Source organism: Ammospiza nelsoni, chromosome 1, assembly GCF_027579445.1.
Source record: "Ammospiza nelsoni isolate bAmmNel1 chromosome 1, bAmmNel1.pri, whole genome shotgun sequence".
NCBI classification, from domain to species: domain Eukaryota; kingdom Metazoa; phylum Chordata; class Aves; order Passeriformes; family Passerellidae; genus Ammospiza; species Ammospiza nelsoni.
Window position 1 is genome coordinate 16,422,979 of NC_080633.1, and position 131,863 is coordinate 16,554,841.

General features: G+C 41.8%; 3 protein-coding genes across 12 annotated transcripts in view; 1 reads left to right on the plus strand and 2 right to left on the minus strand.

The window, feature by feature from the left end:
* Positions 1 to 4,148, minus strand: part of BAMBI (BMP and activin membrane bound inhibitor) — a 4,748-nt gene extending 600 nt beyond the window's left edge. The window contains exons 1-3 of the mRNA XM_059474296.1: positions 3,833 to 4,148; positions 649 to 939; positions 1 to 201 (exon numbers count right to left, since the gene is read on the minus strand). The exon at positions 1 to 201 is cut by the window's left edge and continues 600 nt beyond it. Coding sequence (XP_059330279.1) covers positions 1 to 201; positions 649 to 939; positions 3,833 to 3,908 — 568 coding nt within the window. The 5' untranslated portion in view covers positions 3,909 to 4,148. The remainder of the gene's footprint in view (positions 202 to 648; positions 940 to 3,832) is intronic.
* A 31,243-nt stretch (positions 4,149 to 35,391) lies between these two features.
* WAC (WW domain containing adaptor with coiled-coil) lies at positions 35,392 to 88,856 on the minus strand. 4 transcript variants are annotated; one of them, XM_059490344.1, is made up of 14 exons: positions 88,525 to 88,856; positions 88,362 to 88,398; positions 86,773 to 86,968; positions 68,895 to 69,001; positions 68,038 to 68,153; positions 67,363 to 67,475; positions 65,618 to 65,926; positions 52,519 to 52,764; positions 50,478 to 50,600; positions 49,391 to 49,539; positions 47,338 to 47,456; positions 42,423 to 42,606; positions 39,209 to 39,336; positions 35,392 to 36,897 (listed from the first exon to the last, which is right to left on the minus strand). In XM_059490344.1, exons 1-14 carry the CDS (start codon positions 88,563 to 88,565, stop codon positions 36,828 to 36,830), a joined length of 1,938 nt encoding a protein of 645 aa, XP_059346327.1. In that variant the 5' UTR covers positions 88,566 to 88,856; the 3' UTR covers positions 35,392 to 36,827. The 4 variants fall into 4 exon arrangements, with proteins under 4 accessions (XP_059346327.1, XP_059346321.1, XP_059346335.1 ...); XM_059490338.1 differs by having other exon boundaries at positions 42,423 to 42,609; positions 88,525 to 88,827; XM_059490352.1 differs by having other exon boundaries at positions 42,423 to 42,609; positions 88,563 to 88,822.
* LOC132085022 (microtubule nucleation factor SSNA1-like) lies at positions 88,347 to 104,255 on the plus strand. 7 transcript variants are annotated; one of them, XM_059490386.1, is made up of 3 exons: positions 89,092 to 89,343; positions 90,343 to 90,771; positions 103,380 to 104,255. In XM_059490386.1, the coding sequence occupies exon 2, from the start codon at positions 90,384 to 90,386 to the stop codon at positions 90,726 to 90,728; it is 345 nt and encodes a 114-aa protein (XP_059346369.1). In that variant the 5' UTR covers positions 89,092 to 89,343; positions 90,343 to 90,383; the 3' UTR covers positions 90,729 to 90,771; positions 103,380 to 104,255. The 7 variants fall into 7 exon arrangements, with proteins under 7 accessions (XP_059346390.1, XP_059346369.1, XP_059346361.1 ...); XM_059490378.1 differs by having other exon boundaries at positions 103,383 to 104,255; XM_059490407.1 differs by lacking the exons at positions 89,092 to 89,343; positions 103,380 to 104,255 and adding an exon at positions 88,347 to 88,364 and having other exon boundaries at positions 90,343 to 90,912.
* Positions 104,256 to 131,863: the final 27,608 nt, after the last annotated feature.

Consider the following 131,863-nt stretch of genomic DNA (forward strand, 5'->3'; position numbering starts at 1 on the left):
GCTGTCGCTGATCTTGCAGTCTCTTGTTTTCACTCCTGAGCATCCTCAAGGCCAGCATGATGAGGAGCACCAAGATGAGCCCACCAGCTATTGGAACAGCAATTACAGCTGCCCTGAACCATAACTCTTTTGAAGAAGTCAATTCCTGCACCTTGGTGATGAGATTCCTGCTGCTGTCGTGTTGATATCTGCTCCCTTGTCCTGCAAAGGGGAAAGATGTGAAGCTTATTTCAGGATTTATATATACACTGATTTATTTATAAGCACCTCCCTTAAATCACACACTGACAAGTTTAAGGAGCAACTGCCACACACTGCAATATTTACAGAAAATACTCCTGTAAAGAAAAAAATTAGTTTCTAAGTCTGCTTATAACATAGAATTTCTTACACCAATAGCCAGTTTAACTAGGAACACCACTGCCACTCTTAGACATAATTTCAAGATGGCAAGAGAAACTTCCAATATTAATACAGACAAAAAAACCTAACTGGCTGAGATATTCTCCTGCATCCAGCCACGTGCTTCTCCCTCTGGTGTCTCTACTTACATCAACAACTACATCAATAACAGCAGATGCACAAGGTTTTGACTGTAGCTGGCCTGATGGCCAGAAGAGGGGTTTCACTGAAGCTTTATTGCCCTACCTGAAGCATCGCCCCTGGAAGGAGACAAAACATCATGCAGTCCTCTGTAATTGCACATATCTTCATGGCAGCATTCCAACGTGGACGTGGTGGTGGTGCCAGAGTGGTTTTGTGCTTGTTTGGCTTGGCAGATGTCAGCAGTGCTTGCAATAGAGTCCAAGCAGCCATGAGTAAGTGGGGAATGTGTATTCTGAGGATCAAGCAGTCTGGAGAAGCAGGCACTAAGCTCAGATTTGCACATATAGCCAGTTGCAACACAGTGTGCAGCATCACAGTAGCATCTGATTTCACCTAAAAAACAAAAATTGGGCAAGAAAGGTAAGAATTTGGTCCTCTAAGGACACCTCACCATATATGCTTATTAGCCACATGCATCACTCAAACTCAGTGCCAGTTTTGAGGCACTTCTTTAGGCTGTAGAGCCACAAGAGCTGGGGTTGCTCCCTTCCCATCACTGTACAGGTTGAAACCTTGATCCTTGTAAACGCCTTGGGGCACTTGCTTTAATGACTAGTACTACAGTCCTTTGAATTAAAGGGAGAGCATTTCACTGAAACAGGGACTGGGAAGGGCTTGGGTGGAGGGGGGGGAAGATCACAGTGGCTTTTTTTTTTTCCAAGGTAAATAACTAACAAGACCATTTTATAGTTACTTCCACTCGCTGTCAGCAGTTGCCTTTAACCACATTTAAAGTGAAATACCAGTTCTAAAAGCAACACACACTTTCAGTCCTGGAAGAAAGTCACATCTATGTTTTTAACCATTACTCCAGGAACAGTATTCTATTTTTATAAAATAACGTTTCTTTTAATTGCACATAAGCACACAACAAAAATACCAAGCTTAAATATTTACGTGACAAATGAAAAAGACAAACTCGGAACTGCTGAATTGTTTATTACCTCTCAATACTGCCCCAAAATTTAAAAGGCTTAACTAACACCTTATAAAGCTATTAGCTAGAACCATTACCATCTAAGTCTCTCTGTCAGGAAGGTTTTACTGTGTGAAACTGCGCAACTATTTCTAAATTTCTAGAGAAAGAGAAAATCTTTAACTAGATCTTCATGAAAAATGACTTTTTAATATTGTAGAACAAAAAAGTTCCAGTTTATAATTATTCTGCTCACCAGAGACAATGTGTCTCACCTCAAATGTGAAGGTTTTTAATGGAGTGAAACTGCAAGGCGAAAGGCTCCCCGTTGCCTCTCCCCACTTTCACATGCAATCCAATATGCAGTAGAAAAGAGGAAACACTTAAGACTGAAAATCCTCTACCGGCTCTACGAAAAATATCAGGAAACCTCAAAAATTTCTGAAGGAAGCGATAAAAAAAGTTCCCTTCATAAAATTCTTCATGTTGTGCTCTCCAAACTGCTCTGGTATGAATTAAACATGTCCAGTGCTGAAGCAAAAACTTACTCTTTCCAGGCAAGTTGCAACTCAAACATAATTCAGTGTGCCATCGAGCCAAGGTTTAGGAGGAAGCCAGATTCTGGAGACATCCTTGGAAGAGGTCTCCAAAATGGACTTAAAACTACTTCTGGTGTGCCTACTGAACTTGCCACCACAGTAGCACCGAAGCTTTCAAAGCTGACTGAACAGTCAGGCATCTTCCTCCTACAGTCTGCACTGCAAAAAAATCAATCGACAGGCTTTTCTGCTGTCACCCCTTCTTATGATGTTACCTACTACCTATATCTAAAAAAAAAACAAAACCCCAACTGTTCTGCAAGACGTTAAAAAAATCATCCCAAACAAGTTACCTTCCTCTCGTCAGGCTACCTTAATAGTTTCCCCAAAATGCTACTGCAGCCTCCAGGCCTTGAAGTTCCCGCTGCTCGTTAATAACTCTGCTTAATAGAAGCCAAATGATGGAGTGTCTCACTGTCTCCAGTCCAATTCCCTTGGGGTTTCAGACCAACTAACCTAATTTTTCATGAATTCACACTCACTCTCATCCAGCATGTTACAGAAAAAAAAAACTCAATAATTTTCTAAGCATTCTATATGAGGTCTCCCCCCTACCCCTCTGAAAAAATAGTTCTCATAATTTCTGCACTGTTAAATTTAAGATGCAAACATGGCACAGTACCAGAGCTGACAGTTCTTTCATGAGTCTCAGCACGGTACGGAAATAAAGAGAAACAATACACATACTTTCATTTCAACTGCTTATACAATCACGTTCAAAAATCTATATTTTATTGCCTCAAGACAATCTTACAAACAAAATCTGACAGGCTAGTCATCAGGTTAATTCAACTGCTTTTTAATTAAAGCCACGTTTTCAGTGAAACAAAATGGACTTTGTATTACTGTATTTCTGTCAATTCATAAAGTTTCTTCCTGTGCTATGCAAAAAGCCAGAAAGGGTATTTAGTATTTTGAAACAGTGAACAATGCCCTTCTGTTCCCTCCTCTTTCTTGTTACTGTATGTAGCTATTAAATAAAAATGTCTGCTTTTAGTCAAGATGGCTACAGGAGAGACTGCAGGCTTCTCTTAAAGCTTTTGAAGTCAACAGCAGCCAGAAGTCTGTGATCCCCTAATTATATCATTATCAGGCACATAGTTTCAGTATCTGCGACTTCACATCACTCAGTCACTCCCTGTTCTGCCCGCTTTGATGGGGCCAGCGGGCTCCCCCCTGCACGCTGCAAGGCTGTTATTTAGGGTTAATTACAGCCTTCCTTCCAAAATAAATAAATACCGTCGCACATCACCACCACGCTAACTTATCCTTTACCCTCCTCCCCGGAGCACGACGATTACCGGCAGCCAGCGGGTCGCCTCTGCCCCCGAGGGCGCTCCTCGGGCGGCCAGACCACAGCCCCAGTGCCTCCACAGAGCACAGCCCCCAGAGCCCCCACAGAGCCCCCAGAGTTCACAGTCCCCACAGAGCACAGAGCCCCCACAGAGCCCCCAGCTCCCCGCGGGCGGGGACAGCGCCGGGCGCGGCTGCCCCGCCGGGACACGGCGGGGCCGTGACTGCCCGGCACCGGCGGCCAGGTGGGCGGGGAGGGACACAGAGACGGGAGGCACCGGCCCGGCGGCTCCTCCGCCAGCACCGCTCGGCGCGGGCTCCCGACACAGCGCCGGGCCCGGCGGTTCTCGGGCAGCAGTCCCCGGGCACTCCGCTCTCTCCGGCACGGCCCCCGCAGGCGCCCCGCCGCAGCCCTCACCTTTGGTGAGCAGGACGGCCATGGCGCACAGCTCCAGTTGCAGCCAGATGAAGATGTAGCTGGAATGGCGATCCATTTACCCGGCGCCGCTCGCCACAGCCCGCAGCGCAGGCACGGCCGAGCCGCCGTCGCCCGCCCCTGCCCCGCCGGAGCGCCGAAGAGCCGCTCGCCCGCGGGCAGAGCCGTGGTGCGGCCACCGCTGCTGCGGCAGCGGCGGGCCAGGGGGACGGCCGCGGCTCTCCGCCTTTCCCTCGTAGTTTCGCCGCGGCCGCAGGAGCAGCAGCAGGAGCGGCGGCGGCGCGCTGGCGGTGCCCGGCGGGCGCTGTCTCACTGACGCGGAGGCGGCGGCGGCGCCCGCCCCGTAAATACGGCCGGCGCCGGGCGCCACTGAGCCCCGCCCCTCCCCCTACCCCGCCCCGCCTCCCCATTGGCTGCGCCTGCCTGGAGTGGGCGGGGACCCTCTCCGCCCCGCCCCCCAGCCCCGCGGCGCGGCCCGAGCCCCTCCCGCGGCGCCCCCGGGCGGCGGCACCGGCACCGGGCGGGCCGGGAGCGGGCCGGGCTCTGCGCTGGGCGATGGGCTCTGAGCGCCGGGAGTCCCGGAGACCTGCCGGGAGAGCGGCCGCTGGCGGCACCGAGCGCCCTCGCTCGCTGCCTTAGGTTCGGGGCTCTCCGGGGGCCAGGGAACGGGCGCCGCCGGGTCCCCGAGATAATTCCCTACGGAGGCAGCAGCGCGGGATTCCACTATAAAACATTGTGATGAGACTGCGAGCTCGGCGGAGCCGCGATGGATGGATGGATGGATGGATGGATGGATGGATGGATGGATGGATGGATGGATGGATGGATGGATGGACGGAAAGACGGACGGACGGACTATCCTCAGCCCGGTGACCGGCAGCGCCGGAGCGGAGCTCGCGGTGTCCGAGCCCTCCCGCCCGCGGCCGCTGTCCCGGCGCTGCCCCAGCCCTGCCTGTCCCGCACGAGGGTGCGGAGTTGTTTCCCGAGCGGGAACAGCGGCGGTTCCACTGCAGCCGGGGCTTTTTCCCCAAGGTTATGGGAGCCCTGCGGCCGGGCTTGGCGCAGCGCGGAGCCGCGGCCGCCGGCTGGAAGCGCGGTGCAGCCGGGCTGTCCATCCCGGTGTCCCGGCCCGGGGTTCACCCCGCGGCTCGGGGGCTCCTGCACCTCACCTCGCACTCAGCCCCGCACGGTCTCACCCGCTGCTGTCACATCCGCGCAGGCCCGTGGCACAGAGCTGCTAGCGAATATACCCTGCTGTAACTATTCTCCTTCCAGTGTTTCGTTTCCAAGAACAGCTGGTGGGGATGGAAGCACGAGCTGAGCTGGTGTTCTACCACTGAGCTCCGATACAGCTCCTGTGGGTCCTGTTTAACTTGGACAATTTTCCTTCACGTGCTGGTCCTGAAAAAATTTGCCCCTTAATTAAAATTTCTTTGCTAACTTCGTTTTCTTCTTTCTTTGTTCATTACGTTTTATAAGCCTTGATTTCTACAGTACAGGCTGTTTCCCATTTATGGGCAAAATGCTTTACATATTTGGGTCCACTAGTAGTATTAAAGCTGCTGGATAATGTGTAGACAATAATAAAAAAAATACTTGAGAACTTTAATTTTAAATTTTTGTGAGTCTTTAAAGACATTTTCAATAGGGGACATAATACCTCATGTTGGAGACATTCCTCCCTGAAAGAGAAAGGAGGAAATATGAAACCTGAGATTGAGATAACTCCAGTTTACTTTGGCAGAGGAGAACAGGCTGGATCTCTGGCTAATTACTGCTGATGCCATCACACGGTATAATGGTTTTACTGTGAGTTTTGTGATTTGCATATGTATAAGATAGATACACGTGTGCTGCACAGTCTTTACACTTATGTTAAGACATATTTGCACCCCACCACAAAGTAATTTGCTAATTCTTGTTTCTGTTTAGAAATTACAAAAACAGCAAGAACAGCCAACTCATATCTCCCAGTCTGGCACTGGCTATCAGACACTCATTTGCAAACATACGAAATATCATTCATTATAACCTAGAATCATTACAGCAACATGTGCAGTTCTGCTTCTCCTGCTCCTATCAACTGTGACAAGCGCATTTAACAGATCTCATTTGTTACATGCAGTACCGACAGACTGGAAATGGCTTTTATTCATGGAGCCACATTACTGCTCTAAGTAACATGAGAGACTCCCTGAATATTATAAACATCCTGGCCAAGGCAGCACAGACAGACTAACCAGAGGGCAATGTGCTTGAGATCAGTTTTGAACAGCAAATTTCATTGACAGCTGTCAAGTTTGAATTGTGAAGTACAATTTACTGTAAAAAATTTTCTAATTCTGTATGCTACAAGTGTGCATGAAGTACCAAAAGTGAGGAAGGGACAGCAGGGATCACTACCCAGCCTTCAAAGCAACTAAAGAGCCTTTTGTAAACCTGTGGATCGAGTCAGAGTGTCAGTGTTTTACCGATTTACTGTGTCTCTTCACTCTCTGGTACACTGCTCAGAGAGACATGTAAGGTTTGTGTGGGGTCCTCTGACAGACTACAACATAAACAAGATAATTCAGCTTCTGCAGCGCTAATTTGCTTTTGTTTTAGAGACAACAGCTAACAGGGCCAGATTGGCCTGTAAAAAAGGGACAGGAGACAGACCCAGCACAAAGCAATAATAACAACATGTTCTGCAACCAGAAGGAATGTGGGATAATGACTACAAGGAACCATCAAGGAAAGCGTCAGGAGCCCGAGGCCGCATTATGTGTCTGCAGCAGCCATGGGAGAGCAGCCTGGAGCCTCCACTCGAGCGGACTGAGAGCCTGCAGAGCACAGGGCTGCTCCCTCCCACCAGGTACCTTTGAAGCCAATGCGAACAGAAGGACCTGGCTGCAAAATCAGCCTCTGGGCACCTCAGGGAAAGGGACTGCTTTGGGCAGCATCTCACAGGAGCACGTTCTCTGCATCAGCTCAAAGCTCTGTCACAGATGCAGAATTTTGTCTTTCAGAAGAAATTGCCAGCTAAAATAAGAGATCCATCCAATCAGTCTTTGCAGGCCACACTAATGCTGGTTCGATTCTTTCACAAGCCAATAGCTGCAGAGCCAAGTTTCTGGGAGGAGGAATTTAGAACTGACAAGTTCTTCTAAACCAGTTCCTGGTCTATTCCACACCAGGATTTCTCCTATCAGGCAAGTAACATCTCAGGACAGCACCTGCTCTCCTCTACAATCTCATTCCAGAGCAGACTCACTATTCCCCACCATGCAAGAGTCTCCTTCCAAATGTCAGGGTGCAGTCCCTCCAGTGAAATGCCAAATCACATCCATCACCTGCTCCAGAATCTCCATGTGCCTGAGAGTCCCAGCACAGGCATGAGAGGATGGCTGCCATGAGGAGTTTGGGCCTTTCCTGTGTCAAGGAGGAAAATAAAACAAGCCAAGACAGAGGTCAGCCTGGCAGCATTTTCTAAGTACAGAACTCTGAACAAGAGAAAAGCTCTTCTCTGGCTATGAGAACTGAGCTTTAGAAAATTCAACTTCCTCCCATTGTTTTGCTTCTTTCATATAGTCTCTTTCTCTTTTTCACATGAATTGGCATTGATGCCTCTACCTGCTGCTACTGCCTACTGTTTATGTGCCACCACAGCAGCCTGTCTGCAAAACAAAGCTACAGCTTCAGCCTGCAGGTGCCCCTGATATAGGTAACTCACCCCAGAAAAACAGTTTGGAATCAAAGATATTTCTTTCATCTGACAGCTTTGAACATTATCATTAATTCCTCACCTCTCTATAAACTTTCATGGCATGCTGGCAGCTCACCACCATTTCCCCGAAATGATTTGATGTAACCCTTCTATCCATTTCTAGCAAAACCCCCGTGTTTTCATAGTATTATTGTTTGTTTGTTATATACTTGTTTGAACCTTTCAACAATGCATGCACCCCCCCGCCAAAAAAAAGAAAAAAATGAGGCAAAAATGAAAATTTGTTAGAGCTGCAATTTGTAAATTGTTTCTACCATCACCTCTCTAGTCAAGGCATGGCTGCAGCCCTGTCCTGGGGAGACCCACATTCCTCAGGGAGATGAAGATTTGCATACTGCTGGATCTGCATGCCCACACCAGCACTTGTCAGTACTGCCACATCAGTGCCTCGCTGCACTAGCAAGGAAAGGTTAGTACTGCTGCTTTGGAGGCATTTCAAATTGGTGTCAAAAGCAACATTTGCACACCATATCCATTCCCTTTTGCACCTTGCAATTATGATTCAGCTGGGAGCTTCTCATTTGGAAATGATGTGAAGTTAAAAGCATTGGGACTGTTTAAAGCATCTTTGGAGAAGCATTAATCAGAGTAGTTTGGGGTTTTTTTGTTAAATGCTAAACACTAGCCAATAAACAACCATTGTTTTTTGAGTTGCTTTGCTAGCATTTGGGATATGATACACAAAAGCTAATTCTACTGAATTACATTTGTTTATGCTTATTATTGCCTTTAAAAAAATAATTAAAGCTTAAGCTAGCTTAGCTTGGCATAAAGGCCAGGGGGCAGGGAAGATAATGTGACTGTGCATTTTTTTTGGCTTCCCACTTCAGGGTCTGGCCATGGATTTCCTGGAGCAAGTAGCCATTTCAGGATCTAAGGCGATGCAGATCCCAAAGGCTGACTCCTCCAGCCGCTCCCCTGTGACAAACAGGCTGCTGAGCAGGTTCCCTCAAGGTTAATAACTCCCAGGGAGCTTTATCCCTGTAACTGGGGCAGTTCACGGAGGTGGGTAGAGCCTGCACATTACTCCCTGCTCATTTCCAGCAGCAATTAGCGTGTCCCAGTGAAACCCAGTTACCTCCAAACTGGAGGAGGGGAGCTGCGTTCCAGAGATGATCAGTGATACACGTTCACCTAAAATAAGTCAGAAACCAGACTAGTGTCTATGTCGCAGGATCCACCTCTCCATGCACGTGAAATATTATCCAGATGGCACCAATCTGCATCCCCCTCAGACACAGGACATGATAAAGGGACACTATTTAAGAGGCCCAGAAAGTGAAGCATTTCCTGCCATGCTCATCACTTTACTTTTTTTTTTTTTTTTTTTTTTTTTTTTTTTTATTTAAAACTAATCCTCCCTCCCCCAAGCGAGCTGCACTCCAACTCCTCCCAATCAATAGGGCGATTTGCATTTATCCTCCTGGAGGCATGGCTCCTAGAAACGGGGCCAGAGCGATCCAATCGATAGGAGAAAGCTGGAGCAAGACTGGAAAAGAAGCAGCAGAGAGATTTCCCCCAGGGAGAAATGCAAAACACTGGAGAGAGGCAACAATTATTGTAATTGAAGGTAATGAGGCCGAGGCGCCAGCTCCAGCCCTGCTTAACATCACTCAATACAAAGTGAGACGCACATGAAGGAGACGGCCCAGCCCGGGCGGCCCCGGGCGGCCCAGCCCGGCCCCGCAGCCCCGCTCCAGCCGCGCTCCAGCCGCGCTCCAGCCGCGCTCCAGCCCCGCTCCAGCCCCTCTCCAGCCCCGCAGCCCCGCTCCAGCCCCGCTCCAGCCCCTCTCCAGCCCCGCACCAGCCCCGCTCCAGCCCCGCTCCAGCCCCTCTCCAGCCCCGCAGCCCCGCTCCAGCCCCGCTCCAGCCCGGCCGGCTCCCACTGCTCCCGGGACAGGCCTGTCTCCCGTGCTGCTGCTTTTGGGACAGTCACTCCGGACATGCCTGCTGCCAGGGTCCCAGGGCCCCCTTTCCCTCCTTTTCACTCCTGTGTCTGTGAAGTTCTCGGTGTGTTTATTGTCGCTGTGCGGTGAAAGTCAGGCCAAACGCCGTCCTGTCCCGAGGCAGGACAGGCTCAGCCCCAGCCCCTTAACCTTCGATCTATCAACTATTTTACAACAATTTCTAACCTATTTTTAACAAGCCCTTCCCTGCAGATTCCCCCTCTGCCACCGCACCCGGTGTGGGGTGCGACTCCCGGGAGGAGGGAGGGGATGCTGGAGAGCAGCTCCACCTGCTCTGGGCTCTGCCGGGGCACGGTGCGGGTGGTTCGGTGTCTCTGTCCCTGTGTCCGGCCGGCACGGTCGCTGCTCTCGGAGCGGAGCTCACACCGGCTTTAGGCGAGGGGTCCGCACTGGACGCGCTCGGCTGCGCCCTCGCCTTGGGCTCCTCGGGCACAGAGCCTCGGCACAGAGCCGGGGGGTCAGGGAGGGTTCAGTAAGCCTACCCACACCAATAGGGGCAGGTCTATCGAACCCTCCTGGAGATGGAGGCAGCCGGGGCCGGCGCGGGCTGAGAGCGGCCGAGGCGGCCCGAGCCCGGCGGGGCGGGCGGCGCTCCCGGCTCAGCGCGGGCACCTCTTGCCCTCTGCCGGCAGAGCCAGCCCTAGCAGGGACAGCGAGGAACCTCTTGGACCCCTGCCAGGTCAGAGAGGAAGAGCAACGAGTGGAGGTACAGGAGGAGGCAGCTGCTACAGGAGCAGGAGCAGTGTGGGTACACCGGGGCTCACATCAGCATCCACCCCCAGGCACATCCTGCACACAGGAGTTAGCATCCAGTATTCAGCCATCACCTTCTGAAAGATCCATGGAAAGGTGTTACATGTCAGGATTTATAAACGGTACCTAAAAAGTCAAGCACCACCTATCAGATCGGAGTTACCAGGTGTCTAGAGATAACGAATGGCAAATGTTAGGAATTTGCTTTAGATCCCAAGCGTGAGAAACCATTAGTTACGTCCTGTCATAGCATAATGTGTGTGTGTGGGAGGAGAGCAGACACTGGACATGGCCATGCTAGAACTCGAGCATCATTGTAGCAGGACAGAACATACAGTTCAAGTAACATTTCTTACAGAAAGCTATAGTTTGGATACAGGACATGGAGAGAAACAGTCATGTTTGCCAGTGAAACCAGAGCCTCTTTTAAATAAGAGCTTATTGCCTAAGCAAGAGTCTCAGGCTTGTATTTGCACATGCAAGACAGGCTGTCCATGAATCTGAACACAAACACCAGCTCCTTGGAGGACTTATCCTAACCCTTGGAAGACTTTCGCCCAGCAGTCAAACCCTGCGTGCTCGGCAGGGCCATGTGAGACTGCTCTACATTCTTGCAAATCTATTGTCAGCAGCCCCTTCACAACAGCAGCCCTAAAAGCTTTTGATGCAGATAAAGAAACTCTCCAGAGATACATTACTTTGTATTAGTCAATATTTATTGCTCCAGCTCTGTTTTCTGAGTCGCATATTTCAGAGCCAAATGCCAGAGCCAAGGCAGTCAATTCAAGGCAGGAAAGCCTTTACACACTGTAACAGACTGGAGTCTCAGCTATTTAAATAGGCAGCACTCTGCCACATTACACCAAGCTCCAGGTCTGACAGGCATTTGTAAATACAGTAGAAAAAAATGAAGGCAGAGCTAGACCTCAGAGCAAGGACCAGGAGTTTCAAGAAGATGAATGTCTATCTTAATTGTATTTAATAAGATTTTAATAGTTCAGTCCCACAAAGCTGCTGTTTGAAAAAGAAGGCAGCAAGACATCTAAGCATAGATGTGCAATTAAAACAAAACCTTAATCCTCCAAGCTTAATTCTTAATTTATCATGAAAAGGAGAAGGGAAAAAAATATTTGTGAGAGGAGACATGAGGAGTGAAGTCAGTAAGTCAGTAAAGGCTGTGGACACACTTAAATTCTAGCAGCCTATGTGCTCCAAAGGGACAGTGGACAATTCCCTGCCCTGGCTCTAGGGCAGGATCAGAAGTACATCAGAGACAGCTTGTGATTCTGATAACTCTGAGTCAAAATAATTGTAAAAAGGACAAATAACAGGGCCAGGGGAGCTGCAGTGAGCTTTGGCAAATATGTAAGAAGCTGAAGGCATTCAATATCTGGGATCCCAGGCAGGGCAGCATCTGGAGACCCAAGCCCACCACCTCTGGTGGGTTTAACCAGGGAGGATGAAGGTAATGATACCCTGAGCTTTCTGCTAGCCCTCCTTGAGGGACCCCCACCCCTGTGACAGGGACTGCAGATGGGATCACCCATCCCTATCACCTGCAGCCTGGCACAGAAGCACCCAGGGAACAGGTTTGAGCACCCTCTGACTGAGAGGATAATCGCAGGCAGAGGAGGAGGATCCACAGCTTGCTGCCAGGAACACCTCGAGAAGCCACAAGGGTTCATCTGCAGAAGCACTGTGAGATCAAAGGCAGATCAGGCAGAGGAAAGGATGGGTGGAGAGAGCAGTGTTGGCAGAAAGCGATACCAAGTGCAACAGAAATTCAGATTCCTCACAGTGCAGGCCTCAGAGGCAGTGAGGAGCCAAGGGGGCTGAGTTCACAGAGCTGAGAGTCCTGGGAGGGGGGAGCAGTGTGGCCCCAATGTTTTCATAGCCATGAGTGCAAGACATTAAAGTTACACAGGACTAAAACAAAATTAAGAAGCCTCAGAGAGAAAGCAGCCCTGATTATTCTCAAAGCACCTTTTATAACAAAGAGTATTATATAGCAGAGTAGGATATTAAACCAAGGTCCTCTCCCCAGGTTGCAAGGCAGTAGTGAAACAGAGTTGGGCACACTGGAGGTGGGGAGCAGGAGAGCCAGAGCTGCTGGGCAGCCCCCCCAGCCTTGCCCCAGCCCCTAGATCCACATCTCTGCACTGCAGAACTGCACTGGTCCTGCCTCCTCCAGGCTGCCATCCTCTTCCTCAGCCATACCTCCGACATGCTGCTCTTCTACTTTGGTGTGTTCAATACTGTTACATCTTTATGGACAAATATTTTTCCTTCATTTTGACAGAAAGAAGTTTAAAAAGGAGACAGTGAGTGTTGCCATCTGAGACCCAAAGGGAGCTTCAGAGATGGAGTTCCAATGTACCAAAAGTAATGAAGAGACTAAATTATGGCCCTCAGCAAATCACCAGTCTGCCATAGACTGTGGACAGGCTGGCCAACTGCTCTGTCTTCTTTGCTGCCTTTGATGCTCATGGCAGCACCGTGCTGCCTGTGGCTGCTGCAGCCTTGTCTGGCACACCCCCCTCTCCCAGCAGCCCATCCACGACCACCTTCTATTTTAATCAATTCAATAATAACTTAGTTTTCACTTTCACCTTCACTATCGAGTCCTAATGAAACAAAATTCTATCAATCTCTCTAAAGACACATTCAGACTGATATTGAGTGTGTCTCTTTAGGTCCCCGTGGAGAGTCTGGCAGAAAGATTGATAAAGCACAGAATGTCCTTTTCCCTCCTAAGGGCAGATTTTAAACTCATCTTGTTTTAACCATGGGAGTAACATAAGGGCTGATATTAGGAGCCCCATTAAGGGAAACTGCTGCTGAGCACTTAGCAACTAAATGGCTATTAGCATGATAGAAATCAGACACAACGATCGGCATTAATTAGTATCCCTGTTGTTAACACTAGATACATGCATTTCTAAATAAATACATGTAATATTCATCTGAATTGCATTCCCATGAGTAAAGCTGGACTCAAGCTCTGTGCCAAAGGAAGGAGGACCCTGTGGGTTGCTGTTTTCAGAGCAGAGGGGGGCACAGGCAGCAACTCTGCCCCTGTGTGTGTCCAGCCAGGACCATTTCATTTAACCAAACCTCTTTGCCTTTCCTGAAACCCTCAGGTTAAAACAGCATTGGCTAATTCATGACACAAATGCCAACTGAAACACATCTATTTCCAGTAGCAGGAGGTAACACTTGATTCAGCTCTGAGGAGGCTGTGCAGGGTTTCTGTGCCTGTCCAAATGGAGAGGAGCTGAGAATAACTCAGAGAATAACCCACCAGCTTTATTGGGCTGCTGGGCACTCAAGTACATCCCTGATCTTCACATGTTGTCAGAAGCAAGGCTGCTCAAGATCATCCCTACTGATATGCTATTCAAGCCTCTCCCCAAAAACCTGAACTTCCTTTCACCCCTCTTGCTCACACTTTTTTCACTGTGTTTACACATGAAGCTAGAAAGTAGCAACAGCAAGTAGAACCGAGCTGCTGAAAAAAGAGAAAACTGGCTAAAATGGAGAGGAGTCCAAAAAGCTAGCAGGGAAGAAGGACGAGGAATGAGCCACCCAAGTGAAAAGCAGTGAGCAGATCTGAGCACAAACCCCAGAGTGAGAAAAGCTGGTCCTGGCACTCTGCTGAGGGAACAAGGGGTGATGTGCCAGGAAAAAGAGATGTGGTAATGAAGGCTGAGGACAGAGTGACTGACAGGCACTGGCACTGCCAAACACCGACACGTGAAAAATTGTCCTCACCATCCCCTCTACTGGTTTGCAGCTTGACAAACCTAGGAGCCCAGCTGGCTCTGAGGAGGTGCTTGGAAGAACTGGGAGCAAGGAGGAGGTACAGGGAGAGCACAAAGATGAAGTGCACCTGAAATGTGAGGAGCAGATACTTGACAGGAGGACAGAAGCATTCAGGGACACTGTGTGGGACAGCGCTGTCAGGATCCCTCTCTTAGCTGAGAGGGCCCCTCTACATCCATCCTGGCAAATCTGCAGCAGTGCTCACACTTTCATTCCTAAAATCTGGTACCATGCTCCAGAAACAGATCATGATTTCCAGCATGCCAAGCTCAGAGTTTTTCACTGTGCCCAGAAACAAGCCTCCCCATGGTCTACTCCATCCCTGCAGGAACACTTGGGTGAAGAATATCTCACTGTGGCTGACTGAGTTTTTCCTTTCTGATTTCAGTGACATAATTTTAGGAAAGCACAAATGATGAGGCTTTTTGGGAAGGCATGCTCCTTTCCTCTTTGCTGGCACATCTGTAGCAGTCCTTCTCACTACATTTGTGGCATAGATTTACTTCATTTTTGTTGAAAGAAGGGGTTGTCAGAAATCTGAAAATGGAAACTGAGCCAGGGTCCTACCTTAATCCTTAAAACTACACAGCTGCCTCAGACTCCCTTGCACAGATTGCTTAAAAATGTGGTGGTATGCAATGACTTACCATCACCAACCAGCAGGGAATGGCAGATAGTGTGTCAGGAGATACCTTCAGCTTATAAAGCATGTTTCTTCTACAACGTCCCTAAAGCCCAGTATTAAAATCAGTCAGCAAAAATTATTAATTCTCATTATATTTGTTTAAAAGACCTGCATTCTCTCAACTATGGTACAGGTGATGATCCTAAATAAAAATGCACATGTAAATTCTGAAGCAGGAGAAATAAATGTTAATTGATTCTCTATAAATTGGAAACACGTAATTCTGTCACCAGCCCCCATGGCTCTTATCACAATATCAAACTTCACTGGACCATGACCAAAAACAATCCTACAGCTGGTTCAGAAAGCACAATAACTCATTCATGAGTTTCTAATTTCCTCCAGACTCAGTGATTTAGAGTGGGATCCTTCAGGGGAATTCAGGGGTGCTAAGTTCCCATTTGCCACAGAAACTCTCCTGCATTTCCAAAGGGTGACGGGCACAAACCAGGGCTGAACGTGGTGGACATGGAAAGCAGAGCAAGGTGTCAGCAAGAGCCGTGCAGCACCTACAGCCAGGATGAGCTGGTGAATTTGCACACCCAGCAGTAACACCCATTCAAGCATCCCCACTGGAAAACATCCCATTTACTCCAACAGGTGGTTTTCCCTGAGCAGAGGCAGTGTCCTGAGGACAGTGCTCCACTGCAGGATACTAGACATATCCTGCAGAAATCACCAGAGACTATCCTGCTTGACCCTTTAAGAACAGATGAAAGGAACAGAAATGAACCACATTTCTCAATAGTTCTGCAGAAATAATTCAATTATTAAAAGTGCTGCCCTACCCCACACTAGACTCCTGCTCCAGTACATAAAATAATGTGTGAGACTTGTTCAGCATCCAAAGTTGAAGTCATCAAGTTCTACAGATGTTGAAAGTTCATCTACAGTCATCCAGAAATGACAAGGAAAGAGCTGCAGGCAGCTATAAAGTATCATGGCATCCATAATCACTTCAGAAACAAAGAAAAATAAAAGTAACAGTTGACTAAAAAAAACCCCCAACATAGTGCAGTCAGAGCTCCTTATTCTTTGTCCTACCTGCCAAGGACACAGAAAAACTTAGGCTTCTTGCAACAACCCTCTGTCTATTTGAAGATTTGAATATTGCATGTTCCCCTCTTTCATAGGCTGCCCCAGGCTAAACTCCCCCTGTTTTTCAGCCCCCTCTGTCACGTCATGTTTTGGAGATCATTGTCCTCATTCTCATCCAGACTCTTTCCAAAGTGCAGTCTACAAATTCAGACTCCACCCTACACCTCAGCTCCCCTTGCCTGATTCTGCAGACAGGAACAAAGCAAAATCTCTGAATGTGCTGCTCTTCTGCGACATCAACACACTCAGACATATCCTGAACTGATCTCCGAAAGGAAGAAGTTAATCTCCCTGTTGCAAATTTTAAGGCTACTCCAGAGGATACTCTTGAGGAGTTGTCCAGCTGAGGCAGTGCAAATTCCAGTGTAGGAGGTCACTGCTGGCTGGGAAGGGGGTTTGGGAAAGCTGGCACCAGGCAAGGTGTGTCTGACAGATGCACAGCCAGTGCCACATCCAGCTTGTGAGACACACGTGGGCTCTCAGACACCTTCCAAAGCTCTGCTCCCCAGCTGTGTTCCTGCAATGGGCTCTCCTCTGTGCACAGTTGTTCATTCCACCAAGGAGTTTCATCGCATGTTTTTTCAGAAAAAATACTTTTTATTTACTGTACACCCCTACCTTGTGAAAGAAGAGATCACATTGTAGCAAGTATCACCTCCTACTGCTTTTGCTCTCCTTGGTCCATGCTGGAACAACTTCTTTTGGCATTCTTGGGACTCATATTTTAATTATCATTTAAAGGAATTGCTAGTTCTGCTAAACTCCTTTTTCCTTCAGGCTTCCTCCCTGAAATTACCTACTAATTCTGATTTTACTCCAGACTTTTGTCTATAGTTTGCTCTTCTATCACTTTGTATTCCTGAACAGCAAATACATGACCTTTTATCTTCATAGTCAACCTGTTTTGTTTTACCGGTTAGACTCAAACCTAGATTTTACCTTTTTACTTTTTTAAATTACATTTTATATATAAAGAAAGTGAAAAAAAATTTCCATGTCATTCATACAGGTAGGAATAGGCCCATATAGTCATGAAACACATTATGGAAACAAGTGCTGGAATTTCTGGCCAGTCTGCATCCCACTCATCCTTTCCCAGCAGCTGTGCAGATGATCACAGCCTCAGTGACCGCCTGCCACACTCTGTGCTTTGGGTGACACTGAGAGGCAGCCTGGTCCTCCTCATTGTCCTGCTCCAGGAGCCTGCAGGAGCATGTGCAGCCACAGTGCTCTCCTTCCTTCCTTCCTTCCTTCCTTCCTTCCTTCCTTCCTTCCTTCCTTCCTTCCTTCCTTCCTTCCTTCCTTCCTTCCTTCCTTCCTTCCTTCCTTCCTTCCTTCCTTCCTTCCTTCCTTCCTTCCTTCCTTCCTTCCTTCCTTCCTTCCTTCCTTCCTTCCTTCCTTCCTTCCTTCCTTCCTTCCTTCCTTCCTTCCTTCCTTCCTTCCTTCCTTCCTTCCGACACTTCCTTCCGACACTTCCTTCCGACACTTCCTTCCGACACTTCCTTCCGACACTTCCTTCCGACACTTCCTTCTGACACTTCCTTCCGACACTTCCTTCCGACACTTCCTTCCTTCCGACACTTCCTTCCGACACTTCCTTCCTTCCGACACTTCCTTCCTTCCGACACTTCCTTCCTTCCTTCCTTCCGACACTTCCTTCCTTCCTTCCTTCCGACACTTCCTTCCTTCCGACACTTCCTTCCTTCCGACACTTCCTTCCTTCCGACACTTCCTTCCTTCCTTCCGACACTTCCTTCCGACACTTCCTTCCGACACTTCCTTCCGACACTTCCTTCCGACACTTCCTTCCTTCCGACACTTCCTTCCTTCCTTCCGACACTTCCTTCCTTCCTTCCTTCCGACACTTCCTTCCTTCCGACACTTCCTTCCTGCCTTCCTTCCTTCCTTCCGACACTTCCTTCCGACACTTCCTTCCGACACTTCCTTCCTTCCTTCCTTCCTTCCTTCCTTCCTTCCTTCCTTCCTTCCTTCCTTCCTTCCTTCCTTCCTTCCTTCCTTCCTTCCTTCCTTCCTTCCTTCCTTCCTTCCTTCCTTCCTTCCTTCCTTCCTTCCTTCCGACACTTCCGACACTTCCTTCCTTCCTTCCTTCCTTCCTTCCTTCCTTCCTTCCTTCCTTCCTTCCTTCCTTCCTTCCTTCCTTCCTTCCTTCCTTCCTTCCTTCCTTCCTTCCTTCCTTCCGACACTTCCTTCCTTCCGACACTTCCTTCCTTCCGACACTTCCTTCCTTCCTTCCTTCCTTCCTTCCTTCCTTCCTTCCTTCCTTCCTTCCTTCCTTCCGACACTTCCTTCCGACACTTCCTTCCGACACTTCCTTCCGACACTTCCTTCCTTCCTTCCGACACTTCCTTCCGACACTTCCTTCCGACACTTCCTTCCTTCCTTCCGACACTTCCTTCCGACACTTCCTTCCTTCCTTCCTTCCTTCCTTCCTTCCTTCCTTCCTTCCTTCCTTCCTTCCTTCCTTCCTTCCTTCCTTCCTTCCTTCCTTCCTTCCTTCCTTCCTTCCTTCCTTCCTTCCTTCCTTCCTTCCTTCCTTCCGACACTTCCTTCCTTCCGACACTTCCTTCCTTCCGACACTTCCTTCCGACACTTCCTTCCTTCCTTCCTTCCTTCCTTCCTTCCTTCCTTCCTTCCTTCCTTCCTTCCTTCCTTCCTTCCTTCCTTCCTTCCTTCCTTCCTTCCTTCCTTCCTTCCTTCCTTCCTTCCTTCCTTCCTTCCTTCCGACACTTCCTTCCGACACTTCCTTCCGACACTTCCTTCCGACACTTCCTTCCTTCCTTCCTTCCTTCCTTCCTTCCTTCCTTCCTTCCTTCCTTCCTTCCTTCCTTCCTTCCTTCCTTCCTTCCTTCCTTCCTTCCTTCCTTCCTTCCTTCCTTCCTTCCTTCCTTCCTTCCTTCCTTCCTTCCGACACTTCCTTCCGACACTTCCTTCCGACACTTCCTTCCGACACTTCCTTCCGACACTTCCTTCCGACACTTCCTTCCTTCCTTCCTTCCTTCCTTCCTTCCTTCCTTCCTTCCTTCCTTCCGACACTTCCTTCCTTCCGACACTTCCTTCCTTCCTTCCTTCCTTCCTTCCTTCCTTCCTTCCTTCCTTCCTTCCTTCCTTCCTTCCTTCCTTCCGACACTTCCTTCCGACACTTCCTTCCGACACTTCCTTCCGACACTTCCTTCCGACACTTCCTTCCGACACTTCCTTCCTTCCGACACTTCCTTCCTTCCGACACTTCCTTCCTTCCTTCCGACACTTCCTTCCGACACTTCCTTCCGACACTTCCTTCCTTCCTTCCGACACTTCCTTCCGACACTTCCTTCCGACACTTCCTTCCTTCCGACACTTCCTTCCTGCCTTCCTTCCTTCCTTCCTTCCTTCCTTCCTTCCGACACTTCCTTCCGACACTTCCTTCCGACACTTCCTTCCGACACTTCCTTCCTTCCTTCCGACACTTCCTTCCTTCTGACACTTCCTTCCTTCCTTCCTTCCTTCCTTCCTTCCTTCCTTCCTTCCTTCCTTCCTTCCTTCCTTCCTTCCTTCCTTCCTTCCTTCCTTCCTTCCTTCCTTCCTTCCTTCCTTCCTTCCTTCCTTCCTTCCGACACTTCCTTCCGACACTTCCTTCCGACACTTCCTTCCTTCCTTCCTTCCTTCCTTCCTTCCTTCCTTCCTTCCTTCCTTCCTTCCTTCCTTCCTTCCTTCCTTCCTTCCTTCCTTCCTTCCTTCCTTCCTTCCTTCCTTCCTTCCTTCCTTCCGACACTTCCTTCCGACACTTCCTTCCGACACTTCCTTCCGACACTTCCTTCCTTCCTTCCTTCCTTCCTTCCTTCCTTCCTTCCTTCCTTCCTTCCTTCCTTCCTTCCTTCCTTCCGACACTTCCAACACTTCCGACACTTCCGACACTTCCTTCCGACACTTCCTTCCGACACTTCCTTCCGACATTTCCTTCCGTCACTTCCTTCCTTCCTTCCTTCTGACACTTCCTTCCTTCCGACACTTCCTTCCTTCCCTGCCAGAGCCATTGTCTCCTGTGAAAGCCTTCACCTCCTCTTGTGTGAGCAGCCACAGCCTTTGGGGCTGAGTGTCGGAGCATCGGGGGTAGGACGGTCGGGACAGACGGAGACGAGAGATCTCTGCAGCCAGGTTGGGGAACTTGGGTTTCATTGCAGAGGGCCTGGGTGCAGGGCCCTGCTGGGAGCTGCCAGCCACAGCTCAGAGCAGGCCCCAGAGAAGAGAGGGGGAGAGAGGATGACAACCAAAAAGCGTAAGAGCATAAGAGAGTAAAAGCATAAGAGAGTAAAAAGCAAGAGCTAAGAGAGTGAGGTTTCCGTCACAATACAATAAATCTTCTGTGTTGAATATTCTGATTCTCACTAACCAATCTAGTACAATATACAAATCCTATAGCATTTACATACAGCCTATAAGAATCATTACATTACCATCCTGTGTTACATTTTAAACCCTAAAAACTCCTCTTTGGACCCCTTCTGCTAAGCTAGTAGGGTCTGCTCTGACCCTTGGACCTGTGTGCAAGCAGAGAGTCTTGTTTCATCAGAAGGGGATTGCCTTCAGTCTGGCCACACCGTTGTTTTCCCATTGTTCAGTAGCTAAGGTATCTCAAAGCTTGCTTTCATTTCAATCTTGCTTATAGTTTCCATATTCTCAAAATCTTTTGCCAGACAATCATATTTATAAGGCATTCCTGTTTCATCTTCCCCAACAGCTGAGGTGTTTTCTTCTGCACCAACGAGGTTCAGTCCCCACTTCATGTTTGGGCAAGGACCTGGTCAATCTTTCTTGCTAAGGAACAAGTTCCAACTTCCCTTTGCAGCATTCCCTCTGTCATTAGCAGTGCAGCTGCAAACCCTCAGCTTCCCAGCTTTTGCATTTTCAGCATCCACTCTATCTGGGCCTGTGGAATGATGATCTCTACCTGACTTTTCCCCACCCAGTTCTTGCAGTCTGCTTCCCCAGAAGTTTCCCCATGACTATTCTCCACACTGGAGCATGCTGATCTCCTCACCCTCACCAGGAGAAAAACGTGGAGTTCAGTCCTTGGTACCCCAGCCCAGGAGCCAGGCTGAAGCACAGAGTGTTTGTGGTGACCATGGGCCAGGGCAAGGCAGGTCTGGGCTCTGCAGCACTGTGGTCCACCATTTCTGCCTCTCAGGCTGTGTCCCAGCCCACCTACCAGCCATGTGAAATTCTCTTTGTTACCCCATTCACTCACAGATGCTGGGCTGGGGTTCACAGGCTCTCTCCCAGCCCAGCTGCCTCCTGCTCTCTCATTAGGTAGCAAAAAGAGGGCAGAGATGCTACTTCTCATTAAACTGATGTAGCTGGGGAAGCTGCAGCAGATGGCTCTGGCTGGAGGGATTATGGGGCTGTGCTGGGATTCCCCATAAATTCATCTCAGACAGAACCAGTTTTCTCATAATCTGAAAAGGATAAATGAGAAAGTCTCTTAAAGCAGCTGAGGAGCAGGAGCAGCATTAGAGCCACAACAAATCCCCTTCATTGGTTTCTGAACAGGGGTATTTCTTCTGTCTGCCAGTGCAGCTTGTCTCACAACAGCAAAAATGGGGCAGGCTGCGCCAATTCTAGACATCAGCTCTTTTCAGTACAAGATTCCCTTGTCAGAAGGAGAGCCAAGATTCACCTAGGTGAGCTGGTGTCTCCTCCAAGTAGGCACTTGCATTGTGTAAGAGAAGCCCAACATTTGGGAGATCTGTTTTTTCCTCAGTGTGCACGGGTACCACTGGCTTTGTTAGCCGTTACCATGTGTATCAGGCATTCAAACCCCTAATATTCTAAAGGAGTCAGGAAAAAGTTTTCAGCTGTGTTATTTTAGCTATTTTTCTCACCATTTATGTTCAATATCTCTGAAAACATTATGAGGTTGGCTCTTTTTGTGTTGAACATTATGAAAGAGATGGTAACCCTACGTTTTTACAGTCTATTCTCCATACAGGTAAAGTTTTAACCTAGTACAGGTCACCAAATTTCTCCAGTCTCAAAAGAACTGGGTGAAGATCAAGGTTATTCATTCCTAGCCTAAATGTGGGCAGGTGGCTACTAAAACAGAGCCATTTCCAACTGTTTATGAGCTGATGCCTTAAATTCTTTTCCAAAGAATCAGAAATAAATAACTCAAGTTTGTGTCTCCTCTCAACGTTGAAAGAAGTGTTTCTACGTATTTAAGTCAAGAGATTTCTGCAAGCCTACATATTTCTGACATCTCCAGAAACACTCAAGGGTTTGGATTTTGGTTTTTTTTTTTTAAACTGGCAACACTTTGAAGTGGGCACCTGCACCATGGTACCTCAACTACAGGACCTGGGAAAGGCTGAGCTCTCAGAGGCAGGGACTGCTGGGGACTGGGGGTGTGATAAGAAAGGGTAACAAGCTCGTAGAGTTGTCACTGATGGGTAACTTGGAAAAAGCAGTGTAGGCATGGGGGAATAATCATGCCTAGGTTAGAAAATCTATCTCAAAATTCATTACTTCAAAAGCATGCGAATATTAGAGGGAATTTTAGACAAGCTAATTCACCTAATATACCAAATTGTTGCTGATAAGGGTTTAAACTGATTAATAATCAAGGCAAGATACCCAGTTTCCTCTTTCTTTTCTCAGTACTTTTAGTGGTTGTCATTGCATCTTGTTTTGAAACATGCTGGCTATGCAGTGTGAGGAATATTTCCTAGTTTCTGAAATGTTCCAAATCCTTTTTGGGACTGAGAAGCAACTATTTCCTATCCTCAGCTAAAATTATGAGGGCCATTTCTGCAATTTCTCCCAAATCTAGGCAAGTTTTCACTCAGCCTGAGCACTGATCTACTGCTGGCACAACCCAAACCCACAGAAGGGTCACACTGTGACCTCTCAGAGGCAGGACTACATTTGACCCATGAATGAGCAAGTAAGGGACAGGATCTCCACCCAGGTCACTCCCAGGGAAATGTATTCTTAATTTGAGATATGGGATTGTGGCACAGAGGAGGTATTTTTGCTGAGAAACCAGCCTGTGTCCAAGCATATTTGGGAAGTCAAATACACAGGAGCCAATCTCAGTTCCCACATTAAAATCAATGAGTTAGATTGCAACACTCTGTTTATGCTGCCAAGCTGGGATGGCCAACAGAATTTGTTTTGTCTCCAGTATACCCCAGGATGAGCATAAGAGGCTAGAAAATGCCACATCTTGTGGGAGCTGCCAGGGCCTCTGCCTTTGTGAAGACAGAAGGATGACAAATCAGGGCAGAGAGCAGAGCCAAGAGAATGGGCAGTCACAGCATTCCCAGTCTCTTGTCCAAATGCTCTGCCTCCCAAAGTGCAAAAGCCAGAAATAAAAGGAAATTATGCAGCCCTGTAAGAAGCAAGAGACACTGAGGCAGAAATGCAAAGGAGAGCTGGTCTCATGCAGCAACAAATTGTGCTAAAAGAGAAGATGCATCCAGGAAAACAAAGCTGATCCAAGGGGATTTTCTTGCTTTGCACCAGTATGGATATTAATGAAAAGCACTTTCAAAAGCACACATTAACCTTCCTTCAAGAAACAGGGATTCCCCACATCCCTGCTCTCCTCCACGAATATAAGCACCTTGTGAAAATGTCTCTGGGAGTCACAGCCTGCAGTTCCCCCCTCTCACCAGCTCTGCACTGGGAATGCAGCTCCAGCCAGCGCCAGCAGGAGCCAGGGCCTCCCAGCAGAGGCTGAGCCCTGCCACACTCTGCCTCCAGGTTCGAGGTTCTAAGCACCTCAGAATCCAAGTTCTCAATGCACAGAAAGTTTCTGACACAGGACTTTTGTCACACCATAGCCTTAGTAAATGGAACTTTGATCAAAAACTATTCCTCTGTCTCTAGACACCCTCAGCCCCCTGGTATATTCTCTCATGGTTAGAAACTATTACCTTCACATCACAGCTTTTTGGCATGGCACCTCTGTAAAGAAACAGGTTGCAGCTGTAGCCCAGCATTTGGCTTAGCTCAGCACAGCAGGAGATGCTGGAAGCAGGGGGTTAAACATGTTGGAGTAACCACAGCCCTCCAACTTCCCCTTGTAGCCAAACTCAGAACCTGCCAAGTGCTTCGTTCCAATAAAATGCAACTCACACAATCTGTAAGTGCAATAAAATAGCTGTTAACAATTCTGTAACTCTCCCTCTTTTAGCTTGTAAAAGCCTGAAGGTCAGCTGGAAGTCAAGCTGCATTTCTTTGGGAAAAGGGCAGGCCAATCCCGGTGACCGGTTCCTGTCCCTTTGCCTCCTCCTGCGGGGTTCCCGGAGGGCAAGCGCTGTGCCTGGAGGGGTCTCCTGCCTGATTCCCACCACAGGGGAGCAAACAGAGCACAAGGCAGCAGGAACCAAAGGACCTTGCCCATGCCAGGGCAGCTCAGCTCTGCCTTCCATCAGCAGTGACACTGAGTGAACATCTTGGCTGATATGTCCCCTTCCCTGGATTGACACTGCAGACACTCAGGACTGTGGAGTGAAAAGAGAAGCAATATCAAACCCTGTCCCTCTAGGAATGAGCAAGCCTTAAAATCAGCTGGTGACCTCCAGGCTGGCTGAGGTTTGGGGCTAGGTATGCACACCCAAACAGAGAGCTCCTGCAGTCATGTGTGTTGGAATTTAGGGTCACCCACCAGGGGGCTGAAGCAGCTCTGCCTCATATGAGAGTGGGGAAGCAGGATGGGTGCAGAGAGGAAGAACAAGGGTAATAGAGGCAGAAAAAACTCATCACCACTCCCACATCACAAGACACTTCATTTCTAGTTTGGCAAATCAAGTGAATTTACTTGTCATCTCCAGGGTCAAAAGCCTCCTCACGTAATCACTGAGATTTGGAGGGACAGAATGTGCCAGCACTAAGAGTAAAAACAACCAGTATGAAAGCAATGTTTCTCCCAGTAATTTCCCAGTTGTGTTCCCAAGTAAAAAAAAAATTCTTGAAAGAAAGAACATGCAGACAGGCCAGACAGGGCTGAGCCACACCACTGGAGCAGCCCTGGTGAAAGCTGCAGTGGTTGCAAAATGGCATAATCCACTCCAGTTAATTACCAGCTGAGAGAGCAAAGCCTTCATGGCTGGATCCTTTTATTGCTTTAGCAAATGTTATGTTATTATATTTTACATTTAAACTCTGATTATTTCAGCTAAGAAAGGAGGGACTCAAAAGGGAAAAACAAAGAAGTGCACTGACCTGCAAAACCAGTTCAAACACAGGCTTTGAAATCAAGCATTTTTTCCAGGATGACATAGGAATACTCAAAACCCTGCTCTTCCTAACAAGCTTTTGCTCACCATTATTTTATAGTAGCTGAGGCCAGCGCCTTCAGGGGCAGATTTGGATGAGCACTGTGAGGGAGGAGGAAAGGTGAGGCTGAGCACCATCAGCAGGCTGAGTTTTGCCCTCTCCCCCAGGTGCTGTAAGCTCATGTGAACAGAGGAGATGCCAAGGTTTAGACAGATCTGCAACGCTCACACAGATCAAGCGCCAAACTTTTAAATTTTTAATTTTTTTTTAAGAAGTGCCCTTTAGAAATTCCATTTGCCATAACACCATTTGCAGAAGCATACAACGGCAGCTTAGGTAACAGCAAGATGCACCAAAATAATGATGAAACACATTCAGCTTTTCACCCACCCTTCTGTCTTCAGTCCATCTATAATCAGGGAAAAATCTGGGTCCCTTGGGGGTTTGTTTACAGGAAACCAGCTGTAGTGCTGAGAGAAGACAGAGCCTTTCCAGAGGGAGCTGGTGGTATTTGTGCCTGGTGACTCCTACAAAAGTTCAAACTGGCCTCAAATTGAGCTCTGTCCTGCACCCACTCCTGGGAAACACCGTGGAGGTACGGGTAAGGTGTGGGTGGTCAAGAGCTGGGGAAACAGCACATGAGTATGGAAAACAGCCCTGGGATGTGTCACACAAGGCTGGCATCCTGTCACTGGCATCCTGTCACCTTCATCCTCCAGTGTGCGCCTCCCCTCCATGATGCTGGTGCTGCTACTTTGGGGAAAACAGCGGGATGAGGTGAATTTTGTCCTGAGCCTGGAGAGATCCTTGCAGCCTGAGCTCACCGTGCTAGGGCAGCTGGGGATGGACAGAGGTGGGGGCAGCAGGGGCAATGGAGGTGATGGATGCAGTGGAAGGAGGTGGAGGCAGAGGGAAGCGATGGCTGAGGTGGATACGGTGGATGTGGTGGATGCAGTGGATGTGGTGGATGAGGTGGATGCAGTGGATGTGGTGGATGCGGTGGATGTGGTGGATGAGGTGGATGAGGTGGATACAATGGATGCAGTGGATGTGGTGGATGTGGGGAGTGCAGAGGGAAGAAATGGATGCGGTGGATGAGGTGGATGCAGTGGAGGCAGAGGGAAGCGATGGATGCAGTGGATGTGGTGGATGCGGTGGATGCGGTAGAGGCAGAGGGATACGATGGATGCGGTGGATACGATGGATACGATGGATACAATGGATGCGGTGGGTACAATGGATACGATGGATGCGGTGGATACAATGGATACGATGGATACAGTGGACACGATGGATGCGGCGGAGCCGGCGCTGCCCCAGGCGGGCGCGGACAGAGCCCGCGCGCACAGCGCCACCTAGCGGCGGCCGGCGGCTCCCGCTGAACGAGGGTGTCCCGGCGGGATCGGGATCGGGATCGGGATCGGGATCGGGATCGGGATCGGGATCGGGATCGGGATCGGGATCGGGATCGGGATCGGGATCGGGATCGCTCCTGGGACACCGGCTCACATCAGCAACAAAAGGAGTTCCCCGACCTCCGCTAGGCGCGGGGAGAAACACAAGGGATGAGCAAAAGGCTGAGGTACCTAGTGCCGTACTGGCGTAGGTTCCCACAGAGCAGTTGTTCTCTGGGTACTCAGCCCCTAAGGTGGAAGATGAGGATGGGGAGCAGAATGAAACCCTCACAATCCAATGGAAATGGCCAGCGACCTGATACACTGTTTGGCCAAGGAGGCTCAATGGCATTTTGGCTTGCACCAGCAATAGCGTGACCAGCAGGGACAGGGCAGTGATTGTCCCCCCCGCACTCAGCATCCGTGAGGCTGCACCTCGAGTACTGGGCTCAGTTTTGGGCTCCTCAGCACAAGAACGGCAGGGCTGGAACATGTCCCGAGAAGGACAATGAAGCTGGGGAAGGGCCCAGAGCACAAGCCTGGTGAGAAATGGCTGAAGGAGCTGCGGTTGCTCAGCCTGGAGTAAAGTAGGCTCAGGGGAGACCTTGCCACTCTCTACCACTGCCTGACTGGAGACCACTGCAGCAAGGTGGAGGTCAGTCTCTTCTCACACATAGGCAGTGACAGGGTAAGAGGAAATCATCTCCAGATGCACCAGAAGAGGTTTAGACTGGATATAATGAAAAATTTCTCCATGAAAAGGCTGGTCAAGCACTGGAACAGACTGGCCAGTGAAATCACCATCCTGAAAGTGTTCAAAAGGTGTGTAGGTGGGGCACTTGGGGACATGGTTTAGTGGTGAATATGGCAGTGCTGAGTTAACACCTGGATGCAGTGATCTTGGAAGTCTTTTTCCTTATGATTCTGTATTTCTACATGTGCTGTCCACTGAAAACTGTGGGAGGGATAAGGGAACTGCCCTTTTACAGCAGAAGGAGACTGACAAAAGGAGGTAGAGAGCAGCAGAAAGGCAAAACTATGCGGAGGAAGATGAGGCCATGATAGTCAAAACTTCAGCACCAAGATGATAAAAATGCAATGGATGATAAAATCCCACCTAGAAAAAGAGAAATCGCATGACAACTATCCCAGCAAGACACTTTGGTGCATGAAGAGGGAACACAATCCCTGACCAAAAATTAAGATCACTAACAGGATGTAGCAAGCAATTTAAGAGATATAAAAGTGTGCTGAGAAGAAAAACAAGGCTTAAATAATTAAAAGGAAGAGCAACATTTCAAATAAAATGACCCCAATGGCTCAAAATGGAAAAAACAATCTGGTTGATTTCTCAGTTCAGTGAAGTCTCTAAAGCCACTATAGCCTACCTCTGCATTGATTAAAATGGACTAATAATCTCTGAGTTTTAGATTAATATTGAAAAGAAGATTCAGTTAAAAGTATTTCCTGTAGTTCATGAAAGTCCTGTCACTCATCCCAGGAAATTCCACAAAATGTAAAAGCACACAGAAAAGACAGCATTTACTGATACTGAATACAAATTCACTCCAAAATTTCCAGTCTGTGCAGACCTCAAGTGTGTAACAAATTAAACAGGCAAATTTGATATAACTTTTCCCTTTTTCCTTCCCTCAGCAAACTACTAGACTCCCACAGCTTTTTTTGAATTCGGGGGTTTTAGGGTACACTGTTTCTGACAACACTTCTCATTTATGTACAATTTGCTTGGAAAAAAAAATATGAAGGTATTATAAAAGCACATCAAAAGCATCACAACTGTGCTAGATTCCCAGGCAGAAATTCTGTCTCTTGAATAACTCTGTGTAAGTGAATTGATCATTCCAGCTCTAAAACTATATATCCCCACAAAAGCCTGAGGTATATCAATGTTTTCGCACCAGATCTTACAAAATCTCATGCCCATGGGTCAGCACAGAGGATGTGAGCAGAAGTTAATCTTGTGATATGAATAGCTTACCTAAAAATAGTACCAGCTTTTTGGGTCAATGCATGATAATGAAAATTCATTTTCAGACTACTAAATGCTGAGTAATCAATCCATAGCATGCCTGAAGTAAAGTCTCTTACTAAGTACTATCCAGGGATGATGTGTGCCACTCCCAACTGCAAAAAGCAGATTCTTGTGAAACTCAGACCACCATTACATTTTACCAATGCCATGAAGGGCAGTCATGTGAAAATGCAAAAGCATGGAACAAACTCCCATGAACCACCTATCATAATGTTGTCTTCTGATCAATAAACTATTCTTAATTGAACCTTTAATCTCAAGTAGCTTGAAACAATTGCTGACAATTCAGATTAAAGTCAGTCACAAAACTACACCTAACATATAAACTCCACTTAACCTTGTACTGACCAAGGACTGACTCTGGGTACTAGAGAATGTAAACAAATTCAAATATATTAACAATTAGGAGAAAAAGCCACAGATGTTGTGTAGGAAACAAATACAAAGATTTAGAGGCTTATACCAAAGATGATTCTAGGTGGGGTATCAGAGCCCCAAAATTGGTGATATTGCTTTCTAAGCCGAAGGAAGCCGATTTCCAGAGGAACAGGGGTCTGGCCTAGCATTACCAAAATTAGATCTGAGTTGGCCATAACAGCAGTGCTCAATGCAGTTTTGGTGAGTGCTGATCCTGATGTGGTTTTCTGAACCCTCCTTTTGGTGGTTCCCTTGCTCTGACCCTCCAGAATTGGATGCCTTGCATGTTCCAGAGAGATTCTTGCACTTTGGAGCTTCCTCAGCTACAACTGCACTAAAAACTCCAACTGGGTGAAGAAGTGGCAGCTGAAGCAGAGGCTTTTTATCAGGCCATGCACTTGGTCTGTGTCTGCTGAGTCAGGGGCAGCACTGGATCAGCTCAGACACCAAGTTCTGCACACCCCCTCCCACCCCAATCTGGCACCAAAGAGTTTCAGCTGCCACAGGAGTGAGGCAGATTGTATGGAGAGGGACAGAAAACACGAGCAGAGCCAGAGCCAGTGTCTCTGTGTAGCAGCACAAGGGCAGAGCTCTGCTGAGCCCCCGAGCTGGTCCAGGAGCTGTGGCACATCCCCAACCTGGCTGCCTGCTCAGCACCTGCAGCCTGGGCACGTGCTGGCTCACAAGGCTCCCACTGGGGACTCTGCAAGATCCTCACACCACAACCAAGGAGTTCAGGAAATGCTCCAAACTCATCAGATGGCAGATGAGCACAGCCAAGCAGATTTTTTCTCTCTTGAGAGAGGTTTGGTATCTCATGACACAATCCAGGGCAAGAATAGTAGTTCAGTGTTAGTTTAACAAGGAGTAGTAGTTGAAGAGAAATAGGATTTCCTTGGAGACACTGCTTCCTTTACATACCACACCTATCAAAGATGCAGAGTTTATTTTGGGATGGGTGCTTTGTTTAAAATATATTAAGAACATGTTTGATATTTAGACTTTGATTTATGTTTACCTGAAAGCTCATGTTAATAGAGCAGTTTGATTGTGGGAATTTTGTTCAGATGCACAGCAAGTACAAATTCAGAGATGAAATTTTCAGATGAAAGCATACATGCATCCAAACCCCAGAAAAACAGGCTTAACTTGGAGCAGTCTCCACGTCTCAAGTCCTTGCTCTCTGCCTATGTAGCTCAGAGTTTTAGGAGCATTTGCCATTTGAGCTCACAGCTAACCCAGGTGTTACTCTGACCTGCCCTTCAATGTCAGGTGTCAGCCCTGCCCTTGCTTGGCTCCTTGGTGTGAAGCCTGTCAGCCTCTGAAGTCAGTGACATATTTATCAGGCAGGTTTCTGCTGGGGCTTTACTCCCTGGAACACTTCAGGGCTGGCAAAAAGGCCTCAGCAGGAGCACATCACCAGGAGCAGGGAAGTCTGTTCTTTCTGCAGAGAGCTGGGTGTAAGATAAGCTGAGTGAAGCCTCACCCTCAATGAGCAATACTATCAGTGAAACAACCTGTGAGGCAAACCAGAGTCCTGAAAGATCTTTTCTTATCAATATGATACATGTATTCCACTCTACACACACCCACACCACCATCTCTAAGTGTTCAGGTGAGAAGGTGCCAGGGGATGTGAGAATAACATGCACAACAAATTAATCCTCTTCTTTAAATTAAATGAAATTCAGATACCACCCTAGGTAAAAGTGAACTCTGGGAGTTTTTACCCTAAAACCAGAGCAGTATGGAGAGGTTCAGTTATCCATGATTCCACTGGCAACATTATTGCAAGCAGAAAGGCAGTTTTATTTAGCAAGTGAAGACAGGGACATGCTGACAGTGGTTTAATAGCTTTTCCACTTAAAAAAAAAGATAGAAGACATACTGTGAAATTGAATCTCAAACAGGAACAAGTTTAATAAACCTTCCAAAATGTGGAAGAAAGGAAAAGCCTTTACTCTGAGGATGCAGAGGGACATCAGAGCTCCTTGGCACCATCACATAGTCCAGACTTGCTGACAACACATTCACCTTCTGTAGCACCATCTGCCATGGGCCTTGGTCATTTTACCAAATAACCCTTCCCAGGGTAAATTTTCTGCTACTAACGAGGATGCATACAGCAGAACAGGAACTCCAGTCAAATTCTGACAGCATCCCAATTACACTGAAAAAAGATCCAACCACAGATTTTTACCCAGAGAAGTAATGTAAGACCTTGTCAGCAAATCTGCCTGGCCAGGCAATAGAACTGTCCAGTCTGTTTAGAACTCAGAGGCAACACACTAACTGACCTCCATGGGCCAACTTTAGATTTGGGAGAATGAAGAGAATCAATTTGTGACTTGCACTTAAATTGTAGCTGCTGATACAGAGGACTGTGACGGTATTCTCCATGAGTGATTTTTTTGTAATATACAGCGAAAAGGAAGATGAGCCTAAATTAACATTCTGAGCATCACTGTATTAACACAATTTTACATAGCCCAGATTCTGAGATTCCAAACTGGAGCACAGGGATTAGTCTTTGAGCATAGCACTGCATGCAGGAGTAGGTAACATCTCTTTGCAAAAGCTCTCTGGCACGTGTGACTAACAGAGAATGACAAAATACTGTCACATATACTGAGTAACTGCTGGAAAGATCAGGTTGTTCAAGCTGTGCTTGCAAACCTGCCGTGCTCACTCTGCTAAGTGGAGCTGTGTAGTACAGCTGCACATGGCCCATCAGCTCCAGGCAGGACTGTCCAGGAGACTGCAACAAGACTTCCTACTAGAATGTTCCTACTTCCCATGGGAGTTCATTCTCCAGAAAGTCATAGTTCAGGTGAGTTAGAGCCTTTATTAGGGAGGAGAAAAGTGCTTTGTGACTTTCAGATTCTCAGCTACCTGGAGCCCTGAGTGCTAGAGAGTCTACATCAGTCCTTTCCCTCAGACAGGCTCCCCAAACAAAGAAGCCATAGTTGGAAAATACAGAAATCTGTATCAAGGAACATCTAGGAAACAGTTCCAGATGGGTTAGCACAGCAGCAGCACCACAGGCATGCATGGAGGTTGGAGGATAAAGCTGATGCCTACAGCTATGAAAGACTGAATGTTTTCAAGCATCTGCTGTAGACCAGAGACGGAAGATAAACTTAGCAGATATCTAAGAAGAGTGATGTGTAACTGGAATCCAAAACTAACAATGCTGAAAATATTTTTTTGCAGCAGTCAACATCTATATGGATCTCAGTTGCAAATAAAAGCTTTTGCTTGACTGACTACAGGAAAACAACTGTCAAAAAAAGGGATTTTTTTTCCTTTTGCTAGGCAACAAAACAGATTCCTTCCACATCAAAAGCTCCAATTCCTAAGAAACAAAACAAAACAAACAAGAAAACCAAAACAAAAGAAACCTCCACATATCATTAATCAGCAATGATGGGCAGAAGAGTACTGCTGATGTCAATGTGATGGCACTCTAGCTCAGAACATTCCTCTGCCAGAAACTTCCAGAAGTCAAGGCATTATTTTTAAACCATCCAGATTTGCCTCTTTATAATCTTGTAACCGTAAATAAGATTGATTTGGTGAGGAGAAATTATCCAGGATCAGCAGTAAGGATGACATATTCACAGAAACATCCAGCTAATTCCAAGAATGGACTTGATATTTAACTATCTACAGAACAGCTGTGTGCTGATACAGAGGTGAAGTTCTTGCCCCTTACACCCAGTGGCCTCTCGAGTCCCTGAGGCACCATGGCAGTGATGCTCAGGGTACATCACTCCTTCTTGCAGCAGAATATATGGTACTGGCCATGGCAGCCAAACTCACAGCCACAAAGGACTCTGCTAAGTCCTCAGGTTGTCACCACAGACAAGGTGACACTGCAATGAAAGGGTGACAGTAAGACATGGCCTTCTTTGACCCACTGACTTAGGAGGCATGGCACAACTACCCAGTACTTTCTCACGTATCTTTGGGGATAGTCCTGCAATGAGGCTGCTCCAGAAAAGAATGGCTATGAGGCCAGGAAGAATTTGTAACAATTATACACTCCTTCTGAATATATTTTCAATTGCAACAGTAAAGACAGCCAGTACAACAGTAAATACAACCAGTATCCACCAAAAGATGCTCCCGCCAAAAGAGATGCAATTAATGAAATGTGTCTGAAAACAAAACTGCATTGCCACAGAAGATCAGTGTAGGCAGGGAAAGTTGACACAAATTGAGCAGGTCACCACAGCACCTTCAGATCAGGGTCAGTGAAAAGAATACATTCACCTGCAGAAGAATTAGAGTGCCTTAACAATAAAGTAAAAAAAGGAATTCCTTGGATCAGTCATGTCATTTTATAATCATATTAAGCTGCTCCTGCTGTAGTCCTTGAGCATGCCACAACATCTGATAAAGCACTAGCCCAATGGCACTCCTTGCAGTATGACTGCACCAGCTCAATCTCCTCAGTCATTCTGAAGGCTGTTTTTCTATTCTACTAAATACATGCTTAGCAAATGCATAACAAGAAAATCAAGAGCAACATAGACAACAACAGTTCTTTCCCCAGTTTCTCATTACTTTTCCTTAACCAGCTCTATGAAGTAATTAATACAGAAAACACATCCCCACAGCTCCAATCAACACCTTCTGAACACCTGCCTAGGAATAATACAAGGTTTGATCCAGGGGAATTTCACTTGATTGGACTTACAGGTGCAGAGCAATTCAATAAAGCCCCTTTAATTAACCAACATGAGGGATAGCATCAGCTTCAGGGTGGATAATTAATGAAAAGCTGCTAATCTAGTAATAGGTCTCAGCACATCTGCCCATTTTTGTCCAGCTTCAGATACAAGCTTTGTTAAGGAGGAGAACAATCCGTGGTTTTTCCCCAAGGAGTTTACAGAATGCTGGCTTTGGTACACTACAGAAGCCAAAGAGTCTCCAGATCACACAGGCCAGGATTGTATTTGCATCTTACTGAAGCCATTTTGAACGACCTTAACCTAATCTCTTTGATTAATGCTGACTTCAAAGCAGTGCCTGCAATCCTCTTCCCTAACTTGTCTAACACTAGCCAAAGTCTGGCAGGCTGTCCCTCCTCAGCTAACAACGCTCCAGGTGTTGGAAGGGTGGAGGGAATGGAGAGGAAAGCTATTGCATGGGGAGCAAATACAGAACCCAACCAGCTGTGGACATGTCACCAGATGCCACCTTTACTGCAGGGTTAGGGAGGGCATCCCCTGAAGAAAGAGCATGTCTCTGTGTGATGGGTATTTATTTATGCAGGTGGTTTGAGGGGGTTAAAGTGGCACATTAATCCTTGTGACTCCCAAATTATCTGTGACCATTCACACTTTATGGAAGTTTTCAAGTGATAGACTAGCAATTTTTTAGGCTGGAAAGGACACTCTTCTGCAAAACTGCAAGATCAACAGGCAGTAGTTAAACATAAGAAAATTAATTCAAAACAGAGGTTTAAAAAAAATTATCCAAAGTAATTTTCTAAAACTAAAATTAACTTCTGAGGCTCATTGATACAGGATGCTACAGAGGGCAATATAAGAAGCAAAAGGAAACAAAATAAGCTCATGGAAAATAGACCCAGCATATCTATTAAGATAGGAACCACCTTTGTCTCAGGAAGTAACCAAACAGCAAAATACCTAAACTAAGGACAGCCACTGATGAGAGATCCCTTGCACACTCCCATGCAATTCACATGCTATTGCCCTACACTTAAGCAACTTCCAAAAATAGGATGCAAGGCAAACACGAAAGTCTCAGGAAGAATTCTGTCACTCATCCTTGGGTCTCTAAAAACACAGAAACAATGTATGTTCCAATTCATTCAAGATTACTCCCATCTTCTGAGAAAAATCAAACATTTGCATGTTTGAACACAACAGAACATACTGGGTTAAAAAGTGAGGAAAAACTACAAATTCATCTGTCCCAACTTCCCATTGTTGCTGTTAGTTAGGTACTTCAACTTGCTCCATTTGCATGTTTTGATAAATCAGAGCATTCAGCTTCCACTGATGAAAACCTGATTTTATAAATCAGTCCAAGCCCACTCAACACAAAAATCGAGTACCATTTCTGGTGCTGAGATTATTTTTTAGGAACAAACCACAAAATATCACATGTTCACATGTCAACATCTGTATCATTAAATTCTTTCTTTTTCTTTCTTTTTTTAATCCATCTCCTGTATCTTTCCTACTGAACAGACTGCTGTGACATATACACCTCTACAAATAATAAACTAGTACTGCCATCACGATTTCTGTCGTTTTTAAGCAAAGAAAAAGTCACGTTTATTTTGTAGTAGCAATAGTTTCTTTTTTATTTTTAATATACTTTAGGAAACAATATACAAAGCTGAGCTTTTCCACCATTTTCAAACGGTGAGTTGCTCCAATTACACAAATTCAGCGTTTTGTGATGGTTAAGAACAGCAGTCAGCACCAGACTTTAACAGTTAGCTACAACACAAACATCCTTCGAAATGAAATGTCATAATATCAAGACAGGTAAACCAGGAGTTAACATATGACAACTGTTGGGGAGGTGTCTTAAATCATCCTTGTTGAATTTTATATTTCCTTAAATATTTTATACATATTTTCCTGTTTACAAGTTTTAAACAAAACCTCCCTTGAGGAATTATTTAAGTACAAAAATGTTCAACAAGAACAGTTCTAATAAAGAATCCCCAAAAAGACCAAATTTCAATGTGTTGACCAAAGGAAATGAAAACCAGTGTTTCTTTGCTTTAACATGTTTATTACAACAGATACAATTCACATCTGACTAGCTTTTTTTTTCCTCTTTCCCCTCCCACAACCATGTTAACATGTTCATTGGGCTATTTCCTTATATTTGAGCAAGTAATGTACTTTCAGCACACATGCCCAGCAGTACTCTAAGTCCATTCTTACAGGGTGCAAATGGAAATACGTTTCAATAATTTATACAAACAAGTGGGTTATGCTCAATCACTGCAATTTTAAGCTACTGTACACAGGAATGAAAAGATTATAGAAAAAGTGCCATAGCAACAGTGCCTTAAGAAAAGAGAAAATTAGAAGCATTAAAAAGCTGATAAAATCAGATTTAGGATTTCACGGGGAAATGGAACACAGAAGATGAAAAACATTTCTCTGTAAAACAGAAATGGAGAAGCACTGCTCTCGACTCGGTGCAAGTGTGGAAACAGTTGTTTCGTGGTATTTTGTACATTGCCCAAACTGTTGCAGCCTTAGACACAAATCGCCTGGCGCTTGCATTGAATTTTAGGAAATTAAAAATTTCTGAATGATAAATTAACTAAAAAAAAAAAAAAAAGAAAAAAAATAAAAAAAAGAAAGAAAAAAAAAAAAAAAAAAAAAGAAAGCTAATTTTGCAGACAGGTTTACATGTAAGAGGCTAGGTATTTAGCCACCTCAGCATTGATTAGTTTTGGATGTCTAAGCTCTGATACACATGGCTTCCCATGGCTTCACTCTACAAAATATATTTACAACGTGAAGAATACATCTACAAGAAATCTACATTTCAAGGGTTTTACAAATCATTCTTGTATCTTTCCCCTGAATTTGACTCCCTCCTGTCCCCTTCCCCATGTCAACTTTTTTTTTCTGCCCAGCTCAACGGTCCAAAGTCTACTCAAATGCAGCTCAAAAGTGTTAAGACTGGGCATCAGTTTAATAGTTCCTGTACTCAAAACCATGTGCAATTGTTTACAATTTTTCACACCATGAAGGAATTCTGATTCTTTAGCTTTTCAAGTTCTTTAATTTGTTGCCTCAAAAATAGTATCCTGCAAGAGAAAAAGAAATAAATTAGTATAAACATTTCCACTATACAGATGTATTAAATAAGCGTATACACAAGCACTTCTACAATTTCAGTGAGAGATACCAACTTCCTTAGCCCCATTAAAAAATTCAGATATCAAGTTAATTCCCAATCTGTTCAATAAACTACAGCCATGTGCAGATGCACAAAGGCTTGGTGTGTTTGACACTTTAGTTCAAAAAACTAAGTTGCTGCATTTCTATTACGACTGATACACATTTGTGTTTAGGTCTGCTCTCCACTTGAATGTAGCTCCCAGAAAAAGCAGGACACTGGCAAATAAGCCAGGTAACTGAATAATCTGGACAACAGCATTATGCCTTTGTCATGCAGTTTTCCAGATTGCAAAACAGGCTAAAGTACTCCTTTTATTCAAAAAAAAGCAAGTCTTCTCACTTGCTTTTTTGAAAGTATTTGGCTCTGTGGCTAATGGCAGTCTCTACTTATGGTAAGCTCCAATTTCAAAAACATTTGAAGCATTATTAAAGGGCATCTAAGATAAAAAGTTATAACTACACCTTGCTTAAAAATAAATTATATTGCTCACAATTTCTTAGACCTTTTTTTCTCTTCTTCTGCAGTGACATAACCAATTACCATGACTAACAAACATCTGGTTCACAGGAATTTTTAATGAACAATTTGAACCACTTTTCATGATTCTGAAGTGTAATGCAAACATGTCAGTGAAATAAAATACTCCGGGAGAATTTAGGTTTTATATAAATATTCTATGAAGGCTGAAGTAACTTTAATAAATGCAGAAAAAGGAACACTTCAGCACTTTTGTGGAACACTTGACAAATATGTGCCGACTTCATTAAAATGAATTTTCTACTGAAAAGTAGGTGGAAAATAATATACTAATATGTAGAGAAACTGAAAAGATAACATTTAGCTTCAAGGCATGGGTAAAATATATCAGTCAATGAAAAGTGCCTTTTTACATGCTGTCAGTTATGATTCAAACAATGTATGTGCTTTATCTAGAGATGAAGTTCCTTCTTGCAAGACATTTAAGTAGCACTCTTGTGTGCAGAAGTACACAAATAGTACCATCATTTAAATGTACTGATTTTGATAATCCCATCCTTTGCCAAAACCTCCCCCATCAACTTGGTTACTTATGCCTTGTATTCCACATCTTTGGGATTGCAGCAAAAATAAAAGATACATGTTACTACAGGCTCAAAGTCATAATAATAATTAACCATTGATAGTTTAAAGATACAAAATGTACAAGAAAGAAGGTGCTATTTAATGAGCTGAACAATGACATTTGACATGTTATTTCAGATCAAATGTGCAGAGACAAATGACACCTCAGGAAACTAAAACTGTAAGAAACCAAGCCATTCATTAAATGTTATATAGAAGTTATAATTCATGTAGTGAAGTTATGAAATAAAGCTTCAGAAAAAATGGGTGTTTTCAGTTCTTTATCAGGAAAGGTTTACAAATATATTTTAGTCTGATTCTAAAGGATTGTTTCACTATCTGCCAAAATGCAAGAGCTTCTAGAAAATATGCAGCTACTTTTAGCAGCATGCAACACAATTAAGGTGGCTTCAAACAGTAAGTCAGAAGCACTGTATTCAAATTATAGTGTGATTTAATAGTTGGGATAATACCATTGAAAGAGGAAACTGAGTATGAAAGCAGATACAAAATCAGGACCACTGGTGAATATTTTGAGCATGTATTTTATGATTACAGTTTCCAATCTTGCACAAAAGTATTCAAAAGCCTGGCTGTGTATCACTGAAGTGATACACAAGACACCTGCTATCACTGACTTATAGCACATCTACTTTGCTATAAGCAAACATTAATTTCTCCTCCACTTGTAATGTAAATTACACCTGTTCAAACTTGCTCTGGCTTTAGACCTATTGAATCTCTCATATAAACTGTAGTGTTTCAGATCAGGATAAACTGTGCAGACGTGTCCCTATGCAATCTATGCATTATGTATGTGCTGATACTCTAGAAGCATGCTGAAATACTGTGAGTTCATCAGTTCTTTGTAATGCACTAAGGTTTCTGCAAGGAGATTTCTTTTCTATCTCAGTTAATGTAGATACAGAAATTGCCTATCTGGTTCTGCTTAGTGGACAGAAACAGGCAGAATGTACACAGGGAAGACAGCTTGCAAACATGGCAAGTACTGGTGTACTTACAGTCATCAGTAAACAGAACTCATGCAAAATAATGCAAGAATGAAGTTCTAATAACACCCTAAAAACTGAAACAAGCACAGAGCACACACTTACCTTTGCTCACGCAAAGTTGCTTGAATTTCACATACTCGAACTAAAGACCTTAAATTCTTTAATTCAGTACAAATTTCTGACATATGCACACTTCCCATGTTATGGGCTTCCTCACGTAATCTTGATGCCTGCAGGGGTTAAACAAATGTTAGGGTTTTGAATCATGCATTTGAAACAACTGGCAATATCCAGAGAATTGCTGGATCAGTGTCTCTTGAAACAGCAAAGCACTTTAATTTCAAAAGGCAGTATTAAATCAGAAGCACATTAAGTTGTCTACAAAAGCCCATTCTGAATCACAAATAAACAACACTGCTGCCCAGAAACTGTCTAACCTACACTTATGCTAAGGCAGGGCTAGTTTAGACCTTCTTGATCTGAAATGTTTACCCAGCTATCTTGAAAGACAGTATGTGACAGGGCCTGGAGTTTCTAAAATAACCTTTTCAAGCAGTTCAAAGTCTTCAACCATTATTCCAATGGCAGACTTAAATTTCCCATCTAATTAAGCCATAGTGACAAAAATAACTGAATGCCATCATCTTTCCAGCTACCTTCTACCTAACAGAAAAAAACTTTGCAACCCTCTTCAGGTGTTCTCTAACAGATCAACTCCATTACTTTAATATTCCCACTGAGTCAGCTGGAGATAAGCAGAAGTGTAAATTTAAAAAGCACAACTTATCCAATTCCCAATTTGTGCATTTCTTGAAGTGTCATCACTGTACTGGATATGCCTGCAGAGAACTCCTCAACAGCACCAAGGCGACCAGTATAATTATCTGAGGCCCTGTGTATTACACTGCAATAGGGAACAGGACTTCTTTCAAGTGGCACATGGAGAAATTGTTTCAAAATACAGCCTTCCCTGCAGCACTGCTGTTTAGCAACGTTATCCTCTGCTACACTGGGTCTGGCTGGGATGGAATTAATTCTCTTCATAGAGAAGAGAATGGTGCCACGTGTCTGAAGCTGTGACCAAGCCAGTGCTGACAACATAATAAAGTTTTAGCTATTTCTAAGCAGACCCTACACAGCATCAAGGGTTTCTCCCTTTCTCTCTCTGACCTGCTCTCCACACAGCAAATACATTGTGGGTGGACAACAGGCAGGGAGGGAACAAAACTGGGACAGCTGCCCCGAACTGACCTCAGGGATATTCCACACCACACATGTGCCATGCTCAGCAGTAAAACTGGGGGACAGTGTTCTAGGGCTGCCATGGCTCAGGGACTGGCAGTGCACTGGCTGCCTGCTAGTGACTGCTTCTGCAACACTTTCCCCCACCCTCTTTTACTCTTTGACCTGCTTTTACCTCAACTCCCGAGTTTTCCCACTTTTGCCTAATTGTTTCCCCTATCCAACTGGGGCAGAGTGAGCAAGTGGCTGTGTGGTGTTTAGCTGCCTACTGGGATTCATCCACATCTGCTCAGGTACTTGTACATTTAATTTTCCTTCCCAAAAATAATGTTATTTAGCACAGGTCTTCATCAAACTTTTGGCATTTCTCCAGCTCAAAGCAGCATTTTGTGTTCTAATTCCCTACATTAAAAGTTTTAATTTCTGGAGTTTATTAACATCCAGGAGTACCCTGGTGTCCAGTAGGATATAACTGCCCATGTCTTCTCTGCACAACTCCAGTTACTGAATTGTTTTTCAGTTTCCCATGTTAAGTGCTTTTTATGAGTTCTGTGAGGTAATTGCTGTAATTCAAGAATGTTTTAGCTATTAACTACTGCACAGCACATTTCTTCAAGTTCAACTGCTTTAGCACATACCTGTCCCGACTCTTCTAATTTATTTACTTACTTATTTTTCAGTTTATTCTGGCATGTGTTCTTCTGCCTTAAGTTCAAATTACACGATATATCTGGCAGCTATCTGAAGAAACCAAGGCACTGGATTTTTAGTCTCTCCACTTTGATCTACCTTATCTTCTTCACTATGTACTGCACCAATACTTTCATTCACTTTTGTATCAAATATCTCACTCAAGTGCCTCAAGTGCTACTATTCAAAACTGGTCTATAAACAACACCACCATGTGAAGTCATCTGAAATAGCAGACAGGACAATGCAGCATGCAGCAAAAAGGGAGAAGTACCCAACTGAGTACATGACTGCCTAGCATTAGCTGAGTTTTTTGATCTCTTTATTAACAACAAGGGAAGAAGACCCCAAAACCTATGCACTGCACAAATCTGCTTTCTATATTAAGATACTTATGAATTCAGTACACCGTGAAAATAATACTTTCAAAACTACAGACCAAGGCCATAGGTAAGTGCCTGTGCTACACCATCTCCTTCAAGACACCCCACAGCAATGCCTCAGTGTTTGACTCAGTACAGGTAGGTAATTTCTTAAAACAGACTTTAACAAATCAGTGAAAAGAAGCAAGAATCCTGGCAGGTTCTGTTTAGGCTGTGCTTGTGAGAGTCATCTTGCAAGTTACTACCCAAAAGCCTCCAGTGTAGAATTGTGCCAGCATGCATCACTTCTCCAAAAGACCAAAGTAAACTGGGCTAGGTAAGATTATTACCCCAAACAGAGTGCATCAGATATGGCTGCCTGTGGACATAACTTAACTAGATTCAATAACCAGTATGGTTCCTTTGAGTAATACATTCCAAGCAGATGACATGCATCCAGTTTCCTTGTATTATTACAACAGAACAGGTTTCATGCAATTAGCTGTAATACATGGATGGCAGTTTGACTGGATTTCCCATTATGTAAAAATAGCCCAAATTCAGTCTGAGTACTCATCAATTCACAAACAAGGTAGAGTTTCTTTTACACTGCGTATAACTAACACACCAGTAACTAAAATCGTGGAGTATTCTCAAATAGTTTAACTCTGTACCTAATTTATAACGTTTTCCACATAACCAAAATATAATTATGAAAAAATATGTTGAACTCTATGTTTTCTGTATATTTCAACAGAACTTTAGCAGTAAGAAAATAGTTATGAGGACAGCTATTCATCTGAGGGAGTATCAAAAGCACTGACACTTCAAGTGAGACTGAAAATACCCAACCACTGAAAGGCAAACATAAAACCTGCAGGTCTGGCCTAATCTCCCTTTCCTCTCTCCTGGCTGAGGACAAGAACAAGGATTTTAATACTTTTAATTTCTAGAAAAAGCAACCCAAATTTGAAGCTACATATGATGCCCTCTCCCAGGTACCAAAGCAAAGGAGCACTCACCTGCTTTTCTGCGTGATCTGCAGGCCAGCCCTGAACATGCTTTATAAGGTTCTCATTGAAGTGTGCTGCTAGCGTAGGTGTTAATGAACACGTGGGTCGTACAGATGGATTCTGTGGTGCAGGTGTTGAGTTGGATGCATTACTGCTAGAGGTATGATTTGGACCTGGTGATGGACTTCTTTGACTACTAGAAGAAAAAATAAAAAAAAGCAAGTGAGCATTTAAAAACATATGCGAACCTATAGAGAAATGAACACTGAAAATTCATTGCCTCCAGACACAAAAATACATAAAGCGTTCAAACCACAAGTAAATACTCCTGGTAGACCAAACCTGGGCCACCTTTCTACAAACCTCTAAATTTAATTGGAACTGAGTGCTACAATGTAACACAAGATTCTGTTATTTGGTAGGGTTTTGTGTTTGTCTGGTTTTTAACTCTGAGAGCTATTCAAGAGATGTAAGCTGTGCCTAAATGGTGCTGGATAGAAAACATACATATATTTATGTTCTTCCTTCCAACAGCTGCCAACCTAAGATTTTCAGTAATGATGTATCAGATGGGAGGCAAACACATTTATTCAAAAGAGGTTTGGCAGAATAATCATTAAGAACAATGTCTGATGTCCTGATCTGAAAATACATCCATATGGGATTTGAGGAGTTTACTACTCATGTCAAAACACAATCTACATGGTTTTGTGACATTGCACATCTTTACTGAATGCACTCAGGATAACAGAAGTATCACAGGAGTAGTGTGTTTGCAGCCACCAAACCTGACTGCTTCACTGGAACATAGCCTAACAGTGATGGTACCTCACAGTTAAATGTTCTTTGGCACTTACTGTACTGAGAAATAGTGGCATTAATTGTGTAAGTGCTTCTCCCACTGGCAGAAGCTTCTCAACAGAGGCCATAATTTCAGTCTATTTCTTAAAACTTCGTATAACTTGCAGGCAAGAAGAAAATATTATAAGGGAGAACTAAATTTTAAAGGACTTGTGATTCATCACCTAACCTGTTGGTCCCTCTGAAGACTGAAAGCATCCTTAGATAAGGCAACTATCTCTCTAGTCCAATGCCCAGACATTTACTGTAATCAACTCACACTTGCAAAGAACTACATCATTAAGAATTACAGCCAAAAAATTGGATGTCTGACTGGACCTGCTGGAACAAAGCCAGAGAGTCACCAAGCTGACAAGAGGGATAAAGCACTTCTCCTGTAAAAAAGGGAATTCCTCCCCTGTTTTCAGAGCTTATGAGATCCACAGTATCTGGAGCACTATGTAGTGGGAAGCCTAAAACAGGACAAGAATTAAACTGCAACAGCAAAGGAATGTGGCAGAGGACAAGGGGCTGAAGCACATGCTGTATCAGAAGAAGCTTAAAGTTTATTCAGTCTGGAAAACAGATGACTGAGGGGAAGGGGATTGAGGGATCTCTTTGCAGATTTTTTCTACTTTTGGAGAGAACAGACTCTTTTCAGAGATGCACAGTGACAGCACAAGAGGCAGAGACAAGCTGCAACAAGGGAAATTCTAATTAGACATGAGAAAAAAAGAATCACCATAAGGGCAGTCAAACATCGGGAGAACATATTCTGAGATATTAAAAAAAAGTCACCTAACTAATGCCCTTAGCAATTCAAACTTGCCAGTCCTACTCTAAGTTGGGACCAAAGTAGACTGTAGCTAGAATTTCATTCCAAAGTAAATTATTCTAAGTTTCAATGTATTCATTTAGCATCAGCATAGTAATGGTGCAGAGTCAGGCTATTTTTAGTAATTAAGTAGAATTCAGGCATAACCTTATTTACTCCTTAGTTCTACTAAAATTAAATTTCTCTCTATGACTTGCCTCCTCTTAATTTATCAGCCTGTTTTCTTCCACTCCTACTTCATTAGTAAAACTCACTCGAACACATCAGAAATATTTCAAGAAAATAAATAAATAAAATCTGTGGGCTTCTCAAAAATGCAGCTGTACCTTAATTATGACAAAAACACACTGTCATAAAATATCCCAGGCACTGCTGTGTTAGCAGCAGGGGGAGCTATGAATGCAGCAATGACTGTTCCAAACCACCACAGCATTTTTAAATGCTTCACTGAAGGGAAATACTTGCCTTAGCTGAGTTAAAGACTGACTATGCCACAAGTAACAGAATGCCTCCAGAGAGGCAAAAATATCTGTATCAAGGGTATTAAAACATGATGGTTCTGAAATATGCTATTACAAACGTCAAAATTTTACAACCTACAAAAAATGCAATGAAATACCTCCCTTCACAGCACTTCCCAAGGTAAAGGAAAATTTTTCTCAGTCCTTTCTGAAAACAGAGAGAAACTACCAACCTGATGAAACTATCAGTTATGGAAGCAATAATTTAAAGCAGCCATAATTGATTGTGTGTCTTTGGAATAATCTCTAACACACAGATTCACTGTATGTCTGCATTGTGTTAAGTTCCCAACTTAAATGGCTGAAATGTTCACTTCTTGAAAGTTAACATTAGCTACTCAGATTTTCTCACACTGTGTTTCCACCCCAACAAGTCAAAAATAATTTTATCTCCATTAACTTAAAACTTTTAATGAGCCAAGGAAATGCAGCTGTGATGAACTTCTGCTCAATTATTCAGCATTTAAGCGGGAGAAAAATGCAACCTTAATTCACAGAGTAAAAAGATTTTGGACCATCTGTCCGCAGTTCAGTTTGCTAAATTGTTGTTCACTCCTATAAAAGTAAAAATTGCTCCCAAGAGCAATTCCCAATCCAACCAAGTACTTTCACTTACAAAGGAATCATCTGTTCCATATCAATTTAGACATACTGCCTGGACACAGCAAATCCTTTGCAGGTAAGTAAATCAGTATCTGAACTGCTCCACCTTCATTCAACTGCACTGCACTCAACAGAAGAAAATACCAGTCACACAGGTTTTTCCAAGTCACCTATTCCTTAATCTCCCACTTGCTGCAAACGAAACACTTCCAAAGCAAACTGAAATCACATGAACTCACGATGCACAATACAGCAGAGTCACAAACATGTATTAATTTCAGAGACACAGGACACTGAACAATATTAACACTGTCTCAGTACCTTCACCCTGGCCTGCACACTGCCTCCTGCCCTCAGCCACAGTGTGTGCTGCCTGCACAATGCCCCTGCTTCAGCAGGGCTGGGGCAAACTCAGCTTCCTCCAGCAAAACGCTGATGCCAAATGGAGCAATGGTTTGCAGAGGGACAGCAGATCCCTAAACTCACTGCAGGTAAGGATCATGCTGGAGTACAAAGCCATGTAACCCAAAGGAAGGGTGAGGCATGGACTGGCAAGCCAAATGCCCACCAGTGTGGGCAGAGACTCTAAGGCATGGTGGTTTCAAGAATAAGACCATCTTTCTTAAGATTTCCTGTGCAGAGAGGGTGACAAGCAAAGAATAAAAGGGTCTGTGACTGAGAGCTATCCCCCAAAACCTCACCACTCCTCATAAAAAAAATTCAGCTTGCTGCAAAATGTAACTTTATCTTTGGTACTGTAATTCAGAAAGATTTAAATAGCACCATTCATAATTACTATGGACTGGAGCTGGACACTGTGCCTTTATTCTCCTAAAAGAAATAAAGAGTTATAGACTTGTAATCCAACAAAGCTTAGAATCAATTGTCTGTAAAATAGCCTACATGAAAAACTCAAAACTTCTGACTTGCTTGTGTCTGTACCCTCAAACTGCTCAAACTCCAGGGTCTCCAATAAAGCCAGCTTCTGGAACAGGACTGCCAAGCACACAACAGATAACCCAGTTCCCCAAAAATCCTCCAAATACACATCTCTTCTCCCCACAAAAACAGTCAAAACCACCAAAAAAACCCAAAAAAACCAAAAGCAAAAAAAAAAACAAAAAACCCAAAACCAACAAAAGCAACAAAGAAACAAACAAACACCTCAAAAAAACACCAACCCACCACCAAACAGAAGTCCCCTTTGTCATTAGTCCCAGAAGGGCAGATAAAAGGATCTCACTATTTTATGATCTTGAAAACACCACCAGCACCATATGTAGCTTCAGGTATGCTGACAATGCCAGAGTATTGGGTTTTGGTTTTTTGCTTGTTGTTTTAACACTGCTACACACCCCACACCTTATTCAATCACTCTAAAAATCCAGCTACAATGAACTGCAGATTTACAGAACCTCTAAAATGTCAACTTCTTCCTACCAGAGCTCTATACCATGACTCCATCACATATCTGACCTGACCCATGATACATCTTTGGTTACAGCCCCTGGAACCAATATGACCAAATGCAGATCATCTGCCACTATGAAGATTCCATCTTCCCACAAGAAAAATTTCAAAGATACAGATTCTGAACCCACCTTGTAAATCAATGGTTAAATGTTGGTATCATGCAACATCTTAATAAGTTGCAATGTTGACAAAAAAGTCTGGCCAAAGAAAGGTATTTGTGAAACTTATTTAATTTTAATGTTTTTCATTAGAGCAGCAAAATCACCTGACAAATCAAAAAATCATGCTAATTCCAGAATCAAATTACACTACAGCAAGACACTACAAACATCTAACACTACGCATCACAGATTCTCTAACTGTACAGAGACAGAAACTACAAACTATGAAATCACAATCCAAGGAATCACTTATAAAATTGACACCAGAGTGCCAGAACACAACCATGTTGCTTCTGTGAGAATGGTCTAATGACTATCCCAAAAATGGAGAACCTACCACATTAAATATGTAACAAAGGTACTTGGCTGCATCATCTCAGTAGCAGCAGTTCAATAAACTGGCCAAAGAGAGTCCACTAACTGCAACATACACAACACACACTGAATGCAGATAAAATCTAATGACAGAAGAGAGAAGCATTTCAACGTACCTCGAACGCTGAAGACTTCGTGGAGAGGCAGGTTCGTGACCCGCCTGCTTGTCAGCTATTACTGGCTGCTGAGGTGCTGCCTGGGAAGCTGGTCCTTGTTTAACACCTGGAGTAGCAACCTGCAAAGTTCAAAACTTCATTAGAATTCCTGCACAGTAAAGAGAAAACAGAAAAAAACAAGGAAATTACAGTTTCAACACCTGTAGGGTTTTTTGTTACAAGGCCTTTTGCTGACACAATTTTTATTATCTTCACAAGGTGTTATTTAAAAAAAATTCTAGTTCCCCAGCTGTGCAGAAAGATTTTTTTTTACTAAGAAGGGGTTATTAACAGACGTAACAGAAGCAAATTTAGACCCATGTGATTTGTCAAAATATTTCAAGCTTGTATTATCTTTGACTGTAAATTCCATCTGAGCACTGAGCTGATTTTCAACCTCAGAAGAGTTGTTCATCACCCAAATAAAATCTTCATGTATAAATTTAAGAGTTCCCTACTTGAAAATATATTACACAGTGTCAAGAACATAACTACATCACAAGCATACTAAAAACATCTCTATCAAAAATGGAAAAAAACCCTAAAGCATATTTATCAGTTTGCTGCTCTCTCTTCTCTAAGTTCTAAACTCACAGGTGACTACAAAAATAGTCATCAGTACTTTCTTGCTTTTCCCTTGTAGTACACATTCAGAGCAAGGTACTAAGATACCAGCAGTAAGATAAAGTCTTTTCTATGAATTTCTCAACTACATCAGGATGAGAAGTTTGGGAATCTAGTAATGTCTAATTTACAGCAAATGAAGTCCAAGATATATTTCATCTCGCCCAATGCTTTGCATACCAATTTTGAAATATGTACAAAACAGGCTGAGCTTCAAAATTTATCCTCTACTTCCCAAAGTTAAGCTAACAATATTGAGAGAAAAGGGAGAGAGCAAAGAAAAAATGGCTTCTAGGGATCCATACAGACAAAAAAGCCAAATTGTCCAGCCTCTCTGGCATTTGCTGACTTCACATTAGTGTAGATTACTAACTAGCAGTCTCCTGAACCTCCAAAAATTCTCTACTTCAGAAACTATGACTTCTATGAAACAAACCACAGATGGTAAAATAAACTCAAGACATAACTTGATTCATTTAAATATGCAGTGGGGAGGTCTTAATGTAAATTCAAGCTCTTAAATGTCTAAGAGGAAAAGTAACAATCAGTACTGGTACACACATGAAGCTTTGCAATTCATTGTATCACTGTCAATCAAAAGAAACTGGGAGAATCACTTGATTTTCTTTGTACCCATGAAAAAAATCTGATGAGAGAAAATAAGGCATTTTGAATATAATGAGGAATGCAATGTGTTCTCCTGAAAAGTATTCCTCAAAGGCATCCAAGACATTAGAGGTTCACTTGTGAGCAGAAAACTGAGAAAAAGACACCTCAGCTAAGCAGAAGTGGTGATAGAGAAGACAGATTTTAGGAAGGTAGGGGTTTCTTGGGAAGAACATCAGGAACTTGTATGTTAGCTTCAATTTACATTTCCCAGTCACTGATCCAATGAAGGAATTCTGAATGAAGAGAGGTGAGGGGGCAGGAAGGGAAAGGGACATTATGTTATTGATCTGTAAACACCTGGAACATTTCTACACAAAATCTGAGACTACTTCAAGTTAATTTCCCCAAGAAGTTCTCTCCCATTCTAAACATCTTTTATTGGGTAAGTCTAAATAATTGTATCAGTTGTTGCCACTGAGGTATGCTTTTGTTGCTATTTAAATATGCTAGAATATCAATGCCTTGGTAAAATCCCCAGACAGCATTTGAGGCCAGCATTAAGAATTTCCTCAAGAAAAGTAAACTAGATTTCATGCTGGAGCTGAACTGCTAAAATACAGTCAAGTAGTTGCTTCCAGTTGTTTGTTTCTATTGGGAAAGATAACATACATATTTTATTATCCTACACACAACTGTTAGCACATGGATCTATAGGAAGGATATTTAATATTATGTATGATGATTTCTTACTGCAATATGGCATAAGGCAAAAGGAGCTCACCTTCTGCTGGGATGATACTGGTGGCGTAGTCATCAAAGGTTTCAGTGGAACAGTGTTAGTCTGCGGCGTGCTTATCCTTGGAGACACGTATGATCTTGGTGATGAGGCATCAGATGTTAAAGACATTGGAGACTGATTGGATGGCTGAGCTGTAAAGACAAGAAAAACGCTTTTAATAAAACCATATCCTATCATAAATGCAAATTAGATTTTCTCTGTGTACTCTGGAGTATGCTATATTAGATGATATACAAACATGCTCACTGTGAACAACTAGAACAATCTAACGCTCAACAACAATCCTAGCTAAGGAATTGTATTTCCCCCAAACTCCCCACTTCTAAAATTTCAGGGGAGGGGAAAGAGAAGAAGCTATTAGGAAATGTTTTTTACAGATAAAGTGACTAAGTAATATGCAACTCCTATTTTAGAGTGCTCAATTTGATTTAACCAAAAGAAAGCATAACAGTTTATACAGAAACCTATTAATCCATTCTAGGCATATACCAACAGCTCCCCGCTCACGGTTAAAAATTACCATTAGCACTGCTTACCTACTCAGTAAGATGACTGCATTTATTGTTTTGGTTTAAGTTTCTAAACTTAAGTTTTAAAGTTCTTTTTTAAGTTACAAGCCAGAATATATTGGAAATATCTGAAAGAGTATCTTGCCTAGAAGATGAAAAAAAAAGCCCCCACCAGAGAGAGGAAACTTTAAGAATTTAAAGCCTCCCCCAAGAGTCACAGTTGCACAGTACTACAAGATGAGTGTTGAAGTAAGGAAGAGTTGTGTTTTATACTGTTAACTTACACCTAATTCCAGAAGTTTCACATTACTCATGTAGAATTTCTTAACATACAAAGAAAATCCCAAAAGGTGAGACAGAAAGGCTTGTTTACTTAGTAGTGTGTCAGGTTCCTGCCCCTCAATAACAATTTTTTATCCTATCTTTGGAAAAAGAAGTCATTTCACATTCTCCACATCGTGTGGCCGAAGATATGACATGAGACAGATTCCACAACTGTATCAGCCTTTTTAAAACGTTGTGTAACAAATTTACATAAGTGAAAAAAAAACTCTGAATACCTTGCGTAGACAGTTGTGCAGCTTGAGAAATTAGGGAGGTGATATTGAAAGCAGATGGTCCAGCAGTAAGAATTTTATGGAGTATAGACTGCAGAGAGGCTTGTGTCACAGCTGCTGTTAGAACTGAAAACAAACATTCTGTTTTACTGACAATTCTAGAACACCACTTTAAACTGTTGAAACTGGCTAATTACATTTAAGGTACGTTTTCTTCCAGATTTATTTCCCATATCTACCATGACCAAAGATGCACCTCAACTGTTCTTCAGTTACTTGATTTCAAGTTGACTTAGAATGTCTAGCAAGTCCTTTCTTTAGCAGTTTTATGACATACATTTAACAAAAATTCTTTAAAAAAATAAAGTCTAATCTTCCAGTTGACCGTACAGATTAGTAATAATTCTTGTAAACAGCAAGAGAAAATTTGTTCAATTTGCTGCTGTAGTAAGCAGAACGTGTGTGAAGATTTTTTTATACTACAATAATTTTTTAAAAAAGCAAAAAAGCAGAATCACTTCAACTCACTGAAAGAGATGAGGGCCAGACTTAATGTTCAAGAGGCAGACAAATGTCTTCCAGGTTAAAAATCCATGTTTCTTCTTACTAATAAAAAGCCCTTATCTCTTCTGGGTTTAGCTGTCCCATGTCATCCCCCCACCAATTAAAAAAAAAATCACTTTAAACCATTTTAAAACGGCACAATACAGGAAGAGCATCTTGCAGTATGAGATGACAAAGACCCTGAACTCTGAGCTTCTGAACTAACCTTTCCAAAAAGGTCTACAGGCTCTGTGGGATACTTCCTGGATATACCTTCCAGCACACTCCTGCAAAAACTGACTCACCAGCAAAGCACAGAGTAACTGAATCGTGTGCACAGTAAGGGCAGCCCTGCTGTGCAAGGTGAAATCACTCTGCCCATGTGGACACAGCCCTCAAGCCATCAGAACAATTCTGAACACTCTTGTTCCAAGACATACACAGCTGCTGCTCATACAGCAAGAGAAAATTACTAGAAATTTCACTGGGCAGCTTTTTAATAAAATACAACTGGAGTTGAGTGGACCTTTCATTTTTCAACACAGCCATAACACTTCTTTTTTTAGTCCAACCTAGTGGATTACAGTTTCAAAGACTTTCCCTGCACAGGAAAAAGAAACCAGTGACCTACTCACTTACTGAATGAAGACAATATTTGCTGATTAAAAGGAAGCAACTGACCACTTTTTTCTGATGAATAAGGTATAGAATACTTTGTAAGCATTTTCCCTTACTTGATTTGCACTTTCAGAAAGTTAAAGACAATTAACTCTCAGCACTTCATGTAAATGTTTTACTTCCTATTTAAATCAGTGATCTTTGCACAAGAAGCAAACAAAAAATCCTACACCACTTTATCAGTAACTTGTCACATGCAGACACATTAGATAAAACGGCATTCAAAATGCATCAACTCTCTACCTGCTCTTGCAGCAGAAGGCACTATAACTAAGTGATAAACTGACTACTAACAACCTAAGCCAATGTAACAAAAATCTAAGGGACACACTGATTAAATGTACAACATTTCACTGGCTAGCAAAGTTACTGATACGCTACCTGTATTCAGAGAAGCTTTCTTTGTTATGCTAAAGAAAAACGTTGTTAGGCAACAAGATTTAAGAACCCCTAGAAGTTTCACTATTTGCAACACACATTAACAGAACAGCAGCACAAACTACAGAAAACAAAGAACAGTGCACGAAACAAAAGAACAAAGAGCTCTAACGAAATTTTGCGCAACAGACAAATGCTGGTATAGTGATTAAGTCACCAGTTTCAATTACACTGCTCATGTACATCAACATTCATTAATTTGAAAACCTTAAATGTTGAGAAGGTTTAACACAAAAAAAAAACCCACAAAAAACCTCCACTTTACCTAGGGATTAATTTATTCACTTCTCAATAAAAATAAGGCTTTCATTTACTACAGCCTGGTATGCAATAATACACTAATGTATGTAAATGAGAGATTACATGAACGTTGAAGAATCCTTACCTTCATTGATTTTGGATATATCTACGCTAGAATTATTAAGCTGCAAGGTGGCTTGCAGAGCAGGCAGCAGCTGTCGAAGGAGATTTGGGTCCTGAAGTAATGGAGGAATTGGTGATTGTGGGATAGGTGAAACAGGAACTGTAGGAGCAGATGAAGCAGGCGCAGAAGTTGGATTCAGTCCAGAAGCAGAAGATGTAGAAGGAGTTGTGCAAGAATGGGATACAGACTTGTCCACAGATGCAGACTCTGAACAGAAGACAGACAGTATTTTTCATTTTCCCCAATACAACCTGACAACTCACTAGTACAACACTCAAATTCAGAAGATCAAATGCCTAACTACCATTTTAAGAAAAAAACTCACAACATTAATAGAACAAAAATTGAAGACAGCGGATTTCTAATGCAGTTTACACTATTCAACCTAATATTTATTATGAGTACACAAATGCAACTTTTCCACTTCAAGATACTGGATGAAAAGCAGCCAGTATTAAAAATGGGACATTTTCTTCCTTAACTTTTATGTCAAATGTGGGCCAAAAATTCCTTACTGATCACCTACACTCATATTCTATACTTTCTCTTATGATCTCAATCTATCTTTGGAAAATATACTATGAAGAAAAACCTTATAGCCCATGGATTTTGCATATAGGCTACTGTGTCAAATTTGACAGGAGGGTATAAGCCATGATTCATTTATGAAGAGACCAGTGCAAGAAGCCACAAATACAAGTCTATTGTACAAAATCCAGCTACATTGCTGAGGATTTAGAAAGGACAATGAGCTGTACTAGAAATGTAAAACAGTGCTGTTAACATCCCCACAGCAGAGTGGAAAAATATCTAAAATGTGTCTGCCCATAATTAATTTTTAACTTGTCAGCTTCTTCTGAAGCATTAAGACCGATATCCTTTATTTCATTAATACGATTTTAGGAAATATTACCACTTATTCTCCAGAGAACCAAATACTACTTAAATACAAAGATACTATTTGGCAATTTGTTCTGATTAATATGAGTTAATTAATTTTAAATATGACTTCTACTTAACAGAAAGTTGCTCCTCCATTCCAATACGGTGAGAAATCTCTGCAATGGAAGTATTTCAACTTACTATAGGTGTACCATCAGTCACTTCAAATATCCTTCCTTTAAGAAACCTGGACCACCATATTTCAATCTGAGCTCCTCCTTCTCTCATCCTCATTAAACCCTCAGAGACCCCTGCCCATACAATCAGTCAAGACTAATGCATCTATAGCACCAAAGAAGTTGGATGCAGAGCATAAAGCAATGGATCCAAGATCTCATGCAGGACATTTGCCCAGAGTAATGAAGATCCAGATTTTAAACCCACCTCAAACCGGGCAGAGAAGGTCAACCTGGATATTCTACATTTTGGGCAAAATTCTAGAAGTTTTTCCCAAAAGTAGGGAAAAACTGGCTGGGAAGTTCTTTTACTTTAAGGGTGTGCTTGGTTTTTTTATTTGGAGAAACGGTCAAAGTAAGATGATGCTGACTTTATTAGTAAAGAAGTGATATGGTCTGGTTTGTTTTACTACAGAAGAATAAAATGTCACAGAATTTCTAACAGCTTTTGTATTCCAATAACCTTAACTTCAACTTCCAAGACTAATTTGGAGAAGAACCCTAAAAAAACAAACAAAAAATTACAGAAGTAACAATGTGCAAATCTTTTCACTAAGATTTCTAATCTCACTGGGAAGAGGATTTCTGCTTCTATGCTGTTATAGTATAAATAGCTTATAAAGGTCACAAATACTCCAGAAAACTTTTTCCAGACAAGCAGCTGAGAAATCTGAACCAGAAAAAAAACTGCTGAAGAATTTGAAAGCCTGCAAGGATGCAACAACCAGGACACAGAGACATATTTTGGAGTTTCAGGCAAACTTCTGAAAAAGATGTGCCCCTATCTAGTTACAATCTCCTCAGGGTTGGTAGCAATGTATCTGTGAAGGGACATAGTCATTTGGCCAGGAGCTTTGGTAAGAACAACTTACAAAGGGACAAAGAGGTTACAAAGATTGAAGATGGGAAAAAAAGAATGAAGTTTCTGTAGGGTTTTCAGTAACATGTGAACTAGGACAGCTGATTAGGTATTAGTTACCATAAAACACTAAGTCATTAGTAAAAGTTTTTGTTATAAAGTATTGCATCCTATGTTACAGCGTTCAAAGTAAACATTAAGACAACTTCAGGTCAAGACATATCCAACAAACAAGAATCTTATTATACTAAACAAAAACATGTGAACTTGAAATTGAACTTCGATCTGTCACAGTCCAAATAAGATCAAGATACACTGGCACACAAAAGCAAGGAAAATAAGCACAATGGAGCACATTAGTACTTACATGTACAAGCCTGCTACCTACAGTTTTGAAAACCTTACCAGAAAAACAACCATTAAAACACCTTAATTTCAAAATGAAAAAATACTGCAACTGCCAGCACTAATTTTAAAACATATTTAATGCATTTAGGCTTGTCTTCAGAGTTAAATATGAAGTTATTTTAAGTAAAGAATCAGCTCACTACTGTATTATTTATTCATGTAAGCAAATACCTGATCCTCAAACCACACCACCATACCAAACAGCTGGAAGTGCTTTTCACCCATGCAGTTCTGAACAGAAAATACACTGAAGCAAAGGCAAACTCAAGCTAACAATCAGTTAAAATAAACCTTATACCCACCCAGTCCTGGGTATTCACTTATTTCTTGAATAACAGAACTCAAAACATGTCACTCAAAACCACTGAGGTCTGTAAAACTACTTTAGTTTGAGTTTTTATGCTCTAAAAATGCACACTGAATTGCATCAACACAATACAGTCAACTTATTTCTTTCAGACAATATGGAGACATTATTTCACATAGCTGTATTACTTCAAGTATTTTAAGTAGAAGTTAAAATGTAACTGTGAAAGGTATTTTTGTACAATCACCCTATCAAAAGTAGAGAAAAGACACAAAGCAAGGGTAACACCTAATGCTAACATTCCGATATTTTGAGATGTTTAGCAAAATCAAATCACTAAATGCTATAAAAGAATACATCTCTAGATTATGATTACCTACATGTACGTCACATCAGAGTTGCTACTTAACATCACAGAGGATGCAGAATAAAATGACTGTTCAGAGCATCACTGCATTACACAAATTAATTTATAATTAATGAAATTTAAGCTATAAACCTGTTTCTGCAAAAAAAAAAAAAAAACAAAAAAAAAAAACAAAAAAAAAAACAAAACCAAAACAAATCTGTAAAAATATCTGTAGAAATTCAAGTATTTCTTGTCTGTATTAAGTAACTGTGCTAGTTCTGGCCAGGACAAGGTTAATTTTTGGAGTAGCCAGAGGAGATGGGTTATTCTATACCACCTCTCTTCACTACCAGGGGCAGGGGTAAGGGAGTTTTTCCAGTCAGTGTAGGGTGAATTGTTTCTCTTGTACACCCTTTTATTAATATTGTTGCTGTTAGTGTTCATTTCTTATTGCTGATTCCAGTAAATTTTTCCTATCTCAAGCTGCCATCTTTTCCTTTTGTGCCTCCAATTCTCTCTAGCCTGTCACAGGAGAGAGGGAGGAAGCAGTGAATGAATAGTGCATGGGCAACACCACTCATAAACCTCAAGAGCTTTATTGGGCACCCAAAGGGTTGAGATAATCAGATCTGACCAGAGTGGTTTGAAACAAATTTGATTTAAGCATTTGTTGTACTGGGCAGGGAGTCAACAGCCACAATGTTGTTTGGTCTGTTCACATGGTTGTGGCACACAGCCCTGTGTAAATTCCTGTATACACCCTGTGTGCCCACCACGGTACCTCTTCATAGCAGGGAGAGAGAGGGATCAGCATTGCTGTGTTGCTGCACTGTGGGAGACCAGTTTATGGCATGTGGTGGGCAGTGAGGGTCATTTGGGATGTGTGCTCAGTAATGCTCTTTTACCCTTCCTTTGGGGCCCACCTCTGGGAGTCCATTAAATTTACCTAGTCTGTGGGGGAACGGGGGCAGGTAATTTTCCCCAGCTTTTTATGCCCTTTGTCACTCTCAGGCCTATTAAACCAGCTTTTGAGAATTCTGGAATTTCCTTGGGCCAATCAAGACAGAAGATGTGAAACATGCTCTACACTGCAGTCAGGGAGAATGGTCCTTCCTGGAGTGTCTGGTAAAAGCACCTGGGGAGACACAAGGATAACCCCTGGAGTTCTGGAATTGGGATACAAAAGATTTGAGGCCTGCTACATCCCAACTGAAAAAAAGACACTGGCAACTTATGAGGGGGTTCAAGCTGCTTCAGAAGTGATTGGCACCTAAGTACAGCTACTCCTGGCATCCTGACTGCCACTGCTGGGCTGGATGTGCAGGGGAGAAATCCCTTCCACACTTCATGCCACTGATGCCATGTGGAGCAATTGGGTCATGCTGGTTACGCTGCAAACTCAAACAGGAAACCTCAATCGCCCTTGGATCTTGGAAGTCATCACTAACTGGCCCAAAGATGAAAATTTAAACTATCATCAGAGGAGGAGGAGGAGAAGGTGACATGTGCTGAGGAGACCTTACCATATAATCAGCCACTACCAAATGAAAAGTGATAGTCTCTTCACTGATGGCTCCTGTTGTATTGTAGGGACACACTGAAAATGGAAAGCTGCTGGACTCCTATGAGGCAAGCCACAGAAGCTATTGAGGGACAAGGTGGATCAAGTCAGGTTGTACAGCTGAAAGCCATCCAGCTGGCTTTAGGAATCACTGAATGAGACAAAATGGCCAACACTCTACCTATACAATGAGTCACAGACAGTTGCAAATGCTCTGTGAAGGTGGCTGGACTGATGGAAAAAGACAAGTTGGCACTGGAGAGGGAAAACCATCTGGGCTGCTGTACAGTGGCAAGACATAATTGCTTGGGTAGGGAAGTTGACTGTGAAAGCCTGTCATGCAGATGCTCTCTGTACCTGAGAGTTGGGCTACTGAGGAACACCCCAACAACAGAGGGGTGGACCAAGATGCCAAGCTTAAAGTGTCTCAGATGCATCTGGACTGGCAACATAAGGGTGAATTATTTATTTCTGTTCAGTGGGCTCATGGCACCTCACATCATCAGGAAAGAGATGCAACACACTGACAGGCTCACAACTGAGGTCTGGGTTTAACCATGGACAGTATCTCACAGGTTACCCACAACTGCAAACCAAGCACTGCAATCAAGCAGACCAAGTGGGTGAAGCCCCTGCTGTACGATGGACGATAGTGAGAAGCACAGGGAAGCCTGGCAGATTGATTATATCACACTTCCACAAATCCACCACAGCAAGCTCTACATGCTTACAATGACAGGAACAATCACTGGATGGCTGGAGACATACCTGTGCCTCAGCCACTGCCTGGAACACCACCTCAGGCCTTGAAAAGCAAGTCCTGTAGCAGCATGGTACCCTGAAAGAACTGAAGCAGCCAATGGGACTCGTTTTGAATACAGCCTCAGAGACACCTGGGCCACAGTACTGAGTGGGTACATAATACTCCCTATCAGACATCAGCCTCTGGGAAAACTGATCTGTACAACAGACTGTTAAAAACCACACTGAAAGCAGTAAGTGGTAGGGCCTTCAAACACTGGGAGATAAATCTAGCCAAAGCCACCTAGTTAATTAACACTGGAGGCTCCACTAAGCAAGAAAGCCCTGTCCAAACAAAACTTTCATGTACCACAGAAAGGGATTAAGTCCCTGTGGTGCACATGAAAAATGTGGTAGGAAAGACAGTTTGGATTAGTCCTTCCTCAAGCAAAGGCAAAACCCATACACAGGGTAGGCAAACCCATCCAAGTTTTTGCTCAAGAGCCTGGGTGCACTTGGTGGGTAATGCAGAGGGATAAGGAAATACTATATGAGTACCTCAAGGGGATTTGATTCTATTGTGAGAACAGTCTGTAATGCTGAATTTTAAAACACTGGCTGCTGAATGACACTGTCACTGTATGCTATTAACTACTGTGGACAGTGAGTAGGGACTGCTTCAGATATACCAATCAGGAGATTCTGATACATCTTGCAATTGGCCAGGAGAACACCAGATGGAAGGTGCAGGATCTGGGCATGATGCAGGTGGTGTAGAATAAGGGGTGGATAATGTCCTGGATCTGGCCAGCACAGGGTTAATTTCTGCAGCAGCCAGGAAGGGCAGTTATTTTGTACCACCTCACTTCACTGCCAGGGCTGGGGAAGGGAGCCTTTCTCCAGGGGGAGAAGGTGGCAGCAGCTCCCATACTGCAGCTCCCCTGTGGTGAGCTTTTGTTCACAAGTGAATCTTTCACCTCTCTTGTACACCCTTCTAATAATATTGCTGCTTTTACTGTTCATTTCTTATTTCATTGCTGTTTCCAGTAAATTGTTCTCATCTCAACCCGTGATCTTTACAGCTTCTTCACAAAGAGAAACCCCTCTGAGATAGAAACTCACATGTTAAAAATACAGACTACAAATTAGTTGTACTTTCTTTAGCTTAATTTAAACCCATCTATCTTACTTCACAGCTCAGACAGGATACTAAACCCTAGAACACTGCCAACAAAACAAAGCCTCTAAATATTTCCACATCCATTTTGGAGTAATGTAACTACAAAGTTTAAAACCTGGTTTAATTTATGATGCTGTACAGAGCCTGCAAGTTTTGCCTTTTGAAGTTAATTTACCTAGCCAAAACTCCTCAAGATTAAATATTTGTCTGACAAAAACCCTCAGATATCACTCACTGGGGTGTACAGATTTCCCCTGCTTTTTCCACAAATAGAAGCAGAAACTCCTAACTCCCTTTCTTTTCCTCCCTAATTCCCTTTTTCTGACATACTATTTCATTGTTTATTTTGCCAGAGAATTAAGTTTACTTTCCAACATCTAAACACTATTTTTTAGTTTATAAGAGTTTTTAAAAATGCCTGTTAATAATACAATCCTGTGGTTCTTAAGTGCACTTGAAGCCCTCAAACATCACGAAACACAGTCAAGATGAACACAGCATGCTGAGAAAAGTTAAACATCTCCACAAATTCAAATCCTGTAGTTTTACAATTCTGATACACCTGTGTCAACATCAATTCAAAGTCCTTGACAAACAATCTACACTAGTATTGCAAAATAAGGATTTGTATTACACGGCACTCATTCATAAACCTAACCTGAATCATTAAGCATCAAACTAATTTTGAAATGACAACTGGAATTCTACCAACACAAAATGCAAAATTAATTCACATCTTATAAAAAAATTCTTTATAACAATTTGAGACTTTTGCAGGCTTTACAGCACAGACTATGGCTGAAGAAGTGGAACAGGACAAGGCTGCAGCCTCTTCACTGTCAACATCAATTTCAAAACAAATGCTGTGCAAATGACTCTAAGCTCATCTAAAACTTCATCTTTTATCATGCAAGTTCCAAGGAAAGTTTTTTAAATAATAAAAAACAAAACCTAAAACTAAAACTAGAATACAGCATACTGCAATCTCTTCAAGTTGTAAGAACCTCATTAAATAAAATTTGTTTTATCTCTTCCTCTGGATAACTAAAGAAAAAAAAAAGAAAATTAGATAATTTTTAAAATAAGATTTTGTGATTTTAAAAACATGAATTTGCACCAATTTTTCCATTATAAGCTATGCACAATAAAGTCTCAACATCTGGAACTTTTAAAAAAACTTTAAAAATCCATTCCCTTTGTAGCAATAACGTGAAAACACAGTTTGCTTTCTGACAATTCTGCAAGTAAGTTTATTAGATGCAGCCTGTATTATAGAACTAAACAACTTTCTGGACCATCAACTTCATTCACGTGGAAAAAAAAAAATAAACCCACAGAGGAAAACAAAGTAAGTGAATGGCAAAAAGAAACACCATTAGATATGGACATTAACTTAATGGGAAGAACTATTAATTCATTCAACATTAAAATGGAGCAGCAAAAAACCTTTTTATAATAAAAATTATTTTTGAAAACCACAATGATTAGGGAAGAGCTTTCTATTCATAACCCTCTCTGCTAGGAGTGTGACCCACAATCACATCTTTTGGACAAAAAAAAATCCAAGCCATCAGTCAATTTCACATGACAAGAACCTGTATGACACAAGACTCAGTTTGTTTTAAGTTTTGTGAAGAGGTTTGCCTAAGTTTTTGCTGAAGTAGAAACACCAGGTCAAGTCACAATGGGAACATTCTGTGTGATTCTTCCAAGCAGTGGGAATTTTTTAACAACCCATAATGGGTTATTAAATAATGGCCAAATAAATGGTTATTAAATTGTTATTAAATAATGGCCTAACAATTCTTTCAGAAAAAAAAAAACACAAAACAGATCATTTTCAGCAGTTGTGCCTAAATGATCCTCAGTTTTTTTTCTAAGCACCCTTAACTTCTCAGTTTGAGTCAGTACATAAACACACTACAGAATCTTGCCATCACCAATCTCTGCCCATCATGACAAGAATTTTTTTTGCACCTAAGCAAACAGCTGATCTGCCAGGACTGACATGATGAAAGGCAACCCTGAGCCTACAAGACTTGAATGCAAGGGGGTGGAAATTGAAGCCTTCTGACTGTTCAGCAACTCTGCTTCAGTGCAGAGGTTTGACACTGCCAGTCCCACACCTCTGCTGTGTCTGTGGAGCCCTGTGAGCACCTGGAACTTGCTCACTCTCCCTCCTGACCAGGGCGTGCAGAGCCCATCAGGCACATGAGCGTGACAGTGAAGTGGATGGGGAGAAAAGAACAAAACTGGGAAATGACGTTTTTGTGAAGAAAGGACTTGACTTTACAGCCCTCTTTCTGACAGCTAACATACTTGCACTCCCTGCATGACTAGCTTTAAATTAATGCTATATATTAGCTTGTTCTTACTCTGATTTATAGCAACAAAGACTTACTTTTAATGACATGGAAATTACCAACTACTGCTGACTGGATGATTCCTAAATTATTAAAATGACCCTCTGAGTGTTCCTATAGCTCTTACTACTGATGTAATTTTTATCCCATATAAACAAAACAAATGCATCCAAAGTCCTTTGGAGTCAACACTAAAATATTACCTCACTCTCTTGTGAGCTTGAGCTGTTATCTTTGCACTGCTAGCAACTATTAGGAACTAGTGCTCTCACAGTGTGTTCTAAGTAGGAGAAAAACTACATCACAAAATTCTCAGAAATTTGTATCCTGTCGCCCTCTAAACCTCATCTCTGCTTTACTGATTAAAAACTACTACCCAGAACAGCTAACAGAACTGCTTCATTTTCTGCTCATGGTTAAGAATCATAACACATTTTCTGTGCTGAAGCACCTGGAGTGTACAGTCCACCAACTAAGCTCTCTGAGCACTGACATCACATTTATCTGTTTTACAGTTCAGTTCTGATCTACTAAGGACTGTAAGCCACAGCCAAAATACATAAATATTTAAAAGCAATGCATTCTGTAAACACATTTGGCCAAATGAAACTATAGTAACAATAGCAAATAGAGTCTCAAAAATATTCAAATTACCTAAAATACAAAAAAAAAAATCCCTATTTCTCACATTTGGATTACTCCAGTCTTAAAACTGATTTTTTTTCTGTATTTTACCTCTGCTGTCAAAATAAATGTAACAGCAATGTTCATCAAACAAGTAGAAAGTATTGGAAGAAACTTATATTCTCACATGTAACTTTTTCTAACCGACACAGGAATTGAGTAATACACTTGGAACTGCAAAACTCAGCCAAAGAAGATGCAACAATACCAGAAGCAATGTTAATAACTGACCACTAAATCTAGCAAGTGTTACAAGAAAACCACAAGGGTGAGAAAAGGAAAAGAAGCACTGGAGTCACAGCCCACCCAGCATTGCACTGGCCAGCCTGCTGTGCTCTCATGAAAGTTTTAGAGGACTGCTGCACCAGAAACAGAAGTGCTGCCTTGATGGGACTTGGAGGAAAGGTGTGAGAAGCAGCATCCTACAGACAGACACACTGTTAAGATATGGACAATACAACATTTCATTCTGAATTAGAAATAGGAAAATGTGATGTGCCCTACAGATAAAGCAGCCAAAAAGTAGGAAAAGCAACCCCACACTTTACCTGCATAAAGCACTCACAGTGAGCACAAACAGAAGCAGCAGATTCTGACTGGAACATTCAAACCAAAGGGCAGAGGTCAAATAGTTCCCCAGGAACTCTCCACTACTGCCAGCCTTGAGGGCAGAGGACTACTGCTAACAGCTGAGCTATAGTTCAGCCAGGGATTTTATTCAATCTCCTTGTGGGACTACAACATACCCCTGCAGCAAAAGAGATTCAGCTGAAAAAAGCGTTGTCGTTGGGTTTTGTGTTTTTCTGTTGTTCTTCTGTTCAAAACTATTACTGCTTAAAAAAATACACACTGAAATCAGAACTATTAAAATAGTGGTACATATATGCTGGCATAAGGCAGCCAGCAACACATTCACAAGAAGCAAGAATTCATTTAAGGAAGGACTACTGCACATATTATTCAGTCATTTGGACCAACCTATTTTTTTAGGCAAAAAAATAGTTTTACCACTTTTTAGAAAGAGAGAGGGATGGCATAGTCAGTGAACAGAAAAAGAAGATCAAATGCTATTTGCTTTACTACTGTAAACATAAACATCTTAAACTATTTTTCAGTTCTGCAGAGACTTTTAGAAGATTGTTTGAACCAAGTGTCTCAGGATAATTACTGTATTTTCAATTTGTAAAACAGCTACAAAGAATATTTTATAAACTGCATACTTCCAGTACTACAGGTTCAGAGTCACACCTGAGAGAATGAGTAACAGTAAATCATCCAAAGCACTGCTGCTTCCCTTTTTAAAAATTTAGATATGTAAAATGCTATGGAAAATTTACTGGTTTAATTTCTTAAAAAGACAGTCCAACATTCACCAGAAAAAGGAAAGTCAACTGAATGTACTGTTTGATGAGCTTTTATCATGACAACACCCACACTGAAGTCTTCTGTTTTTCTACAAGAGGTAAAGCAATGAGTGAAAACTCACATTTTCTACAGTAAGAATTTCAAGCCCAGCATTTACCTACTCTAATTCTTCAATTATTTACTAACTTTCTGTAATTGACCCTTTTCTGAAGCTCAGTACAGTATTTGCTCACAATCAAGCCATGAAACAGATCAATGAGGCATGATTATTACAGAGAATGTATTCATTTAACCCATATAAAATTTAAAAAAATACCTATCTAAGAATACAGAAATTCAGTAAATTATTTAATATGGAACCATCCATGGATTCTAACATCTAGATTTACAAGACTGTCCTGTGGGATTGTTTTCAATATTATTACCAGCTGTATGTCCTCAAATTAATGTTGTATGTAAGAAATATTTGAACTCTCTGCCAACATCTATAGCAGTTGTCAGGATGGGAAGTTCCTTCAATTTCTGTAAGAGTCATCTCTTCAATTAATGAAGATGTGCAGTAAAGCAGCAAAAGAATACCCAGTATGAAATCTGATCACACACCAAATGAGAATCAAGAACATGCCAGAACTGAGTAATAATAAGAGGGAGTTTAAGTGTATTTTAAATATAGAAATGGAAATGAAGTAGATCTACTAAAGGAAAGAACACCTGACACGGATGTTCTCACTGTGACGTGCACAAGTGCATCAAACTGCAGTCAGAAAATGGAGGCTTAACTGAAGCAGGTAATCAACTGGACTTGATGATCTTATAGGTCTCTTCCAGTCTTGAACTTCTGTGATTCTGTGATTCTGTGAACCACTGCACTCAGTACAAGAACCATGCTTGAACTAGTACACCTTACTCTGTCCTTTACTGTGCTGAACAGGAAAAGGCTTGCTGAAAATCACCTGTTCCTCTGTAGTTTACAGTCAGTATTAATGACACAGGTTAAGTGAAAATGCACAAAGTGTCAAGAAAAAACTAAAAAATTTCTTTACATGCACAATTACCCTACAGTATTTGTCAGTGTATGCTATTGTTTGAATATTTTGTGCGGCCACCTGCTCTTAAGTCTGTGTAGAAGTTGGAACTCTTCAACAGACAAAAGTGGAAGAGTCAAAAGCAAACACAGAGCACAAGACTAGTGTCAGACCAGAGTCTGTTTTGGCCTTCTTTTTAAAACTATTTAACTAGGCCAACTTGCAAGTATGGACAGGGCAACAAGCCATCTTTAAAAAAGAGAATTCAATTACACATTAAGCACACAATATTTTAAATTAAAACACAACATGATTACCAAATATCATTTTCTCCCTCCCAAATCCCTCAAAATAGAATTTTCTTACACAGTAGCACTCTGAAAACTCTACTACACCAAAGTAACCCACTATCATTAATGACACACATCTCATTCTCACAATCTTCTTGAGCTCTTCATCCCAAATAATGAAGTAAATCTAACTAAAAGACAGAGATTTGAGAGGTCATAAACAATGCACAGTGGAGCCCTGATCTTCACTCGACCGTAACTGGATCTACCAGGTATTATCAGGTAACAGAAACACATACTGTGAGATTTAGAATTATTTCTCAAGATACAGATCAAAACAGATTAGCTCCTATAAAAATGTAGAAAACTCTTGCTTTCTGTAAGAACTGTGCTTGTGCTGATTGAAAGGTTTGACACAGTCATTCCAAACAATAACAGCAGTTCATAAAACATAATGGTCCAAAATGACTTTCAAATTGTGTAACTACATGACAACTCAAATAAATGGCAAAGATCCAAAACAACAAGAGAGAAAACAAGAATTAAAATATGTTCTACAAAAATTCATTTGAAATGTTAATTTGCAGAATAAGTCCATAAATAGTAAATATCACAGTGTCAATTTGAAGTTGTATAAGACACAGCAAGTTGGGTTTGGGGGAAAGTAAACACATCAAAACAGTAATCAGGTTCTAAAAGCACACACAATCAAAAAGGAAAAATCATTAAATTCTCGTACTAACATACTTTGAACAAGCAATGTAATGCAATGCATCATTTCAATACTAGAGGGAATTCCATTGGACATACCTTTTCTCTCTGTTTTCTGTGCAGGGATGGAAGATGCGGATGTAGACAGTTTTGATAAAGTAGATGCTCCATTAGCATCAAAGGATTTCTTTGGCTGGTGATCAGATTGTAGAGAAAATGGACTAGGAGGAACAGTGCTTGGGGTAGCAGTTGGATGAACCACTGTTTTGATGGGATGCTGTACTGGAGTAGAACTACTGTGAGTCTCTGCTCTTGGCAGTCTGTAGTCTCTGTCATTGTGCCTGCTCGTTTGAGATAAAATATTCTGTGGGAGCATACTGCTGGTGTCACTGGAATGCTTGTCTTCCACTTTTTTCAGGATTCCCCAAGTAACATTGCAATAAAACAAAAACAACAACAACAAAAAATTAAATTAGAAACTAGTCTAAGATTGCAGTAACTGATTAATACAGCTGCACACCAACAACTAGAACTGATTGAATTTATGATTAAAAAAAGCTTCAAGTAAATTTTGCTTTTTTTGATGCTGATCTAATTCTACTCACTGACAAAATGCATTTTCTCTGACCTTTGCTTGATTTAGAGCTCCAGTTAAGCACTGTATTTTGATGAAAGGCTGCTTTATAACGAGTGTTACAGTCAAGTTAACTTTTGAAGTCTCCTAAAAAGATCTAAATCAAGATCTATTATTTCCATCTTGTATTTAGTGTGAAGAGGTAATTTATGCCATTTTTCTTTTGTACATTAAAATCCCTGAACATCAAGTATCATTTATTAGTTTCACATTCTAGCCTTCAAAGAATTCCTCTTCATGTCACTTGAGTACTACAACAAGCTTACTTACAGTTAATTCAAGGCATTTATATATATTAAATGAATGACTCATCTGCACTGGTCACATGATCATAGACTAAAATATGCTACTCAGGGAACATACCAAGTAAATAGAGAGTAATTCTTTTATAGATTCTTACATTTTCACCTGTCACAAAACAAATACTCACTGCATTATGCATGACTACTATCTTTTTGCAGCATCCAGTATATTTTAGCATGCACAGTAAGTTTCAGTGTACAGAGAAAAATACCCCTTTACACATCACCTTGTCAAATCCCAAGAGCGTGGGTGAAGAATAATGCTTTGGCTTCTGCTTTTAAACTACCCTGAGAACTACACTACAAATTTATCCAAACTACATCAGGATACAGACAGGATCTCACAGTACAGCTATCTAGCAGAAGAAAACTGACAGAGATTAAAGCTAGCTATCAGAATAAAAATCTGCAAGTTACAGAAATTTACAGTCCAGGGAAGATTTTGCCAAGAGTATTGGTGAGGCAAAAATATGCTCTCAATAACACACACAAACCTCTGAAAACCCTGATATCAAAATCCATTGAATTAGGTTATTATTTTTAGATGTGAAATCTTTATTTTTAAGGTCAGAATATGACATTAGCAGGTCTCAATGATCACAACAGTCCAACTAAATTACAGATGATGCAACTTGCTTAAGTAACTACCCATGAAGATAATTAAACTCGACAGTAAAAGCCACAAAAAAGAGGAGAACCATGAAAAGCATTAAGCATATGTTGCACTAGTGAAGTTATTTAAATAAACCACATTTGGGAGAGTTAACTGTGCTACCCATTTGGCTTTTATATATGGAAAGGCAAGAAAAAGAGCTAAGGAAAGGGATTTTTCATTGTTTTTGAAGTTTGGAAAAGAAAACAGTCATGCAAACAAGGCAAGAATATATTGCTGTAAAAAAACCACATACTTCCACTGGCAAACCCACTGGCAGCTGTCGCCTGCATCACCTCTCTTCTGTAATCCCTATCTTTTGGAAAACTGTTAACTGACATTTTGCTTGCTTCTTTTTGTCTCTGCTCTCTGAAGAAAAGAAAACAAAAGTTAGGTAAAAACATACATTATCTAGTAATAAAACAGTTTCCATAAATTACATGAGATGAATTAAACTGGTAAGAGCTTGCTGCTGCAGGTGGGGTTAGCAAACTCCAGCCACTGCCTCCTTACATGCGTGCTTGTTGAAGCCCACAATACACCAGTTCAGCTCACTAATCTTGTCCAAAATAAAAAACCACCCAAAAAACCCACCCTGAAACAAAACATTAAAAACAACACTCACCCAGAAAACTAAAACAAAAATCCAACGAAAACAAACAAATAAAGCCCAGAACAAAACACAAACCAACCAACCAAACAACAAAACTCCCCCAACAAATCACCTCCACACAAACCAACCATACTTCCCTCTCAGGCTCTGGATTGTCAAGGGATAAAAGAGGTGCCAGAGGTCATGGTAAGGGTAGGAACACAGCAGACTTAGAGCACAATCTTTTATGGCAGTTATCTATTAGATAAGCTCAAGTGCTCTGAAATGTGCTTAAGAGTATTTGTTCTTTATACAATTAAAACAAATACAAACATATACCTTTCCAGCCACTCTTTTGGTTTCTCCCACTGTGAAACTTCTGTCCGGCAGTTGTAGTAGTACTTTTTGCCTGAAGAGCTGATGTGCTCAGACCAGTCATCCGCAGAGTCATAAGCCTTTAAAACAAAACAGGGTTGGACAAAAGACTACTTGAGAATTTTAATATACAAATTTAATAGCTTTCACTGTTTTAAAAAATACATGGCACCTTTTATGTACCCTTATCACTGCTTTCCACCACCCCTAAACAACAGCTCGAACACAAGACCAATATGCTCCTGCTGCATTCTCCAAGAGTTTCCTCTGGTTTATTCCCATCACACCCCTTAACAAAATCTAGTAGTACTTTTAGTGGGATACAGTAAGGTCAATACTGATAACATTAGTTTCCTTCACCTTACAACATCCTCAGAATTATTATCTTTCCAACATTTTTCCACCGATCACAAATTTAGCAATTTTGGTTTTGGGCAATTTTTTAATACCATCACTGTAACTACTAAAATTTTGATACTGAAGGGACTAAAATTCACAATATGTAATGCATTTCAAATAAGTTAAATCACACTGTCTACTCTAAGTTTACCACAAAGTTCATGGAAAATACTTCTGTTTCTATGGCATTTAAACAATCTAATATTTTAAAATGAATAGCAGGCAAATCAAAGCTCTAATGATTACCAATTAGAATAGTTTTAAAACACATAACTGCAGGTTGAGTTTACAGAGTGTTTATAAAATAAAGACTGATGTTGGAAAACTCAATTACATGTACATGCTGCCTGTCTTAGACAAAATTATGAAAATATGGTGTGTATGAAGAAGGTAACACACTGATAAAAATCACAAATACTCACTGCATCAGAAGTTTTGCTTGGATTATTGCTGGGATTAGAAGAATGGGAATTTGAACTATGAAGAGCACTGTGGTTGTGTGAATTTTCTTGTGGAGAGTAACTGGTCCCTGAAAGAAAAGAAAGACTATTCACCATGTCTGATTTCACAGTAATCAACCACCTGCATTCTGAGAAGGTGGAAGGGCAAAGAAGTGGGAAAGGGAGAAGGAAAGTTGTCCCAAACCTGGATCACAGCCAGGTGAACCATAGTTCAGATGCAGAAGTATTTCAATAGATCACATGCACATTTCTTTTTCACATAGCATAAAACTCACTTGGATTTTATAATTAGAGTAATGCAGTATGTCCCTTCACTGGTCTAACTCTCAAACTTGATTTCATTACTAGCAAACGAACAGCCTTTATAATTTTGATGCTCTTAAGAGTCCTAACATACCAATTCAAAATTAACAGACATTTTCTCCTCAACATTAGATCAGAAAATTTAAATAGGCTTATCAACAGCCTACATGGTTAGATGCATAAAATCAGGTTTTAAGTTTACTGAAGCAATGCTGTTTTCTTAAAACTGTTGTTTTCATTTGAGACTACCTGTTATTAGTTCTAGGTTACTATTTCTGTTTATGCATACTGAGCAGACTACATTTTCCAGCACCTGTCTCTGCAATAAAGGTACTGACATCTAGAACACCAAAAGCAGCACCTCCCAAATGGCCACCTACATCTGGCCTCCCTACCAACTACTCTTCAAGGCAACTTGGTTTTCCTCAATGTGAAAACACTTCAACAGCTGAAACGAGAAAGGAGATAATTCTCAATATCTTTTAGATCTGTATTTGTGCCTAAGCTCAAGTCACCTGAACAGTTCCATCTACAATTAAACAAGAATACTCATTCCACACTGCAACCTTCTTTTAAATTTCCTGCTCTTAAGGCCTCCCATTTCTCTAAGATTTCTAAGCAAGAAAAAAACTCTTCCATTATTCTTGATGGGATTTTCTAAGAGTTCCAAATGTTCACATAAACCACACCAAACTAAGTAATTTTCTTACACATTTCAGGGAAAAACCAAGATATTGCAAATATAACACTCTCCCAGCTTTTATTTTCCCTACTGAGAAGTTTCTCAATACCCAGAGGTACTACATGAAGTACCACCAGCTTCACAAGTTGCATAGCAATCTAGTATTCAGAGTAAATAAGAAGTCAAAGTGATTTGAAAATGGCAAAGACTTTATCTTATGGGCAATTACAGTAAAGAACAGTAAAGGACTGATAGGTAGGAGTGAATGGAGTCATAAAAAAAAAATTGTTTCCAAGTCTTCCGAGAGCTACAGAGACAGAACACGACTAAATGACACAGTATGGTGCAAAATGAGAGCCATTATAATGCCAATTCTGTCTTCCTAGCCTTCTAACTACACAAGCAGTGACAAAATTGCTATTTTAAACTTCTTTCTCCCCACCTTTAACCCTGCAGGTTAGAAAGACAGTCCATCACAAAAGCAAAAAGAGGTACACCACCACCAAACTATTTAGTACCCTACAAAGGTTAAAGGTCAATTTGCACAAACACGAGTGACTGCAACCTGAACCAGCACTACCTCAAAACCTTTCCCTACATTATGTTGTCTAAAGCTGTACATTATTCTCTGTAAAGATATAAGGGGAAAAAAGTAAGGATAACAGAGTAAGTCTCATACTCAAATACAGTTTTTCAAAAGCTAGATCATAATCCTGCACCAGAAGTATCTTGTATGTTCAGAGCCAGGCAGAATGACTTAGCATGGGGGAGTTAGGCTTGTCAAAGCAATACTTACAACCATGACACACTTGTGATGCACATGCCTAACCACAACACCCCATGTACTGATGCATTTGATTCCCCTCCAAGATATAAGCAGTATAACATAATTATGAGGCTGTGCTCCAGTTACACCAACACTTCTATGTTTTTAGACACTGATCATGTAATGAAATAGCTGTTTAATATTTTTGTATTAGCCATTCTTTTAGTATTTATTTACTACACCATTCTACTGAGGTAAAAATCATTAAATTTTTTTCATGTGTTTTTGCTGGTTGTTCAACACAGACATATTTTAATTAATTTCTGCTAAGAGGTAAAATCATCTCCCTTTTTCAAGGAAAAAAATGAGATGAAAATTTACCAGATGGCTTTGTTTGAACACTCCCTTCAGAACATCAGAAAGCACCTATGCAATTTAATTTACCTGTAAATTAATTAATAAAGAATCTTGTACCACAGTTGCATTATCACTACATTTTGTTCAGTGTGCTCAACACATACATGGTGATTTTAAAACACTGTAGTGGCCTAAATACACTGCCAGGTGTGTTTACACCTGAATCTAACAGGCATTTCCCCAAACATGAGAAAGAGCCAACAACATACCTATTATATCAATAAAATATTGTGAAGCCAATTCTATCCAGCCCACCAACAAATCCCTCAAATTCACTGTGCAGACTTTCAAACCCCACATGGTGTATCAGCTCAGCACCATGCCCCCATTTCAGGCTGTGCCCAGCCCCAGAACTGAGCCACCAAGGGCTCTGCAGGAGTATCAGAGCAGCTGCAGCAAGTCACACCCACCTGCAGCTGGCCCCGATAGGCAAACACTACCAGGCAGCACTACCCCCTCCAGGAGGGGCCCCTGGGCCTCCCTGAGCTGCAGTTCCCCCAGACTGTCCACCCACATGCTCCATCCATCAGGAACCCTGTCCTGCCTCAGCTGCATAAGAACTCATCGTGGCTGCAACAGCAACTGCCTCATGTCACCAGGACAAGTGACATGGGCCTTTACAGAGCTGGCCACAAATGCATGCTGATGGTGCAGGGTAATTACAGGTGTGGGCTCACCACCCAGACCTCCATTCTGTTTTACACATAATAACACTTTATGTTTGGATGTGTACTCAAACTTCAGGAACGAGCATACAAAAGGAGCTGAACTGCTGTTTGCTGTTGAAAAGCTTACAAGACCAAAGCAGATGATACTATGGGGAACAAGAATTTTAGGCACTTCAAACAAGTCAAGGGCTTAAACACTGTATGTACACATGACAACCATATTACCAAATTACCTTTTTATACTGAGGCAGCAAGGTTTTAGTATGTGGTCAAATCCATGCACAGCTCTCACCGAGGAATCTGACAATCCAGCCAAGCAATGCCAGCTCAAGTTGTCTGGGAAAGTTGTTGAGGATGTTTAAAAGGCCAGAAAGCAACCCACAAGCAGAGGTCTACCTCTAAAAACAGGGAGGTTCCCCTCACTTGAATGATAATTTGCAAAGCCTAACCCCAAGCAATTGCAAGGTGGCTGTGACTTGCCACCAGCTCTGCATCTCCCAGCTGCATGCCTGGCAAAGCTGATCATGAGAACAAGATTGCCAAGACTAGTCCAGACCCCAGAAACAGGCCTGATAAGGGAGAGAGCACACTACTGTCCCTTGAGACAGCTCCTCATGGCAACTTCTCACCTTCTCCTCTTACAGTTAGACCTTCATTACTGGCTACACTTTCCTCAGGAAAGAGGAATGAAGACTTGGTTTTGCACTCCTTATTAGCATATTTTCAGATTTAGGAATTGCTGATCTATATCTTTGATGCACCATAAGGAAATTCGTATCATGTTATAAATACTCCAGTTGGGTTTCAGAACTCCCCATGGAAATGTTTACTGCACAATCACAGTGAGTTTCCTCAGTTTAGTCATTATTTTGAAAGCAGTTGAAGCTGGAAAGAGCTACTCCTAACTGGAAGATGGCCAACAAGGGCATCAGCCCTACAGTTATATAAAACTGTAGTGGTGCAACTGTGTGAGCAAGTCTTCCCTAGTGATTAAGAAGTCACAGGGCAAGTCAGAGTCAAGGTTAAAATATCACAGCTATCTCCTAACCTTTCCAACAAAAATCACATCTTCCTTACTAATGCATGAAAATCACCAGAAAGCACAAAGAGCAAAGGTCTGGGAACCAATTCAAAATTGACTTAATGCCTACTGCAGATTTGAGATTCTGTTACACTGGGACTCATTTTAATGTTATTGTAAGTTGTTTCCATATCCCAACTGCTGAATCCAAGACACTTTGAACGGCAACAAAAGCTCAAAACTATCCTGGACTTGAAAAACAGATTTAACATAGGCTGAAATAAGAATACTCCATTTTCTAATACAGTCAACTGTCCTTAGCAATTATCACAGTTAATTAGCATCTCCATTAACACCACTTCAATTCCGAAAGTATAAGAAGTTCAAAATTTGAGTTCACTAAAGATCTCTAATAAAGCAGCACCTGGTTTCCCCTCCCTTCTCCCCTGCCATCCTCAAGACCCAACCAAAACTCCTTCCTCTCCAAACCCTGTACACCTACACTGGCAATTACAACATCCACCTGAAAGCACCTAAAATGAATTTTCTTGCCATTTGTTTAGAATTATCTAATACATGACTGTGCATTACCCACCATCCTCTGGCATCCAAGTATCTCAGCCTAATGAACTCTTTTTTGGTTCATAACATCACACAGTATCAGAATCATAAAGTCTTCTACTGAAATGCACACGTGAGAACAGAGAGACATTAGAATTGCAGTATACATACTGTAGTACCACACGACAGTTAACTTTACACAGTTCACTGCTGATAGAGCATTTATGTTTTCTTTATAGCCACAAAAATACCTTGTTAATATCCTAACTCTCATTTTGTCCATACTGAAAAGTGCCAGTGTAGATATAAAATAAAGGAAGTTTACAAGTGCTCACCAGCTAGAACTCAGTGCTGGTCTGCTCCTCCAGCCCCTCTAGAGGAAACTGGGAGTCAGGAAGGGTTTTAGGAGAGTCACTGTTTCTGTGCCCACATACTGGGCATGTGGAAAGAAACACTAGGCAGCAGAAAAGGAAGGTCAAGGAAGGTCATTACCTTTGTGACAACTCCATCCGTACTTTCTATGACTCCATGTTCCACCTTTCAGTTAACATGCAATCAAATTCATTAAACTAGATACTATCAGAATCTGAACCTCCTCAAAAGAACAAATACTACCAAGTGACAGATACCAATTAGTTGTTAACAGAGAAAACTTGACAGTAAGATTAGTTTATGGTGGTGATATTATATGGGGATAACTAATTAAGTAGACTTCTTCAAAAGGTAAAAATTATAGAAATTTATCTAGGATAAGTCTAAACTAAAATGTCTAAAGTGTATTTTAACTGGCTTTGTTACTTCAATGCAAATCTTTGTGCAGAACACTTTCTAAAGTACTGCATATGGGAGGAAATAAAACAACACAATAGGAACACAGTACCCAACATGCCAGCACTAACAGAACAGCCTATCATGGTCATTTTGATTTGCCAAATGTAAAAGTAATAAGACAAAACAATTTTTCTTCACTGCATTTTTATGTGGCCTAGTGTATTGAAATAAACACGGCTGCCTTCCACATGCAACCAAAAGCATAAAAACTTGCAATTTTCCTATCAGAGCAGTGGCCTCAGAGAATACACCAACTGTGCAGTAACATTTTCCAGAAATTCATAACCTACTTAGTTGAATGAGCAATCCTTTGCCAAAGAAAGAAAATCTAGCCTGATCATGGTACTGCCCAACTACATAGTCATTACGCCCCCCCAAATAAATGTTGTATACCAGTCAAGAAGTAGCTCTATTGAGCAAAAAAACTTACAAAGCCTCATTTCATTCCCTACCCCTCTGTCCTGCCACAGTGCCAATCCAGCACAGCAAAGTCTGTGCTGTTTTGCAATATCCGACTCACAGGGCAAGCATTCCAACGTAAAGAAGTTCCTTTTTCCCCAAGTTACCACTCACACAGAATTTCACAGACATCAGCCAAAATCATTACTATAAACAGACCAGGAGTCACACATACATGGAGTGGCACAAATGACCAAATGTGGATGAAAGTGATACTGTAAACATATAGTTTTAGTCATAATGGAATTTTTTTTCTAAAATGGTAGTAAGAAAGTGACACCTTGAGAAGGAAAAGTGAGGATCAGTAAACTAATGAAAGTCAAGGAGCCATTTTACTAATGCAACACTCAGCAAATGCAAGGGCATTACTCATTATTAAAATGAAAAAGAAAGTTAAATCTTACACATTGCATAATGTACAGTAAATTTTATTTTGCTATTTGCTGCTTACTTTTCTATTTTAATTAGCTATACTCAATTTATTTCAGAAATTGAAGCTTTAATTTTAGGGCAAACAGACCAAACTGCTCTAGAAAGAACACCAAGTTATGCCTGCCTACCAAAAAGTAAAGCAAAAGTTAATAAAATACCTTAAACTAAACTCAAACTTTCAGTTTTCAAATAACAATTCAGGGATTTACTATTCTAGCAGCTAACTGCTTTCCTAGGGTTGTACTTCAGCCTAAATGAGTAAAACAGCTTGGGTTCTCCTCACTGATAGAGCAGATAAACTTCTTTTTATACAACCATCCTATAATTTGCTCCTTTCCTTGTTACAGCTACAGCTTAATATTTAAATAATTTTGGGGCTGTTTTCCTTCTCCCCTCAGTACACCTCCCAGCAGCAATGAGAAATCACTTTTCAACTTAAGACACAACTTTGAAAATTATCAGGTTCATTAACAAGGTCCACTGAATGCAGTGAGTTTCTGTATGATCCAATACTCAAACGTCACAAATTATAGAGTTGAAAAAAGCCTAAGGGATGAAAAATGGATTTTAAGCACACTCCAGACATAATTCCTACTGATTTTCTTCTTCAAAGAAAATCAGTATACGACAGTTTCCTTCATATCTCAACTACTGAAATAACAATAAACAAAGACTGGATAAATAATTTTACCATCACCCATAAAGATGTTTATTCTTTACTTTGAAGTGGGGTAAACAGTATCACTTGAGAGAATTTGCCTGTTTCTCAATAATTAAGGCAAATTCCAACCAGCTTCTAAACATTTCTGGTAAGACTTAAATGTTACTAAAATTATAATGTGCAAAGTGGATTTATGTGGAATTAAAAACTATGGGTAGACAAGTTCTTCAGATTAACATTTGTGATTTCCTCCCTATAGGGAACTTTAGATTCAGGTCACCTAATAAAATAAAAAATGCTAGCAGCATCCTCAACACTGCTGATCTACTAAGACACTCACTTCATTTGAGATGAATTGACTTGAAAAAAGCAGCTTAAGCAGCTTCACCCATGGAAAATGTGAGTGAGTACCATGAATTTCAGCAACAGTCATATTCCCAACTCTCTGGCTCATGACACCAGAAGATTTCAGTATGTTTAATAAAAAACCAAAATCCTTGTTCAATATCACTAATGCCAGTTTGAAGTTTGAACTGCAACACTAATTAATGACTGTATTTGTACAAGGAGTGGGACATTGCTCTAAAAAGAAAGGAGGCATGTTGAGAATAAAGCCAAACTCTGCTTTGCTCTGGACTGTGGCTCCCAAAACATTTCCATCCCTAATACAGCGTCAGAGACTGCCCAAGAGAGCTTCTTCCAACCTCAACTAACAGTTCATACAGAGGCTTTTTAATTATTATATGCAAAACCAGATGTGTTAAACTGACAGCTAGGATCCTTACCACAAACTAATAACCATGTTATCTGAACTCCATATGGATCAGCTCAGCAAATGGACAACAGACAGAACTTCCCCCTTCAAAGAGCTGCTCAGCAACACCACAAAACCCAAATGAGCCTGCCATGAGCACACTGTAATACAGCACTGAGAGTCAAGCTCAGTGATGGAAGTCTAACAGCACCACAACACACTCTCCAACCTCCAGCAACATGTCCACAAAACTCATCAACTAAAATTAAGCAGAAGACTGAGACTGTATTCTTGATTCACATTAATTGTCAGTAGATAGTTCCAAATTTAGAAGTTTTTTCCCCTCAAAAGCCAAGAAAAACTAGACAAGACATTTAAAAAAAAATACATTAGTCATCTGGGGCAACAGACACATACTCAAATGCTTCATGAAAATTAGGCCCAAGGGATACTGAAGTGAATAACAATTCCTTTAACATTGCAGGAGGGGGAGGGGGGCAAGCATTATAAATTTTACTTTTCATTCAAGGAGCTTCCTAAAGAACACAAAACATTGGAAGAACCGCTGATATTTATCAACACAACTCAGATGGGAGTTTCTCAAATGCAGACACTTCACAAAAACTGTGTATTTCAGTATTTTTAGACTACACCAGCAGAGTAGGACTGTGAAAGACTGACACACCATAACCCAGTCATCATGAACTGTAGTCTGATTAAAATCAGGGGTCATGCAAAACAATTTCTGCTTATAAAGCAAAAAAAAAGCAGTTGCCCAAACACAGCTCTGAGACTATTTCCCCCTTTTCTCTGTGTCTCCAGCACCAAATTAACACACCCACTCAGAAGCTCCAAACAATTAACTAAGATATGACAACTTAATCTCCCTAACAAAATCCCCTGAGCAAAAATAATGTTAACTAAAAACAAGGCCAGGTTATTTAGCAACTGTCAAATTTCTTTTGATGTTTTGAGGATAGTGTCTTGAGGACAAGAAAGTTCAAACAGAAGACCCTGTGAATGCAATATTACTTACAAATGAACCTGCACTGAATGTTTCCATTACTAGGCTTAGAATAAGGAAGGTGAAACCAGAAGTTTTTATACACATAGGTAGTGACACACAATGACAAATACTTGTGAACCTCATCCCATCTCAAGTTTCCTCCATCTCAGCTGAGCATACACTATTGACAGCAATTCAATAAGTACATGGTGTTGTAGAAATACTAAAAAAAGGGAGTCTCTGTTACAAAACATTACTGCAATCCTGCAAAAAGGATTGTCACACATAGCACACTTATATATCCTTAATCAGAAAGCTGTGGCAGAAACAATGTCTAACCACATTAAAATAAGGCAAGGAAAAAAAGGCACCATATATTGACCTTCTTAAATGTGTCTTAAAAATAGTAACTGTAGGTCAGATTATCTCAAATTCTTAAGATACATCAAACACAATAGAAGAACCAACATCCCCTTCAATACTTCAATTCCTTGAGCGCTACTAATATTTGCTATTTGAAGAGAACTTTTTCTTCTAAGACTATAGCTATGTCCATGTGTCAGTAAAACAGAGAAAGCCTTATTTCACCTAAAATTTAGATATTGACTGATCTGACTATAAAGAATTGTGGAATACTTCTGTTTTCAGAAAGATTATTCCTTTTTTCCTGGTCATGTTATTTCTTCACCACAAATGAGAAACCTAACTTGAAAATATTTAGTATTAAAAGCAGCAATTGGTCACTACATTTTTATATAACTTGAGACATTATTAGGTTTAGAAAAAATACATTTGCTGTTTTGGACATACTATGCCATGTGTATTTATTAGAGTACAGATATGCAACAAGCATAATTTTAATTTCATGCCTATTTAATTTTCAGCTGGGAATTGTTTTTGAGAGATGCTGGTAATACTAAAATAAAAAAAAAAGGCAAGTCAAATTACTTTATTACTTTCTGTCACACAGAAATTCTTCACTAATAAAGGAATGCTGGCCCACAGCTCTGGGAGGAAGCAAAGATGGCAAGCAAGGATTGACCTAAGAATTAATATATATAGTGGTGTGGTTTTAAAAAAAAACAGATTCACAGCTTTATTTTAGGCTGGCCCAGCTCAGCTTAACAAAGCTTAGCTCAGCTTAACAAAGATATTGTGCAACAGGGCTTTCAAGCATCTACAGCACAATAGGTGACAATACAATTCATCCCTCTTCCCATTAAGTAATTCTTAAATACATCAAATTCAACTGGTCTTTCCTGGAACTACCTTACTATAAAAAATCCTCTTCACAAAAGCTGTAGTTATGTTTACAAACTCAAAATCTATTTTACAATTATTTGATTGCCTAAGTGTCTAATTTTATTTCTCTAGTTAAGTAAACACTCTCAAAAGGACTAGACAAAAACTGCAATCATTATTATTGACAATGTCTAGGCAGTATGAGGTGAACTTTATACTACTTAAATTTGAAGAGGATCATATTATTTCTTGTAAAGTAAGCAAAAACAGCATTCTTTCAAATGAACAGTTTTTAAAATGAAGTCTGTGTTAATCTGTCAGCAGCAGGTGTCTGAGGAATCTACTCAAACAACTTAACTAGATGAGCTCTAAACTCCTCCCTATGTTATTCAAGGGGCACAGCTGGCATGAAAACACCATCCAGAAGAACATAATTATGTGAAATAAACACAGCAGAAAAAAAAAAATTAGGTAGAGCATATTACCTAACTTGTACTGTGGCATTTATGCACAAATGTGAATTATTTATTATATATCTTAATAAAAAAACATTCTTTGTGGGTTTTTCCACATTTGGAGTGAATAGGTATGTTTGAAACATAAAAGTGAGATGAGCAGGACAGAACATAATTTCCTTTCTCTGTTTTTGCTACTGATAGACATTTGCTAACTGATAGACATTTGCTAACTCTGCTGCTCCAGCAAACTCAGAAACAAATGTAGAAAAACAATGAGGAAAACATAAAAAAGCACAATATTTAAGAAATCTGGGAAACCACTGCAGAGGAACTACTCTGTGAAATATAAATCTGCTTCGTAAAAGTATTTTCAGAAAGCCTGACATTAGTAAATACACATAGCAGGTCACAGAAATTATATTGACAGGTATCAGAAAAGTAATGATAAAAGTTTAGACCAAAAAAAGAAGTTTTGAAGATTCCTGCTGCTGCCCCTCAAAGACAAGGAATTTAGCTCAATTAGCACACTGTTCATATTTCTGGCTGCCTTTTCCTTGCCATGAAGCACTTCAAAGCTGTTTTACATCTTTTTTTTGAGTGATGACAAAAGGAGGGTATTATAATTTTTTTATCATACCTCGGCTGTAGAAACAAAACAAGTTATGTTTTAACATGGCAACAGAAACTCTGACAGACTGTTCCTTTGCATCTCTCCTTTGTAACAACAGCCACATTAAGGAACAGGTGATTATTCCAAAGTACTACAGAGCCTAATCAGAGGTCTCTAGGCCTTATTTTTCATTAATTTCAACCTGGTAAAAAGAGTCAGTCATCTGCTCAAAATTTATCTCCCTTTTCAGTGACCTGAAGAACAGACTTTCCAACTGGACACACCAAGGGGGACCCTCATCACTGCCTACAAGTATCTGAATAGAGGGTGTCAGAGGATGGATCCCAGCTCTTCTCAGCAGTGTCAAACAACAGGTCAAGCAGCAATGGGCACAAACTGTGGTGCAGGAAGTTCCACCTGAATATGAGGAAGAACTTCTTTACTGCCTGAGTGACCAAGCACTGGAGATGGTTGCCCAGGGTGGTTGTGGAGTCTCCATCACTGGAGAGATTCAAGAACCACCTGGACACAATCCTGTGCCATGTGTTCTAGGATGACCCTGCTTCAGCAGGGAGTTTGGACCCCTGTGGCCCCTTCCAATCTGACCCACTCTGTCATTATCCTTGAACAGTATTCCATCAGTCACTTCCAGGTAGCAGGCAGTACAATTTGTGCCTTAGAACACGCAGCTTGCTTCACAAGCTTGAAAGTAGGGAGAAAAAGGCAGAGAATCCCTACTGAAGAGCTACACAGGGAATGATCTCTCTGTATAGCAAGAGGGTTTTCCCTGAAAATACCCATGAAATTGCATAAAAGCCTGACTTTGTAAACAAATGCAGTTACCACTCTAAGCTGGGTGCCATTAAATCACTATTATTCACAGAGAACTTACTACAGCATCACCTCCCCTCTCAGCCAAAGCAGAGGCAGAGCACTCTCTTCCAAGTTCTGCACAGATTCAGTGATACTTGCCTTACTGGACACTTCACACTGAATAGGTAGAAATGGCCAGGAAAACAAATTTAAGCTGTCAATAAACAGTGTTTCTCTTAGAAAGCAGCCATGTCCCAAAACATGGTTAAGGAACAATTCTAATCAGGGGCCATTGGGGAATGCAGAGCAAAATGCTACACAATTTACAAACTGGTATCTTGACTATGGCCTAGTAAGTAGCAGGCAGCTCATCAGAAATGAAAAGTTTTCATGACTTCTTTTCATCTTCAGAAAAGCAACCCAAAAGCAGAAGTTTAGCAAACTATATTCCATTTCTATAAGGTCAGAGGGAAGAAGCATATATTAAAGCATGATGCTAAGTAAAAATCATTCCCTTCTGACTAGCTCACATACCAAAACCACCCAAATTCACCAAATCCTGTATATTGTCAGTTATCTTCTCTTTTCCAAAACTTAAAATCTGCTTATGTACAAAAGCTTGCCAGGTCTAGCAGGCAGACTGACTTGAACATAATACATTTACAATCCAATGAATTCTAAAAACTAAGAGATATATTTGCTTAAACAGAACAATGATAAATGGAAACCTTCAGAGCAGCTATTTACACATCTGAGTTCTATACTCTCACATATAAAAGAATGTAAAAACAGTAAGTGAAAATTCCTAATAGCAAGAGGTTGGGAAGCAGCTGCATCAACAGGTAACAAACAAATAGCTCTGCTTATTAACATTTGATGTAGCCTCCATTTCAGATCAAGTCTCACACTAATACATCTTTACTCTAGCAACCTACACCAGACACTTGAACTTCATTAAGAGAAACAGAGGATTCCATCCACCCACATGAATAAAGACTTAGCATTTAATACCACCATATTAATATCACAATTCTTACCTAACATCAATAATATAAAATTAGGGGGGTTCATCTTCCATTCTATGCTAGTTAAAAGCAAGCTTTGCAGGTACTTTTCAAAAGCAATTTTCAATATTAACATTCTAAACCTCTAGATTTAAAAAGTATAAACACAAGTCAGATCTTTGACTGTGATTCTATGAGCACATATTTTTCAATTTCTTTTCTACTAGAGATCCTCACAACAGAGTAACACATCTGTTGTTTATACATCTGATCCCACAAAAACTCACCTCAGAAGTATTGTCAAATCCACTGAGTAAATGGAAAGCTACTTTCTATCTAAAAGTTCTAAATTTGAAAGCAAACTTAAAATTAAAACCCATTCTGAAGGCAGTAGAACTAATAAAAATTAAAAGAAAGCTTTTATAAATATCAGAAAAGAGAAACTTACTCTTCCAATTTAATTTTTTTTTAACCCAAAGAAAAACTTCTAAAAGGTGAATGATCCTCGAAGCAATTCTATTTTTCTTAGAAAACAAACCAGCCAACCCATTCCTCCTTTAAAGCCAACATTCAAGGAACAGTGAAGTCAATCACTAAATCTACACTTGGATATTAGGGGATATTCAAAGCAGTTTCATGAAGAACTCACTCTCCTTTGTGATCAGACTTTTCTCATCCCAGCTTTGACCATACACTTATCATGAAAAAATGGTTTTCATAGTAATGAATAACAGCAGTTAATAGTAACTACATAGATGGAATCCACTCCAGCTTCCCCCTGAACCCTTCACTGTGTTCCATCACTCTCAGACTTGCCTCTTTCCACCCACCCTGCAATTTCCTCTCTACAAAGCCCATGGCCCGAGCATCTTCCATTCTCTTGTGGCTGCCCTAACACCCCATTCATTGTTTGTTTCCCTGGCCAATGCTCACACTAATTTAATCAGCAGTTCCCATTTGCTGCCAGGGCTGCCAACACAGGAACCTAACACAGCTCTCAGTTCAGGGCTGTTTGCTATCCCCTTGCTATGAGGACTCTCAACTCCTTCAGCAACCAGTGGAAACAAAGCAAGTCAACAAAGAATGACAGAAGCTCCCACCACCACTTTGATAAAAATAGGAACTCATTGTTTAAAATATTTCATTCAGCCTCTAACAGCAGTAAGATTTTTAATCTTAGAACTGTATTAGTCAGTAACAGTGCTCACTGACAAATGATCTTAATTGCCAATTAAAAAAAAAAACAACAACTCACGTGCAAAAGAAACAGTCACAATGCTTCAATTATACTTTGGAATTTAAATTCCACAAGCTACAGTCAAATTTCATTAAAAGAGCCTGCACTGCACAACAGCACACAATTCAGCAGATTTTATGCTATGTACATTTACACTCTTCAGTTGTTATTTTAAGCAATTCAGTAAGACCATGGTATGAAGCAAAGTTTCAAAGTCTCTTAAATGCAAATGTAGTGAAACATGCAGTATTTTCTTCACAGTAACAAACAATTGAGTACAGGTGGCTCAAGTGATCAAACCTTGTTTGTATAAAGTTCTACTGAGTATCTTACTGTGGGTCATTCTGCTCCATACAGTTAAGCAGAAACACCCTCTGCCCTTTTTATAACAAGGGTTGCATCCAGCATTTTTACTTTTAAATTGTATCTATTTATAGCTATGTTATCTCCCTCTCATTATTCCCAAAGTTACCCTACTTATCTGGCCTCTTTATTTTCTTTCCTGGACACCAGTATCTCATCATTCATGCATTTTAAAAGACCTACAACAGCCTTCCATCCTCAAGCATCAGAGTCCTCAAATCTTTGTATTTCCCTTTTTCTTTAATGGAAACATTTTTCCACATCTACAAGGCCCTTTATAGTTCTATTCCCCATAAACAATGCTGGCTTTGAGTCCCTATTTGTTACTGTTAAGAAACTTCACACTTGAGCTGGTCTCATAAAACCCCCTAATCTCTTCAAACCCCACACTTGCCTATAGCAGCTGACCTATAAATAAGAGATGCACTGAGGGGGGGAAGCTGTTCATTATGTTTTGAACACTTGCATACAGAGACAATGCCCCCATGCACAGGGACCTGAAAGCAAGACCAAAGTTAAGGCACTTTTTTGATATGCTGCATGTACAAGTGCTCTTAGGAAACCAGGAATGTGACAAAAACTTGCAATTACACCACAGTGTTGAGTCCAAGGTAAACTTGGAGGTCTCTCTCCGGAGAACAAGTGTCTCTGTACACAGTCCCTTTCCACAGAAACCATGCAGTAAGCAGTTCTGAAAATGCTTTGTTTGCACTGGATCAGTATGGAGGGCTTACCCATAACACGTTGTAAAACCTTAATTGAATTTCTCCCCGTGGATTACAATTCTACAGAAGATTCTGCCATGAATATTACAAAAATAAGCTGTTACAAAAAATACCTTTATACACATACTAAAGATATTAATAGCAGGTGGTTCTACCATTTTTGACTAATTAATTTTCAGTCAATTCCTGCTTATATTTTAAATGCATACACTTAAATCTTGAAATGACATTTAAATGACATTCTGCATGAACCAGTCATGACTGAATCAGTGTGCTACACCACTGAATCTTCCTGTTTCTCTTCAGAGCTAAAATTACTAAGAGATGTATAGGAGTTCTTTCCAAACACTGAGTTGAGAGGGAGAGATCAAGTTAAATTGGCTTTATGTTCAGTAGTAATATTCTAAATTTATGTCATATTTTGTTTCCTAAGGTGTGAGAGAAGAAGACATTGTTTGTATGGGACTTTAATTCAGTTTAGGAAAATAAATACTAGAGATGTTTCAATGAGATTCGCTAAGTTCAGCTAGATCACAGGAAGGCAGTAACACCTGTATTAGTTTCACACTGAGCAGCACCAATTTTAAAATAATGCACAGCAATTACAAAAAATAAAAACTACTCAGCTTCTTCCTTCCTCCATGAAGAATGCAAAAAGAGAACAAGACAGGCATTTACAGTAGTATCACAGCAAATTAGTAGTTCTCAGTCCTGTAAAGGCTTAGATGAAAAATGTTAGCACTTTTGTAATGTTTTTCTTTTTTCCACCGTATGTCTCTAATTGCAAAACTAAGGGAATACTACAGCAATAGCAACCCTTCAGAGTAATTCAATACAGAAAATGGTAAAATATTTTATTATGTCTTTTGCCTATTAGTAATGCAAATGCTCATTACACTACAGCATTTCACCTATATTTTAACACCTACCTTCAATTTATACTGAGAGAAATATTCAGTATATCAAAGAAAAATTAATACCCTTCTGCCCACATCTGCTCAGCTTTGGTTTACTACATACAGCACACAGGATTTAACATAATTTTGGTTGTTTTGACTACATTTTACAGAGGTGAAACTGTGGCCAAACTAACCTTACTAATGACACACACACAAAAAAATCACTTATTTACATTAAACAGTACAAATGTTAAACTTTTAAAATTAGTAATTTCCCTTAGACTGTTGAAGACTACTTCCTTCTTCCAGTCTGTTAACACATGATGTGAAAACACCTGCTTTCAGATCAGAATAAATGAAACTTTCCACTGTCTTAACAACTAGGAGAGGGTACAGGGGGATGGTTTTCCTTTCATTCACAAAACTACAAATATTTCATTTTTCCTTCATCCTGACTGCATGCATACATGCTTCAGACCATGCCCCAGGTATTAAATCCATCTGGACTTCAGAATCTCTCTCCTATCTTGCCACACTTCCAACACACAAATAAGCAGAAGCACTCCCCATATAGAGCCTCATCCTCCAGATGTTTTCATATATGCATGATTCCACTAAATGCAGCTCTGTTCAAGCAGAAAAAATTACTGACTGTAGCAAAACTAAGTAGAATTGCAAGAGAATGTGGGACTAATTTTTGGACAGGTGAACAGAAAATAAAAGAGGACACCTCTGTATCCTGTAAAGTAGCACAGAATAGCAGCATATGGGCATTGCACATGCATTTAATTCTGAGATTACTACACTTTCAGTTATTATCAGGTACAATGAAAATCAGTGTATTAACAAAAGAGGCATGTTCTCATAATGCATCTACACACTTCCATGACATTAACAGTGGTCTACAGAGCCTCAGCATTAAGTCAAAGAAGGAAAAACAAATAGGATTTATAAGAATAATTGGGTACCTATGAACACATTTGTAGTGTTAAACTAGTATGTCCTAAAAAGGTACTTGAAAGCTATTTCCTTTATTTTACTGTAACTATTATATCAAGTAAAAGTAGTGCAGCAATAAATGTGTATGTACATCAGAATTTGTTAGCTTTATACAGAACAAAGAAGCACTGATTTAAAGCTCCAAATTCTCTACCTGAATACTTCACCTTGTACCTTGACACAAAGACCAATCAACAAAACAAAAGAATTTTTCCAATTTCGGACAGCAACTGCAATTTTCTAAACTCTGGCTGTTTGTTACCTAACACTGTTTATTACCTGGAAAATCCTACTCTTTTCCTAGGAAGCAGGGATACAAAATAAGATCAGTTAAAATACTGGGGATATTACTACTGTTTATAAACCTGCAAAAACACAGGAGGCTGACTTGACTGTGAACACAGTTCTTCAAGCTCCTGTCAAGAAAGGCTGTAGTATGTGCTACCCTTGATCATCTAACAAGAGTTACACATAGCAGCTAAATACAAAGAAGATTTTTTCATTTCTGATGGGATTTAGTCTATGGAGCATGTACCTACACAGTACAGCACCATAATACACAAAGTTATTAAAAAGAATGCAAAACGGCAAATATTTATTGCTAATGAAAAATTCAGAAAACTATTTCATGTTATCAAATGTTGCAGTATGTCTAAATCAATGAGACATACTAGTTAAATAATAAAAAAAAAGGTTTATTTAATCTTTGGGGCTGTAAGGAAAACTACCATATCTGTAAAATCAGGAAATTAAGAGGTGTTACAATGCCTCAATGATTGCTGCCAAATAAATTCCCATTTTGGGTTCACTGCAGTCACCCTTGCTGAGTACAAAGCACATTTAGTATAAGACATCACCTGAGTGATACTGGCTAATTTTAATGAGAAATTAGTGATTGCTTAAGTAAAAGTTTGTTAAGATAACTTACCACCATCCCTCTCTCTAACTCTGTGAGTATGAACACTTTTTGCTTTACTGTGCCCTGTGCTGTCACCGTATTTGTTTTCAGGGCTGTCCGAGCGCCGCAGCATTTTGTTTGGTGGTGAGGGATCTGTGGTGTCTCGCATCTTGTCATGACGGTGATCACCACCACTGGGGTGACTCTTGGATGAGTACTTAAGAGCCTGAAACACATCACAACAAAACAGGCACTGACATTAGATATGAAATTTTGGGTTTTTTTCTTCTCTTCCAAAAGTACTTTTAAAACTTAATTAATTTTCATTTCCTATTTAAAAAAAATCACCGTTAGTCTCCTTAATTTTAATTACCTACATTAAAGCAACAAGTTCTGTAATTAGAACTTAAACCAATTTCTCCCACTGTTACATCCAATGCAACACTTGCTGTTAAGAAGAACCTAGTTTCTCTATCTTTTCACTGATGGACTACACACTTTCAGCAGTAAATGGGCCAGTTCTTCCACACTTTTGGGAGAAGAACTGGTCTCCACTAGTTATTAGGAAAACAAACTTAGAGTTACACTGAATCAGTGTAGACTTTGAATATGCCCTCTATATTCTAGTCAAGACCACTCAGTTTCACCATTACCTTGAATTTCTGTGATGTTTTCTTCAGTACTAACACCCCTGTAACACGTGTAATTAAAAAAAATCATTCTAGAGGGCCAAAACATGTAATGTAATAACTCATTCTAAAGTCCTTACCAAAAATTACATGCTCTGCCTCACTCTAACCTGCTTGGTTCTGTGAACTCCTGAGTGGCAAATGTTTACATGTATGTGAACTGTCACTGACAGCTGCCTCAGACTGCCCTACCGCACTCCAGCGATTGAAATACACAGAAATGCATTAAAACAGTTCAATTCAGGGCCTACAGAGATCAATATCACAACATATGTCTTTCCACAGACTGAAAGCTCAACAATTGGGTTTCTTCATTACACACAGCAAAGCGCAGTGTGCACCTTACAGGAATTGAGGCTATTGTCGGTAAGTCAAGGATTTGATGGTTTCTGAACATGCCCAGCAGCTGGCAACTGCAGAAATGAAGCCTCACTTGCAACCCCAAGTTGGTCAGGGTCTAAACCCGTGCCCTGCTCAGATTACAGCCCCCAGCAGTAGTTTTGGGGAGAAGAAAGGGCTTTGGGGAGGGGTTGGGGGAGGGGGCTGGGGGGGAGGGAGGTGGAAGAGTAATACTCCTTTTGTTTTTAGAAGAAAAACATTCACCTCTCCTGGATCTCCACTCCACCGCAGGAGACCCCGGCTCCCCCTCCCGCCCTTCGCCCCCTCCCCGACTCCCAGGCCCGAGGCCCGCACGGGTCGCACTAGGCCGCTCCTGTTCGCCCCGGCTCCGCAGGCCTCAGCCGAGCACCGGGGCCCCGTTCCCCGCGCCAGGGCCGCCGCCGCCTCTCCGCCCCGCGGCCCCGGGCCCAGAGCGCCGCCAGGGGCCGGACCGGGCCGGCCGCGGCACCGCGGCCTGCAGTGGCCGCCGGAGCCTCTGCTGAAGTAGCACCCCCCCCGCCTCCCCTGCTCCTCCTCCCGGCCCGGCGGTACCTGGTAGGGCTGCGAGTCCCCCCTGCGGTCGTGACAGCTGAGGAGAAAGCGAGAGAAAGACAGAGAGGCGTTAGCGAGCGCCCGTTACCGGCCCCGCGGCCGGGCCGAACATGGCGGAGGGGGTGGGGGGGGCGGCCCCGCGGGGCCGGGGGGGTGAATTTACCCATCACTGAGTCTCTGCTGTTTCCTCGCATACATTACCATCAATGCCCGGCCTGTGTGTGTGAGGGTGAGGGGACCAGGAGGGCACGGCCGCGGCCGGGCCACAGGCGCCGAGGGGGGAGGCGGGGGCGGCAGCGCTCCGGGGGCAGGGGCGGGGGAAGGGGGCGGCTCGGGCAGCTCGGCTGGAGCGGCGCTCACGGGCCCATCGCCTCGAGAGGGGAGACGCTGGCAGCTCGGCCCCGCGCGCGCTGAGACACACCGGGAGCACCGACTCGGCCACCGCCTCCCCCCGCCGCGCCCGCCGCCGCCGCTCCAACTACATCCGGGGAACTCGGGCGACGCCGCGCTCGGTCAACGTCGGCTCTTTCCGGCTCTTTCCGACGCGCTCCGTCCCCTCTGTCCCCTTTGCTCTCGGGCGACTCTGCCTTCGGTAAACATCGGCTGCGTCCGCCGAGCCCGACGCCCCTCAGTCCCTCCCTTCGGCAAACATCGGCTGCCTCCGCCAAGCACGACGCCCTTCAGTCCCTCCCTTCGGAAAACATCGGCTCCTTCCGTAACGCTCGGCCCTCCCTGCCCCTCCCGCCTCGGCCCACTCTTGCGAGCGCTACCTGTCTTCGGAAAACATCGCGATTTTCCGGAGAGACGTTTCCGCGCGGCCGTCAGGGCGGCGCCACGTTCGGAAGCGCTCGGGTATTTCCGTGACCCCTCACGGGCCGGCGCGGTCGTTGGCGGGCGCACGGGGCCGATTAGCCGAGGGGAGCGCGGCCTCGCTGGCAGAGCCGCTCCCTCGGTGGGGAGGAATCGCGATCCTGCCAGGCAGGTGGGGGCAACGGGGGGAATTGCGGGGGGGAGCTAGGAATGGGACGGTCTCCTCTTACCTACCCCCTCCTCCCCTTCCGCCCGGGCTCTCGATGTGCAGACAGGAGCCATTTTGTGCGCGGCGCGTGTGCCGCGGGACCGCGCTCCGCGGCGAGGAGGGTGTTAAAATGTCCCTGCGACGGCGGCCGCGCGGGTCCGGCCTCGGCCCCGCTGTGTCCGTGGGGGTGTGGGTAGCGGCACCCGCCCGTGGGCCCGGCACCCGCCCGTGGGCCCGGCACCCGCCCGTGGGCCCGGCACCCGCCCGTGGGCCCGGCACCCCGATTCGCGTCATCCCAGTGTTTGGAAGCTCCGGGCGCTCGCCGTGTCGGGGAGATTCCCTGGCGCTGTCAGTGCCTGCTGCTTCGGGGTGGTGCCCGGTGAAAGGACGAGGAGCGAGGGCCATAAACTAAAACACCAGAAGTTTCACCTCACAGTGAGAAAGGACTTCTCGTTTTGAATTAGGCTGCCCGGGAAAGGCGTGGAGTCTCCCTCTGCGGAGACGTTCAAAACCCACTTGGATGCTCCAGGTGACCCTGTCTTGCCAGGGAGTTGGACTGGATGGTCTCCAGAAGGCCCCTCCAACCCTCACCATTCTGTGATTCTGTAATTTTTGCTTATTTCTGACCAGGCCCTCGAAGTTTGTGGTACAAAGCATCCTATAGTCAGGATTGTATAAAGGTATTATAAATAAATATCATAAATACTTTGATACTCTTGCCATGACAGTGTCATAGGGACCAGCAGCTTTCAGTAAAGGTTTAAGAGCATTTGCCAAGTTTTCTCCTGTTCCCCTCCTGAAAAGGGAAGAGATGTGGCACATCTGGGAATGGGCATGTTAACCTTAAATAGAGCACCTTGTCCTGTGGCTCTGTATATGCTAATGAAGCATTATTCATTGCAACATCTTACAAATCGTTTTTCTGTTTCTTTGTTTGTTTGTTTTCCTTTCATTGGAGTGCAGGAGGCCGTTGCTGAAAAGGGACTTCAGGGAGTGAGTGCAGGATGACTCAGCAGGGAGCTGTTCTTCAGGGTTACAATAATGAACTAGTGAAATGCATTGAAGATTTATGTATGCAGAAAGAAGAACTGAACAAACAAATCCAGCAAGCAGAAGAGGAAAAGAATAAACTCCAGCATGAAATCCAAGTCCTCAGTGAACAGCTGGAGTGTGTATGTGAAAACCTGGCCCAAAAAGTGGCTTCACGGAATGAGCTTGATAAAATACTTGCTGAAACTGAAGCTGCTTACATGAAGATTTTGGATAGCTCTAGAACTTTACTTAATGTCCTGAAGAAGGAAGTGGGAAGCTTAAAGCATTCACCAGATCTGAAAAGCAATGTAACCTGAAACAGTCAAATGTTTGGACTCTGCAGTGCTAAAATTCCACTAGGTGAGAAGTGTGGTCAGCCACAGAACCTTACAGCCACAGTGTAAGCAGAGAGGGATTTTCTTCCAGTCTTTCTGTATGTTTTATTATTTTCAAATGCACTAGAAAATAGATTAAATAAAGTTGCCGTTTTGCTTTAAAAAATCTAATTAATTGAAGACTTCAAAAAGTAGTAGATAGGTAGTTGAGGTAGATGGGAGACTGTCAGTTTTGACATCATTGTGCTTCAAGGCTTAGAAAAAAGGCATGTTTTATTGCTTGACTTCAAATGGCTCCCAGTAAATGATTCTTTGAAAACTAGTGGATGCAAGTCAGTCAGATGCTACTTCTTTTCACTTTACAAATGCTTAGGCTTTACTGCTGGCACCAAGTAGAAATGAGCTATTCAGCTTCCTCTAGGAGCTTGGAGTTCTGTCTGATGCATGCACAAAGAGAGCCCCGTTTACAGTAATTGCCTACTTCAATAATAGAGGGATAAGGTGAGAAATCAGGAGTAATGCAGGGCATGGAGGCTTAAAATTTAGCACTCTATGTGGTTCATGCCTCTTCTGAGGCTGTTCTTCAAAGCTTGTTTAGAAAGGAGGTGTGCTGCAGTGAAAGTCAGGTTTGGTGCAAGTGCAGACAGCTACACCAGGAAGGCTGGAGCAGTAACTCACTTGGGGGTAAAAAAATGTGTCAGTAGCAACTAAAAGTCCTGAAAAACCACTGGGGTCCAGTTAAAAATCCAGAGGTAAATACAAGAGCAAAGAAAATAATCCTGGCTAAAAGCCAGTAATAGAATGTCTGATAGCCTTTTTAGTGCCTTTTAGCTCTATACTGATCTGTTAAATAATTATGGTAAGATTGTGGAGTATACTGAACACCCTGGAATGATGTGAAAGAAATACAAATGAAAGGTGAAAGAAGAAAATGAGAAGTGGTTTACAGCTATCAGCCATTCTTACAGAGGACATCAAAATAGAACTTAGCTTAGAGATCAGGGATGACATAACAGCATGGCATAAATTTCAATTTAATGCTGTTTTTTGTTTCTGCTGAACCTCTCTGTTCTGCAGAAATCTCTCTCAGCAGTGTGTGCACATACACGTGCATTTTGTCCCACCTATTTGTGTGTTACAACAGTAACTTTTTAAACTGTGTCTTGTCAAATCTTCATTCAATACCACTTAATTAAATTGAAGGAAGTGCAGTTGAAATCTCCTGACTTGATAGTGATATGTCTGTCAGGTGCACATATAGAGGGAATGGAGATGTGGATAATCTTGGTAATAGCCCTTCATCAATAAAAGAGAGCAAATTTTATGTTCTTCTGGTTGCCAAGCTACATCAGGGATGAGCTAATCAGAGTTTACTTGTCTGGGCTTCCAGGGGCTTCCCTCTGGGGGATTCCCGGTGGGCAGTGCAGAGGTGATAAAAGTGCATTATCTCAGGGGCTTTGCTGTTGTGGTGCTGCAGCACTCAGGACCACCTGGTTTATGTTGAGGGGAAACACGAAAATTTTGCTCTCTTTAGTAGCAAAAAAGTGATTTATTTGACTGGACATTTCATGACATTCTGTCTGCCCTTAGACTCGTAATAGTAACTGATTTATAAGAAATAGGAAGATTCAGGAGAAGTGCTGCCTAAAGAGCAAGAACTTTGAGTTGCATATATAAGCTGCTGCTTCTTATTAGCTGCACTGGAACTCAAAATGGTGAAAAGCAATTTGTATCATAGAAGGCTCATTTATAGAGAACAGTAAAGTTAATTTCTAGTTTTGGTCTCACACAATAATTACAGGTTTGTTTGCCTTAGAGTAATCATAAGTAATGCTTCTTGTTCTAGTGAAGCTGATAAAACTGAAGAAGCATTAAGAGACGCCCTAAAAGACTTAAAAGAAATCTACTTCACAGCCATTGTTATGTATAGTTTGTAGCTATTACAGTGTCAAACCTAAATAACTGGAGATGCTTGATTTTTTTTTTTTTTACTAAAAAAACTAAGGGAAAAATGTAACTGTTGACTAGTACTTATGCACATTTGGGGGCTTCCCAACATTCAAATAAAAAGCTGAAATGTTGCTAAAATTCCATTCAGTGATCCCAATCTAAAGTTTCCATTTAAATTCACATTTAAAAGTGGAGAGAAATAAGAGATCTCTAGGGCCTGCTATTTTTAGAGTAACTCCCTAGTGTGGCAGTCATCCTGCACCTGAAAAGTTGCTCCTCAGAAATAGTGTTTAGCATTATATTCTGTATGTATCCAAATGAGCCCTTTTATTGATGTGGTAACCTTTTTCACTGCTTTTCCAGACACTAGAAATCTTGACATGAATAGCTTTTGTTAAACAACTTCACTTTGTTCAGAAGACATGCAGACTTAGTTGGTCCAAAGTATTGCTGGAAGAGAAGTGATAATTTGCAGATGGCAGTAGCTCTGCAAGGATAGCCTGAAACAGAAATTCTACCTGGAATAAGGCAGGCCCTAAGTTTAAAGTATACTTATTCCTAACCTAATTTTTGTATTGAATTTTTATGACTCTCTGAGTTTGACCTGGTGCTTTACTGGAGTGGTTACAGTCTAGGAGCCTTACTGAGAAAAATTGGGTTTCTAATCTAAACTGCTGTGTTGAGTGTTCTGTATCTTATTGAGTATGTGAGGAGACAGTTTTTGAAACTCCTGTCTGTGCCTGATTCAGAGGTTTAGTGAAATGCATCTGGATCAGTTGTCCGAAGTCCTGAATTTATGTAAAGGCAACTTTACCTGGCTTCCAAATAACAGAAGATAACTGGAAGAGATCTGATGATTCCCTGCTTTTATAGCAATGCTTCTTGAAAATGTGCCCAGCACTTCACACACTAATGATCAACAGTTTTTTCAAAACATTTGACTGTTGACTCCCTGCAAGTAAACTGAAGATATTTTGGCAGTTACCAAAGAAACTGCTTGTGGGTGGTATGTTGGAATAGAAGTTATTTTCTGTGTGGAAGTGCTTATAGGAAGCACTGGGTGAAGTGCTCATGCCAGCAGCCATTCACACCCCGTTACTGTCTCTTTTCATAGGTGCTTGCCCTGCTGTTCAGGTGCCTCCCACATGCAGTTTCTGTTAATCACCTTACAGAAATGGAGGGGAGTGCACTGGGGGTTCACCCTGATTTTGAGGGTAGCGAATAAAGAGAATTTATGGATGTGAAGTCCTGGTTAGGGAAGACTGGAGCATGAGGGGGTAGATAGAGACGTGGAGTTTCTCCTGATTCCTGTCTGCTCTAAGTGTACTTTTACTGAGCTGCTGCCTACAGTTCTTGCTACCCAAGAAATCAAATTCCAGAAATCATCTGAGCTTCATCTGAACTCTGGACATTCTCCCCCTTCCTTTAAGCCCACGGATGGTCAGCAAAAGAGGCAATCTGTGTTTTGTTTTCTGCTTCTGTCTTTTATTTCTTTCTGTTCCAGCAGGAGGCTGTGCAATCTGAGCCTCCTGTTTGCTGGGTAAGTGTGCTGCCAGGCTCACACAGGATGTTGTTTCCTGTCCTGGATGCTCTCCTATGAACAGTCCTCAGGGAATTGCTCGAGTTTTATAAAGAACCTCCAGTTCTGTGTGTACTTGATGTAGTCTGTATGTCAGATTGACCTCGGAGGGTTTAGGCAGAGGATTGGCAGGTTTTTGGCTTTTGGTGAATGCAAGAGATTTGTTTCCTTGGACTTGGAATTCTTCAGACCAGGAAGACCAGGCATCTTCAAATAGCCAAAGAACTGTACATTTAGACAATGAAGCAAGCTCAAGTCTAAGCCCAGGTGCCTGGACCTTGGATTGCTGTTTCAGAATTGAGAATCATTTCCATCTAGGGGTACAATGACATTTCCATCTGTACTTGGGGTACAAGTGTGTTCCACTCCAAATCCAGTAAGTGGATTAAGCTGAACTGGTAATTCTGTAACAAGAACATTCAGAAGATTGTTAGCCAAGGGATTAAATGTCTACAGTTAGTTCATCATACAGATGAGACTTGTGCAGAAGACCAATTTCTGTTACTCCTTAGATGATTTTGCTGGGTAGGAGAGATTTCAGTGATAAGGTGTAGCTTGTGGCTGTTGCCTTAACTTTGAGCAGATCCTAGATTCTTGAGGTTTTATCAAAGAAGTAGAGAAAACAGTTATTTTTTATAATTTATTTTCTTTTTTAATTTCTTCCTTTTCAGGAATGAGCAAAGAATTATTAATAAATACTGTAGTGTTGATTTACTTGTGTGTGTGTTGGTGGTTTTCTTAACAGATGAATAGGCAAATTTTCCTAAAATCAGAGTGCTCTTCTAGCTTTAATGTATGTGTGTGTTTTTATATATAGATGTAAATATTTTCTTTTTTGGGTGAAGGACAGACTAGCCTTTGATAAATTTGTGCACCAATTGCTTTGTCAGTATCTGTTGTTTTACTGGGGTGGAGTCAGGCACCATGGCCATTTCTTGGGGTCTGTTCTATGCCTTTTTTAAATTTGGGATGGGTATTTTTGTTCTTTGCCCTTTAACTACTTATAAATCTGTCAGGGATTTTATTAGATGCCTCAGAGTAGTCCTTGATGGTTGTCTGCCTCAGTTGCTTTCTGATGAAGTTTGGTTGGTAGCTGTAAAACCCAGCTACTTCCATGTTAGGCATTGGTGAAACATGGAGGGGTTCAAGATTGCAGAGCAGGCAGCTGTATGGTCATTCATAGCTCTAGCTTGTGGGGTTTGTGTGAAAAGTAGAGCAGTGTTGCAGTGTGTATTGACTAAAATAAGGTGTTAGTAGAATTGGGGCTAGTGGAACACTTCATTTTGTAGTGGCTTTGAAAAGTCATTTTACAAGATCTTGTGGGGTGGAACGCTTTGCGGGGTTTTTTGCCTATTTGTGCAAGACTGGATAGGCTGCAGGAACTACTACAGAAATTTTCTAAATTTTAATACGTGCTTGGGTATCTTATTTAGCAGCACAGTGGAAAATAACAGTATAAAATACATGCATTTTGATCATAGCACACCCATTGTTTGTGAACCCATGCAAAGCTGATAATATTTGTAAGTATGCTTAATTTGAATGTCACAAATGGAGAAAATGTTACTTTTAGAAAAGGATTCATCCATATTAGAGGAAAACAAGCATGTTTTGACAGAGATCATGTTCAGGAAAAGGCATTTGAATGAAGTCCTGGCAGTCATGCTCTGGAGGTGGGGTTGATTGTGATTCCACTGATTGTGATGGGAGCTTGTTTCTCTCCCACCTCACTCCAGGGCCTGTGAAATTCCATGGAGTGGCTTCTCCTCTCAGCCTCAGCAGCACTCATGTAGAGTGTGTGTACTTGGTCCTGAAGGATTTAGAACAGTGTTGAGTGTTTTTTTTTTTTTTTTTTTTGCTATCTTGTGTGAAGTAGGCATGCAGCTTCTGGCCAGCCTGAATCAGGAGTGTTAGAGACTATAAAACAAAGAGGCTGAACAATTTTTAACTTTTTAACTTTGAAAAATGTTTAAAATTATGAAACCTGGTAGACTGGTCACAGAGCATTTTAAAGTTAAATCTTCACAGGTGTTACTTTTTGAGCTTCATATGCCTAAGTTCTCTTGCTTCAGTCAAAGCTCCCATAATTGGCTTCAGGTTTTCCATTTAATGGGATACATGGGAACACTTCTAGAAAATTATTTACATCGTAGCTCATGACAATTTAATTCACATTTAAAAAAAAAACATATAGTTGATTTAGTTGAACATAGTAAAAAGTATCTTATTTCTTTCCTAAAGGCTTTCAAATTTCTCTGTCTGTATTCAGAATTAGATCAAAGTACTATTTGTTGTTGTTATATGATTATTAAAAAGTTGATACAGTTGGATACTGGTTCTGATCAGGCATGTCTGTCAGTTCCTGACACAAAATCCTCTTCATATTCTGCAAGCTTGCACTTTTTTAAAACCTCTTTTTCCTTATACAGTGAGAGCACTTTAAGTTGAATTTCAGCATGAGAGAGTTTGTTATTTTAATGTTTTTTTAATGTAGTTAGTGTTCAGGGATGAATCATACACTGTCAGGTGTTTAAAACAAAAACTGGCAGTAATTCTTAAATGGTTTTGTAGTTGTTCAGTAACAGAAATCCTGCTAGACATTTGTGCTGCTCACTGCCTTGTAGTAAGTGAGATTAATTGCTGTAACTCATGATTCCAAGGTACTTTTCGTTAAATACTGAGTCTTCCTCAAATGTTTTTGCTAGCATGAGTGGAATGGATACTCTATTCCAGGGAACATGAGGTGGAAGATGAGCTGCTTTTTTAGTAGATACCACCATCTGGAAAGAGAGGAGCATCCTTGTTAGCCTTGTTGTAAGGCCCACTGAAGCAAGCTGAAAAAAAAGAAAACCCAGTCCATGCTGTCAGTCACAGGGAATGTGATACCCAATTGCAGCCAGGTTATCTTTAAAGGCAGGAGCACAGGTACAGCTGGAAGCAGTGAAGCTGCTGCAGAACTGGGCTTAGTTGTTTTCCTCAGGGTTGTTTTGCTCTGCCAAGAAGCAGTTGGCCCTGTGGACACACTTAAGGAATCTGATACACTCTGAAGTCACTGGACTTGTTAGAAAAGTGTGACCTGTTCTTGAAACTGAGGGAATCCTGCATCTTAGTGATACATGATTTAGTGACATGACTCCATGAGAAGGATATTTATTTAAAATCCTGTACATTTTAGTGTTTTTTCTAAGAATCCTAAAGTCTTCTTGCTCTAGATTCAGGTTGTTCAAGTGACCAAAAATGCAGATGCCCACCCACCTTCCGCTGAAGCCCACAAGCCCGTAATTTGTTGGTACTCACTGTGTAGTACACCAAGTTCTTGGTCAAATGCAGTCTTAATCCTTCAGTCAAGTTGCAAACTCTGTGGCTCCCCTTAGTTTAAATGATTTGCATGAAGTGTTGCTTGCTCAGTTTGGAATGTGCTTTCGGTTTTCTGTTTGTTTGTTTTTTAATGAAGTATTCCATTGAGGCCTCCCGTGGCACTCTGCCATACACATTCATGGTGTGCATGTGAGAATGTTTGCTTTGAGAATGTCAGAAGGGAACTACCTGTACAGCAGCCATTTAACTGAAACAAAATTTGGTTTTATGCCATGCTGGTTTTCTTTTTCAATGTGGTTAGAAATGACACATCTATAAATACATATATTTATATAGGATATATAAACAAATGCTTCCAATGAACTGATCACATAGTACCTCACAGAGAATGTTAATATCTTTATCCCTTTGATTTACAGTGACAGTAGTAATCTGCCCCAAATAAGGGACAGATCTGGGAATAGAGGCTTTGCTTTTTCAACCTTAATTGAATGCTCTGACTTGGACTGGTTCCCAGGGATTCATGTCCTGTTTGGCGTTTTGGCATAAATGGACAGGATGATGCATTCTCAACCTGTGTGTTAGGGGTGGGGATAGATATAACTGATTAGAGGCACACTTTTTTGTTGTTGCTTCCTCCACATTGCATGCAGCTTGACGATGATGTTTAAATGTGTTACTCCTTTCTCCATAGATAGACCCTGCATGACAAGGCATCCCAGCTCCTGAGCAGCCACTTTCACTTTCCAGACCTGCTCTTTTCAAGCCCCTGCTTTGGGACGTGTAGGAGGTGGGGCAGAGAAACAAAAAGAACTTCTAATGATAGTTGCTAATTAATTACCTTTCAAATCCTAACCTTTTTCAGATACATTGCCTTTATAGACCCTATTGTTTTATCAGGCTGCTTATTACCTTATACTAGTCCATGTAAGACCACCAGGTTTTTTAGGCATGGAGGCTCCTTGATGCTTGAAGGTAGTGGGAGGTCTGAATTCTAGTCCATCTATACAGCATACAGAGCACATAGAGCAGGCTGTGAGGCAGCCATATTCCAACACAGCTTGTTTTGGGTTAATGGATTGAGGTAATATGGCAAGGGAGGAACTCTGGATATCTGGATGGATGGGACTCTTCTGTAGTGAAAATAAGCTGGCTGCATGAATTCAGGTTAAGAACCTAGGACAGGTGGCACCTGACAGCAGTGTTCATATATTCACATATCATATGTATGTATATATATGTGTGTGTGTGTGTATACTCACACATACATTAAAATGGATATATAAATATACTCAGCATTTTGTAAGTATAGAGAAAGCTGTCTAATACTTCAGTATTATCTGCCATTAGAAAAGACAATTTAAACAGGTTGGACATTAACAACTTGCATGAGGTTGTGTACTCTGTTTTTTCAGTAGTCTTTGCAGTCTTGCTTCCACATAAGCCATCATTTGTAGCACCATCTTCATCTTCCTCCTGCAACAGCTTTTGTTGCCTCTATTTCCTTGCTCCTTTTTTCCATGTGTTTAGTTATCCCAAGTTGCTGACCAGAACCAGGCTGCTCTTCTGACGTGTGGTGGGTCAGAGATGCTTTCACTATCCTTATCTTGATATTGTCCAGGCATGTTCCAGCACACTCGGGACAATTGTTTGCATGATAAACAGATTACATTCAATTTGACAGTGCCCCAAAAGTTATGATTGGATGGGGTGACAATATTGTATTGCAGAGAAACGAGACACCTGATCTGAGTTTCATCCTAATAAAAGGATTTAGGTCAAAGTAATGGATGGAGGGGAATTTTCCTGATATGCTATAGAGATTAAAGAATAGAAGTTCATTTTGTTTGTCATTGAGTATAAATAATATAATCTTCTGCAGATAAAGGTCTATATGAGATGCTGTAATTTAATTTGTATTAAGGCTGTGCTCAGAGTGATATGAGTTTGTTTCAGAAATGTTTACTCTGTGTTTGGGAAAAGATTATAACTTGAAATTAGAAAGAAGAAAAGGAATAGAGTGCTGGATCTTGCAGATAATGATCTCATTGAGGAACCTGTTGTAGGTCAGCTGTGTCTTCTTCAAAGCTCTGAGTGTGATCTGTATTGCAAATTATTAAATATGTGCTAAGACAGAGTGGAGTATGGCACAGTAAGGCTACTTGGAAAAAGTTATGTCAAGGCATTGTATGTATTCAGCAATTTTCTTTGCAATCTTGCTCTATTTTACAACCTAATCTATTCCCCACTAAGATGTGCTAGAGATAAACATTGCAGATGCCTTTGTGTGCAGAGAAGAAGGAGAGGCAATTAAAAGTCTGCATGCTGTGAGGTCTCTGGGTAGCAGCAGTGTCTGCCCAGACCTTGACAGTGTTTCAGGGAACAATTGCTTTTCCTGCTGGCTGGGCTGACTGAACACAAATAGTTTTTGAACAAGGACAGTAGCTCAGTTATTTTCATGCTGGCTGAAGTCCTGCTGGTTTGCATAAAGGTTCCCATTTTTATTTACTGGTAGCAAAGTCTTGGTGACAAAGTGGTTCCTCCAGATCAGATGCTGTTATATTAGAGCACATCATTTCATTTCTGACAAAGAAAGGGCAAACTTCTGATAATGTAGTGAAAGAACCTGCGGCAGGGCAGTATGTGGTATTGGCCTCCATCAAAGACAAGGAAAAGCACAAAAGAACCAAACTGCTGGCCGTGGTCTGAATCAAACAGGATTGCCTCCAAGAGTAGCAGGTGAGAGGGCTTTTCTTTCTTTTAACTTGCTCCCTCCTACATCATTACTGGGCTGAGTAAAAAAAAAAATTCTTTTGAATAATAATAAATGGGATAATTTGCTTCAAGAAAAGCTAGTTCCACATAGGAGGCAGCTAAAGCTGCTCCATGTGAGCTTTATTTATTTTTTCGTCAAAAAAATTTCGAAATGCAAATTCTAAAAGCAAGCAACCATCGTAAGGAAAAGAAGAACAACAAAATGTTGTGTTTGCTTGTCATTGCAGACTTTTTATACTTCAGTAACTTCACTCCTATGTGCAGTTTCTTGGCTGCCAGTACTGCTTGTCCAAAACATGGATTTTTGGTCTCAGGCTTGTTCAGTCTAAAATTCCTTTTCTTATTTTAGATAAACATAAGAAAGCAGTATACATTTTTTATTTGTATTGCATGTATATTATATATACATGTTATATATTACTTATGTAAGTATGTTATTACTTAGATAGGTAAGGAACTTAACCTATAACTTTTAAGTACAAGTTTTTTCCCCATGGTTTACAATGCCATGAATTACTAAATGTGTTACCACACTGATGTAGCTGGAGTGAGGCTTGGTTCTCAGACATTAAGATGACCTTTGAACTTTGATTAGCTGATAAGTATTTATAGTTTCAGGTGTTGGCAAAGTCGCAAGCAGCCAAACATTGGGAAGTGTAACTTGACTTTGCAGATTGAAATTAGGATTTGCATATTGCCTTACATGGAACTCGACTTTGTTTCAAATAACTTCTGCATCTGGTTGTGTGGTGGGAGAGCACAGCCAAATGTTTTAAAGAGGTATCAAAAGCCATAGAGCCATTTAAATTGGAAGGAACCTCCCAGATGGTCAAGTCCAGCCATTAACCCAGAACTGCAAAGCCCACCACTAAACCATGTCCCTAAGTGCCACATCTAAGTGTCTTTTAAATAAATAATAGCTGCTTGAGCTACTAGATGCTACCTCTGCTACACTGGGATTGTTACATTGAGAAGCTGTGATGTAACTTGTAGTTAAAATAATCTCATTAGCAGGAGCACAAATCCCCTTACAGTAACTACAGTAGTTGAACAGTGTCACTGGATTTCAAAATGTAAACTTCTGATTCTTGTGCTGTGGCCTGTATAAGAGCTAAGAAGGTAACAAAAATTAATCTTAAAATTCTGGAATGAGTTTTGAGATATTAATTAGAATTTAATAGGTGCCTAAGGATTTTATGCCATAAGACTCACTGAAAGTTAGTGGGTCTTGTGCTCTGCTTGGTGTTGCTCTGGTTTTTAAGATTCAGGATTCTGCATACATTTTCAGAGGCCTGGCTCCTGAAAGCAGGGCATTTTCTTTGTCTTTCTTCCCCCTACCCTCTGAAGTTACACTTCTGTTTCTTGTAAAGAAAAGGCTGAAAGCGCCAAAGCAAGTAGAAAGGCTCAGAAATGCAAATATAAACAATTCTAAATCTTTTTCATGATTTAACAACAGTCTCACACTTCGTGCTTGGCCTGGTGTGCATCTTTTTCAGTGCCTGAAGCTGGTAATGGTCAAAGTCCTATTGAAAATTTCATACCATGTTCTGCTTCAGTCAAACCAGATGCAATGATGGCTCTGAGAAAGGCCCCCATAATCTGTGGCTGTAGGACATAACTGCCTTTCTGTACCTGTGAGGTACAGAATTTAAATTCCTCTCAGTACCTTTATCAACTACATCCAGCTTTCCACAGTCATTATGGGTTACTCAGAGCTGTCAGGGAAGCCCCTTTTAATCCAGCCTCAGTGTGATCTGCAGGTGTCAGGAACAAGGTGTATGGAATTCTGGAGCTTCCTGGAGCAGAAGCTGGAAACCTGTGGGCTGGCAGGGGAAGGGAGGGCTGCTGACTCCTGGCTGAGAGAGCATGCAGCACCAATGCAGCAGCAGCCTGTCTTCTGCCAGAAGAACTATTAACCTGACATGATGCTTCCTAGAATCAGGAATCTTAGAGGAACAAGCGATTTCAGGGCTGAAAGAGGCTCCAAGGGATCTCCACACATCACAATGTATTTATTCCCTGTGAGTGAATGCAGGAAAGTTGGATGGGAAGGTGACTGAACAGAACGGGTTTGTAGTACTTGCACAGCCTGCTTTGGAGTCTGAAAGGCCAAAAATATGTTCACAACATTTAGCTGAGGATTGAAGATGTGATTTAGAAATGGAACAGTTTGTCAGACTGAAGCTAAAGATTGAAGTAAGTATGCTGTATAAAGGGTAGGAAAAGACATTTCAATAAAGCTAACTCTGATCAAGAGAGAATAAGCAACTGACAACATCTAGAGGGATTTTTCTGAGAGGAGAACATCAGAACTGCCAGAATTGTATAATTTTCCAATCTTTTTTGTTAAAACATAAATTAGTATCTAACACGAAGAAAAATTTATCACAATAGAAATAATTAAATCCTTGGCAAAATGAACATGAATTTTGATGCCATTCCACAATTATTTTTGACAAATGTTTTAAATTTGGCCCAAACAATAGCAAGGAGGCTTTGTGGGTGTCATAATATGCAATCTAGACTCGAATGATTTGTTTCAGTCATCATAAAGAGGGGACAATAGAGGAAGCATGACAAAAATATAGACAACAATGAGTAGGGCTGCACATAATTTTGGCTCTCCTATTTTTATAATAAATCTTTGTGGTTTGCTTAAAGCCTCAGCTCCCAGATTCATGTAGTAAATAAGCCAAGATTTCATTACACAAAAACAAGTTTCTGATTCCTGCAATTGCAAAAGAAATGCTTATATACAAAGCAAGAAGAGGAACCAAAATGCATCCTTTTAAGAGACAAAAAGTAAAATCCACCTTTACTCTAAAAAAATCCAAAGGTGTGAAGACTTGATGCTGCTATTAGTGCTCAGGTCAGTATTTATGGTGTGTTGGTTGCTCGGACAGACATTGCAAGGCCTTGTATCCCATCCTTTTTCTTTCTTTAGCAACATTCTCTCAGAGCCTCGAAAATAACATGCCTTTGCCCTCTGTTTTATGTGCTTTTTCCTTCAGCAGATGCAGCCAAGCCCAGCGTCTGATTTCAGTCCTGATCTGGAACAACTCCAGGGCCGTGCATGTCTTTCTTCCCTCCTAAGGGGGTGGTGGCAGGGAGGAGACTCAAGACCATTGTTCTCCCTCCCCGTGTCCCTCCTGCAGCAGCAGCCAACATTGTTCCTTTTTATTTACTTCCCCCTCTCTGTAAACCAGCCGGGCTCACAGCAGAGGGATGCAGCTCTCATTAGAGTAATTAGGCTGATTCATGAGAGAGAGGCACAGTGAAGGAGAGCTTTCCTAACCCAGTGTTCCCCATGGGAGGCTGGGCACCCTCCAGCTGCTGGCAGGGCAGTGCTGGGCCTCCCTGCCAGCTAGGACTGGAGAGCCCCCTCCTCTTCCACCTTTCATAGCAGTGAAAATGGACAAACACATGCAATAAATGCTTTTTTCCTTCACATGATATTCTTCACAAGTTGTATGTTCCACATTAATATTAGAAGTCTAATTAAAGTAATAGAGGGATCCTTCCTTAGTGTTAACTAAGTGTATGTTTTGACTTATAAAGGACTCTTGAAGCAAGTTTGCTGCGTCACTGCAACAGCAAGAGCTGCTAGGGCTTTGTTCCTCTCCTGCTCTGTGGAAGTTTTGCATTACTTTTATGAAGGGCTTATGTATGATGAGTTAGGAAATTGCCTTCTTCCTGGGAAAATGTTATGGATATTCTTTGTTCATCACATTTCCTTGGTGTCTTCATGGCAAGATACAGTGTGTCCCTGGGGAAGTCCTGCTGCACTTTGGAAGTCCCATTTGAAATGTGCATGGGCCTATTTAAAAACACATTTAAGCTTTTAAAACTGTATTATACAAGCAAACAAAAATAAAATATCATTAGCAGTTCTGCCTGTTGTGTTTCTGCCAAGCACCAGGATCAAACTTGTAAAACTTGCCAGCTGCCTGCTCTTCCCAGTGCAATATTTGTGGTCACCTTTATGGAAGAAATGTAGTCATCAGTTGTCTTCACTAACAGGGTGGTATTTATAGTGCCTGAAGGGCAATTAAATAATTTTGAAGTCATCCCCCAAGTCTATAAGAGTATATTCTATCCAGGAGCATTTTAATGGCGCTAAAGGCATGTTCAATAGCCTCTCACATTGCAAACTGAAAATCCTCAAGAAACACAAGGAACTGCCAGTAGAACTAAGCCAGAAAAGTGAAAGCAATAAAAGAATGAGGTGTATCTTATAAACTGACATGGAGTATCTTACTGCAATTGTAATTGCCTCAAAATGCCTCACACCACCCACAATAAAAAGCACATAGGCATAATTTTCTGCCACCTTCATGTTGTCTCAAATGCTCTCAATACACTTTCAACTGGAACATTTGCCTCTGCCTTTTGCATACACAGAAAAGCAGTGCAAGCCCCAGTTTCATTCATCCCGTTCCTTCATGCAAAGCCACAGTATATTTTTGGCTGCCACAAAGTTGATCCATGAGGAAATATATCCCCCTTTCACAGACTTGCATTCCAGAAACTGAGTAAGAACATGTTTTTTTTATGAAACTTCATTTTTTAAAAAAAGAGGTGGGGAGGGCAACCCCTGGGACCTTTACAGCTGGAAGAAAAACTTTGGTGCTTATTGATACCTCATTAGTCTGTTCACCACAAAACAGCATCTAAAAATGTATCCAAACCATAACTTTATTCTCAAAGGTCACTGTTCTGATGGGTAAATATGCAACCTAGTTTTTTGTGCCTCCAGACACAGTGATTTCTCTGATGTGGATGTGGAGCATTCCCATGGGAGGAGCTCATGGTGTTGCTGTGTGCAAGGGCAATCTGTGGGGAAGAGACACAGCTCTAAAATGGAGAAATGGTTAAAACAGTGCAGTGTGCCTCTCCCCTAAACAATGATACTGTACTCGCTTTCCTTCTCAGGATTGCTGCCTTGGGGAGGTAACGAATTACCATTGCCATAAACCGTAATCAAGATCAGATGTGCAAAGGGAAAGGCCTTGCTCAAATATCAAAGGGGTCTTAAACTGCCAAAACAGAGCAAGAGAGAGAAATCCTGAGGGAATCAGAGATGTAATTTATGACTGACCTTCATTTTAACTGGGAAATCTGTGCTCTTGAATGGTAATGCTCCCATGAATGCATGTTTTATTTTGTTTCAGCTTATTGGGAATCTTTGTTGTAGCAGTATTGATGTAAACTCCCAAACAAAGAGCCAGGGACAAGGACTCACATATGCATTCCAGAAACATTTTTCTGCACTGAACCCGTCTCAGCAGTGACAGTGCCTGGCTTTGTCATCCCCTCTGCCACAGCGCTGCCTTCCAGGGCTCGCTTCTTTGTGTTTGCATCATTGCTTGCCCAAATGACTCCACATTTTCTGCATTCTCATAACCCAATTGTATGGGAATCAAAGTGAAGTAACAGCTCTTCAAGGGGATTTTTGCTGCCACAGGAGCAGCTGATGCTTGGATGAGCTCTCAATCATTCAGAGTCCAAGCAGTACAAGAGAAAATAAATATTAAATCTTTGCGTCAAATATTAAATCACAGCACCACAGTGCCTCAGCTTCCCATGTGCTGCCTCCTTCTGTGAATTTCACAGAGTAACATTTGGGGCCCCACTATGCTTTGAAAAAGTTAGACTAAAATCTAGTTCCAAACTTGTCTTTGCAACAGACCCAAACTGCACACCAAGCATTGGAGAAATTCAGATCCGCATTTCCATCTGTATTCTGTATTTTGTGGCCCAATTCCAGCCATAGTTTAAAACAAACATGCTTAGCTGTTGTCAGCTGAAGTACTGTACTCAGTTCCCCTGGCTTCCCATCAAATATACTGTTTTAAAGCAAATACTCATTTGCATCATCTCAGAATGACACTCTGGATTCTTTTTAAATTCCAGTTAAACATTTTGATGCAAAAGCATATCCTCTGAATTATCCCTTACACTGAACATGAACTACAAGCAACAGAAGTGCTTAAAAGGGACGGTGAAAAGAACAGATTGCCAGGAAAGCCTGTGGAGTTGTCCATTCTGAAGAAACGTCACCAGGGTGTTAGCTGTTTGTAAGTTACGCTTCTTGTTGATAACCAGAAAAAGATATCTGTCATAAATGTCACAACTCCTTCACAGTTTACCCTCTCAGCTTCTTCTGTGAACAGCTGTCAATATGTGTATGAAACCAACTTAAAAAACCCCAACAGATAGGTTTGATGGCTGATTTAAAGAAAGTGATCTTTTAAACTGAGCTTTTTCAGGTAAACCCCCCTTTAGAGCTAATTGGATGGGAGTTATTTTTCATCACTGCAAGATGTTGTTCTGCCACACAAAATATGTCCATTTTCAGTAAATACGGAGACGTCTGCAACAAATTAACTTCGGAGTTTTGGAAACACAGATGGTATTTGTTGCACTTTCCCAAAGGGCTACATTCACTCTAGAGAAAGCAGAGCTTTTAGCTATTCTGTTATTTTTAGGAGTTTGTTCATCCCCATAATTTCCACTTCACTAAGAAGAGATAAAATCTGATTTGCCGTTTATCTGCTACCAAGCAGGCAGATTAAACAATTCATTTTGTCACTCGCGCTGTGTTTCTGCCGCCTCGGGCATTTAATTCTAAAACTACTGTAGGGTGGCCATGGCGATTGTGTGCTGCACAGGGAGGTGGCGGCGTTGGCGCATCCCGGGCGGGCAGAAATCCCGGCGCTGTCCCTGCGCTTTGGCCCGGCCCGGGCAGGTGGCCCGGACCGCCAGGAGGGGGCGGTCCTGGATTTGGGAAAACAAGCGTGAAACATTTCACACAGCCTTTGCTGGAGCTCGCGTTTACGACTGTCCACATTTTTGGAATTTTTCACCACCATCATGGCGTAAGAAATTCTTTTTCGGACACTCCCGGGAGGGCAGAATTCCTGCGACCTTTAGACAGAACGGGCAGTGGAAGGGCAGAGCGTGCAGCAGGGCGTGCGTCCGTCCCACCTAAACACGGGCATCCAAGGGGGAGAGAGGGCTGACTGGGAAGCCAGTTTGTCTTTGCTTCCCTCTAGAGTCGATGGATGGATCTGGCTCCTCCGAATAGCGATTCAGCACATGCAGCTGTCAAAAGCATCGCTCAGTTCACCATCCCCTGCTCCCAGGGGGGAAATAATCAGATTTTGCAGGCAATGTAACACAACATGCTTTTTGTAAATCCTTTATTGTGATGCTTAGGTCATTCAAAGTGAACACTGTGAAGTAAATTACTACTTTTTCACTTACAATGTTAAAACACACAAAAGATGGCTTGAAGATGTAACTTGCCAGTGACAAGTTCTGTTAAGAAGTAAGAGAAATAGTCTTGTGGCAGAAGTGTCATTGATTGACTGCTAAAACATGCAAATGAATCCAGAGAGGAACTCAGACACCTCTCAAGTGACAAATTCTTAGTGCAAGTAGATAAAATTCTTCTCTCCTGAATGACACATTTGACTGAACAGTGTTTATAACCAGCAAATGGTGAGTTTGAGATAAATATGAGGGCAGAGCAGCAAACTGCTCCTGCTTGGCAGAGCAGCAGGATTCCCTCTGCACCCTGCAGATTCCTTTGCCATCTGGGATTCCTCTGGCCTTCCTGATTTGACACTTTCCTTGCTGTTTCTGGGATCAGGGAACACACATGTTAAATGTTCATCTTCTACAACTCAGTTCCTGCATATGGCTTTAGGATCACTCTTGTCCCCAATCCTAAAGGTATTCAGCAGCTCAGTGAAATTGGTTTCTACTGCACAGAGACTTGTAAAGTCCTGGTGGGTGCCTGCCTGCATGTGAAGGCACCTAAAATCCTTTCACAATCTGGTCCTTGCTTTGGCCACTAGCTGCTTCATTCCTCCAGCTGACTGATGACAGTGAAAAAGCAGGATTCAAATCAGGTTTAAACCTTCAGACAGACTGACTGCAGTATCTTGTATTGCTCAACAAATGGTCTTTTCCATAAGTCCAGGGTTTTTTTCATTTCAGATTTTTCTACCTGTTCTATCTTGTCTTCTTTTGTTATTTTCCCTACTATTAGAGTCATTTTCAGTGACATCCTCAAGGAAGGCATCCCTCAAATCCTTAAGCCAGAGATGCATGCAGTAATCTGCATGGATTGGAGGGAGAACAAGCTATCTCCAGACTGCTCCCAAAACCATCACCATCTCCCTCTTCCTCTTCTGGGAAGTTGCACAGCAGTGGCTGTGAGAATGGCTGCAAGAACACAGCCTGCAGGTTCCAGTCAGCAAGAACAGGGGCAGATCATCAAAAGGTAAACACAACACTGAGCCAAGGCAGAAATACTGTATTAGTGGAGCCTACACTACAGACTTGGCTACAAGCACCTTTGGGGGATCACACCAGAGGACAGGGACTCATGGGCAAAGGGCCACTGCACAGAAACAGTCATTCTGGACTCATGTGCATATCCCAACTTGCACAGAATATTTCAGACTTGTTGCATCTGTCCTCTGGCTACCCAAGGTGGTGATTTCATGGCTCTACATGGTTGCTCTCAAGGCCTCTTGAGGGTTTGCACAGCAACCTTTTTGCAGGTTGAAACTTTCTTCCTACAGGCAGCACAGCTCCAGGGGGAAGGGGGGTTTCCAAGACGTTCTCATCCTAGCCCTGATCCCTTAGTGCTGTGGCTTCTTTGCAATGATTGATGTTCACAGTGCTTAGCACTGCTGTCCTTTGTGGAGATGTAACTTGCAAACCATCGTTCACTTGCCACAAAGCTCTTCCTTCATATTGCATGTGACCCACAGTAGCACATACAGACACAAACTTTGTTCCCAAGGCAACTGGCAAGCAGTGCTACATCCTCATCCTGCTGTCACTGACCCGTCCCGTTGTAGCTTACACTTGTGAAACGCCTTTACAGATGTTTGTAGCTAAGCCATAAACCTCCAACTCTGCTGTATGTCTCCTGAAAACTGGATGGCTCTTCTGCTGTGTGGATCAGCAGTGTGTGGTGTATCAGGTAAGAGTGAACTGCTCAGCAGAAAGGGGCTGTGCAGGCTGCGGCCCCAGGCAGCTCCCACAGCTCCCAGCTGTAGCACACGGATTCCCTGCCACAGGAACAAAGGCATCCCATGTCCCAAGGCCTCATTTCTTGTGGTGTCAGATCTCATTGTGTCACTGCAGAATGAACTGAAGCACTGCTGGTGCAGATGTGACCCTTGAGGTGAGTGCTCTCCTGTCTGATACCCTGTGGTTAAGGTAAGTGTGTGACTGCCACCAGAAGCAAGAAAGCAGCACTTGGGTGAAATGACAATGGGAATTCAAAGAGGAAGTGGTCAGTGTTTGCTCATAACATCTGCAGAGTTTATTTTCTCTTTGTTGCCTATATCAGGAAAATCTATTACAGTAGTTAGGAGAGGAAAATATTTCTTTCTGTTTCTAAGCATGTGAATCACACTCCCCACTGGCAAAAGCTGCTCAGCACATTGCATTCAGTGATGTGTAGAGCCTGCAACTGTACACTGCACCAGGAGCAAAATGTGTGGCACTACAGGAACCTGGGAAAGGGCTTAGCAGGACAGGAACCTGGGCTAGCTAAGCCCCAGCTAGATCCTGCTTTGGGTAAGCCTTTGTTTCTTTTATAAAAAGGGAAATTACACCTGTATTTCATTTCCTTTTTTACAAGTGAGAAGTTTGGTGTTTTGAGGATGTGGCCAACTTCTGGTGAACCATGTTTTGATGATGAGTGCAACCATTTGGGAACAGACAGAGATGGATAGAGAGAGGGTGGTGTGTCTTCCAGTGGCAGGTATGGTGTCATGCCCCACTCCTTTCCAGGGAAGCAAGGGAATGTGGGTCTGAACAGAAGAAAAATTGGCTTCAGTGACGTGTCAGGACAGCCCACCTTTCCTGGCTGGTTATGAAAGCTCTTGTAGCTCGTGAGTAGCCACACTGGAATAGCATTTGATGGAGCTCCTGCCTGTTCATGTCAAATGAGCTCAAGATAAATGTCAGCTCATGACAAGGATGAGTCTTTAATTCACTTTTAAACTTTGAAGCTAGTGGAAAAGACCTTTGAGGGATATTGGCAATTATCAAATTTCTGTTAAAAAAGCATTTTACTTCTAAAGCAGCATCTCTAAAGAAGCACTAATTTAAAGGAAGAGGGTTTTCTTTCTTTTCTCCTGGTCACTTCTGAGCATTTATAGTATTCTTTCAGCTTCCATTGTTTGCCCCTTTAACTTTATTTTTACTTTTTTGTTCCTGTGGTACGAGTCCATGACAGTTAAGTATAGAACACAGAGGAATCTAAGTTTACAGGGAATGCCAAATCAATTTCATATTTCACACTGAAGTCCTCCTTTAGCACTTCCTTGCCAATGTTTTACAGCTATAAATGTGCCGGTCTCCACACCACAATAATCTCATCATACACCCTTAGGAATACTTTTGCCTAGTGACCATAAGATAAAACCTTCCTTGAACCTTGATATACATTAACACAGATCTAGAAAGGATAAGAAACTTCCCAAATTCTCTTTTGAAAAATTCTTTCTTCTGCTTGTCTGTAAAGATCAAGTACACAAAAGCATGAGACCCTAGCCTCCAGCATTTAGAGGACCCAGGGAAGTTTTGGATGCCAGAAATCTTATACCAAGGTGGAGCTACTACCTTTTCAACTACTTTCTATTCCCAAAAGGTACCTTCAGCTTTGTCCTTTCAGGGGAAAAAAGCCTCTCTTGATCCTTCTTCCTAGAGATTGTTCCAGAGAGGATGAATGCTTACACCTGTCTCTGACAAGTCTTCAAGTCTGGTGGTTGAAAATGTGGAAAGAGCAGCTACCAGCACCACTGTCATCAGAGGGTCACAGCAGAGCAGCTTCCAGCCCTGAGCATTGGCATGCAGTAGAGGACAGCAGAGGGAAGTTGTTACAGTTGAGGCCAGAACTACCCAGTGTTATTTGCAGTGGCAGAGAGGACTCTGGCTCCCTACTTGGGTGGCAGGACAACCTTAGTGGGAGAGGTCCAAGGAAAAGCTGTACATGCCTGAAGCAAACCCTGGGAGAAATTGTCATGCCTCAGCCCAACAAAAAGCCTGTTTATGTGCCTGAGTTTATGGGCACCTGAGCATCATTTGTATCCAAATTTCTATTGTCACACTTGTCCAGAGATGCAGCCACTTTGCCAAACTGAGCAGCTCCATGTTTTCTTCTCACCTAAGATAGCAGCAACTGTGGCAACTTTCATTTCAACCCACACAGGTTTGTGTAACAGCCTAGATGCTTGCTCTGGAAATAAGCCACCACTTTAACTTCCTTCTCAACTGAAAGAAACTAAGTCAACAGTTCCAGTGACTGTAGGTCAGTAGGTTACAGAAGTAGGTGGGAAGGGAACAAAGTCCATCTCTTTTCGAAACTACATCAGTGCAAGTCCAAGAGTGATGTGGCCAGGAGGAGAGGAAATGTAATGGAGCCATTCTGTAGTCCATAAATTAGAAATTTAGCTAAGTGTAATCTCAAAGCAAAAGAGGTATGGTCATCTCTGAAGTGTCAGTGTAATCTCAAGACAAAAGAGGTATGGGAACCAATCCCATAAATAAAGTCTTCAGCAACCAGAGTTCACCAGCTCCTGACCTGAGTTCATTTTTCATTGACTGCAACCCCCTCCTGTTGCTTGTGCACTTTGCTTACAGCCTACTGTAACCATTTCAAGAACAGTTAATGAAAATTTTCAAGTTACTAAAAACAAAGGTTAAGGCCAGATGTAAAATGAGCAAGTATATTTTCTAGGTCACATCAATCTTCATTTGCAACTCTCAAATCTTAAAAATAAAATGCCTGAGAACTCATCTCCAAAAACACATAATTAAGGACGAAAAATCTAAATGGCTTATTATGGGGAAAATACTTAAAACCTCCTTTATGGAGCACTGTTGTATCTCTGAAATTTGGATGGTGTATTTCTTGCAAAAAAAGACTTACTTTCTCAATGAGAAATCCTCTCCCAACCTCTACGGCAGCAACATTCTTGAGCTGCTCCATTCATTCTCATTCATGTGCTACTGATGAGTATGGAAAAGAGAAAAGGAGGCCTGACAGACTTTCATCTTTTTTAGTTCCTGCCTGACTACATAAAACTATGAACCCTGTCAGACCTTATTCTTCCTGGGAGCCTCAGGGTAATTCTGAAAGACTTTACAGTCGTCTCTTTGAACTTCTGCAATCATTTATGCTTTATTTTCTTTTAAAAACAGCGAGTGGGAAATGAGTTGTCCTGCTCTGATTTCATCCTGCCTGTTGTTTCTGAGGGAGGAGGACTCCTTCTGAGGGAGGGGGTACCAAGTGTGAGCTCCAAAACTACCACTGCCTGTGATGGAGTGGAAGGGATCCAGGGAACCCTTAGAACATGCAGAGTGCTCTCTGTGAGGGTATTTAATGCAACATTTAATGTTCATACTGCTCAGAACAGCAGGTCTGCTTTTCAAACACAGGCTTCTGAAGTACAAACTTTACAGGTAATGCAATAGTAACACTGCCTGCCTGTTACTAGCTCTGAAATTCTCAATTGCAGTGAGCATGTGTCTTGAAAAATTCATTCTAGCTGAGACTGGGGTGTCAGATAAGGGACATGTTTCTCCAGTGCTGTGAGTCAGAGGCTCTCTTATTCTTTATCTGTGACAGTGGGAGCACTGACAATGAAAGCTGTATTTATGACATTTCCCTTATTGAAGTGCCAGGCTTATTGTGCTGCCTGTAAAGTCATAGGAAAGAACCTCCCCAGGTTTCTATTTCTTTCCCTTTTTTTTTTTTTTTTAATACATACATGTTTGAACCAAGGCATTCCTTCTTCTCGTAGCTGCCAGCTCCTGAGCACAAGATTCAATATTTTTCTTTTACTTGCTATAAAATGCTTAATCAAAGCCTTCCCTGCTCTGGTATAGCTGTTTCATTATTTATTAATCTAAAAATATGAATTACTGAACTTCAGCCTTGGCAGATAAGTGAAATTGGAATGAACTTTCAGCTCTTTGGTTTCAGAAGGTGAGTAAATCTCTGGTGGAGTTTGCACACATGGTTGGAATAGTTCCCCTTGTTTACCCTGGCACAGCTCCACCAACTGCTGCTGCACTGGCCTGATTCACACTTCCAGCAGCAGGGAGTTAGAAACTCAGGGGCCTTTTCAAATTACTTGTCCAGCTTACCTTTTAAAACAGAAAATTTAAAATCATACAGGAAGAGAATGGTTCTTTTTCTCCTTGGCTATTAGGGGTGACTTGACTAGAGAGGAAGGAGCTGTAAGTGGCGCACTGAGGATGACCCTGGAAGAAGAAATTAAATAACAGTACAAATATCCTTTGCCTCTTGAACCAAGTCACACACAGCATTTCTCATCTCTTTTACACAATGCCCTGGCAAGAAGGAGCTCCTTTTAACTTAGTTTCCCTAGGAAATGTAGCAAGTATGTTGACACCATCTGCCCATCACGTCTCCCCAGCCTTCCTCCTGCCTCCTGCCACTTGTCCACTTCCTGGTGTGTGACAGAGAAAGTCCAAAAGTGAAAACTGGCAGCTGTGTCTGGGAGAGATGAATGCCTGGCGTCCCCAGCTGGGCACAGGGAACAGCACCCACTGGAGGGGGGGCTGCACTGAGTCTAGCTGCACCAGGATGGCTCCAGTCTGCCAGAGGGGATGCACAGGCACCTGGAGACATCGCAGGAAGGAGCAATGGCACTGGGGTGCAGGAAGGAACTGGGAGGGTAAGGGAATGTGGAAGAGAAATCCAAAGGAAACCAGCTTCTGTGAGCTTCACTGCACACAGCAGTGGAGCCTGACACCAGAAAGGCATTAAACTCAAGAAAATTCCTTAAATAGGCAGATATGCTCTTTCCAAAGTATCTGCTGGGTAAAAAAATGAAGCCAGTTAAATTAAGCTTCCATGTTAGCATCCAGCAGTACAGCTCACCCTGATTTACCAGGCTGTTTAACTACAGTCAGCAATGTAAAGCTGGCATTTTATAATTTAGGATGGTTGATTCAAGTGTTGTTTGACATACTGTCCACTTTTAAAAACCAGGGAACACAAAAGTGTCTGCTTGCCTTTGGAAAAGGAAATAAATATTAACTTATCTGCACAATGTGTGAGCAGATCTAGCCCTGTTGCAGGAAACTCATTAATCTCACATGGAAAATAAATAACCAGGAGAGAAAAGGATGGGTGGGATTTCAACTTCCTCTGTTTCCGTAAATCTTTATTTTATATGAACAAGAGGATGCCAAAGGTTTTAAAGAGGAAAATTACTGCAAAGAACAAATAACTTCATTGAATCTTTTAAAAGCTTTGCAGTAGTGGGATAATTTAGGGTGGCATTGGGAAAACTCACCTGTTAAATACTGCCTGATAGTTCCTGCTATTAGACCACATTTTCCATTGCTGATGCTATTGTCAGTCTTCAGCCACCAGGGCTCACATTTTCCATGGCAGGTGTCTGCCTAAGGCTGGATACGTGTGATGCATGCGTGCTTGCACCAAGAATTGTCTCAGATTGTACGTAAAAATTTCAGCCAAAATGCTTTTGCTCTTCAACAAGTTTCCCTCACATTGAGAAGAATGGCAACCTCATCTTTAGACAGTCTCAAAGGCCCCATACTTTGGAGGAAAAGCATTAAATTTGGCAGGAGTGCTTCAGCCACCCTGGAAATCCAACTCAGCCTGGATGAATCATGAGCCTTAACAAGATCAGTTTGGTCTTGATAGAGTTTCGTAGCTTGGTGTTTCAAAGATCCTGCCTTCAGTGATTCTGTGCTAGTCTGTCTGTGCTAGTCTGGAGCTGACCGAGGTGGTTTCCCTCAGCAAGTTTCTCATTTACTATTTTGAACCCTGTGGCTGCTTTGGGGGAACCCAGAAGAAATAATCACCCAAGGAAGGAACAGGCTGGAGTGGGAGAGGTGTCTGGACAGAGAGCATGGGGCAAGGGAAGAAGGTTGGGATGACAGCTGGTGCAAGACAGGAATGTAGCAAAAGCGATGCTGGATGGAAGAAAGTGATCAGAGGGTTTGTGGCCACTGCACCCACAGTCAATGATCAACATATGTGCCATGGATAAGATAGAGGTAGTTTTCTTTGCTATCAGGGATCAGCTGACAGAATCTCACAGGAGCACTGACAGAGCATTTAGAATAACACAGTTTTGAGAGTCACAGAAAGCATGGCTCAAGCTCAGTTTCAGTCATGGAAGAGTTGGCCTTCCAAGGTATAGCCATATTAAAAAAAATATAATTGGAAAATGGATGACTGGCCCTTTTCTCCCATAAAAATATGACTGCACCTAAAAACAGCCACTTGGTCATTGGTGCTCTTGGTCATTTTTCACAGATGGGACATATTGTTCCTCAATGCCTTGGAAATTCAAATACTCACTGAGATGCCTTTAATATAGTTTTAAATATTGGCCTTTCCCAAAGACAGACATCTGTGACCAAAGACTTCCACAATCATCCGTGTATTCATCATACATCTCCAGCACTCTAGATCTGCTCTCACATCATTTGCAAAATAAGAAGGAGGAAAAACAGAGTGTGCACTGAGTCACTACCAGTTCTCTCTCTGAGCCTATTGGTTTATTCTCTGATCACTAAAGGAGTTTAAAACTGAGACATTTGTATGGCATTCACTGGCAAGAGGCACCTGTTCCTTCAGATTAAACCACATTCTTTAGTAATCTGTGATTTTTAATAGTAGTCATTTCTAACTTCAAAATATTGCTATAAATACTCTTCTTTCAGGTTTTATGGCAGTCAGATCATTGTGTGCTAAGGACCCCAAAAACCATTCATTACAATCCAGAGCTATATTTCTATAAAGATGTAAAGCTTAGAAAAGCAGGTTTAGAATATCTTTGAGAAAAAGAGAACTTTTAATTTAAGCTAAGATCTAGTGAGAGTGCCGTGAGAATTTAGGGTCAGAGGATGGGTGTGCCACTGATTCAGACAAATGTCTTCCTGATATGAATACAGGCTGGAAAAGCAAATGAAAGCCAAGTGTGAAAGAGATGCAGCCAGCCCTTAGGGGAGTGCAACATCTGCAATCAAATTAAAATAGCAAATAGCATATGACCACAGGAGAGCTTTTTTACAGTATGTATTTGGCAGAGCAGGCAGGGGGTAGATGAAATGCTGGTTTGGATGGCAAATACACAAAATTCAAATCTGAATTCATAAGCTTCTGTTGTGTTACTTGGGAGGCAGGAATTAAATTTCAGGGATTTTCAAGGCAGCTTGGGGGACATTGGGACAGCACAAGGTGGAAAGGAAAGGAGGGCACAAGTCATAAGTAATGGTTCATCCCTGCTTTCACACTGGACAAAGAAATGGCAATGGTACAATACTCTACAGATCGAGTGTCTGTACTGCGATTCCCTCCATTTCTATCCATACAGAATTTTGATGGCAGCTTTTATAGTGGTTTGGGTGCTGTCAGACATTGCTCTCTCCCCTGAACAGATTCCCTGACACCTAATAAGAGCTGAGCTCTTGTAGTTTTTCAGTGTGGAGTCACCAATTTTGATTTCTTTATTCTGTCAGCTGCCTTTTCACAAAATTAAACTCACCTCTGAGTAAATTCAAATATGTTTGAGACCTGAGTCAATTCTAATTCAAACTTGGTGACAAATCCAGTAATTTGGGGAGACATGGACATCTAAGTCTTGACTCTTTAGAAACTAAGCAGAAAGGAAAAAAACAAGCAGAGGGGAAAAAAGGGAAGAAAAGAAACTAAACATTAAAAGATCTCTTAATATTTTATATGTATTGAGAATCTGAACTGGGTTAACCCAAGCACATCAAAGGCTAGAAGTCATTAGGATGCCTTCAGATGTCTCTGTGAAATCCTCCTCCGCAGAGCTGTTTCAAAAGCTGCAGCACAGTGGAGCTCCTGCAGCTGTGAGTGCAGTCCTTGCACAGTCCTGTGCCCTGCATTTGTTTCTTGCATGCTGATGGGAGTGGAACTGCAAGAAGTAGTTTTGAAGTCTGAAGTCCTGCAAACAGTGAATCATGGCTCCAGTGGATCATCTGTCTGAAAAGCCTGTCTCAGCAATTTGTAGCTGTTTCTGACACCGGTGGGTCATTAGAGCTTCCACTGCAATGACAGCTACCTCCCCAGAATCCCACACCAGTCAGCCTAAACTCACATGCTTGGATTCTGCATAAAGGAGACTTCCCCTTCATGCTTGGATATACAGCATGAGCATGTATGGAGTCTAAACTAGGTGATATGGTTTCATTTACCAACTATTTTGGGGCAGGGAAGACTTAAAAAGTTACTTACATAGCCAGTTGTATAGGACTACATTGGAATTAAGTTTTCTGCCTTTAATTTAGATATTAAGAAATTAACTGAAATGAACTATACTCGGTTTTGATCTCTATCTCGAGGATCTCTGTGAACAATGCATGACAGATGCACTGTGCTGAGACCCACAACAGAAGAACTGGAACTTTTACTCAGGGGTGCATAACTCTTTGATTCAGGCATAAATGTTTTCTTATTTATTAAAAGTTGGCCAGGGGAAATCAAGAATTCTGGAGAAGAAATTATACATATTTCTGATCATCCTGATATATGCCTGAGGAAGAAACTACTATTCCCCAAACAATAATGGGTAATTAAAAGTTATGCATTTAATTCTGTGACTGCAGAATTTGAGAAAAAAAATCATATGGTGTCTAATTAATGTCTATGTTAGTACTTTCATGTCTTTTCTCAGGAGTAAGATATTTTTAGCCACATACAAAAACAAGAAAAAGACCTAAGGCAACACAAACAAAACCCCAGCACCTTAACTGCAGCATCTGCAAGCCAGCAGTCATGGAATACTTGATGAAGTGCTTAAGGCTAGAAAGGCTGATAATGAGATTTCTTTTAAGTTCACAGTGCGCCACATTAAAGAGACATTGCCAACCTTATTCTGAAAGGAAATTACATTACATATCACAAACAGGCTGGGTTGGTTTTTTTTTTTAATAGAAGAGTCCTTTTCATCAGCCTTTGCTGGTGTCTAGAAAGACAAACAGGTTTAGTAAGCAGCATACTTGGTCCACAAGTTTTCCCTCAATATTTTTGCATTTTATTTGTGTATTTAGTAACACTGCAGTTCTGACGGTGTGTCTGGAGACTGCTCCATGGAGAAGATTGGTTCTGAGCTCCCACTGGATCAGTGGGCAAAAAGATGGAACTCCCCAGGATAGTACCTTACACACAGTACACTAAAGGCCTCCTGCACTCCGTGACACAGACTGCACACAAAGTGCTGACACATGTACAGCATAAACAACCTGGAACCAGAGAGTCCCACCTCTCTCTCTCTCTGGTCTGTTCAGTGGAAGAAACTACCACATTATTTGCTGGAAGATTATTATTATTATTATTATTATTATTATTATTATGGTATTTCTAGAACTACATATGCATCATTAAGTTGAACAAAAGTCAATCACTTACTTTGTCTACTTTCCAGATATTTTTTATAAAACCAAATAATATTTTCTGATGCAGAAGCCTTTTATAGAGGGATTGTAATGTTTCTTATAAAACAGCATATGTGTAGTCCTATGCTTATCCCAACATAATTGCTTCCAGGAGTTTGTCTGCAAAAATTCCTTGAACCCCTTTTGTTGGCCTTTCTTATTCTAAATGGCCGTGAAATGGTAATGCCAGCATGTTCCATCTTCCTGCACGGACTAGTTCAAATTAACTTTCCTGTTCTCCTTACTTCCTATAATTTTTCCTCAACACCTGCTGTGAGGAGGAAGACTGTGAGCTGCCAAACAGGTAGAACACATAAATGGATCTGTATTCAGAAAAAAAAATTGCATTCCAGCAGTATTAATATTACACAATCAACCACTAAAACTTGACAAAGCTAATTTTGTAATTCTAACTTTTAGCATAGTTTTCACTTACAACACTGCATATTTATTTTTTGGGCCTGGTGTGGGTATGACACAATTTCTGAACCAAAAGTATCTCTTATCTGCCAGACCCTTGTTCCCATTGTTGCAGAAGATGGAAAATGGTGAATGATGCCACAGGCGACTGCATGAAGAAATAGGATTGCTTTACAATTATGGTAGCAGAACTCTGTCACTGGGGGCATGGAGTCTGCTTCTGCAAGGTGTCAGCAGACGAGTTCTTATTGTGCTACTCCTTAGTTTCATATCCTTTGTTTTGGGTGCTGACTTCATAACCTAGGATTTGATTTGTAGACATGCTGAAGATAACTATAGCTGAGGATTCAGAAACTGCTTTGAACATACAAAGTAATATACAGCATTAGGTATTACCAGGAAAGAGATCATAAAAATCACAAACTGAAATTAGGGGATACTTTTAATCTAGTTTAGTATGTAGGTTTTACAATGTAATGCTGTAACTGCTACAGAAACTGGAAAAGAAGCGTTATCCATATCTGTTCATCCCCACACCCATCTGATGCTGCAGGGCTGGATGCCCACAGTATGGTAAAAAGCTACTGAAGACAAAGGTGCCACTTCACAGCACTGCTCAGCTGCGGTGGTGCTCACTCCTGAGCTGCAGCCACCAGTGCCTGAGCCAGCTCTCCTGGCAGGACAGGTGCCATCCACAGCATGCCCTGGTAAGGTCTCATGAGGGAGACTGTCAGATTTCCAGCTGGAACAAAACACCAACACCATCCCAATCACTATGTTAAAAAGGATTGTCAAGAGAATGAAAGAAATGTAGCTGACTTCAGCTCAGATAACTGCTGGCACCATCTTACCAGGGTTAGATCAGTCCATGGATGAAGCCTCCAATCATCCTTTCTCAAAGAGTGTCAATGGTAACCGAGGTGTTCCTCTGTGGTAAACATTTCAGTGGGCTGTGTGCAATAAAACCACCCCCAGAGCTCCAGGGAGTGATTCCTACAGTGGTCTGTGCTAACACCAGCCTTATTAAACATATTTGGTCATCACATAGAAAATGCCACATAGACCCTTAAATACTGATGGAACCTGGTTGATCTTAAGTGACAGTAGATTGGCTCCACCCAAATGATGTTGCTTCAGAGAGAAATGAAGACCAGCACCATGCATGGGCCTGTGTGCCATCTGTATGGCATTACAACCTTCTGCACACAGAAACCTGGAGACAGCTGGAGTTTTCACAAACACAACCCAGACTAAGAGGATCAACCTACCTTGAACGCTCACAGTTATGCCCATACACCTTGGTCAGAGGAGGAAGATCAGGAGCTTTTTCCAAAATAAATGCAAGGATCTATTCAAGAAAGCTGTGCTAAATACAAAAATCATTATCTATGCTATTCATTTGATGAATACTAGAATGCATTTCATCTACAGCAGACTTCACCATTTTTATCTTGCCATAATTAATATGATTGATAGTTTAAAATCATTAAAAGCCATAATGTTACTTGAGATAGCCAGAACCTCTGCTCCTGCTGTCTATAGCCAGAATGCAGCCTGACCACCAAGTGGTGGCAAGCAGAGAGCAAGTAAAAATCTCATTAGAAAATCTAGAGGGTCCACCCTGGAAAGGAAGCACACACAACATGTGACATTCTTGACTTGCCCTGCCTGCAGTGTCGCTTCCAGGAATGCCCACAGTCAGCAAACCTGCCCACCACGGGCTGCCACATCCCTGCTAGAGCTGCTTGAGGGGGCATGGTGTGGTCCCTTCGGGCAGTGGTCAGTTCAGCATGCAAGCAGTGCAAGGGTGGCTCCTGTGTCCAAACAAGGCAGCTGCTTGTGTCCTGTGCTTCTTCTTGTCTTCTCAGAGTGTACACTTACAGGTCTTTGACAAGTAGATGATAACTTGGCTACTTTTTGTTTTGTTGCAATTGTTGCCTTATTTGTTTCATTTCCCAACACTCATTAAAAACAAGCCCTTGTACTCAAACTCCAAGGCAAGGCTTTGTTCCACATCTCCTTGCTCAGTTTTTCTGAATTCCCTCCTGATTCTTTGTCCTGGCTCTCTCTCATCTGGGACTGCTCACTATGTCCACTTGCCAACGCCACCCACATTCACTGGTTTCTAGGCCCAATGTCTCTCCCGGGACAGCATTCCCAGAAGATCTGCCCTGTTCATAACAACTTCTCTATCAGTTTCCTTTTCTTGTGCCTCAGTTTCTTGAGCAGTTTTTTCCCCCCCATATTGCATTCACCTCTTCAGCCTTCAACACCAACATTCTTCTGGATCTTCAGTCTCTGGCAGTTGTCATACTCTCTAATGGCTTCACAACAGTATTCTTGTCCTGCCAATCCTGAGTTTCTGCAAGTCCCAGTTTTGACCCCACATGCTCCTACTTCCAGTGCAGCCTGCTGGTTTTCCACAGGAAGGGCCTCAGATCTGTCTCTTGCACTGCTTGCCTCTGAATCAGGCAGTTTCTTCCTTCACATTGCCTAGATGCCAACAGAGAGGTCACTGAAAGTGCAGAAGTGTCCCTGCTCCCCATTCGTTGCTTGGGTCCAGCTCAGCATGTGGCAGCTGGAAACAACCATTACTGGGAAATTCTGTCTCCATCATATAATCCTGGGCTGCACCATGTGTGGTGGCTTTGTACTGAGAGTGCATGCCCAGGCCAGGAGCTGAGAGAGGCTGGAGAGCCTTATTTGAACTGTGGGAATGATGCACAAACAGGACTGTAACTGTGAGAGTCAAAAGCTTGCTCTGGGACAACCTTAACCCTTAAGCAGTAGTAAGTGTCTCCATAAACTGGGATTTGAAACATCCCAAAATTTGGGCAAATGAGAGTAGATTTTCTTTGGGACATGAAAAAACATCTGACAAAGGCCTCCTTTGCTCAATTTCAAAACAAATTTTCTCCATAAAAAGTTTGGGTTTTTTTTTTTGTATTGAAAACCAATATATCCTTCCTAAATTTAATTTCAGAAATTACTAAACTCTTTGGTTGATATTTTCCCCAGGCAAGAAAAATACCCACGTGATGCAGACAACCAGTATTGACTTTTCCAGTGTGAATCAGGGTAACCTGGCACAAACAGCTGAAAGCTGGGTCCTGCACTGGAAATGTCAAACCCTGTGTAACAGGCTGTATGGGCTCTTTAAAAACTCAGCAGAGCAGCTCACCCTACCTTGTGCATGTGTTGGGAATCAGCTGAAGGGCTGATTCCCATCAAGCAGATTTAAATAGGTTTCCAGCTTAGGGAGAGAAATGGATGTTTGTCTCTTATGGGAGCTGTTCCTCCCTCCCATCCCTCCCTTATATGTCCACATAGATACACTGCAAAAGAAAAGAGAATACCTAAAGGTATTCTCCAGACAGGAAAGACCAATCCCCTGTAGAGACAGAGTAGCATTTCTGGCAGATCTGGACAGTACTAGAGTTTAAGTGAGTTGAAAATAAAAGACTTATAATCAGATTTTGCACTAGATTGGCTGGCTTGCGCGGACAGGCAACAAGCGCAGCCAGGCTGCTTACAATTCACTCTAGATGAGATAAGCAAAAATAGAAACCAAAGAGCCACAATCTGTTATCCAGCCTTGGGAGGTAAAAATATTTACTTGAAAGGACCACCACTCTCACACAAAGTGACAGCTCTAAGTTGCAGCCACTTGCCTTTCTCTCAGTTAGATTCAGAAAGCACTAATCTTTCACTTGCAGAAAGAGTAGAGCTCACAATTCCGCCTTCTCCAGAGCAGGCAGAGAGCAGTGTGAGCACAGAGGAGTGTGGCATTTGCCAGCTCTGGTCAGACTCATGGTCCCTATTTCTGCTGATCCTGAGTGGCTTATGGTCCTGTTAGTCTAAATCGCCTTTTCACAGGCAGGAGCTTGTGAAAGGAGGAGTTCTAGGAAGGCTGAGAAGCAACAACTGCTTCACAATCTTCCCAGGATGGAAGAATGGTTTGCCAGTGGATTTGTCCAGAAAACACACTCCTTTCTGGATGCGAGCTTTGCTGCAGCCTGAACTCAAAGCATCTCTGCTTCTACTTAGGAAGAGGTAAATCTGAGACCAATCTCACTGCTGCCGGCAAGGAATTCGCCTGTGCTTGAGTCATCCAGAGACAATGAATGAGCACAGATCTAAAGTATCTGACACTTATCAGGAGCCTTCAGATCTTATGCTGCTGAGGCACTTTGGTGAAGACTAAGAACAGTATAGCTGGGTGCAATCCTGATATTAAGGGTAGGTTTTACCATACCTTGCTAGGTGCAAGAGAAAGGTATAGATCTTGCTGGGTCCTGGAGGACAATTTATATTAAATTCAGGTGTCTTTCCTGGTATCTGGAGGAGTACATGGCTCTCAGTTTTTGTCACGTAAGTCTAGTAAAGAGTAGTTTAACTATCTGATAGAGAACAAGTATGCTTAATAATGACTGTAATAGCTGGGTAGATAATGAGCATCTTTCATCTCACATTACTTATCACTAATAGGTACTTATTTTTCAGTCTAGAAAATTCTCTTTAAATGCACAAGTAAATGCACAAGTGCTGGTGGTGCATCTCAGGCACTGTGGCTCCTCTTCTGATATTCCCCAATTTGCAGCCACATACACAGCAACATCTGTGAACTGGGAGGACAAGGTTAGCTCCACAGCAACCCTCCTTCCCTCTGGAATAAACTATTTGCCAGAAGCACTCAGCATCAGTTGCCCCAGGAGAGAATTTTAAACTCAAAACATGCCACAAGTGTGTGCTAATTTATGAAAAAATTGCATCTGGCTCCCTCATCTTTATTAGTTAATGTGCTTTTCTGAGTCTGCAGTTGCATATTTACTGTTAGCCTTGGTGTCATGTCTGTACCTGAGCAGTGGCCTCTTTCTTATGCATTTCCTAAACGTTTAGCTCAGTACTTGAGCTATACATCGTGGTAATCACATATTTTTTTAAGAGAGAGAAACATAACTCTCTCCCAGGATTTTTCTGGGAAGCTGTGAGAAGCTGTGAAAAAGCTCAGAGAAAACAATTCTTATCTCCACATACTACACCTGTTGCTGTGCACTTGTTGAATGTGTTACAGAGATTGTTTACCAAAGGGAAGTTTCTTAATTAGACTCTGGTGATAGAGTTTTAATTGATTGACCAATTAGGTAAAAGCTGTATCAAACTGTCTGGCAAGGGCAATAAGTTTTTCTTAATAGTACAGTGTAGTGTAATAACAGTAAAGCAATAGATCAGCCTTCTGCAGCCATAGAGCCGATGCTCACCATTCCTGGCGGGGAGCGCTGCTACGATGGCACATGATGATCATTTGGGATACACTAAAGGGAGATCTGCTCTCTATTCAGCTCCATGTGCTGCCCAAAGGGAATGCAGCAGAAAACTCTGCTTCCTGCCTCAGTGCTGGGGAGGATTAGACAGGGTTTTGTGGAGAAAATGTAGGCAAATGAAATCAGGCAATCAGGTAGCAAATTAAAATGAAATGATAACTGTTTATCTCACTATATTCTATTTTTCTTCATACTTCTGCCGTTCAAAAACACAGTGGACCCCACTTCCCAGCTTCTGACTTTGAGCATCAGTCTTCTCTTCAGCCTGTGAGGGGAAGACTAAAATGCAGATGCAGGATCACACTCATGGAACAGCACATTCTTGGCTTGCAGCCACATCCAAATTCATTAATAGTAGTTTTCTGTAACTGCCAGGAAAGATAAAGAAAGCAGTGACATTTTAACTATCTTGTGATGCAAACAGTTTACCCTCCCAAGAGTTCTGCAGAGTAAAGTGGAAGCTTAATCAGGGATGATACATTCTAAACTTTGCATTCAGTATGTCTTTAATTCTTTCACAACTCCTCCACAAATCCTGAAGTTGTTTTGTAAGAAACTTTGGCGTCAGCAGTGAACTTATAAATATACCCTGGTTTTGAAGTATTGCAAACAACTGTATATTTTCTTCTCTCCAAATAACATTTTAAAATATAATATTAACATTAAGGAAGTATGAAGGACATGTCTGCTTTTGTTACAGTGCAGTTTGGTGGTGGCAAGTGGCTTAGTTAAGCAAATCCAAACCATTAAACAATATTGAATAAGTTACCAGTAGGTGTGCCAGGGATCAGGAGGTGGCAGCAAAACTCTGAGGAGAAGTTTGGTTTCTGCATGTCAATAATGGAAGTATTTTAACTGCAAACCAGGACTGATAAACATGTAAAATTCTAGTAAGAAAAACAAGGGATGGCCACTGATCATGCAATGAGGAATTGTATGAAAAATCATTGAATTTTGTGAATTGAAAACCAGCCACCATTAAACCTGAAATAGCATTAATAATTAATGTAATAAATGTAACTTTTCAGAACAAGAAGACTCTAAGTTGTTGGACAGAACTTCTCAAGCTGGATGGATTAGCATCAATGGATGTTTTGCAAAGCTCAGTAAATTGGACAGAAGTTTCATGATTGGTCAAGTTATATATATATCTATATATATATATATATATATATATGTATGTATAAACTGAATGGCATGGCAGAAAGGATATCAATGTTTGCAGTAAGGAAAACTTTAACACTGAGCAAGAAGAACAAGACATATTTGGAGTAGAGACAAAATTCACCTTAGTTGTTTATCAAAATTGCATGAATATTCAAAACAGCTTATGCACAACAAAAAGATCCATGGTAAGCTCACCAAGCATGCAGCACAAAAAGGTCAGATCTGCATTTGTGTGTACTTCTGTGATAGCTGGATCCTAGCTAGAAATCCTAAAGGTGGTGCCACAGAAAAACACCGGGTTCTGGCTGAGTTCACTGAGTTTAGTACTAATACAAAGGTTTGAGATTATAGAAGAGCAAACTTAGCTCACTCAGAGCTCAGGTGGCAGGGATTCCATGGAGGATAAAGGAGTTAGTGAGCACTGGGAAGTTTTTCAAGAATGTTCTCCTGGAAGCACAAAATGTTCATCCCCTTTAGAGGCAAGGAAAGCAGGTGGAGCAAGAGACCCCCTTGGCTTAACTGGGAGCCTCTGTGTTTGCTCAAAACTAAAAGAGACATGTACCAGAGATGGAAGTGAATGAATACTCATTGAGAACTACCAGGGTGTGCAGAGATGCAGTCAGAAAAGGAAAAGCTTGAGTTGAAATGGGCCGGAGATGTCAAAAATCACAAGGAAGGGTTCTTCAGGTATGTAACCAACAAACAGAAAGAAAAGGGAAATACTGGCCCACTGTTAAACAGGAGAGATGAATTAGTCACCAGCAACACTTAAAAGGCTCAAGGCTTTCTTCACCTCTCTTTACCAGCACTACTGGGCCCCAGGCCTTGGAACAAAATCCACATTGATGCAAACACAGACCCACCATCAGAGAATGAAGAGTTGGTAGATGAGCTCTACAGAAGCTTGACCCCTACAAATCAATGGAGCCTGACAATATCCACCCAAGGGTGTTAGGAGCTGGTTCATGTTGCTATATGAGGTCACTCTCCTCAAGCTTTGAGAAATTGTGGAGACTGGGGGCAACCCAGAAGACTAATGACATCCATCTATATGAACGGCTTAAAGGAGGCTCCAGGAAATTATAGGCCCATCAATTTTACTTCAGTGTCTGGGAAAATTGTGGAATGAATCCTTCTGGGGCTATCAGATGAAGTATGTGGTTAGGAAAAGCCAGCATGGCTTCACCAAGGATAAATTGTGTTTGACAACCTGATCACTTTCTACAACAAAGTAACCTGTTCAGTTGATGTGGGATGAGCAGTGGACATTATATACGTGCCTTTCTCCAAGGCTCTTCATATAGCTTCTGTCAGGCTCCTCCTACAGAACTGAGGTGTTATGGTGGAGACAAGGGTCCACAGGGTGGGCAGCTGGCTGAGAGACTGCACCCAGATCAGGGTCACAAACAGCTCCTTTCCACCTGCCCCAAGTGAGGCCTCCATTGGGCCCAGCACTGTTTAATATCTTGAAAAAGCAATCTGGATGATGGGGTCAAGTGCAGCCTGATGAAGTTTGCTTCCCCTGAACTCAGTGGGACACTGGACACTGGGATGAAGAGCCATCCTGCAGGAAGATCTGGATAGGCTGGAAGAGTGAGCTGCCAAGAACTTTATGAAGTTAACAAGATAAGAGTAAGGTCTTGCACCTGGGAAAGTATAATCCATGAGTGCAGCACAGGCTGGTGAGGAGAAGCTCTGTACGAAGGAACCCAGGTGGACAAGCAGTTGAGTATGAGTGCACAGTCTGCTGCTGTGGCACAGAAGCCAACAGGAGTCTGGGCTGAATTAACAAGGGCATCAACAGCAGAGATGGAGATGTCATTATCCCACTCTACTCAGCACTTGACAGACTACACCTGGAATAGTGAATGCAGTTTTTGTCCCTGCTTCACAAAAAATAGGTGGGCAGCTGGACAGGCTCCAGAGAAGGGCCACAAAGATGAGCCAAGGGCTCAAAGCCTGCCACGTGAAGAAAGGCTTGAGAGAACTGGGCTTGCTCAGCCGTGAGATAAGAAGGCTCAGGGGAGACCTGATGGAGGTAATGGTTCTAGTCTTTAATGGGTGGCTACAAAGAAGATGGAAAGTCAATTTTTAAAATGTGACACATGGAAAAGTCAAAGGGTAATGAGTACAAGTTACATCCACAGAAATTCCAATGGCACACAAGAGAAATATTTTTAACAAGAACAACCAACCACTGGAATAATCTCCCAAAAAAGTGGTGGATTTCCCAACTTAGGACACTTTTAAGATTAGTCTGGGCAGGATGCTGGACCATCTGGTCTGGATGATGCTTTTGCCAAGAAAGACTGGACCAGAAAATTCTTCAGGTCCCTTCCAACCTAGTATTCCGTGACTAACATTATAGACAGAAAATTTTACAAGGTGAAGGGGAAAAAATTATGTATTTTGAGACTTTTATAAATATAATGAAAGAAGAAAGTTAAAATTACCTTATGAGCAGCTAGAAAAATATCTCAACCTAAACCAACAAAAATAATGTTCAACATATTTCAATATTTATTTATACTACTGTATTCAAGCTCCATGTGTCCTACACAAGCATGACAGCTTTCTACTGTATCAGTCAGAAATCTGGAATCTTTAGAGCAGTTTTTTGCTTTAACAAACTAGGATGTTACTACAAGTTGCATCTGTAATAGGAAGACCAGGCAAATAATGTGTACACATAAATGTGCATGTTCTTTCAATAAAATAATTTGCATAATTCATTTACTATACCTAGACAGCAATACTTCAGAGTATTGCTGAACAAAAAAAAAAATCAGAAGCTTTTGCAATTATAATAGGAAAAAGTGAGAAAACAAACAAAATATGCCTTTAATAAATGAAACCATTTTAACATATTTTCCAGTATCCTTGATTTGCAATGACTGAAACATTATATTTTCCAGTACCCTCAGTTTGCAATGACTGAAACAGATATTTTGCTGTTTCCAGTTCCATTCAGCCAGTCCTTTGTGCTATCCACAAGGCTGTCTGCTGGAATACTGTGAAGATGAAACAGTAACAAAAAAAAAAGCACATATTTAAAATGCAACAGAAAAAAAATATGTCTATGACTATCACTTGCACCAACAATGTTGGAATTTGGCATGAAAAATGGAATAATATTGTTTATAGTCATATCAGAGAAAAATCAAGGAAATAAACTTGGCTGGAGACAGCTCTCATAGGTATTTTTGGAGCAAATCAAATATATGTGAATGAAAAAAAACCTACCCAACTTGTCTTCTAGAAAATTTCCTAAATAAGCAAGTTGTGTAAACTCTTCAGTAAATGTAATGTGTGCCTCAACCTGGAGAACAGAGCTTGAATGCTGGGAACAGAGTGGGAGACACCTGAGATGGCTCTGTTAAATTATGCAAGAATCTCAGCTATGCACAGCAAAAGTGTCAGTGTCAGGAGGTGAATAACACCAAAGCAGTTTCTAAACACACACAACTAAACATATTTGAAGCAGGAGTTCTCAAATTGTCCCACAGGGCTGGCCTCACTTTGAAGAGAAACTGGCTCAGTTTCACTTCCCATTAATGATCATATAATATCTTTGTGCCAAATACAGCAATTGCCTGCATGGAAAAATAATTTTAGGAAAGTATTTAATATGTTTTTAACTGCCTTGTAAAAACAACTTAGCAACTGAAAAGAGTGATGCCAACACCTTGTGATGGGCTAAATCTTTAGAGGAAACCAGGAAGATTCTGTGGGTGGAATGTGTACAGTGATATGCAGTCATGGTACCACCTGAGATGTCTTTCTACTGTTTCATCTCCCTGAGAGAGATGTAGGATGCTGCCTTTGCAGATTTCCAAACATGTCAGCAAGACAGGAGAAAATACCCCAGACATATCAGTCCTGTCTAAAGTGTTTTGGGGACCAGTGTGTCTCAACAGCTTCTGAAGTGTCTTATTTCTTCCTGCCATTTTTCACCAGAAAAACCTTTGGGAGGAAATTAAAAGGAGCAGGTCATCCAACCTGCTTAAATTTACCTCCCTAACCATCTTTTTATAGTCTGGCTCGTGGACTTTCAGACTTGGACTGATTCAATGATTTTGAGATACTTAGTTCTTAACCAAAGTCACGTAGAAAAATATTCTTTGAAGATGGCTTGGAAAAGCCCCTGGGTTTGGAAAAAGCACTGATCTGTGGAAAGTTCTTCCTTGTCTCCTTAGTTTCATCACGTTTGCTATTACTGAGTGTTCAGCTTGCAGGAGCTGCTGTGCTTTGGATTTGTGGAGAAAATGCCCTTTTTCAAAACCAATAGAGGGCCCAACTCACTCTTGCCAAACCCTACAATAGGAAAGGAAGGATAATACATGGATGGGCACAATGGCAATTCATCTTTCTGACTGGAAGTCGTGTTTTGGAGTTCTGTTGCTTAGTGTCTGTCAGCACTTTCATCCTGGGGAATTTAAATTTCTCCAACAACAGCCTGACTGCAACTAAAAGTTTGCATATAAAGTATCAGAACTCAGAACTATTTATTTTTAATTAATTTTCCAAATGGAGTTAAGTCTTAAGATATGAAAAAGTACTTGAGTGCTACTCAGCATAACAAGAAGGAAATTATTAGCTTCGTATTTGTTTAATATTGTGAAACGTTTCTTTAAAAGGACAGGGAGATGAATATCTAAGATGTGATCTCAAAACCCACAAAAAATATGTATTCATCCAGGAACTGAGCTACATTTGATGTGTCTAGCTTTTCTAGGCACTGTAATTACCCTGCTGGCTTTGAGAATAACTTATTCAAAAACTAACCATGTATGTTCAACAGGTTTCCTTTCAGGAATGCTTCAGCTGCTGATGGATCACAAAAGGAAGGACCATATCCTGTCTTTGAAGATATGGATAAAAGGGAAGTAATTGTTAATGATTTGCTCATCTAAACAAAAAATGACTGACAACATAATGAAATCCTGTAATCGTGTAGTGTGTCAAATACTGCAATTTTAAACTGAATAGGAACAAATGTCAAAGGAAGCTGAATGAGAGTAGTTGCATTATACACTACAGAACCATATGTCTAGTAATAAAAGACATGAGAGGAAGCTGTAAGAATCTAGTCTTCTGGAACTGCTTACGTATCGCAATGAATTTTTGGCACAATTAAGCACTTCATTCAAAACGCTGATTGAAGACAATGCTGAAAGGCTTCTCTCAGTGCAGGAGAATTACAGCTGTCCAAAACCACCTGTAATGACATATTTTGAAGAGATTAGCCAGGAACTAGTATCAGTACAGCATGCTGTAGACTAGGGAGCACCTCTGCAGGCTGGCAGTTCAGTGCACTTAAAAGCTGAGTTGTGTGGATGTTGGACAGTACTCTTGTAGCAAACATACCTATTTATAATACCACTGTGTTCCTTTGCTTAGAAAAGACTGAAAGAATCCTCGGCATGTTTTATATGAAAAACAAACCTATTAAGAGTAGATTCACCAAAAGAGTAAAGTCTTGTTCTTTCAAACACAAATAGGACTGCAGCCTCTTCCTCTGGGGAAGGCACCCAGCTTGCCAGCTGCCAAGCCCTGTCCATCTCTCAGCCGCATACCGATAGCCTTTAACTGTGCTGCTCCTCGCCCGGGCTCCCTCCCGGAGCAGCGCGGGGTCCCCGGCCTGGCAGCACCGCAGGTCCCGCGCCCGGGCTGGGAGCACAGCAGGGCACACGGACCCAGCCTGAGGGATCTGCTTCAGCACTGAGGCTGCAGCGTGAAACAAAGCAGGAGGAAACAAAACCCAGCAGGAGAAGCAAACCCAAGTGTTGTTTTCCCACCGTACCTTTTAAGGATATTTTCAGTAAGCATTGGAGGAACATCGTCACATTATCACAAAATAGTTGGATCGCAGTAAAAGAATGTGGCTCACTGCTAGCATGTGCATTAAATAGAAGGCACGGAGCTGACAAATGAATTAATTTGCTTTGTCACTAGTCCTTTCCGGGCTTGGACAAGCAGCTGCTGCAGATCACTGCTGTTCCCCTGTGCACAGCCCTGACCGATGCTTTCCAACCTTTGCCTGCAAGGTCTGAGGACTCTACTGCTAAAAAAGTCCAAACAAG

Coding starts and splice junctions, on each gene's coding strand:
- WAC (XM_059490338.1), bottom strand. CDS start 88,565: ATGGTAATGTATGCGAGGAAACAGCAGAGACTCAGTGATGG. Junction 68,154..68,894: donor CAAGCAAAACTTCTGATGCA/GTGAGTATTTGT, acceptor TTTGTTTTAAAG/GCTTATGACTCTGCGGATGA. Junction 50,601..52,518: donor TATATCCAAAATCAATGAAG/GTAAGGATTCTT, acceptor GTTTGTTTTCAG/TTCTAACAGCAGCTGTGACA.
- LOC132085022 (XM_059490407.1), top strand. CDS start 90,384: ATGACTCAGCAGGGAGCTGTTCTTCAGGGTTACAATAATGAACTAGTG.